This window comes from Corvus moneduloides, chromosome 21, assembly GCF_009650955.1.
Source record: "Corvus moneduloides isolate bCorMon1 chromosome 21, bCorMon1.pri, whole genome shotgun sequence".
Lineage (NCBI taxonomy): Eukaryota > Metazoa > Chordata > Aves > Passeriformes > Corvidae > Corvus > Corvus moneduloides.
Genome location: NC_045496.1, coordinates 10,959,159 through 11,081,745, shown reverse-complemented (window position 1 = coordinate 11,081,745; position 122,587 = coordinate 10,959,159). Strand labels below are relative to the sequence as shown.

The 122,587-nt window shown below is 48.5% G+C and overlaps 5 protein-coding genes across 14 annotated transcripts; 4 read left to right on the top strand and 1 right to left on the bottom strand.

Annotated features, from left to right (window-relative positions):
- The first annotated feature begins 3,147 nt into the window (after positions 1–3,147).
- LOC116454426 (olfactory receptor 14J1-like) lies at positions 3,148–15,726 on the top strand. Its single transcript, XM_032131033.1, has 3 exons — positions 3,148–3,373; positions 14,061–14,435; positions 14,958–15,726. The coding sequence occupies exons 1-3, from the start codon at positions 3,244–3,246 to the stop codon at positions 15,497–15,499; spliced, it is 1,047 nt and encodes a 348-aa protein (XP_031986924.1). The 5' UTR covers positions 3,148–3,243; the 3' UTR covers positions 15,500–15,726.
- A 2,759-nt stretch (positions 15,727–18,485) lies between these two features.
- Positions 18,486–30,407, top strand: LOC116454425 (ficolin-1-like). 6 transcript variants are annotated; one of them, XM_032131032.1, is made up of 9 exons: positions 18,486–18,685; positions 19,466–19,597; positions 20,331–20,384; positions 22,297–22,332; positions 23,687–23,722; positions 25,493–25,620; positions 26,034–26,175; positions 26,703–26,837; positions 29,019–30,407. In XM_032131032.1, exons 1-9 carry the CDS (start codon positions 18,607–18,609, stop codon positions 29,264–29,266), a joined length of 990 nt encoding a protein of 329 aa, XP_031986923.1. In that variant the 5' UTR covers positions 18,486–18,606; the 3' UTR covers positions 29,267–30,407. The 6 variants fall into 6 exon arrangements, with proteins under 6 accessions (XP_031986923.1, XP_031986922.1, XP_031986918.1 ...); XM_032131031.1 differs by having other exon boundaries at positions 18,535–18,685; positions 19,535–19,597; XM_032131027.1 differs by having other exon boundaries at positions 18,535–18,685; positions 19,484–19,597; positions 26,046–26,175.
- A 3,055-nt stretch (positions 30,408–33,462) lies between these two features.
- On the top strand, positions 33,463–61,334 carry DPP7 (dipeptidyl peptidase 7). Of its 2 annotated transcripts, XM_032130750.1 has the most exons (13): positions 33,467–33,634; positions 33,925–34,038; positions 38,115–38,254; positions 38,947–39,110; positions 49,623–49,758; positions 53,467–53,548; positions 55,317–55,483; positions 56,606–56,666; positions 58,046–58,164; positions 58,248–58,404; positions 58,711–58,775; positions 59,613–59,683; positions 60,748–61,334. In XM_032130750.1, the coding sequence occupies exons 1-13, from the start codon at positions 33,550–33,552 to the stop codon at positions 60,887–60,889; spliced, it is 1,503 nt and encodes a 500-aa protein (XP_031986641.1). In that variant the 5' UTR covers positions 33,467–33,549; the 3' UTR covers positions 60,890–61,334. The 2 variants fall into 2 exon arrangements, with proteins under 2 accessions (XP_031986642.1, XP_031986641.1); XM_032130751.1 differs by lacking the exon at positions 58,711–58,775 and having other exon boundaries at positions 33,463–33,634; positions 60,748–60,849.
- A 1,153-nt stretch (positions 61,335–62,487) lies between these two features.
- Positions 62,488–101,774, bottom strand: UAP1L1 (UDP-N-acetylglucosamine pyrophosphorylase 1 like 1). 4 transcript variants are annotated; one of them, XM_032130746.1, is made up of 20 exons: positions 101,411–101,767; positions 94,380–94,584; positions 92,545–92,720; positions 91,318–91,490; positions 90,320–90,513; positions 89,346–89,486; positions 87,613–87,798; positions 86,800–86,866; positions 78,977–79,085; positions 77,747–77,883; positions 76,603–76,763; positions 74,858–74,967; positions 73,385–73,570; positions 71,173–71,321; positions 70,370–70,558; positions 69,342–69,532; positions 67,603–67,723; positions 65,769–65,966; positions 65,334–65,465; positions 62,488–64,527 (listed from the first exon to the last, which is right to left on the bottom strand). In XM_032130746.1, exons 1-20 carry the CDS (start codon positions 101,685–101,687, stop codon positions 64,324–64,326), a joined length of 3,306 nt encoding a protein of 1,101 aa, XP_031986637.1. In that variant the 5' UTR covers positions 101,688–101,767; the 3' UTR covers positions 62,488–64,323. The 4 variants fall into 4 exon arrangements, with proteins under 4 accessions (XP_031986637.1, XP_031986639.1, XP_031986638.1 ...); XM_032130747.1 differs by lacking the exon at positions 62,488–64,527 and adding an exon at positions 64,543–64,944; XM_032130748.1 differs by lacking the exons at positions 86,800–86,866; positions 87,613–87,798; positions 89,346–89,486; ... (3 more) ...; positions 94,380–94,584; positions 101,411–101,767 and adding an exon at positions 81,306–81,507.
- A 3,064-nt stretch (positions 101,775–104,838) lies between these two features.
- Positions 104,839–117,137, top strand: SAPCD2 (suppressor APC domain containing 2). Its single transcript, XM_032130752.1, has 6 exons — positions 104,839–105,272; positions 109,858–109,988; positions 113,431–113,577; positions 113,707–113,805; positions 114,355–114,468; positions 115,320–117,137. The coding sequence occupies exons 1-6, from the start codon at positions 104,867–104,869 to the stop codon at positions 115,446–115,448; spliced, it is 1,026 nt and encodes a 341-aa protein (XP_031986643.1). The 5' UTR covers positions 104,839–104,866; the 3' UTR covers positions 115,449–117,137.
- The last annotated feature ends 5,450 nt before the right edge of the window (positions 117,138–122,587 follow it).

Here is a 122,587-nt window from a genome sequence, read left to right as displayed (position 1 = left end):
AGGGTCATGTGGAACCAAGGAGCCCCTTGTGACACTACAGAACCTCATGGAACCAAGGCGTCCATGTTACGCTACTGAACCTCATGGAACCAAGGGGCCATTGGGACACTGCGGAACCAAGGAGACCGTTGTTGGCAGTGCAAAAGTTCATGGAACCAAAAGTCCATTGTGACATTGCGAGGGCTCGTGGAACCATGGAGACCGTTTTGACAATTCGGAACCCATTGGAACCAAGGGGCCATTGTGACACTGCAGGGCCTTGTATAGCCAAGGGGTCATTGTAGCACGGCAGGGCCTCGTGGAATCAAGGGGATCGTAGTGACCCTGTGGGGCTCCATGAGACCACGGGGCCATTCTGGCTCTGTGCAACCAAGGATACCATTGTTACACTACGGGGCATCATGGAACCAAGGAGGCCATTGTGAACCAGCAGGGGAACCCGCTGAGAATATGATGACACTTCAAGGCCTTGTGACACCAAAGGGTCATTGTGGAACTGCAGGGCCTCATGGAACCAATGAGACCATTGTGACATCACAGGGTCTCATGGGAGCAAGGGGCCATTGTGCCAATGTGGAGCCTTGTGGAACCGAAGGGCCATTGCAACACTGTGTGGCACCATGGAACCAAGGAGACCATTGTGACACCACAGAGCTCCGTGGAACTAAGAACTCATGTAACAGTGAGGAGCCCAGTGGAATCAAGGGGCCATTCAGTACTTCAGGGCTTCATGGAACCAAGGTGCCATTGTGATACTGCAGAACCAAAAGAGCCCATTGTGACACTGCGTGGCCTCGTGGAATCCTGGAGACCATTATGGCACTTTGAGGCCTTGTTGAATCAAGGGGCTCTGAAGGGCCTTGTGGAACCAAGGAGCCCCTTGTGATACTGCAGGGCCTCATGGGACCTATGAGACCATTCTAACACTCTGTGTCCCCATGGAACCAAGGTGACCATTGTGACACTGCAAGGTCTCATGGAAGCAAGGGGCCAGTGTGACACTGCAGGACCTTATGGAATCATGGAGACCATTTTGACACTGCAGGGCCTCATGGAAGCAAGGGGCCATTGTGATATTGTTAGGCCTCATAGAAACAAATATCTGTTTTGATACTCCGGGGCCTCATGGAACATGGGGCAATTGTGATGCTGCAGGGCCCCAAGGATTTTAAGGAACATGGAACAGGTCTGGTTGGCTTGGCCTCCTGGGGGCCGCCTGATAGGTCCAGCTGACCTTGGCATGTTGAGGGCTGCTTCTCATCTGCCCCTGAAACCCTGGATTTCCTTGCTTTCCTTCTTCTGGGAAAGAACTGTCCTTCTCCTCCAGGGGCCCATGGCCAAAATTGGGATTCTACCTCCAAATTTGATTTTATCCATATGGATTGTTCCCATATGAAACCTACCAAGACAGACAGCTCTGTCTGGCCTTGGCCTCTTGGGGCCACCTCGCATCTGCCTTCAAAACACATGGGGGGGCTGTGCTTTTCTTCCCATGGAATAAAACATCTTTCAAGTCCAGGCATGCATGGCAAAATTGGGAATCCACCTCTGAAATTCCATAGATCCAAGGAATGGCTCCCCGACAAAAGCTGCCAGGAATGTCCAGCTTCCCTTGGCTTCCTGAGGGCCAGCTCTCATCTGCCTTTGAAACACTGGGGCTCCTCACTTTTCTGCCAATGGAAAAGAACTGTCCTTCTGGGCCAGACGTCCATGGACAAAACTGGGATTTGGCCTCCCAAATTCCGTCTATGCAAGGATAGCTCCAAGACAAACAGGTCTGGCTGGCCTTGGCCTCCTTGAGCCACCACTAATCAGCCTTTGAAACACTGGGGCTCTGCCCTTTCCTTCCTGGCGAGAAGAACTGTCATTCCGGTGCAGGCACGCACAGCTGAAATGGAATTCCACCTCCAAAACTCCCTATATAACCAAGGGTTGCTTTCAGACCAAAAGCTGCGAGGACAGACAGGTCTGGCTTGCCTTGGCCTCTGGTGACTGCCTCTCATCTGCCTTCAAAACACTGGGGTTCTGCAATTTCCTTCCTAGAGAAAAGAACCGTCCTTGTCCAGGCGCCCATGGCCTCAAGCCCATGACCACTGTATAGGGACAAAGGAGTTCTGTGCTCAGTGGAGTGGAGACTGAGGACAGCAAAGGAGAGCCAAGGGAGGGACTGAAGGGCAGTTTCAGAGATGGTGGATCCTTTTGACATAGTAGAGAACAGCTGGAGAAAGAAAGAATTAATGCCAAGGACAGCTGGGGAGGTCCAGACTAGACATAAGGAAGAGAAAGGAATTTCTGTCCCAGGGCAGGGCTGGGGTGCAACACGTCCCCCAGAAGGAGTCTGGAGCAGCCCAAGGCTTTGTGTGCCCAGGCAGAGGCAGGCAGGATGCAGAGCTGCCAGCAAAGGAAGGGGCCAGCCAGGTGGGGCAGCCGGGGGGATGAGGACAGCCTGCAGGGACAGAGGCGCAGGGCAGGGACAGCGTGGGACAGCCTGGGCTGCAGAGGGCAGAGGGATGGGCAGCAGCTGCAAGGCCCTGACAGAGCCAACTTGTGCAGCATTTTGGCCATGGCTGCTGGCCCTGGCCCTGAGGCCAGGAGGGGACAAGTGACCCCTGCAGCCCTGGGGCCTCAGTGCCTCCTTGTCCCTGCCCAGCAGCCTGGCAGGGGCCGCCCCATGGTGCTGCCCTGGGCACTGCACATCCCCCCATCCCAGTGCCCCGGGAAGAGCCCTGAGCACTGAGGGAGGGACAGGATCTGCCTTGCCAGGGGCTGGGGCTCAGGCCTTGGCCCTTTGCATTCCTGAAACACATCCAGGTTTGCTCAGCATCAGAGACACCTTTCCCTTGCTCGTCCCCCACCATCATCACTGCCTCCAGTGTTCTGCTCTGACTGGAACCTGGGGACACTTTCTCAGTCCTGTCCCTCAGTGGGACCCATTAAAACTTCAAGAAACTTTGGAGTTTGATTCTGACTTTGAATTCCTGAGAGGTTTCTTTCACTCCCTCTCAGGGCCTCAGCACCAGAGCCCCGAGAGGGTCATTACAGTCCTTGTGCTGTGTCTGTGCTGCTGAGCTGGGCCGGGCTCCTGGCACAGAGGCAGCTCCTGGTAAGCGGCAGTGCTGCAGAGAGACAGCTGTGGCCAGGAGCAGCTCCTGGGCACAGCCCAGCAGGGCTGGGGCACTGCCTGCAGCCAGCCCGGGCACAGCACAGAGGCACAGAGAGCTTCAGTCAGTCAGGGCTGGGAAGATGCTGAGAAGTGACTGTGGGAGAATCATGGCCAGCCCCTGGCACAGGAAGCCTCTGGCTGCAGGACAAGGCAGCTGCAGCTCCTGCAGTGATCTCCTCAAGCTGCAACATCCCAATGCCTACAGATTCTGTAAGTCCATTCTCTGATTATCTCCTGGCTAGAGCAGCCAGGGGTGCCCAGGGCTGTCCTGCAGAGCAGGGTCCTGCAGCCCAGGGCGCTGAGCTGGGGCAGGGACTCTGCTGCCTGCCAGGGGCAGCTCTCAGCCGGCCCGAGGAGCTGCTCTCAGTGCTGGGGGACAAGGTCTGGGTGGAAGGAGACAGCTGGCCAGGCTTGGAAGTGTTCTTCTTGTGTGGTGGGGATGCTGCATTGCTCAGGACTGCTCCCAGCAGGACATTTAACTCCAGGATATTCCCTAGTATATTATACAGGGAGCACAGCAAGGCAGGGAATGCATAAAAGGGAAGAACCCTGATTTTTTTAATCTACTGCTCTGGGTTGCCTGGAAGGGAAATTGCACATGGATATTCATCTCTCAGTTCAAGCTGAGAAAAATAAAAAAAATTTTCTCTGAGATCTGAAGAAACCGGGCAGTGACAGAAATCAGCACAGGGTCCCTTGCAGAATCAGCGTCACTTTTCCAGCCTCCTCAGGGGTGCTCTGACCTTGCCATCAGAGCCTGCAGAGCCAGAGCTGCCCCTGGGCAGTGGCCTGGGCTGGGAGGGATCTGCAGGGCAGAGCTGAGCCCCCAGGGCCGGGCTGGGCTCTGGCAGCAGTGGCAGGGCCCAGGCCTGGGCACAGGGAGCAGCTGCTGGCAGGGACAGCCCCAGGCAGCAGAGCCCTGGGCAGGCAGTGGGGGGAAAGTGCTGTTGGGGAAGATGAAACAGGAAAGCCTTGTAAATATGATTGCCTGACAAAAGATTTTGGGAATATGAAAACTACAGGCAACATCGAAATGAAAGCCACTTTTGAAATACCAAGTCTTAGTTACTGAACAACTGGAAAACAATGGTATGGCTGACCGAAGGTAATCCCCTCTTGATGGAACAATACCCTCTGCTTGCAGACAGGTCCAAGGGTCAGAGCAGACCCTACTAGCTCAGCAGAAGGGGTCCAAAGAGTAGTTTTTAGAAGTTAAGATGTAACACTCTATGGTAATATAAGAACTCTTATAGGCTGTATGTAAATGCTATAGGATTTGTATCTTGTATTAGATTGGTTAGTGACAATTAGAATATTCAGTACAGAAGATGATTTATTGTATTGTAACCAGGACTTCAGACACTTCGATTCCTTACCACACTTCCATTCCATTCCTTCCTCACTTCTACTTCCACTTCTACTCTTGCTCTTACTCTTGCTCTTACACTCTCTCTCTCTCTCTCACCCATTTATTCTCTTGCTCTCTTGGGCCTGCTCAGAGCACAGTCTGGCAGCTCTGAGCAGTGCCCCTATACCCACGCCTTTTACAATAAACCCCATGTGTCCCAAGACCTGCCTATAGAGATCTCTCCGTCACCGTCTCCGTCCCGACCGAACCCGCCCGAAACCTACAGTCTGGCGCCCACCGTGATTGCCGAACCCACACCCAGCACCTGCAGCCTGGCGCACAGCGTGATTGAACGCCCGGTTCAGCTTTCTCCATCTGTGGGACTCTTCTCCATGGACGGTAACTAAAAGACCAGTTATAGCCACCTAGAACGTGTTGTGAGCACGGCATACCGATGCTGCGCATCGTACTAGCTGCAGCTCTATAATTCTGCGGAGGCAGCCTTCGAGCACGGGGATTACCTGGAGCTCTTGGAGGGAATTGCCTGGCAGTCCTCGAGCACGGGCGGCCACTGCTGCGCAGCGGCTCCCTGGAGCTCTTTGAGGAGGTCTGCCGTATCACTCCTCGAGCACGGACACGCTGCTAAGCAGTGCTGACTGGAGCTCTGCGGAGGGAAATCTGCCGCACGCCCTGAGCACAGGCGAGTAGTGCTGAGCACCGCCTGCACTGGAGCTCAGTGCGGACCCACCCCTGAGGTCCTGAGCACGGAAAGCCGTTGCCAAGCAACGCCTGAAATCGGAGCTCTGGGAAAGGACCAAAAAGCGGCGTCCTGACTGCTGAGTGGAGTGCCTGCCAGCCCCGCACGACAGTCATATGAGTAAGGACGCTGCTCCTGCGACATCATCTAAGTGAGTATCATACTGGTCTAAAAAATGGGACAAACCCACTCTGCCCATGACAGAGATCTCTATAAGCAACTTAAGCATTTACTTATAAGTTCTGGTCCAAGTCAGTTGCCTAAACAGGAGCTAAAAAATCTTTTAGAATGGACCCGACTTAATTTCCCAAATGCTGACCGTTCAGCCGTCTTTACAAGAGACTTTTGGGACACAGTTGGGGTTAAGCTCTTTAATAATATCTCCTACCGGGATATGGCAGCCGCACAGCTGCTCCCAGCTTGCAGAGCGCTGGTAGAGCTGTTTGCTGCGACGGCGCCGCCCGCAGCAGTCACCCCGCCGAGCCCGGCTCCTGCTGCGAGTCCGCCCCTTGCCGCGCCGAGCCCGGCTCCTGCTGCGAGTCCGCCCCTTGCCGCCACGAGCCCGCAGCGGAGCACGGCCCCTGCCCCTCCGCCCGACCCCGCGGCTCCGGTACCCGCGGTCCGCCTGACTCGCGCCGCCCCGCCCCCCGCGCTCGCGGCCCCCACACCCGTTACCCCGGTCCCAGCCACCCCACCGGACCCTACGGCCCCTCCCGCCATCCCCGCCCCCGCCATCCCGCTCGTCCCCACTACCCCATCCCCCGCGGTCCCCACCTTCCGTCCCAGCGTCTCCGCGGCCCCGCCCCTTGCCCCTGCCCCCCGTGCCCCCCCCCGCTTCCGTCATCGCGACTCCACCCCCCCCGCTACCGTCATTCTTACCCCACCCCCCGCTGCTGACATCATGATGGCCCCGCCCCCCGGCGGTACCCCTGCGGGGCCGGCGCCTACCCCCCTGCTACCTAAGGGTGTTACCCCTCCCCCAGCCGCGCCGGTTATGGCCATGGCTGCCATTATAGCCGGCCCCCCCCAAAGCCAAGTCGCGACCCTTCTTCCAGCCCCCCAGGTCCCCCCCCGGACACGGCGCCGATGGTAGCCATTGTTCCATCCGCGTCCGCCGCTGCTGCGTCTTCACAGTCCCCTGCCGTTCCCGAACCACCGGTGCCGACAGCGCTGGCCACGGCCGCGCTGCTGTCTCCAGCACCCCCTGTGCACGTTACCGCAGAAACCCTACCCCCCCACCCTGCCGTTCAAGCGCACACAGCACGCCCCGAGCGGTCCCCAGGCCCCGCGGCACAGCAGCCGCCTGTGTCTACTCCCGTCCCTGCTGCCGTTTCTGTGCAGTTCCCCGATCCCGGCACACCATCGCTTGCGCTGGGAGCGCCCCAGCTCCGCGAGCCACTTGATGCCGGTGCCGCGCTGCCTGCACGGATGTCTGCAGTCTCCCCCGTGCCTGCCGCTGCTCCAGCTCCATCTCCCGGCACTGCCGCCCCACCAGCGCCGTTTCTGCCCGCGGCACCACCACCCACCCCAGCCCAGCCTACAAGCTCCCAGCAGCAGCACGCCGCGATCCAGCCACCAGCCCTCCTGCCTCCCGCGGCCGCAGCCCCAGCCCCTGGTTCTGCAGTCCTGCCATCTCCCGCTCTGCCCGAACCATCCGCCACACGAACTGCTGCCATTACAGCCTGCCGCGCAGACCTGATGACGCAACCCACGCATGCGCAATCGCTGCAACACACGCATGCGCAATCGCTGCAACTCCCAGATCACCGGTATCAATCCGCTCAAACTCTTCCAACCACAGCACCGCTCCCGGGACCAGCCGCGCATCTTCCCGCGACTCCGACACCTGCTTTTATAAATACAGGACAGACTGAGAACTATTCTGCCCCTGCAAATGCCAACCCCTTAATCCCAATACAGAACAATTCCGAAAAAGAACTAAGTCTGTTCCCAAACAGCTCTGGTGTCCCCCCAGTGTTTGGGACAGACTTCTCAACTCAGACACTAAACCCTGAAGATTCGCCTGCATTAATCCCAAAAGTAGAAAACCCCCAAAAATGTTTCAATAATTTTCAACTTACAGACTGGCATGAAGTCAGACGCCAAATTTGCAAAGAGGAAAATCTAAATCCTTTAGCTATGCCTGTACTATTCAGCCAGCAAGCTGGTGGTCCTAGAACATGGCAAGCTATCCCACACCATGAGATTAAAGAGTTGCGGAAAGCAATAAAGGACAGTGTTATCTGCTCTCCATACTTCAAACAACTGCTGAAAAGTACCCTAGAAGGACATACACTTATACCAAATGACTGTAAAAATCTTGCTAGTATAATTCTCACAGACTCACAATATATGCTATGGGAACTCAAATGGAAGAGACTGCTTGCAGGGGTACTAGCCACTTATAAACAAAGTACTGACGCAGACCTTCGTACCCTTGTCATATCTAAGCTGACTGGTGACCATCCTGATGATCAAAATGACAATCAAATAAATTTACCCAAAACAGCATTAGATGACATCAAAAAGATGGCTCACAAAGCCTTCTTGCAAATTCAGCCTGCAGGAAGTTTTGAGAAAGCCTATAATCTCATTAGCCAAGAGTTGTCTGAACCATTCACCACATTTGTGGACCGGGTCATCCAAGCAGCAGAACGGCAATGCAACGACGACATAGCTCGCCCAATAATGATACGGGACATTATTGAAAATAATGCCAATGCGGAATGTAAAAAAGTTATCAAAACTTTGGGAAAAGAAAGACCCACAGTGCCTGAGATGATTGATGCCTGTAACAAAATAGGAGGTCCACAGCAGGTGGCAACTATACAAGCAAATGAACTTGGAAAAGCTCTAGGAGAAAAAATTGAGAGGGCTCTGACAGCTCAAACAGTACAAACAGCTGCACAGGCAGCACAAGCAGAAGCACGAGACCAAAAACTTACTGAAATCCTGGCTGCCTTGCATCTAAACCTCCAGCAACAAAGCAACACCATGACTGTTATGCAAGCTGCTGTAACTTCAGGACCTTGCTATTTCTGTAAAAAACCCGGCCATATCATGAAGAACTGCCCAGAACTCAAAAAGGGCGCACAAGCACAAGATCACTGCCCTATCTGCAAGAAGGGAAAGCATTTTGCCTGGCAGTGTCGATCCAGACAAGATACAAGTGGAAAACACAGTCCAAAAAACTCCAATACGAGCGCGCAATGCCATCGCGTGACGAAACAAGTAGTGGCACCCCAAACACCCAAGGTAAAATTTATGAATACCCCGACTCAGAACCACTTCGCTTCACCATCAGCACAATCCCAAGTAATGACCCAGGCCTGCTACCCCCAGGGTTCCAGTGCACTTTGGCAACCTCCAAGCCAACAACCCTTTTAAAGGATAATGGTTATGACTATATTTCAACAAGAATTACAGGGACTTCACAAACTAGACAAGACTTTTTGGTTGTTGGTAAAGAGAGAAATAACATCCTGGGACTGCTAGTTTTGCCTTGCGTAATATCTGCTAGCTGCAATGAAGAACTGCTAGTGCTAGCAAATGCCTGCCACCCCCCATTGTATATCCCACCTAGAACCCCTATAGCTATTGCCATAGCACTGCCCATGGGAACTGCGGAACAAATACCACCGCGCCGTTTCTCAGTCGCTCCTGAAAGTCCTGAGGTTCTATGGGTTCAACACATAAGTCAACAACGACCAATGCTAACTTGTGAATTGTCAAATGGTGGGATTCAAGTCAACATCAAGGGGATGATTGATACGGGGGCAGATGTTTCTGTTATCTCTTATTATCATTGGCCGACAGATTGGAAATTAATAACCCCTCCAGGCGCTCTCACAGGCATTGGAGGTGTCACTCCATGCCTGCGGAGCGAATCTGTCATCAGTATTACAGGACCACAAGGGAAAAAGGCATTGATCCGTCCCTATGTAGTGCAAAAACCCATCACAGTGTGGGGAAGAGATTTGCTCTCTGAATGGGGAGCCAAAATTGAACTGGATTTTTCATAGGGGCCACTAAAGCACTCAGTACTTTAAAACTGACCTGGAAAACTGACACCCCTCTCTGGGTCGACCAGTGGTCCCTGCCAGATCATAAGCTGAGTGCCCTCAAAAAACTAGTGGCTGAACAACTGCAAAAAGGCCACATTAAACCCACTAACAGTCCCTGGAACTCACCTGTGTTTGTAATCCATAAGAAAACTTCTGACACGTGGCGATTGTTACATGATCTCAGAAAAATCAATGCAGTAATTGAAGACATGGGGCCTCTCCAACCTGGCCTGCCCAACCTTTCCATGATCTCAAGAAATTGGCCGCTTGTAATTATCGATCTAAAAGACTGTTTCTTCAACATCCCACTGCATCCAGACGATGCTCCTCGTTTTGCCTTTTCCGTTCCAAGTACAAACCTGCAAGAGCCGCTTCAAAGGTATCATTGGCTAGTCTTGCCTCAAGGCATGAAGAACTCACCGACTATTTGCCAACATTTTGTAGCCCGTACTTTGTCCCCAGTCCGTGAGCAATTCCCTCAATCAGTTATTCTCCACTACATGGATGATTTGCTCATCGCAGCGCCAACACAAAAACAAATGGAAGAAACTCGTAACAGTGTTGTTGCTGAAATCAGAAAGGCTGGACTGGTGATCTCTGAATCAAAAATACAAGAGACTGCTCCCTGGAAATATCTAGGATGGAAACTAACAGAACAGTCTATTACACCTCAAAAAATACAAATTCCAACTGATGTTTGTACCTTGCAGGACTTGCATCGGCTCTTAGGAGAAATCAATTGGGTCAGGCCTGTGCTAGGAATCACTAATGATGAACTTGCTCCACTCTTCGATTTATTGAGAGGAGACAGTGACATTAGATCCCCTAAATCTCTCACTCCTGAAGCTTGCAAGGCCCTGGAAAAAATTACTGATGCTCTGCAAAACAGGCAGGCACATCGCTGTATTCCTAACAAACCCTTTTTCCTTGCAGTTTTAGGAGAAAAGTTGAGACTATACGGCCTCATTTTTCAATGGGATTCCTCTCAAATAGAACCGCTGTTGATAATTGAATGGGTTTTTCTCCCTTACAGGTCGCCAAAGACAATCCTCACACCTTTAGAAATGATGTCTCAAATCATTATCAAAGGCAGAGCAAGGCTTCTTTCAATAGCAGGTTGTGAATTTGCAATTATTTATTTGCCCATGATTAAATCCTATTTCGATTGGGCAATGCAAAAATCAGAGGACTTAATGTATGCCTTGCTCGATTTTCCAGGCGTTTGCTCTATTCATTACCCAGCACATGGAATAATCAAAGCTAAATTGTGCTACAAAGAAAAACCCCTAATCAGTGAAGAGCCTCTAGATGCGGTCACTATCTTCACTGATGGGTCAGGGCGAACACACAATTCTGTGGTCATATGGCAAAATAAAGATACTCAAGTCTGGGAGCAAGATGTTCAAAAAGTTGAAGGTTCTCCTCAAATTGTTGAATTGGCGGCTGTTGTAAGAGCTTTTCAGCTCTTTCCAGAACCTTTCAACCTAATCACTGACTCAGCATATGTTGCTGGTATTATTAAGAGGATTGAAGGATCAGTTTTAAAGGATGTGAACAACGACAAATTATGTCTTTGGCTCACCTGTCTCTACCAAATTTTATCACACAGAACTAATCCTTATTTCGTTTGCCACATTAGAGCTCATTCTGGTCTTCCAGGATTTATGGCAGAAGGAAATGCACGAGCTGATGCATTGGCATCAGCAGCATCAGATGGAGAAATTGCAGCAGACATCGAAAATCCTACCTCGGTGTTTACTGCAACTACCTTGCCTAACACTATTGAACAAGCCAAATTAAGTCATGCATTCTTTCACCAAAATGCACAGGCAATCAAACGAGATTTTCATATTACCCTAGAGCAAGCTCAAAATATTGTACGAGCATGCCCAAACTGCCAGCTTGTTCAACCTATCCCCTCCTCAGGAGCCACCAACCCACGGGGGTTGGAGAGCTTACAGAAATGGCAAACAGATGTCACTAAGTACCCCTCTTTTGGAAAACTTAAAAATATCCATGTCTCTGTCGATACATTCTCAAATGCAGTCTTCGCTTCTGTGCATACAGGAGAAACAGCTAAGCATGTTTGCCATCATTTTTCACAAGCTTTTTCCTATTTGGGTATCCCACAAGAAATTAAAACTGATAACGGTCCTTCGTATGTTTCACAAGAATTAGCTGCATTCTTAAATGACTGGGGTGTCCGCCATACATTTGGCATTCCCTACTCCCCCACGAGTCAAGGAATAATAGAAAGAACACATCAAACTCTAAAACGCATTTTAGATCAACAGAAAGGGGGAGAAGCCCAGGATACACCTCAAAAGAGGTTGAATAAGGCTTTGTATGTTTATAATTTTTTGAATAGCTCTGCAGAAGAGCCTGATCCCCCCATCTTCAGACATTTCTTAAACAACAAAAAAGCAAAACTGAAAGAGCACCCCCCAGTTTTAATTAAGAATCTAGAATCAGGAAAAATAGAAGGACCATACAATCTTATAACATGGGGGAAGGGGTTTGCGTGTGTTTCCACAGGTGGAGAGCTCAAGTGGGTTCCAGCAAAAAACGTGAGGCCATACCACACATCAAAGCCTGCCGACGCCTCCACACCAGCCAGTGGCCCCACAAGTGGAAGCCAGGAAGCAAGCACCCAAACCTGAAGTGCGCAGAATCACCAGAAGAAAGTGATCTGCCAAAAACAGCTCAAGAAAATTATGGAGTTTTCTCATTTGCGCGCGTGCATGTTGCTTTTATTCTTATGTTTTTGTTTTTGTAGTGAAGCTTTACCTGTAAATCAACCGAAGACAAATGTCTGGGTTGCTTTAGCCAAATCTGCAGGCTCCGATACCATCTGTCTATCTGACACAAGCCCTGACAAACCTTTTTCAACCTGTTTAGTTGGAATACCTTTACCAGAAGGTTTTGGTAATGTTACTTTTGATAAATATTGGCCATATGATAATGATCACATTTCTCCAACTACCAGCCACAAACACCAAACTTATATTGATAATTCTAAAATTGATAAATCTGACCTTCAAGAGCTAGAAATCCTAGGCTCGTTAACTATGGATACCTGCTATTTCTTTCACTTTCTAGGAGAAAACGGTCCTCATTTAAACGTTACCCCATATCACCCAGCTTATAGCAATGTAACTTCTTGGTGCAACCAAGCTAAGCTTCTTATATATGACGAACCTCATGCAGATCGTTTTAACAAACTTCCTATTCAATTCCCTAGAGGAATTTGGCTCATCTGTGGAGACAGAGCCTGGCAAGGTATACCTTCAAAAATAGATGGTGGCCCTTGTGCTCTGGGACAACTTACAATTATTGCTCCCAGTGTCAAAGAAGTAATCAAAAAGAAAAACAGAAAGATTAGATCTTCCTGGGGACATCAGTATGAGAGCGACTGTGATAGTGACTTTCACCCTTGGAACTCTGAAAAATCAATTGTTGCGAGCATTTTTCTTCCTCAGTTAAGTTCCTCAATTGCATTAAAACAGTTAAACAAGTTGGGATGTTGGCTCAGCAAGGAGGTAAATGCCACCTCTACTATGATCAGTGATTTGTTAACCGATGAAGAGGCAGTCAGACATGCCACTTTACAAAATAGAGCTGCCATTGATTATCTTTTATTAGCACATGGGCATGGCTGTGAAGATTTTGAAGGATTATGCTGTATGAACTTATCCGATCATTCTGTTTCCATTCACAAACAGTTACAAAACCTAAGGGACTTAGCTAACCAAATTACAACAGATAACCCGTCTTGGCTAGACAGTTTGTTTGATGGTTGGAGCTTTGCACCTTGGCTAAGGGAACTCTGTAAAATAGGCTTGATTATTCTAGTAGTAATAATTATAGTTTTAGTAGCAGTACCTTGTATACTTCAGTGTGTGCAAAAAATGACGAGTAGGACTATGTCTAATATCTTAATTGTCCATCGGAAAGGGGGGAAAGTGCTGTTGGGGAAGATGAAACAGGAAAGCCTTGTAAATATGATTGCCTGACAAAAGATTTTGGGAATATGAAAACTACAGGCAACATCGAAATGAAAGCCACTTTTGAAATACCAAGTCTTAGTTACTGAACAACTGGAAAACAATGGTATGGCTGACCGAAGGTAATCCCCTCTTGATGGAACAATACCCTCTGCTTGCAGACAGGTCCAAGGGTCAGAGCAGACCCTACTAGCTCAGCAGAAGGGGTCCAAAGAGTAGTTTTTAGAAGTTAAGATGTAACACTCTATGGTAATATAAGAACTCTTATAGGCTGTATGTAAATGCTATAGGATTTGTATCTTGTATTAGATTGGTTAGTGACAATTAGAATATTCAGTACAGAAGATGATTTATTGTATTGTAACCAGGACTTCAGACACTTCGATTCCTTACCACACTTCCATTCCATTCCTTCCTCACTTCTACTTCCACTTCTACTCTTGCTCTTACTCTTGCTCTTACACTCTCTCTCTCTCTCTCACCCATTTATTCTCTTGCTCTCTTGGGCCTGCTCAGAGCACAGTCTGGCAGCTCTGAGCAGTGCCCCTATACCCACGCCTTTTACAATAAACCCCATGTGTCCCAAGACCTGCCTATAGAGATCTCTCCGTCACCGTCTCCGTCCCGACCGAACCCGCCCGTAACCTACAAAGTGCCACCAAGTTGTGCTGGGATATTTAAAGTCCTCTGCAAAGCCAACTATTCCATGATTATTTTTTTACAGATCCCCATGGCCAGACACAGCAAATGTCCAACAGCAGCTCCATCAGCCACTTCCTCCTGCTGCCATTGGCAGACACACGGCAGCTGCAGCTCCTGCACTTCTGCCTCTTCCTGGGCATCTCCCTGGCTGCCCTCCTGGGCAACGGCCTCATCATCAGCACCGGAGCCTGCGGCCAGCACCTGCACAGCCCCATGTTCTTCTTCCTGCTCAACCTGGCCCTCACCGACCTGGGCTCCATCTGCACCACTGTCCCCAAGGCCATGCACAATTCCCTCTGGGGCACCAGGCACGTCTCCTACTCAGCATGTGCTGCTCAGGTGTTTTTCTTTATGTTCTTCATTGGAGCAGAGTATTGTCTCCTCACCGACATGTACTGTGGGGTATGCCCAGCCCCTGCCCTGGAGGGATCTCTGCTGAGATAAGAGATTTCCTAATTGCCCAGCAGGACTCCCTGGAAAGGCAATCACTTCTTTGGTCACGGTGAGAAAAGACAGACCCACAATCCTTTAGGAGACCCTATGCAGATCCTTTGTAACCCATTGGCCTTCACCCATCCCCTGTATCCCTATAAAAGCTAAGGCCTCTGCCCCTGTGGGGAGAGCTCTCATCCCTGGCTTTCCCCTTCGCCGGAGGGGACCAACAATAAAGCTCCTCGTGCAGAACCAGCCACACGAGCCTCTCGTCTCTCTCTCTGGTCTGGTCTGGCCTGGAGGCTGCCCTGCAGAGCTGAGCTGGAATCACGAGCTGATAATCACTAAAGAGCTGACAGTCTCTGCAAGGGCCCTCCTGGCCAGCAGTTGAGGGAAGACACCGGGCCTCGGGAAGGTGATTCGTTTCGGGACCATCTCTCCAGACCGGTCACCTCTTCCTGGGTCAGAGCTACTGACCCCTCACCAGCTGTAATAATGTGCTACGACCACTACGTGTCCATCTGCAAAGCCCTGCACTACGGGACCCTCCTGGGCAGCAGAGCTTGTGCCCACATGGCAGCAGCTGCCTGGGCCAGTGCCTTTCTCTACGCTCTCATGCACACAGCCAATACATTTTCCCTGCTCCTGTGCCAGGGCAATGCCCTGGGCCAGTTCTTCTGTGAAATCCCACACATCCTCAAACTCTCCTGCTCTCACTCCCACCTCAGGGAACTTGGGCTCATTGCTGTCAGTGTCTGTTTGGTATTTGGCTGTTTTGTGTTCATTGTTTTCTCCTATGTGCAGATCTTCAGGGCTGTGCTAAGGAACCCCTCTGAGCAGGGACAGCACAAAGCCTTTTCCACATGCCTGCCTCACCTGGCCGTGCTCTCCCTGTTTCTCAGCACTGCCTTTTTTGCCTACCTGAAGCCCCCCTCCATCTCGTCCCCATCCCTGGTTCTGGCCCTGTCAGTTCTGTATTCCTTTGAAGCTGCCCTGCGAATGCAGAGCGTGAAGCAACGCAACATGTAAAACCCAAGGGGTGAGCAGGGCGAGTCTCCTCCCTTTGCTTCCCCATGTTTCCCCTCCCCGGTGAGGACAACTGTCTTTAGAAACTCTACCAGATACCTCTGCCTTTTTTTTTACCTCTTCCTCTGCTCCTCTTCCTGAGGAGCCTCAGGAACTGTTTTGGTGGTAAGGACAAGAAAAATGAGCAGCAGAGCTCTTAGCATCAAGGCACTGTGTTCACAAAACCCAGAAGCAGAAAGGGTTAAATAAGGGACATCTCTTGAAAAAAACCTGCTATCTTAGCCTGGGCGAATGCCTGCACCGAAAATACTGAGACTGGTTATGGGCTGAAGAAATTCTCCTTTGGAAATGTAAGTGTTCATCAGAAAAAAAACCCTGAAAACTTTGTTATTCGCACAGAGTCAAAAGCTATAAATAGCACAGCTCACAAAAGGCCAAGCCAGAAGAACATCTTTCCTTGTTGCTTTGGATGGCAATCTATCCTTGCAGGCTGACACCACTCCTTTCCCAGCAACACAATCCTTCGAAGCACACGGAAGAGTCCCTTGAGCACCCACGATGGTGCCAACTCTCAAGCAAACTCTTATTTCACGTCAAATTTGTCAGTTTACCTCCCAGCTCCCAGTGCCCATCGTCTGCCCTTGTTGCAGCTTGAGGAGTTGCGTGGCAGTGTTCCGAGGTTACTACAGAACAGAGGAATGCAATGAGTGGGGCTTGCTGCTTGTTGTTTTTTGTACTTGCAGCTTTTGCTGCTTTCCCCACCCTCCCTGCAAAGCTCTAGCATCCTTCTGGTAGCAAAGACCCAGGACCCCACTAGAACCCAGGACTTCACCTGCTATTTTGCATTAATCGGTGCTAAATCTTCTGTTACACATGGTTATGATGCTTCCCCGTGAACTTTGTGAAGTTCTCTATGACTTCCGATTTCCTAAGCTTAGTTTCTTAAGGATTTGTAGATCAGTTCAATTCTGGGAACTTCACTCTTGGCATTTATGTTTCTAGAGGTGAACTGATGGGTCATGGTGTTCAGAGGTGCTCCCCACTCACCCAGTGTGCTTAAAACTCTTCTTTTCTCATCCTCAAGTGTCCCTGGACTTTCGAGACTCGCGGGAGACATTTCCCAGGGCTCAAGGGAGAATGTACACATACAAAAGCATTTCTGAATCAGCCCTCTGCAACCTTCACTGGGTGCTGGGATGAGGAAAAGCAATTAACGACATATTGATCACTGTGCCAGTTTCAAAATCTACCCTCAGGAGTCTGACCCACTTCGGACTAAGCTTGTTTATTGGCAGTTTCCTCCCAGCTCCCAAAAGTAGCTACATCAACAAGGACACTGCTGCTTTCCCAGATGAGAATGGGGAGATATTGGTGTCCCCCAGGCTGGATGGAGCCCACAGCTAGTAACACTTAGAGGGATGCATCAGTGCTGGACAGATACATCGCGGCTGCCTGCATAACATGCATTCTCAGCCCAACCCAGGGCTGGATGCTGCTAATGGAGTGCTTGGAAAAAGCTGGGCAACCCCCTTTTTTTTTTTTCCCTGTTTCCACAAAGAGAGCAGAGGCACCAGGCAGGAGCTTCTCAGTGCGAGGGGCTGGCTCTACATCACCTCCACTTGCCCCGTGGTCCAGACACCAGTCCATTGCAGATGGACAGCACAGGCTGTACCAATGAGAAAAGAGAGGTGTACAGTTCCCAGCCACCCTAGAGCTGCCCTGCACAGATCTCTCCTTCCCTAGCACCTGCCAATCCTTTTCTCTTTCCTTTTGGGAGGCTTCTTTCTGAAGGAAGAAAGGACCTGATCTCATTTTTTCCCAAGAACTGCAACATAGCAGTTGTTGTAGCAGTTGCTACAAGTGAGATGCTTTTTCCCCATGTAAAGCAAATCCCAAACTTGAATGCAGCCCATCTCATCACAATTCCCCTGATTTTCCTGCAATTTTTCCAGATGGGAAAAGGAAAGTAAGGTGTGCATTTCTCTGCCAGAATTGTTTCTTAGGAGTTAAAATGACTGTGATGTCTACTGGGTTATTACTTTATATTATTATATACATGAATAAGAGTCTGCATATGAGTGTGTTCATGTCTGGGCTATATGGGGCACAAAGAATTTAAGTGACAATCCAATACTTACCTCTCCCTCGCTTTCTTCCATTTGCTTAACATCAAACTGTCACGTATCATGGGAAGTTGGGCTGTTAGAGGCACCTTATGATAGAAGTGCTTGAGGGGGAGCTGTGTTCTGCCTCTGATATCCTGGGGGAAAGGCTCCAAGAAATCAGTCTCCTCTGAACTGGGATGTAACGATAAGGAGGAAAAACTTAAGTTCTGCCCTCTACTAAAATTCATAAACTTCACAGGCTCTGGGTCTAAAAGTAATATGGGGTTCAGACTTGATGAAGCAGAGTGGACCTCTAGTAACGCTGCCACAAATAAGCAAAGTACAGGGTGAAAGAAACCAGAAATCCTGCTCGCTAGTACAATGAAGAGTTGGGGGGGGGAAAAAAATCAAACATGCTCTGTGTACCTACCCTTCCCTGAGTTTGAACTCCATCATTCATGAATCATGTACAAAGGGAAGCCTGAAGGGCTGAGAAGTGGTGCTGGGCTGACGGGCAGGAAGAGCACTGGAGTGTGAGCCAGACTGTGTATCCTCTCTGCCACTGGCCTCAGCTGAACTTGGGCTTTTGACTCCCAGTGCTTCAGTTTCCCCATCTACACAGTAAGTTCTCTTCTTCATAAAGGGCTACTAGCAGGCAGGATGACGGAAGCTGTCTACACTTAGGTAAATATGGTTTTGCCAGTTCATTTTCTCTAGAAACACAATAGGAGACGGGAAAGGCATCCGAAATTTGCGGAGCACAGAGGTGAGGCGGGCTGGGGCGGCCAGGCAAGAACTTTCCCGTCAGACTTTTGGAAAGCGGCTTATCTGCGAAACAGCTTGAGACCCAGCCAGGCTGCAGACCTGAGAGCAGCCAGTGGGCAAGTGCAGAGGTGGAGCTTACAGCGAGGCTGTTTGTTAGATATAAAACGCTTGGATGGGTCAGTGCTGACCGCAGCACCCGAGAGGCGGCTGAGGGGAGCTGTGCAGAGAGTAGCGCTGGCTATGGGGAGGGCAGCCCCAGCCCTCCTGATACTGCTCAGCCTAAAAGTGACTATTTGTGATGCTGAGGACACCTGCTCAGGTGAGTAGAGCACAAATACTACTGCTGTCTCACTGAGATGGCCTGTTTCATCTCCCCTGATAAGAGAAGGAGCTTGGGGAGGGAGGGGGAGAAGTACCATATGACTTTTTTTACTTCTATGCTTTTTAAAATTCAGCTGCAGGTGGGAGGAGAGTAAGGGGGAGGCGGAAGTCTCAGCAGCCGCTTAAGAAAGCTGCTGGCTCCAACTAGTGATGTAACATCATTCCCTCACCAGTGGGATCTCTAGGAACAGAGAGTCTCCGGTGAGGTTTTCCCCCCCGGTTAGGGTTTTTTGTTAGTAGGGCCTTGGTACAGCTACCAAAGGATACAGAGCAATACAAAGGATCAGCCTGGGATGCTGTGCGGGCACAGTGTTCTGTCTGCATTCCTCAAGAAGGCCACGGGGGAATTTCAAACAGGCCTGCCATCAGGAAATTCAGAAGAACCCTTGCCCTTACTGTCCACAGATCCATCAGTGTCACTTACTCTGCTGTCTATACTCCATTGGGGCACCTCTCAGCTTTTGTTTTATTAAGCTACAGTATATTTGTCATGCATGCAATGTCATATATATTAGCCTCCTCTCCCACTGAACTCCCCTGAAGCCAGAGAGGTGCAGAGTCTGGCTCCTCTAATAGGTGAGATCCTCAATGCCATCTGTCAATCCATACAACACCCCCAAACTTCCACACTCATTGCTTTTGATTGCACTGTTCCTCAGATTCAAAGGGTTTGGTTTCCTCTCCAAGACATTTCAGAGCCCTAATAATCTCCACAAAGACTCTCTTCATTTCTCAGAGGTGAGAATAGTGGGACTGGGTGATGCTGACCGACTTGCCATTCTTCAAGGATGTCCAGGGATCCCAGGTGTCTCTGGCCCAAAAGGAGAACCAGGTCTCCCAGGAAGAAAAGGTGAGGCCCCCAAAGCCAGTGATGAGCACTGTGATACAAGGTGGTTTTGTTGCTTTGGGCAGGGGAAGCAAGCTGAGGCTGGAGCAGTTGCTGGCCTGGCACTGGCTGCTGTGAGGAACTGGAGAATTGGAGTGGAAAACACCCCAATTAGACATATGCTGCTACACGTGGAGTGACCTGTTTCTTCCTTGAGTCCTGTCACAAGCCTGAAGTGATCTTGGGGTGTGAAGTGTCTCATTCGTTTCTTCTACAGAAAATCATCCATTTATTTTATGGGTCTTTATTGAACGGTCTGGGTGGGAGGGTGGCTGAGGTGCTCCTGCCTGTTTTCTGGGGAAGTTTGCGAAATGTACTGGCAACCCCTATTCCGGGGAGCAAGGGAGATGGGAGTTCTTCAGAGTTTTCATAGCCACCTCAAGAGAAGGTGAATCACATCAGCTGAGCAAGCTGATCCACCACAGCAAAATCTGTGAACAGCTCCACGATGTACAAAGGTCATAAGAATTCGTATGTGAACTGCAAATTAAGGCTGAAAATGGCAGTACCACTGTAGTAAGGCTCCAATAGAAAAAAAGGAGTAAGGTAAAAGTGTAAACTATGTTGCAGGACTGAGTCTAGTTAACAAAATGCAGCTCCCTCGTTTCTGTGAAGGCCAAGGCCCCGTTGCCCAGACTTCTGTGACCCCCCCGGGCAGTTTGTAATGTGCACATACAAAATGAGTCTTTCTTTGCAGGAGAAATGGGAGACCAGGGATTCCCCGGGAAAGCAGGACCACCTGGTGCAAAAGGTAATGCGTAACATATGCAGTTCTAATCTGTAAATGCCCCCAAGCTCAGGACATGCTTTGGGAGACTGGGTCTACAGAGATGAACTGCAGGGCTGGCCACAGGCTAAGAAATGGCACTGAAGTAGCATAGGAAAAGACTGATTCGGGGGTATGGCTCTTGCATGGAGTGAGCACTAGAAACAGTGTCCTTGAGTGGGACAGAGGAAGATACCACTCTTCTCAAAATTTCCCACTGACACTTACCAGCCCCCTAAAATCAGACTCCTCCCCATACCCCACTCCTACCCTAACCTGCCTCCAGCACAACAAGCCTGCCCAAACGCCCCCCAGCTCTCAGGAGCTTTGGAGCTCTCTGTGGAGCTTCAGCCCAGAGGCCTGATGCAGAGGCACTATGCTGAGTGCTTGTTCTGCCAATTGACAGGGGCAATTTAAAGGACACAGACACCAATGGAAAGAATGGTCTTATTTTACTATGAATATTAAGGCAACACAAAAGTAAAATGATTCATTCGATAAAACTACATGCTTGGCTTAGGCAACAAGGCAAAAATAAGCAAGGTGATGAACCTAATCATTACTATACGAGAGACAGGATAGTGATTGAGAAAGATGCATCACCAATTGCCTAAATACTTTACCATCATCCAGAGCCTGCAGTCGCTGGGGAGCCCCGTTTCGCAGAGAGGACGTGGAGAACCCTTCCCAGCAATTGGGAAAACCCCATGCAGTGCATCCACCCATAGGTGAGGTCTCCAAATTCGCCCTGAAAGGGAGTCCAGTGTTTATAGGCCCAAATCAGCAAGTCAAAGTGACTTGATTATATTTTTAGCATGAAAACACCTGGGTCTGATGGCACTCTTCCTGATTAGCCAGGGCCAGGACTTGGCTAGAGCCCAGGCCTTGGCTGGGAGGGTTTTCCCCTAAAATACCTAAAATACAGTGATGAGTATTTTGGACCAAACCACTACAATACCCTACAAACAAGCCTCTATTCATGTCAGTTGGAAAAGTTTCTTAAAATCATACATTTCTTGCAGATAACTACATAAGGTTATAAACAGCTAGCATAGTCGTTGTCATCTATTTATAGCTAAATAATACTGATGGTGTTAGTCACACAATGCCCAGGATCCATCTTATACATCACCTCTGGCTTAGGCCTGCTGCTCAGGCCTCAGCACATCACTGCTTTCAGCAGCCTCCAGGCTTTGACTCAGTGCGCAGTGCCCACTTGATCAAAGAATGGCAGAGGATGAGGTTTTCTTTGTAATGGGATGAACCCCTGAAGAGGATGATGTCTGTTGAGAAACTGGTTTTCACCACTCAACCTTGCTTAGGACCTTCAGCAGGACATGTACTGCAAATACTGGAAAAGTACCTCTTCTAAAGAATCCAGCTCCCAGCACAAGGGAACCATAGGAACTGAGCAGCAGGGAACTGGCTAGCAGGGAAGACACCCCTTTTACATGCTGAGTATGAAGCTATTACCCGGCCAAAAGCACCCAAGAGTTGAACTGAAGCTCCAGCAGGAGATGGACAAACCCACTGAAAAAGCAGTTATTGATCGAAATCTCACAAGTGCCTGACTGTAAACAGAAAGCCCCCAGAGAAAGTCACTGAAATGGAACTGTGAATCCCCCATACATTCCAGGAGATGGAACAGCAGTCCTCTCTCTTCTGTATCCTGCTCTTCCTGCTGTTCCTGAGAGATACTGCTGATCAAGAGAGCAGCTAGGCTGGGGCAGCAGGACCACCTGGGACACTCAGTCGAGCACTGTAGCTTTGCACCTCTTGGCAGCCTCTCCTGTACATTTGGGACATACAGAGGGGCTGAAGCAGCCACCTGAGGAGCCACAGTAATTCATTTGCCTTGGATAGACTGTGATGAGCATTTTCCTCTTGTGTTTTGTAGGAGCAGCTGGAGAGCCTGGCTTCCCAGGTCTGAAAGGTAAATCATGCTATGCTAAATTTATCATGTGAGCTACTTTGTAAACTTCCACCCAGTGCTGTTCTGGTACAACCCACCAGATGGGAGCAGTTATAGAGACTGGATGGGGCTATTTGGTGACAGCTATACCTTATCATAGGCTCCACCCTGGGCCAGGTGCTGTGGGTAGTCCCACTCCCAAACCAGATGTTCAGCAACGGGTGCTGTCCGCAGCTCGGGCAGCTGGTGCTGCCACCTGGCACCAGCAGCTGCAGAAACCGCACAGCTGCAGGACCAGCCAGATTTGGGCAGAGCTCTTAATACTCCAATGCTGTGACAAAATGCAGAGGCTCAAATGAAATTCAGTTGCTGCTAGTGCCAGAGGAACATGTCCCTACCAGCACTAGCAATAAGGTAGTAGGAAAACATGGATTTTTCCCTTGTGCCAACATCCTGCATGCAAGGACCACAGGCAGGCACCACTGAGCACTGTCTTCACTATGGCTTCCCTCTCTGGAGTTTGGCTGGCAATCACTGGGTCCAACACCGCTGGCCTGGCAGACAGTTCTAGTGCTCCAGTTTGTCACTGCTGCTCCCAAACCACTGGCTGAAGCTCTGTGCCAGCAGCAGTCATTCCCCTCACGGGACTTGTAACTCTGCCTTCCCAAGGTGCATTTCTTCCCCCTTCCCACACTTACCCACTCCTATTCCACATGTCCCAGCCCAATGGGACTCACTGGCACAAACTGTTGGTACGCAGCTCCATGGGCTGGGCAGCAGCAGGCAGAGCAGCCAGGTCCAACAGAGACACGTCTTGCATCAGTCTCACCATTTGGACCTCTAAGCCCTAAAACAGATGCCAGCAGGAAACAGATCATGCCAGGTCCAACAGGCCAAGAGAGGCAAATGCTGCTGCTCATTGTGCATGTGTGTGTATATATATATGTGTGTGTATATATATATATATATATATATATATATAGTGCACCCCCCCAGTGGCCACCCCATGTACCTCCTGGTCAACCTGGAGAGCTCTTCCCAGTGTCTGAAGCTGCTGAGTGTCATTGCTGTAGTTACAGGGATTTGTGACTTGGGTTCCCACCTGCCTCTCTGTGCTTTCCTGGGTCTGTGCAGATGGGCTGGTGGGTCTCCTCTGGTGGGCCTGGTAGCAGCCAGGACAGCTTATATTGAGCAGCTCTTCCTGCCTGGTTTCTCTATGCCTTTCATTTGCTTGGCACAGATGAGCCAAGCACTTCCTCTAACATCACAGCTCTCCAGTGCAGCAGGATTTGTCTGGGCAAATGGAAAGTACTGGGGAAGGGGATTGCTGGGTGTGGAAGGCGGAGAGCAGTTGATGGTATTGTTTGTCCAACAGGAACAAAAGGAGAGCCTGGATTTCCAGAAATATGGGGTGAGTTTCATCCTAGGTCTTCATGACACTGGTCAGCTTTGCAGAGTGGATGGTGGTGGACTACCTGCACCAGAAGTCAGGACAGGATAGGAATAAAAACAAGCTTAGAGTGACATTGAAGGATGGAGGTAGGAAATATCACTGTTGTCTTTGCTTCTCACAGACACATGGAGCTTCTGTAGGTCTACTCTGTACTCTAGCCATGCTGGGAAAGTCATGTCCTCTGAGCACTACTTAAATGTCCTGTCCTCTGTGTGTCCTGGAGGAGGTCTGTCTGAGTTTTTCAGAGACTCGGTGTCCTGATTTTTAAGATGAAACCACTAGAAACAGCTGTATGGACATGTGGCTACTTCAAAGGCAGTTACACCCCTGCACTTGCAGTGGCACCTTTAGTACTTGTGGAGTTCGTGTGTGTGATAGAGCTCAGATTAACTTAATCATTGGAAGAAAAGAAAAATAAAAGAAACAAGTTTCAGTTGCTCCATCTGTCTCCATGAGCTAAAGTTAAAGGAGAGCTACAACCTGCTCTGGCTACAACTGGGTGCTGTAGGGCCACAATAACGTGCAAGATCAAAGCTGCTGTAATACCTGACAGACTGGGATGCCACTGAACTGGTCCCTTGCTGCCCCAGACAATTCTCTGGGCATGTAAAACATTTGACTAAAAAGGAAAAGGCCAAGTCCAGGACCATCTCCCTGCTAGGGAGGTCACAAGATAGCCCGGTACAGCTGTGTATCCATGTATCACACACAGCATGCTGGGACACCTGCACCACCAACACCACCATCTCTGATCATGTCCCCAGGCTTTCCCTACAACAGCTACTGATGCAGCTGTAGGCTGGGATGTCTGATAGGGGCCATTCAGTCACCTGTGAATCTGAACTTTGATCAGCAGGTATGGTTTTGGGGAGGGAAAAAAAGTATACGTAACATATACATATATGTATATGTATACATATATATAAATGTACATATTCAAAAGAGTTGTGTGTCTTGGGGAGACTTCATTGTGGCCTTCCAGTACTTAAAGGGTGCTTATAAAAAAGCTGGAGAGTGACTTTACATGGGCAGTGACAGAACAATGGGGAACAACTTACAGCTAAAAGAGGAGAGATTTAGATTAGATATTAGGAGGAGATTTTTTACTCAGAAGGTGGTAAGACCCCGGCACAGGCTGGCCAGAGAAGCTGTGGCTGCCCATCCCTGGAAATGTCCGGGGCCAGTTTTGGACAGGGCTTGAAGCAACCTGGTCTATTGGAAGGTGTCCCTGCCCATGGCAGGGAGTGGAATGAGATGAGCTTTACGGTTCCTTCCAACCCAAACCAGTGGGTGATTCTATGATTCAACCCATAGAGGATGAGCTGAACACTATTCACTGCATCACAGGGAGCTCTCTGTGTCACTAACTCCTTTGCTGTCAATTACCCACACACTCTCTGTGCCCTGCATGCATTCTGGAGCTGGGACAAAATCCTGGATCATGAGTTTGTCATCCTTTTCAGAGCAGCTCCATCATCCAGACCCCCAAAAGTCATTGCAGATGAAAGGAGTCTTGGCACCTTAGACCATCTCTTTCTTAGAAGGTGCCCATCTCCCATGCAACATATGGACTCAGAAGCCATGGCAGGGTTTGGTTCCCAGCAGCTCTACATTAGGATCCTGCAGTACAAAGAGCCAGCTGGGTGCTAGAGGGCTCAAAGGCTCAAGGCTCCCTGGATCAGTAAACACATTATAACTCTTTCCACTTGATCTCTTTGATTTGCACAGAACCCAGGAACTGCCAAGAACTGTTGGCCAAAGGGAGGATTCTGAGTGGCTGGTACACAATCTACCCCCAAGGCTGCAATGCCACCACTGTCTTCTGCGACATGGACACGGATGGTGGGGGATGGATTGTGAGTAGGATGAGGAGAGGGAGGTTTATATGTTCCTACAGTGATTTTTGTTACAGCTGCAAAGGATGGCTCAAAAATAGAAAACAAAAGGGAGGAAAACACACAGCTGAGAACAGCTGAGGTTCACGTCCTCAAGCCAGAGTGAATCCCTCTGGACGTAGGGGATTCCCCCAGGACTTGTCTCTGGAAGCAGGCTGAGTGCCACAGACCCACTGCCTGCTTAAATCAGCAAATCATTTCCTCCTCATTTCCAAGGGCATAGGGAAGAGATCCTTGAGCAAGGGATTCTTGTGGGGTTTGCTCCCCAGACAGCCACAGGCGTGTCCTGATGCAGGGGAAGCATTTACCATGGTAGGCGTGTCCCCCAGGTGCTGTGGATGCTTTTGAGTGAGGGATGGGCTGGTGGGGCTGAGGGTCTCTTTCAGGTTTTTCAGAGGCGCTGGGATGGGTCAGTGAACTTCTTGCGAGATTGGGATTCATACAAACGAGGCTTTGGCAACCAGCTGACGGAGTTCTGGATGGGGAATGACAACATCCACTTCCTCACCTCTCTGGGTAAGGTCTGCCTCCCTCCCAGGCTGGGGCCATGAGAGCTGTACCACATTGGGCCATTGTAGACCTCTGAGCTTCTCATAGCCATCTGAGGCCCCCACTGTTAATCCCAAACAGGATGCAGGCTCTTGCAGCCCATGGCATACAGGAAATTGCACTCTAAAGAAAAGCAAGACTAGAAGTCAGGGAAGAGAATGAGCTGGCTGCATGATCTACCCTGGACACAGGCTAACACATCTTCCTACTTGGACTGGTTGTGATGGCATTGTCTTGTCCACACACAGCCTTGGAATTAGAGCTGTGTGCAGGACTCCTGCCCATAACCACCCAATATCGTATCTGAAAAGGTGCTTCCTTAGAAAACCATCAAAGGCATAGAAGGCTCTGCAGGAATTTTAAATAAATCAAAATCTCTCAAGTAGTGGAAGCTCCTCTCATGTTAGCTCACAGTTCATTAAACACTCCACCCTGAAATCCAGCGGCATACCCACCATCCGCCCTGCACCACTGCTGTCCGTCTTCTCTTCTAGGACCCTGTGAACTCCTCATTGACCTGAGAGACTTTGAGAACAACTACTATTTTGCCAAGTATGCTTCGTTCAGAGTTTTAGGAGAGTCAGAGAAATACAGACTGGTGCTAGGAGACTTCCTTGGTGGAAACGCCGGTAAGTTTGAGGCAGATCACTGGGAAAGTCTGTTTCCTAGAGCATTTCAGAAGTGTTCAGCTTCTATGCAGAGATGTATCATGCAAACTCCTTGTATCAGCTACATTTTGGGTCAATTTTTTTAAAACTGACCATGGGACCTCTGGGTACAGAGATGGAGGGGGACACCCATCGCCCAAAGAAGTGTGACTCAGAGCGCTACCTACAAGCCCAGCCATATGGTTTAACAACAAATGAGCCTGCTCCTGAGCAGCACCCAATCCAATTGACCTTTCCAACAGCTCTGCAGCGGCCAGGTCAAGTTCTGCTTTTGGTTATGTTGGCAGGAGACATTTGCCCATGAGGTTTGGCATTTCCAGGGCTGCGGTGCTGTTCAACACTTCCAGCATCAGCACTCCATCCTCTTAATACCTGATGTTTTGTTGTTTTTTTTTTTTTAAAGTAAACAAATCTTCAAAATTCAATATCCATCATTCAGGAATGAGTGAAATCAACACCTGAGAGAGCAGTGCTCTGGGTTTATGTGGCTTTGTACACTGCAACCCTGTCTGGTAATTCAGACCTCAGTGTGTCCGCAGAGAACCTGAGCATTGCAAGAGAAGTGACACCTGTGTACCTGTGAGAATATCTGGCCCATTTGATTCACAGGCATAGATAAATTTTCCATGTGTTTTAGCAGAGCTCAGGATACTTCTTTTGTCCAAGTGTCGCGGGTTCGGTTTGTAACCGGGCAGAAACACCAATTTAGTGTAGTGGTTTGGTCCAAAATACTCATTACTGTTTATCTGCTGTGAGATAAGAATTAGGAGAAATGCAAAGCAGGCACCAAACTTGAAAGAATATAAAGAAGTTTATTAACAGACCTAAAAGAGGGAAAAAAAGAATTATACCACCTTCAGAACTCTCCTCCTCCCCCCACCTTCCTCCCTTCTCCCACTGACAATGTAAAAAGACAACCCTTGAGATGTTCAGTCTGTTTACCACTTCCATAATAACCTTGTTCAGTCCATTTAGAAAGAGAAGTCTCTTCTTGCTCGTGCTATGAAAACATTATCACAACGAGACAGCCGCCCACTTCCAAATATTGTTCAGTCCATTTAGGAAGAGGAGTCTCTCTGCCTGCGTGTGAGTCCTTTCCCCCGACTTGCAGCTTTTCCCGCAACTGCTTTCGAGGGTCCACTCTTGAAGTGTTTTGGAGTACAATTTTAAGGTTGAGCCGTTCAGGAACAAAAACAGAGGCCCTTCTCCTTCCCTGGGAGCAAAGGGTCTTCCTCATCTTCATCGTTAGGACTATCTCTGGGAGCATCTCTAGGGACTGAGGTCTTCTCCTTTCCCGTTTGGAGCAAAAAAGTCCTCATCTGGTTCATCTCTCCCTGTCCAAACTTCTCATGAAATTACAGCTGCGTCAGCATCTGCCTATCTCAGTGCAGGTGCTTTTGCTTACGAGTTGAACACTCCACCCCCCGTATCTTCATGAAATTACAACGGGATACTCTGATATATCATAGCTTCACAACAGAATTTCAGCTTTAAGCATCTCCTCTCTCTCTTCCCTCAGGTTTTCAGCTCTTCACAGCAATAAAAGGGTTAATCTCACCTCGGCCTTGCAGCTTTGCAGCTGGAATGTTGAATTTTTCTTATCACAGTGGAGAGGGGGAAGAGCCGAGCCGCTCCGGCTGCCCACGGCAAGGCAGTGGGGGGGGTTCCATGGCTGGAACAGGTCCATCGGCTCCAGGATGGCCGTGGCCCAGCCCAGCCCGGCCCAAGCAGGGCCTGGCCGGGCCCGCTGGCCCCCACATGGGGCCCGCAGCCACCTGTCCCAGCACTGGAAACGAGAGAGAGCTTGGAGGGGGAGTTTGCCTATTCTTAAATGTGGATCACAGAGGTGGTCACAACTTTAAGTGGCTTAGAGAATTGTCCATATTCAAACTGGCCAGCTGATAGGTTCTATCAGTTCCCAGAGGAAACTGTAAGCACCCCTTAGCAAGGATGTCCCTTCCGGGACTATGCTTGCTAACCTATGACACCAAGACAAGAAGGAAATCTGTGCAACCGAGCAGGTTTTATACAATCTGCCTTGCACCTGGCAAGGGCCGCTGGTGCCCTGCAAGGGTGCACAGACACGTCAGGGTCCCGTTTATGATTCCTACTGCAGTAACTGTCAATGTGTGCTCTCTGCAGGAGACTCTTTCTCGTACCACAGGGACATGCCATTTTCAACAACAGATCAGGACAATGACATGAGCTCCTTTAACTGTGCCACAGAATACAAGGGAGCGTGGTGGTACAATGACTGCCATTACTCCAACTTGAATGGGATGTACTGGATGGGTCCACATGGGAGCTATGCTGATGGCATCAACTGGAAGACAGGCAAAGAATACCACTACTCCTATAAGCGAACGGAAATGAAGTTCAGGCCAGTTTAACGTGGCAAGAGGGTGCCTGATAAGCTCCAAGAGGTGCCACTCACCAATCAAGAGAAGACACAAAATATAATGTTGTCTGGGGACAAAAATGGACCCGGAAGGATATTACAGGTTGTGCCTTCTGCCTAGAGCAGGATTTTTGAAGCCAGAAGATACCAGTGCTGGTTTGAGCTCCTCCTGTAAGCACCAGACCCTGCTGCTTACTCTCACCCTCTCACTCCCACCCTGACTACCTCCAGCAGCCTCACTGATGCTGACTGAGCCCAAGCATCTTCTTCTGAAAAGTGCATTACCTTGATTTAAAGACCAACTGATGGGTGGGGCCAGTGCAGCTCAGTAAAGCTCTCTGATATTATTACCCTAAATGGTAATTACTGGTAATTTCTAGTCTAATCCATGTATATGAAGCCTCCAATATACTTTCAGCCTCTTTCTGTTGGACCCAAGAGCCGTCTGAAAGGCACTGAATTCCTGACCTGTCCCACTCTCCCTGCAGGCTGTGATGGAGCCACGATGTAGAACAGCATGGAAAAGACTGAGCTTCCAGGGCTGAGCGTCCAGGGCTGAGCACAGGGCTGCCAGTACTACCAGTTTCCCCCTTCCCTCCCCAAGTGTTCAAGGACCTCAGGTGGGACCTCAGCTCCTGGAACCACAGCAGAGTTGCTCAGCACTTCCCACTGGGACACAGCTGCAGCTAGGCCCAGAGCCAGCTTTAGCCGCTCTTCCGGGCATGTTTCTAGATCTCATTAGCTGCTGTGGACCAAGAGCTGCATGCAAAACAGGCTGTTCAGCAGCATGTGTGGTACCAAGACACTAGAGCATCTCCAAGTCACTGGGTCTCTTCTTCCTGTGCTCGTGCTGCTGGAACTCCTCCCCACAGCTGACACAGGAGGGCTGATTGCTAACTCTTCACTGCGGGGACAGACAGAGACAAGTGGAAATAGAATATCTCTTTCTGTCATGTTCCTAATGGTCCCGGCTTTATTTCACTACATATTGCACAGATATGTAGGAAGGGCAGCTCCAGCCCTACAAGACTTAATCCAAACCTTGTGGGTGAGAAAAGTGAGGAGGTCACTCAGTCCACCACAGCAGGTCAACAGTGTGCTAAAAAATAAACCTGAGGGTTTGCACCTCCCCACTTGCTGGGTCCTGTCTCAGTTTACTCCTTTTCAGTTACACAAGGAAGTGTGTGTCCGAGCAGAGAAGTGCAGAGCCACAGTCTGCCACCTCTGCACGATGTTGGTCCAGAGAGCAGGGGTGGCCAACAGAGCCAGTCTCACGCTGGTCACGCTCTGTGCAGCCTAGCCCCAGCATCTTGCAGCAGCTTGCCCGGCTGAGCAGTGCAGCCACATCACTCCTAAGTGAACTGCCACATCATTATTACAGTGCCTCCAAACCTCACCTCCTGAAGAATCTTATCGGGAGGCTGGTGCTGTAACAACACTTTGTGCAGCTTTTGGCAAGCCTGCACGTGGACTGACATTACCACTTGGTCACCTGGCTGGCGCAACCTGCATGATGCCACCCGCACACAAGGCTCAGCGCTGTGCCACTCCCAGCTCCCTGCACTCCACAGGGATCTGGCTTCTCTGTCCCTCCAGTGCCGTCATGCTGAGCTCTGGCTCAAGGCAGCAGCTAGCACAGCCCCAGAAACATCCACTCAGGACTTTACAGGGATAGCAGCAGCAAAAGACAAGGTCAAACCTTTCTTCTGATGTCCACCATACCAAACCAAAGACTATGGCAAGGTTTTCCCAGTCAGACATTGCAGCCTTTCACATCACAGTCTCACTGAAACAAGACACCTATTGATGAGCGGGAAAGACTCCACTACTGGAATTAGTAAAGTAGGTGTGTTTATTCCAGCACTGGGACACATACAGGATAGCTCCTCCAAAGCCATGCATGCCGACAGCTGCATTCAGCTTGGTATTTATCGGGTTACAAGTTCCATATTCATTGAGTTTCCCAATACACCTATACATATTAATTACCTAGCCCCGCCCAGCCTCGTTTCGTATTACAATGAGCCCAAAAGTCATTTACATCCGCGTTGCGCTTGCACAGTGTCGTCTGGTGGTCTTGGGCAGGGGTCTCCGAGATGAAATAAGAGTCTTCCTCAGATGAAGTAAAGGGTCTTCCTCATCCTAAACTTTTCACTCCTCCCTGCGCACACTCTTTATGCCCCTGGCCCAAGCCCAAACTTCAAGACCGGTTTGAGTTAGTTTTAGGTTAAAAACAGGATCTTTGGTCAAGATTCCTTCGCCTTATCAATAGTCTCGTATCTTCTCATCCTGCTTTGGTAGGCACAGTTAAGTGTTGGGCAAGTGCCATGCATTGCTTCTAACAAATCAATTCTTAGTAAATCATTAACCTCTGCTCCCATCCCCGACTGACTATCCCACAGCATTCTCCTGGGCTACACCAATTCTGCAACCCTGAAGAAATCCAGCTGTTGCTTGAAGGCACGCCCTCACCTTCCCCTGCTTCAGCTGCCCCTGCCTTCCCTCCTGGGCTGGCAGGGGCCTCTGCACGGGCAGTCCTGTGAGCCAGACCTGAAGACCACTCCCTCAGAAAATTAATTCAACAGGAGAAAAGCAGACCTCCTTTTCAGCTGGCTCAGCTCTCTGGTCCTGCTTTTTATGCAATGGCACGAACGTGTGCCTGGGACAGACCACAACAAACACCTGATCGGGGAGAGGGTGCCCCCTTCTCTTAGCTCTGACCTAAGTGTACACAGGATGGAGTGGCCAAGTAACCTTTGCCTTGTTGTAAACGAGGCTGAGACTTTTAAAGGAAAAGTCAACTCGTTTATTTGTTAACCGCTGAGAGTGGGAACCCAGGATAAGCGCAGGCTCCACGCGACAAACCAGAAAAAGACAACAGTGTGACGCACAGGGCATTCCTTCGGACTCAGGTTCCTCAGGAAGACCCCACCACGCGGGGGCTGAGCCCCAGGGCCGTTTTATAGTCCCTCTGATGTTATGATTGGTGGAGCTCCGATCCTCCCTCTGGTGGCTCGTTGCTAGGGTCCTCATTGGCGTTCAGCTCCATCAATCTCTGGGGCGTCGAGTGATTGGTTTGCCCTCTAACCAATAATCCTTCAAGATGTTTACATCATAAACCATGAAGTCATCTTAAGAACATTCCAGAACATTCTCCACTTTTCTGTAGACCTACCACTCTTCCCCCATTTGGTGTCACCATCTAGCGATCACATAGCAGCATTACACCCGTACACTCGCAATAATAATCAACTTATTAACTGTGTATTACAAGTAACTATTAACTACTTTTTAACCAAAAGAAAAACTTTTAACCATTTATTACAGCCTCATTGCAATTACAGGACCAGCTTCCCACAACTGCTGCCTTTTTAGCCTGTGCAGTACACACTGGCACCCCCGTCCACCCGGGAGGCTCGGCAGGTGGCGCGACGGCCCGGCCCGGGGAGCAGGGCAGGGGAGCAGGGCAGGGGGGCAGGGCAGCGGAGCAGGGCAGCGGAGCAGCGGAGCAGGGCAGGGGGACAGCGGAGCAGGGCCGGGGAGCAGGGCAGGGGAGCAGGGCCGGGGAGCAGGGCCGGGGAGCAGGGCCGGGGAGCAGGGCAGGGCAGCGGAGCAGGGCAGCGGAGCAGGGCAGCGGAGCAGGGCAGGGGAGCAGGGCAGGGGGGCAGGGCAGGGGGGCAGGGCCGGGGAGCAGGGCCGGGGAGCAGGGCAGCGGAGCAGGGCAGCGGAGCAGGGCAGGGGGGCAGCAGGGCAGGGCAGCGGAGCAGGGCAGGGGGGCAGCAGGGCAGAGCAGCGGAGCAGGGCAGGGGGGCAGCAGGGCAGAGCAGCGGAGCAGGGCAGCGGAGCAGGGCAGGGGGGCAGGGCAGGGGGGCGGCAGGGCAGCGGAGCAGGGCAGGGGGGCAGGGCAGGGGGGCAGCAGGACAGGGCAGCGGAGCAGGGCAGGGGGGCAGCAGGGCAGGGCAGCGGAGCAGGGCAGGGGGGCAGCAGGGCAGAGCAGCGGAGCAGGGCAGGGGAGCAGGGCAGGGCAGCGGAGCAGGGCAGGGCAGCGGAGCAGGGCAGGGGGGCAGCAGGGCAGGGCAGCGGAGCAGGGCAGGGGGGGCAGCAGGGCAGGGCAGCGGAGCAGGGCAGCGGCCGGCCCGAGCCGCCAGCACGGAGCCGCAGCGCGCGCGCCGCTCGCCTTGTCACGTGAAGGGACGCTGAGTCACCACGTGATCCCCAGGCTGGGTGGGTCACGTGATTGTGCCCGCGCTCGTTGTTTGGCGCGGAGCGGCTGCCATGGGCTCCGTGCCGCTCCTCCCGCCGCTGCTGCTCCCGCTGCTGCTGCTCCTCCCGCCGCTGCCGCTCGCCCGCGCCGCTCCCGGTGGGTGCCTCGGGTCGGACCCTTCTGCATGTCCCTCCGCTCCTCGGGCCTGACCTCCTCCCTCCCTGGCCAGAGCCCCGGCCCTACCATGGACGGGACCCTCAACTAGCTTTCCCGGGCCCCGGGCGGCACCCCGAGTCGGCCTCGCTGGGCCAGAGCCCTCAGCCAGCCTGGGGAGCGCCGGGTGGGCGCTCCGAACTCCCCGGGCCCCGGTTCCCAGGCTGGGTTGTGCCGTATCGGGTGACAGCGCCTGTTGTCGGTTTCCCCTGTGCTGACGATGCCCTCTCCAGCTGCCCGGGTCGTGCGACCCGGCCTGGAGGAGCGGCTCTTCCCGCAGGTGCGGGACCACTTCAGCTTCGAGACCTGCGGCAACGAGACCTTCCCGCAGCGGTACCTGGTGTCGGGTAGGTCCCGTGGGTGCTGTGGCTTCGGGCTGGATTCCTTTCTGCTTAACCTTTAACTGCCTCTGTCCCGAGGCGGAGCAGGAGCTAGAGAGTAGCACTGGGCATCCAAGAATCAGTGTGAGCAAAGGGCCAACCCTATACGAGCCAAACATTCCCCCGCATTGTCTATATCCTCCTCTCCTTTTCGTCCACTTTTTACAAAAACACGTACTGATAGGACAAGGGGGGCTGGCTTTAAATTGAAAGAGAGTAGGCTTAGATTGCATGTTAAGAAGGAATTCTTCCCTGTGAGGCCCTGGCACAGGTTACACAGAGGAGCTGTGGCTGCCCCATCCCTGGAGGTGTCCAAGGCCAGATTGGACAGGGTTTGGAGCAGCCTGGTCTAGTGGAAGGTATCCCTGCTCATGGTGGAGGGGTGGGGGACAGGGTGGGCTTTAAGGCCCTTTCCAGCACAAACCAGTCTGGGATTCACTGCTTGCCTTCTGTTTGTTCTGGCTGTGTGGTGCGGGGGGGATTGTGGGGACTGGACTCTCTGGAGCAAGAGTAGATTAGAAGCAGGAGCTGCGTTAGGTTTGCACCGGAGCTGGCTCTGTGTGTGTGTGTCTCCAGCTGACCCCAGCATCTCTTACAAGTGCAACTCAGCGCTCTGAATGTGTCAGGCAAAACAAATGGTGACTGAAATGTTGCGCTCTGTACCGCTGAGTTTTAGGCGTGAGGGTAACTCCTCTTGGGTCAGTGGTTTGTGTTATTTAAAATCGTGCAACTGTAGATAGCTTAATCCATACCAAAGAATGAGCAGTGCCAGCAAGGAGCCAGCTGTGTCTTCCTTCTGTGTCACTGACAATAAAAGAGAAAAGGCTTTTCTAAGCAGCACGTGACCAAAAACACAGCAATTTCCATAACCAGTGTCACATGTTTTTCAACCCTGCCTATACAGAGGAATTGGGGAGCAATCTGCAGGGAGAGAGCAAAGGTGGACTTGGGAATAGCAACAGACCTGAGCACTGCCCAGCTTGGTGCCCACCTGCTGCTGCCTCCCAGCTGCACTGGGGTCTTCAGATGCTGCAGCTCACCTTCATGTCACCCGTTGCTCTGCAGCTTGTTCAGCACCTGTGCTAAGTCGTGTGTTTCACCAGGCACAAATTCATGAATCAGTTCAACCCAAAGATATGGACGCACCAGTGAATTTTGAGAGTATATCCAAGCCTGAGATTTTGCTAATTAAGCGGCCCTTTTTGAGCAGAATGTTGGGATTACATGGTTTAAAGCATTGTGCAACTTTTATTTGTTTTCTTTTAAAGTGTTACATTTTATCTGCGAGTCCTGGGCATAGCTGAAATATATTTGTGAGGAGCGAAATATTAACATTGCAGTTCTGCTGGTTTATAGAGTTTCTTACTCAAAATTCCTGTAATTCCATTTCCCTCTACTGTTTTTTGTGCAATATGAGACTTTTCAGATTATCAGCAAGAAAATGAAGACTAATTTCACAACAGGGAATCTGACACTCTTTGAGTCTAGCTGGCAATTCACCAGGATTTCAATCTAAAACCAGATACCTTTCTGAGGAGCCCATCTGGTTTGGTTTTGGCTCCTGTGATGGTTGTTTACTCCAGGAGCCGTGAAGCATATCAGGAGAAGAGCCAGAGGAAAGAGAACACTGAGCACTCCAGTTACCTACCCAATACCCAAAGCAAATGCACTCTAGAGAGTCAGACAGCCTCTTTCTTAATGAAGAGGAGCAGTTTCACTCATAAACCATTTCAAATCCCATTCCAAGCCAAATCTGGCTTTGGCAATTCTGTGCTGAGAATCCCAAGAATTAAATTTGGGCCTCTCCGCTCATGAAAGCGGCCTCATGTGACAGCAACATCCATGGGACAACTGCTGTGGAGGGTCCTTTGTGTTGAAATCAACACTTAACTGACAGTCTGAGGTTTGTCATTGAAGAAAACTATTTATTACCCCTCTTAATTCCTGTGCAATTTATGACTAAACTAAAATCAAATGTTTGTTGTTAGCAAGTATCAGAGCAACTGTTTGTTAGATAAGCTAGTGTTGACATCATGGCTCAGCTTGTCCTGCCAGACTCCATTTGCCTTCAGTTATAAACTGATCTGGAGATGAAGCACATCATCTTCATATATCATCATCATATATATATATATTCATATATTTTCATATATATATATATATATATATATAAATATGACATACCATGTGAGATATATATGTGTGTGTGTGTTACATATATAACATGTATCAGCATATCCTGGGCTCCTCCCCACAGTGTGGGCAGCGGGTGTGCAGGGGGATTCTGTTCCTCTGCTCAGGTGAGACCCCAGCTGTAGAACTGCCTCCAGGCCCAGGGACCTCAACACAAGGGTGTGGGGCTGCTGGAGTGAGTCCAGAGGAAGCCACAGAGATTATCTGAGGGCTGGTATAGCAGGGCATCTCACCCTCTCCTAAGAACTTATCTGTTGTTTGTTAGCCAGTCAGGTAACTCAAACAGGGCAAGCTGTGTTGTGAGTTTTTTTGGGCCACAGGGTTAACACTGGTCTGGTATTTCCCAACTGCCAATAAATACCTTACTGTTGAAGTGAGATCTGACAGGATAAGCTGGTTTTTGACTGACTGACAGCCGTTCACTTTACAACTACAAAAGCCACCCTGAACTTTCACAAAGCAGAAATCTGCTATAGATTTTTCTGGAAATGCGTGGAGTCTCTCCTGTGAGCAGGGACGTCTGCTTCACGGTTGCTCTGCAGGGGTTAAGTGAAGGAATCTGTGTATGTTATCATCATTTCGGTGGTAAATTACATTTGACTCCTAATCAGTACTATGTCTTTTGCCATCTTTAATATAGGTACCTTGATATAGTGCGCTGTTTTATGTTATGCTGTTATCTACTAGTAGTTCTTTAGTTTTATACTGTGTAGTGAGTAATTCTAATTAAAATCTTCTGTCTGTTATCTCTTGTCTGTTTAATAAATAATTCGTTTTTATAAGTAGATCTGGTTTGCTGTCATTAGAACTGTGAAACAGGGTGATTCCTTAAATTTAAAATGTTGCCAAAATTTGAGGCTAAGGTAGGGCTTATCTGAAGCTTCCCCTTGTCCCGTGACAGCTGGAGCTCCTCTGCTCTGGAGACACTCTGGGCAAGTGGTTGTGGTCAGCCTAGAGAAGAGAAGGCTTTGGACAGACCTTCTTGTGGCCTTTCAGTACTTAAAGAAGGCTTGTGAAAAAGAGGAAGAGTGGCTTTTTACCAAAGCCAGTAGTGATAGGACAAGGGGCAATGGTTTGAAGTTGACAGATGGTGAATTTGGATTGGACATAAAGAAAAAATTCTTCCCTGTGAGGGTGGGGAGGCCCTGGCACAGGTTGCCCAGAGAAGCTGTGGCTGCCTCATCCCTGGAAGTGTTCAAGGCCAGATAGGACAGGGCTTGGAGCAACCTGGTCTAGTGGGAGGTGTCTGTGCCCATAGCAGGGGCCTTGAACTCGATGGTCTTTGGAGATCCTTCCCAACTCAGACCATCCTATGATATGCAATTTACAACTTTATGCGTCACAGCAGGAGCATCAGAAAGATGCAGGCAATTCCGTAATGTCAGTTTTGTGTGAAAATTGAGCTGTGCAAGTGTTTTGGAGTGAGTTGGGCTAAAACGGGTATATAAATGGGAAAATCACTCTTTTGGGGGGAAGCTGTCTGCAAATGACTTGCAAAACTTGAAATTTTATGTATTTTTCAGGCAGAAGTGAAATTTTCAGGCCATGTACTAATCTTGCAAAAAAGTGGAAGCTGTTATTTATTGCCATCCAAATGAGAGATTTCTGGAGCCTGGCCTTTCTAACACCTTTGTGTCCCAGCTCAGGTAGCAGGAATCATCCTATTCACAGAGTTCTTCCTTGTTAAGCTCCTGCCCAAACTCACCAAAAATGGACTAATTTTGTGCACATGTTTTTTGTTGTGTTTTTGGGAGTTTTATGTGTTTTCTGTGGGTTTGGGTTTTTGTTGTGGTTTTGTTTGTTTGTTGTTTTTTTTTTTTTTTTTAATTTGCTTCTTTCAATTGCCTCAGCAAAGTTCTGGAAGAAAGGATTTGGACCCATCTTTTTCTATACCGGCAATGAAGGTGACATCTGGACTTTTGCTCAGAACTCTGACTTCATATTTGAATTAGCAGAGGAACAGCAAGCACTTGTCATTTTTGCTGAGCATGTGAGTATTTTAGTCATTATGCATCCTTTAGAGTCCTGTTCTGTTCAGCATTACTAAATTCAGCTTTCTGCAGGTCTGGAATACTGGTACCATTTCTTGCCATGAAGCTGAGTCAGACCTGCTGTAAGCTTTCTCCCCATGACAACAGATCTTCTTTCCTTAATCATGGCTTTTGAATACTTTTTTACTATGCTTCCCAGCACTCCAGAATACAGACTGCTGTTTCAGTACAGCCTATGCCACAAATGATTTGGTTTTGTAAGTAGTTTCTACAGGCCTTGAACTCCATGTTGGAGTAGAGAGGTACTTTGTTTGGATAATATTTAATCTCTCTAACCTGCAAAGTCCCAAGCCAACCTTTCCCACACTACTCTATTAAATCATCTTAGGCATGAAGAGATTGTCCTGTTCCCTTTTGTAGTTGGGGGACTTCAGGAGAGGTACACGTGCTGAGAACACACTTGGCACCCACTGAAGCAGCTTGTTAAGTACAGGCCATCCACTCCAGGATCTGTCCTGAAGGTGTCTGTGTATCAGGTGCTGGAGACAAGGCAGTTCCTCAGTTATGGACAAGTTAGAGGACGCCTCATGCTCCATTACCTCTTCCTATTAGTGCACACTTAGCCCAGCTCTATGGTGAAAGCAGAGAAGACCCACACCAGCGTTGCCACAGTGTACCTCTTTCATTTCAGAGGTACTATGGGAAGTCTCTTCCCTTTGGACTTGAGTCAACGCAGCTGAAGAAGACTGCTCTGCTCACTGTGGAACAAGCCCTTGCTGACTATGCCGTGCTCATTACTGAGCTTAAGCAGCAGCTTGGTGCTGCAGACTGCCCTGTCATCGCTTTCGGAGGCAGGTAAGGGTTGTGTGGGCTCCTTCCCTTCTCTGCATCCTTTCCCAGCCAAAGTTATGCTGCCGTAAATCTCTTAGGCTCTCAAGGAAGTTCTCAAGGCAGAGCTTTAAGCTATCCTATTGAGAGCAGATGTGTCTGTGCCTCAGCTCCCATGAGCTCATCACCAGGTCCCACTCTGCTTTCCCGTCAGGAATTAGTCTCCATTTGTGGTTGCTTTAGAGAAGCACCCCTGACTGGTTGTTTCTAAGCTTCTTCAATGTATGAATCATCCAGTACTGCAGAAAAAAAAAATCAGTTTGGAAAGGGTAAAGGGAAAATACCAGGCTTGCCAGTGATGAGAAATGGGATGGTGTGCCAAAACTTGAGGAAACAAGCACTAATGGGGTCCCTCAATCTGCTTCAGGAGGTGTTGGCTACAATGAACCTCATCTGAAACGTTTCTACACTAATGCGTGCAGCATGAGGAACAAACAAGAGGAGCTCAAAGCTTTGGCCTAGGCCCAAAGATTTGGCACCACTAGCAAAAGTGAAGTCTGGTAGCATAAGTCCTGTGACTAGAGTGCCCTGTTGGATGCTTACAGGCTCTTCAGGAGGGATGGGCAGCACAGAAGAGATGAGGAGATGGCGTTGTATGTAATGGAAGGAGTAGAATGTCTGGAGGTCACGGTTGGCAATGGCACAGTTGAAAGCCTCTGGGTAAGAATCAAGGGACAGATAAATAATGCAGGTGTCACTGTGGGTGTCTCCTTTGAATCTCCCAGACAGGACGATGATGCCAACAAATTATTCTTTGAGGAACTAAGGATGCTTTCAAGTCAACTGTCTTTGTCCTTATGGGGGACTTCAGCTTGCCAGAAATCAACTGGGAGGATCACACAGGTGGTACAATCTAGGCCAGAAGATTCCCTGAAAAACCCAGATGACAACTTTATGGCACAGTTCTTAAAGGAGCAGAATCAGAAAGATACCCTTCTTGATCTACTGCTTGTCAACAGAGAGGATTTTGTGAGCAAAATGGAGATTGGTGGCTGTTTTGGCCACTGCAGCCATGAAGCCATCGAGTTTAAAATCTCTGTTGACAGGAGGAAAAGTGCCAGCAAAACCTCAGCTCTGGCCATGAAGAGAGCAGACTTCAGGCTGCTCAGGGAATTATTGAGTAAAGTCCCTAGGGGAAATGTTTTTGTAGGTGATGGGGTCCATCAGTGTTGGTCACTTTTTAAATATCACCTGTTAAGGGCACAGGAGTAGCAATTCCCTAATGTTGAAAGTCAGGCAGGTGAGGCAGAAGGCCAGCTTGGCTGAACAGGGGTCTTCTCTTGGAAATAAGGTGGAAAAGGAGGTTGTATGCCCAGTGGAAGCAAGGTCAGGTGACATGAGAAGAATACAGAGATACTGCTCCCCACTATAGGGAGAAAATTCATGTGGTTAAAGCTTAATTGGAGTTGAAGCTGCCAGAACTGTGGGGAATGATAAAAAGAGTTTTTTAAATACATTAATGGCGAAAGGCAATGTAGAAATAACATTGGCGTGTTCTAGAATGAGGATGGTCACCTCACAAATGGGGACAGAAACAAGGCAGAGGTGTTTATTGCATTCTTTGCCTCTGTCTTCACCATGGGTGACAGACCAAAGGGCTCCCAGTGCCCTGAGCTGGAGGACCACGAATGCAGGAAAAATCAACTCCCAGTTGACCCTGAATATGTGCAGGATCTGCTGCTCCATCTGTATCCCTGCAAATCTGTGGGGCCTGTTGGGATTCATCCAAGAATCCTCAAAGAGCTGCTGATGTCATTGCAAAACCTCTCTTGATGATTTTTGAGCAGTCTTGGGAATCCAGAGAGGGCCCAGCTGACTGCAAGCTGACGAACATTGTCCCAGTTTTCAAGAAGGGCAAGAAGGAGGACCCTGGAAACTACAGGCCTGTCAGTCTCACTTCAGTGCTGGTAAAATCTGGGAAAATCATGGCAAATATTATTCTGGGAGGTATTGAAAAACCACCTGGAGGCCAATGCAGTCATTGGTCACAGGCGGGTTTAGGATGGGAAAGTCCTGCATGTTGAACCTGTTTTCTTTCTGTGATGGGGTAACCCACGTGGTTGATCTAGGAAAGCCAGTAAATGTCATTATTTTGGATTTCAGCAAGCCTTTTGATGCTATCGCTCCCAAAGACTTTTCTGGGCAAAATGTCCAGCATACAGCTGGAAAACTGTGCTGCATGATGGGTGAGCAACTGACTCACTGGTCGGCACAGAGTTATAGTGTCTGGGGTAACACCAGGCTGGAGTCCAGTCGCTAGTGGGATTCTGCAGGGCTCCGTCCTCAGCCCTGTGCTCTTCTACATCTTCGTTAATGACCTGGATGCAGGACTTGAAGGAATACTAAATCAGTTTGCCAACAACACTAAATTGGGAAGAGCTGTTGACTCCCTTGAAGGTAGGAAGGCCCTGCAGAGGGACCTCAACAAATCAGAGCGATGAATGGTCACCAACCCTATGAAGTTTCCCAATGGCAGATGCTGAGTTCTTCACCTAGGGCAGGGCAACACTGGCTGTGTGTATGGAGTGGGGAATGAGAGGCTGGAGAGCAGCTGCGGGAGGGGATCTGGGGATCCAGTGGCAAATTGGATATGAGTCAATAGTGCCCTGGCAGCCAGGGGGGCCAGCTGTGTCCCGGGGGGCATCAGGCCCAGCATCACTGGCTGGGTCAGGGTGTGCTCTGCACTGAGGTGGCCTCACCTTGTTTTGGACACCACAATGTAAAAAAGACATTAGGCTATTAGTGTCCAAAGCAGGGCCATGAGGATGGGGAAGAGTCTGAAGGGGAGGCCTTACAAGGAGGGACTAAGATCACTTGGTTTGTTCAGCCTGGAGGAGACTGAGGGAAGACCTCACTGACCTCTTCAATATCCTTTGGAGGGGTAGCACTGATCTCTTCACTCATCACCAGTGACAGGACTCAAGGAAACAGCATGGAGCTGTGTCAAGGGAGGTTTAGATTGGATATCAAGAAAATGTTTTTCACCCAGAGAGTGATTGAGCACTGGAACAGGCTCCTCAGGGAAGAACAGGCTCCTAAGCCTATTTGAGTTAAAGAAGTGTTTGGACAACACTCCCAGGCACAGGGTGGGATACTTGGAGTGTCCTGCACCGGGCCAGGAGTTGAACTCAGTGATCCTGATGGGTCTCTTTCAGCTCAGTATATTCTATGATGCTATGAAAATGAGAGATTCCTCCTGCAGGATCAGAACTTTTTACATTGTAAACACAGGAAACTGATACTTGGTAAAATATTCTTTCAAGGGGCCACACAGCTTTTTATTAAACACAGCCTCTTTAACAGCATCCATCCATTTTCATTGTAGGCCTTTTCATAATTCTGCTCTGCTGCTCCTTGGTTCCTTGAAGCAGTCCTTTCCCAGAGTGCTCACTGTGCTGCAGCTGGGTGGATGTGATGTCCTTGTTTCTTGATGGATCCCCACTCTTGCAGTAGAGGGGTGCTTCCCTCCAAAAGTCTTCCAGAAGTACAGGGCTTCATTGCAGTGAGCTAAAAAGCATTTGACCTGATAGTTATCGTTAATCCTCCAGCTGGCTGTGGTGTGGTGACCGAACTGTTGATCTCATGGGGGTTTATACTGTGACTATCAGGACAGTAGCTAGTGTAGAGAGGCCCAGAAGCTGCCCTGGGATGGGAAGATGGGAGAGGGATTCAGCAAAACCTCCTAGCTGGCTGCATGTTAGACTGCAGCTCTGTGTGTGTAATTGAGGGCTCAGTCTGCAGCAGCCCTGAACACACTAAACCCAAATGAAGAACTGAAATATGGCAGTGCTGGAGAAGCACAGCATTTCGCCTGGGAGGTAAAAGGTAGACTTATTCTGGTGCTTATAACTGTGCCAAATTAACCTGAAATTACTTGCAGCAGGTTTCAGGTAATGCCTGTTCCCAAGACCAGGGCTAGAGAAATGCAAATCGCTTTACACGTGGGTGTTGTGAGAACGGTATTTACTGAACCACTTGAGGTGATGGGGAGGGAGCTTGAGTGCTTTTAAGCTTGGAGTTAGACCAGGTTTAACCTGTGTTTTGGGGATGTCATTTGTCACCCCCAATGGCCTCAGAAGAACTCTGCAACCATCAGCAAGTTAATGACTTCTGTCATCTTGGGTCTATCTAGCAACCCTTGATCCATGTGTAGATTGTGGCCCCGGCACTGGAGCTACCAAGGTAGCTTTGACTTTTCTTGCAGCATTTGTTAACTTTTCCCCTTCCCTGTATCTGTGCTGATCAAGTGTCCGTTTCCCGCGCTTCACGTGTCGGAGGAAAATAACTTTAAGGGATGGGACTATGCAACTACACGAATTTATTGTTTAAAATAACAAACTCATCAGTCGAGGCGTGAGATTTTACAACACCTCCGAGTAATGGCGACTAGTCACAAGATTTAGGGTTACATTGTAATTTATAACTTTCTAATCCAATAGATACTTAAAATGACACTTTGTTTTAGATTAATGACCTATCACCTGTGGCACTTCTCACTGCAATGCAGCTATGTCTTGACCAATAACTTCTCATGTCACGTACACACAGTTGTCTCTCTTACACCATCTACATTCTTAACTTACACTATATAAAACCACCCTATTATATTTTAAAACCCTTCACCAAAACACCCAGTGTACAATTTTACTTATAATGATAGGAACACAAGTTTGTAATCCTTTTGCTTAAAGTCCACAAATCTCTCTCAATTAAGCCAGACCTAGTCTCTTCCAGGGTTGTAAATCAAAGCCTCCTTTAATTGCAGGAGTTTCTACTCCTCTGTCTTCCACATCTCCCCTTCCTTTCTGCACCAAAAAACCTCCTTTGATGGATTTATCAATCATTCGCTGTACACATTGAAACAGACATGGCACCATTATGAGAACTATTACTATGACTGCCAAAATGTATAGGCCTGTTGTAAGACATTTCTTTACCCATGATGCTAAACCCCATCCACTAAATAAATTATCCAGCCAAGTTCCATCATCAATTCTTATTTTCGACGCACCCTCTTTAAGTTGTTGTATGCTCTTATAAATAGACTCTGAGTGGTCAGACAGATTCATACAGCACATCTCCTGAAAGTCTTTGCATCCATGTCCATGGGCTAGTAAAAGAAAATCAATGGCTGCTCTATTTTGCAAAGTTGCATGCCTCACATTTTTGACATCTGCCAGAAGGCCACTTAGTGCAAGGGATGTGGCATTAGATTGTTTACTCAGCCAACATCCCGACTGCTTTAACGCAACTACTGAGGCAACTGGTGGCATAAGAAGAGATGTTACAAGCCTTTTTCCATAGCCCCATGGGGTAAAATCATCTTTGCAATCTGGTCCATATTGATGCAGAGTAGATCTTTTTTGTGTGTGTCTCACGTTGGCAATTGTCTTCATATTAGGAGTAAATAATGTAAGCTCTCCCAAAGTACATGGACCACCCTTAATGTTTGAAGGGATAGCTGGCCATGCTCTGTCTCCACATACAAAAAACATTCCTCTTGGTAATTGCAGAGGAATAGAGCTAGGTGCAGATGAAACTACAAACGTACTATTACACCAAAAGGAGTGGTTCTTATACACAGGGTGATACGGAGAAACATCTCTCATCAGTGATTGATTAATGTTTGTAGAATGGAACTCAACACAGAATTTCACTTTTACAGAACCAAGGATTTCCAATTCTTCAGGTTCATCAGAGGTTTTAGGAAGATAGGGAGTCCACCATTCCCATGTATTTACTGGAGTATAGTGTTCCCAAACTTCTGATCCTGCAAAGGTACCTCGTAAGGCCCTGTCAATTTTCTCTGGGATTGGCCAATTCTCTATTGGAACATTGACTAGACAAGTTGAAAATGGATTTTCTGGAGTTGTGGAGACAGACATAGAGTATCCAACCCTGAAGCATTAGCTAAAGTCACCCAAACATTGGTCTTAGGTTGATCAACCAGCAAAGCTGTCCCACCGAAAACAAACAAGACAAACAAAGCAAAAAAACCCCTTAACATTTGATTAAATTTCATGTTTCTTGAAAGTTCTCTTGGCAAAAGACTCCTTCTCAATTTTCAATCTCTAAACTAATTTGTAAGAATATTTTTTTGTATTTCCCAGTTTCACTTTCACTTCATCTAATGATGAGGCACAAAAATATTTTATACCTTCTTTAAATAAAAAAATGAGGATTATTTGCCAAAAGATCTTTACAACACATTTGCTTATGCACTCTTACATCAATCTAAACCCTAAAATTTACAGCTTTAACAATAAAACAAAGATTGCAGGTATGGGCTGTAGTCTCTGCGAAGTTCACGTCTGCGTACTCTCTTCTCTACTTGTAGAGTCAGCTTCTTTCTGTGTGTGATACGGTTTCACATTCTTCGCAGGAAGCCACCTAGGTCCCGTACCTGTAGAAACACAAGCAAACCCTTTGCCCCAGGTTATTAATGGGAATGGACCTTCTATTTGTCCTGTTTCTGGATTTCTAATCAGAACCAAAGGATTTTCTCTCAATTTTGCAAGTGTGCTATTAGAGAAATGCCTAAATATTGGAGGATCGGGCTCTGCAGAAGAACTATTCAAAAAGTTATAAACATACAAAGCTTTACTTAATCGCATCTGTGGTGTTACTTGTGCTAGATCTCCCTTTTGCTTATCTAAAATACACTTCAAGGAATGATGTGTCCTTTCTACAATTGCCTGACTCATGGGCGAATAAGGAATGCCAAAAGTATGGCAAACACCCCAATTCATCAAAAATGTGGCTACCTTCTGGGCTGTGTAAGCAGGACCATTATCTGTTTTTATTTCTTGAGGTACCCCCAAGGAAGCGAAAGCTTGCAAAAAATGCTGACACACGATTTGCTGTCTCTCCTGTGTGTACAGAAGCAAAAACTGCATTGGAAAATGTATCCACTGACAGATGGATATTTTTATATTTTCCAAAAGATGGATACTTAGTAATATCCGTTTGCCACAATTGCAAACTCTGTAGCCCTCGAGGGTTTACTGCTCCCATGGAAACAGGAGGCTGCACCAGTTGGCAATCTGGGCAGGTATTTACAATTGCTCTAGCCTGATCTCTGGAAAGACAAAACATTCTCATAAGAGCTTGTGCATTCTGATGAAAAAAGGCATGACTCAACTTTGCTTGTTCAAAAATATTTGGCAAGGTGTTCACTATGGCAACTGTTAACTTATCAGCCCTGGAGTTGCCCTCCGCCAGGAATCCTGGGAGTGAAGAATGAGCCCTAATATGGGAGACAAAATATTGATTAGTTCTATCTTGCATGAGTGTATAAAGACATTTAAGATGACGATACAGAGCATTATCGCTAACATCCTTCAAAACTGATCCTTCTATTCTCTTAACTATATTAGCAACATAAGCAGAATCTGTAATCAAATTAAAAGGCTCCGGGAAAAGCTGAAATGCTCTAACTACTGCTGCAAGTTCTACTACCTGGGTTGAACCCTCCACTATTTGAATATTCTGTTTCCATGTTTTAGTTTCTGGGTCTTGCCACGTTACCACTGAACGATGTGTCTTTCCTGATCCATCACTAAAAATTGTCACAGCATCCAAAGGCACTTCACTTAACAGTGGTCTTTCTCTAAAGCTTAATTTTGCCTGAAATAATTTATGACTAGGGAAATGAACAGAACAAGTGCCTGGATAATTCAATAATGCTATCTGAAGTTCTTCTGAGTTTAGTAATGCCCAATCAAAATATTGCTTCTTCAGAGGCAAGTAAATTATTGCAAACTCTTTGCCTGCCATAGTTAACAACCTTGACCTGCCTCTGATTATAATCGTTATAATTTCCATCGTTGTGAAGATTGTTTTTGGAGATCTGTAAGGCAAAAAGACCCATTCTATTATCAATAAGGGATCTTTGGCAGAAGCATCCCATTGAAATATAAGACCATACAATTGCATTTTTTCCCCCAGTACTGCAAGGAAGAATGGTTGTGAATCTACACAACGATGTGCTTGTCTTTTCTGAAAAGCCTCTGTTACTCTGTCAAGTGCCTTTAGAGCTTCAGGTGTGAGGGTTCTTGGGGATGTAATGTCACAATCTCCCTTTAACAAATCAAAAACTGGAGCAAGTTCATCTTTAGTAATCCCTAAAGTAACTCTAATCCAATTTATCTCTCCCAAAAGCTGCTGCAAATCTTGTAAAGTATGAACTTTAATTCGAAGCTGTATTTTCTGTGGCCTTATTGACTGTTCAGTCATTTTCCATCCCAAATATTTCCACGGTGGAGTTTCCTGTATTTTTGACGTAGAAATCTCAAATCCAGCCCTTTAATCTCTGTTACAACACTGTCACGAGCTTCCTCCATCTCGGGTTTGCTCCTCTTCTCTCATATCTCACCGGCAATGCTAACAATGATTTACGAGCTGGGACAAGATCATCCTCTTTAGATACCTCCCGATGTATAACATTCCAATTTGTTAAAACAGGCTTTTGTCTTAGATTTATTTCTCTCTGCTTATCGGCAGAGGAAAGCCTATTCATACCTTGAAGGCTTAAATTAGATTCATCCACTGATGGTAAACACTCATCCTGAGTTTGCACATCTGCTGTGCTACCGGCATCCCTCCGAGCTGTCATGGGGGCATCCATCTTTGCTTTCATCACTTCCGAAGATGTCATTTCCTGAGATGTAATTTCCGGGGCCTCCCGCCCTCTGGCACCATACGTCACTTCCGAGGGCTCCCCCCTCTTTCTTCACCACCCCCCCTTTCGGGTGCAGTATCGGAAGCGGCCGGAGGGGGCAACTGCGAGGGAGCCTGTGGCGCAGTTAAAATTTCAGAGCTGCCATTAATCACTGAGCTGTTCAACAATTCTATCACCACCCGGCAAGCAGGGATTAACATAGCCGCCGCCTTATCGTGTTTTGAAGCGAGATCGTAAAGTCTAGTTGCAATATCATCCCAAACTGATTTAGTAAGAAGAGGGTCAAAATCAACGTCAGGGCAATTACGGAAAACCCAAAGCAATAAATCTTTCACTTCTTTGCTGGGAAGAGGCTCAGAATGTGACTTCAGCAAGGCATCTAACTTATTATAAACATCCCTCTGTTCTTTTGAAATATTCTCACCCATCTCTTAACCTCCCCGGCCCCTGCCTCCACTCAACATTGAAGACAGTTCTCCTACCGGCGTGCTTTGGAGAAATCGGCCCGCAACCCTCCGTTTAAGCTTCCTTTCAGCTTCAGCTCTCGCCGGATCACCCTTCATTTCAGGGTTCGGCTAACTCACGTCGACCGGGGGAATCCTCTTCATTCTACTCCGACCTCTGCTCTGTAAATCCGCCTCACACCGGGCACCACTTGTCCATTTCCCGCGCTTCACGTGTTGGAGGAAAATAACTTTAAGGGATGGGACTATGCAACTACACGAATTTATTGTTTAAAATAACAAACTCATCAGTCGAGGCATGAGATTTTACAACACCTCCGAGTAATGGCGACTAGTCACAAGATTTAGGGTTACATCGTAATTTATAACTTTCTAATCCAATAGATACTTAAAATGACACTTTGTTTTAGATTAATGACCTATCACCTGTGGCACTTCTCACTGCAATGCAGCTATGTCTTGACCAATAACTTCTCATGTCACGTACACACAGTTGTCTCTCTTATACCATCTACATTCTTAAACTATGTAAAACCACACTATTATATTTTAAAACCCTTCACCAAAACACCCAGTGTACAATTTTACTTACAATGATAGGAACACAAGTTTGTAATCCTTTTGCTTAAAGTCCACAAATCTCTCTCAATTAAGCCAGACCTAGTCTCTTCCAGGGTTGTAAATCAAAGCCCCCTTTAATTGCAGGAGTTTCTACTCCTCTGTCTCCCACAATCAAGTATGCAGCTGTTATTTGGGGTGCCCAGGGAGGATACTCTCCACTTTCCAGGAGTCGAGAGGGCTGCCTGTTCTGCCATGTTGAAGGACATCCTTTGCCAAAAGCCTGGCAAAGTTTTGACTAGTTCTAACTAGTTCTTGTCATTCTGTATGCAAAATGTACAGTGTGTCTTCTCTCTTTGAACAGCGAGCGCTTCACTCAAGCCCTGCTTTGCTTTGCTGTGAAGCTGTGGGGACACCCTCAGGATGGTGCAAAGTTAAATACTGAGGCAGGATTTACATTTGTCTTCAGAAACAAACTGAGCTGCTGTGTTCCTATCAGAGCTGGTGTGAGCATTTGGGGAAAGGCCAGTAAGAGCACAATGCTCATTGGCCATAACTGGATCAACATGAGGATGAGGCACAAAGCATCACAGATATCCATGAGTCTCATGCATATCACAGAGTACACGTGAAGACATGAGGCATCACAGATATCCCTGAGCTTCTTGTTACCGTGGGTTAGGGTTCACTGGTGAGCCAGTAAATGTTGGCCTGAACTTCTGAGTTATTACGGTAAAAGTTGTCTGTTAAAGGAAATAACTTGTCTCTCCTTGGCAGCTATGGAGGAATGCTGAGCGCTTACCTGAGGATGAAATACCCGAATGTTGTGGCTGGAGCATTAGCCGCCAGTGCTCCTCTGCTGTCTGTGGCTGGGCTTGGAGACCCCACCCAGTTCTTCAGAGATGTCACAGCAGTAAGTAACATCTCTTTTCAGGAGCAGTATTTTCTTCCTTTAGGAGTGCTGTTTCTTTTTTCTTTTCCAGGTGTTTAAATAGACATCTATCTTAACAGCATCACTGCTAAGCAGGGAGTGCAATTAAATGGGAACCTGCAAGGAAAAGCAGCAGCTGCAGGATGACTAAGCATTGCCTTATCTGGGGCAGCTCAGGGTCCAAAGATGCTGCTCCAAGCAGCACAACTCTGTGCCAGTACCTTTAGTACCACTAAGAATTCACTTTCCCATTTCTAGTGGCTTGACCATATTACAGCCTGAAATTTTTCCCTCATGCCTGACTGAACCCCTTTTGGATAATTTATTTTTCAAATCCTCTCCCAAAATGCTGTATTTTGCATTGGCACGAATGATTCACAGGATCTCCTTAGTCCAAGGTGATTGCATTTCAGTGAAGAACTTGGAAATCTTCATTTCATAACTAAAAATGTGCAAGGTGTCCCGGGATCACTTAAACTAAAGTTTAAATGTGGCTTTTGCAGTTTAAGGCCATGAAAAGTTGGTTTTAGAACTGACTTACATTTATCTTGTAAGGAAAGAAATGTACTACCTGGTTGTACTGAAATCTTGTGACGGTGTCTGTTTTTCCTCTTTTTTGACGTGAATTTCTAGATCTGGGTGACACAGATGGCTTTGTATGAACTACCTTTGTTATCCCTCAGTTGGGGCTGAGGTCTGTGCCCAGTGCAGGAGCCAATGAACACACAGAACTGAGACCTTTCATGCTCTTCTGCCCAGAATTAGTGCTAGGCTATAGGTCATTAAGCTGGCACCTCTCTTTGGGGAGTTTGCAGGCTTTGATACAAGTTACAACAATGAAGTTGCATAGAACTTGTTCACTGGTCGACTTAACCAATGCTTTTCTGCACATGCTCCAGTCAGTGCCTGGTTCACTATACCAGGGTGGTCTGACATTTGCATGTGAGATGCCTCAGCGGTGATTTTTACCTTGCTACTTAGTCTTGGGTTACCTTTGGGCCACCTTAGCATTCTTCTCCTCTATCCCTCTGGTCTGGAGGTGATTAATCTTTGTTGACATATTCTTGTCATTCATGTGTTACTTTGCTGTTATTCTCCACTTCGAACACCACACCTGTGTATGCAACTTCTGGTCTTTTTGTTCTTATTTATATACATGAACAACTTGTTTCTATGCAGAGACTTACACAACAGATAGCTTTACCAGTAAGTATAAAGGAAAGACTGTTATATGAAAATAAACATATTTGAAACTCCTAAGTGTGTAAAAGAATAATAGACATCTCATCTTAGAGTTATACATTTTAAAACAAAAAATGTAATGTCATTTTGTGTGGAAAAATTCACAGCCCCAGAGGCTTATGTCCAGAAAGGAGACAGAGGAGTCCTGTAATTTTATTCAAATAAAGGGGGAGGCCATGGGGCATTTCCCATGGGGTCTTTCAAATTTTGGGGGGATGCAGCCCCCTTTTTATCCTAATTTCCCGGATGCATCACCCTCTTCCTTTCCCCATTGGCTGAGGTACTTGGAAGGTACAGAGTTTCCAAATCACCTACTCTATGTTCCCCTTTGCTGTGCACCCCTCCTTTTTTTTTCTTTTATATAGCAAAACACTATTCATAATTCTATTAAGTCTTTATTCTTTTTCTCTAAGTTCAGGAATTTAACACGGCCTTGGCCGAGCAATGGTCCATGTCAAGTAGTAACATTTTCTAGAACTGACAGTTTCTTCTGTTACTTCCCTATCTATAAGTCCCTGGCCCTATCTACAAGCAGATTCACAGTCTGTTTGTACAGACACATTCATCTTATTTCTTTCAATTTAGTCAGCTAACAGGCTCTGCAGTGGGAATTCTTCCTTGGTGGAAGCTAACTTCCTTTCAGCAGCCCTGTCTTGCTTCAGCTGTGAATCATTACACACCCTCAAACTTAGGGCTTTAACCTTTTCATGTGAAAAAACTTTCCAGCTAATTTAAAAATCTGTTTTCTCTGCAGCAGTAAGCCAAGCTCTAGGCTGAGCTCTTAAGCAAGCACTATGTGGTTTCAAAGTACTCCCTTCCACCTCCAGTGTGGAGGTTGCTCTGATTTGCAGTTTATGCATCTGAAATCTGAATTGCTCTTCTTGCTGAGAACACCCGTGAGAGCTATTAACCCCAATGAAGGCACGAACCTTTTATGAGTCACTGTGGAAGCCCTCTCTTCCCTCTGTCCTACCCTGTGACTCAGAGTGCATTGTCTGCACTCTGAGCCTCCAGCTCACGGGGAAGGTGACCCAAGGGCAGAAAATTGATTTTGCATTCATGTAGGACAAGGTTATATATGCCAGCTGCCTGCAGCTGGCAAAACCCCTGGTGTGAGTGCTGCACATACAGCCCCTGCTACTTCCCTTGAGGTTACTGTTGCAGCAGCTGCTCAGGCCATCAGCTCAGATCACACATCCGAATTGGGTGTGAGTCAGGAGTAAAGCTGGAAGCCTGGAGGGGAATAGCTTTCCTTGGAATGGCTGCAATTTCTCCTGCCTCTGCTAAGCCAAACAGACAGCCAAAACAGACTGGTCTGTAAGGGTCTGGGGGTGAGCTTGAAAGGGTCCTCGTGCCAGGCAGTGCCTGGCAGCAGCCCAGCAGTGCCTAGAGGAGAGCTCAGCCATCACAGCAGCCAGAGCAGGCCTACTCCTCTATCCCAGGCCAAATTATCCCCACACTCCAGTTAGAGCCATTAGTAGGTGAAGATCAATAAGCACATCCAGAAGGATATTTGGAACTCCTAAAGGGATGCCCAGGTAAACCCCACAATGTGGAAAACCCCACAATGATTTCTTTAAACATAATTATCAGACAAAGGCAGAATTAGGAAGAAAAGAAAGGTCCCAAGCCTATTTTTTAATTGAGGCTGGGTCTTTATAAGAAAAAACCCTAGCTAGTGATTTGTGGTTGCTTACCTTGCTCTAGCAGGGTAAAGGGACCTCAGAAGAGCCCTAATAATTCTTGTTACAAAACACTGGTTGCCAGCCAATCTAAATCTGCCTTACAACTTGAGAGAGTACAAAGAGCTTGAGTTCCTAGAGCCTTCAATCACAGAAGCAACTTGATCCACTATAACCAACCACAGCTCTTCAAACTTAACTTGAAGTGCTTTTTCAGGATCAGTTATGGTTTTCCCAAGAAAAAGGACATGGTCATTTTGCAGGCCACTAGCAGGCTTAAGAAGAAAAGCAGATCTTGGTCTTGTACTCCCAATGCATAACTGACTTCTCCCATGGCTCCTTCTCACAGATAAAGTGCAGTTTCAAGGACTCTGCTCTGTGTTTAAAAACAACAAAACCCTTATGGCCCTTGCAGCCGGGCCCCCTCTCTGAGGCATGCTTCATATTCTCTTGCTGCTTCATGTTCAGCCTGATGTTCCATGAAGGGCAGAGTGGTCTGTCTGACAGCTCATCCCAGCCAGACCTGGTGACACAGCTGCTGCTTGGCCTAAGCTGTGCAGAGCATTGGGTTCTGCAGAGACATACTGACTCTCTGAAGGACAAGGTAGAAGTGCTGGTGTCGCTGCCCCTGGAAATGCAGATGAGGTGCTGACCAGTGGGCCAATAACCCCTGCATCTTCTGGTCCTTCTGGCAGCATTTTCTGTTGCAGCCTCTTCAAGTATCTCCTCTGGGAAACCGTCATCTCCTATCTTTCTGTCCCTTCAGGATTTTCAGAAGTCCAGCCTAGGATGTGTCACAGCTGTCCGTAAAGCCTTCCAGCAGATCAAGGACCTGTGGCTGAGTGGAGGTAAGAACAGAGCCCTGCAGATGGCTCCCAAGGGCAGCCAGCATTCCCAGCCACGGGGGAAAAAAATTGATACAGCTTTGCCTCAGCTAGTTGTTCAGATAAATCAGTGCAGGTGCCCACATGGCTTCCTCTTTCTGCTTGCAGAATTTTTTTCTTTTTTATTATTAACAGTTTCAGTTAGCATTAAAATCAGTAATCAACACCAGAATATAAGTAGCTCTGTGGAGCTGTGCACAGTGTTAATGAAACCATTTTTTACTGCACCAAAGTGCAAAACCACTTGCAGGTGAAAACCACCAGTATTTTATGCTAGTAAAGCCACATGTTTAACCAGATACTTGGCCTCAATATCCACACCATTAAGAGCTGTTCTAGTGGGTATGACAGCTGTGTGGCTCAGCTCACTGGACAGATCTGAGAAATACATGGAGGGCAGTCTAGGTCCTGAAGCAATCATCCAAGTCCCTTCCATCTCCAGTCTTGGACAGTTAGGACAGACTGGTGAAGACCTCTGAAATGGCTCCGAAGTAGGCTGGACCAGATGCCATGGGCTGATGCAGCATCTCCTGGAAGCTGTGCGTGGTGTTGGGGCAGATGTGGTGGCTTCTGGGCCTGTCTTGAGCTTTGGTCTGTGATGCTGTGTGTTAGGAGCTGTATGCCTCCCAGCTGCTGCTGCTGCTGGTCCTGGAACTGGCAGAGGAGCCCAGGGATCAAAATGCCATTTTAGCTTTGGGTCACAGCAGGAAGAATGTTACTGTTAACTAGTCAAGCTCTTCCAGCTGTGCCTGGGGCCATGCTTCCTGCAGCTGGGGGTAAGGTGGTCATATTTAAGGCTTAGGCCCTCAAGTGTGTATCCAGAGTCAGGCCGCAGGCCGTAGGTTTCCAAAAACAGCCGTGCTCCAGTGGTCAGCTGTAGAGCAGGATGGGGACAGGAACTGTGACTCCAAAATGTGGAGGATGAAAATGAAGGGAGCAGTTTTCCACAGCAGAAAAGCAAACGTGTATGGGTACATCTTGAAGGAATGTCTTCAAAGATGAATGTCCTGACCCCAGCTGACTTCTGCATCCCATTGATGTTTGAAGGCATGTCTTGAGAGTCCTTTGTGAGGACTGTTCTCACTTGGCAGTCCTTACTGCAGATGTACCACCCTCCTCCCAAGGAGCTCTTTTTTTTTTCTTTTTTTTTTTCTTTTTTCTTTTTTTTTTTTTTTTTTTTGTGGGGAAGGATGGCATTTGTTTGGGGTTTGGTTTAAGTTTTTTTAGTTGGTATTTTTTCCTCCCTCCCATTTTTTCCAGCTTTTGAATCTCACTGGGTCCTATATGCTGTACCTTGCTCTCCTGCATGAGAGCTTGCCTGGGGAACCTGCCTTGCGGGACACAGCAGCCCTGCCAGGGAAAGGGGCGTGCAGGCGTGAGCAGGAGCGGCCATCAGAGCACTGGTGAGGACAGGCTGTACCAAGGTGCTCTGCTCACTGTTTCAGCTGGGACCAGTTCTGTCCCAACAGCTGCTGATTCCTCCAGGCTCCCCAGGGAGGTATCAGTGGCTCCATGAGGGGCAGAGCATGGGCTGTGGGCCACACAAGGTTGTGACACTGCTCAGGGAGGCTGTGCCTGAACATTGCATTCACATGTGTAAATTTAGGTGTAGTGTGTCCTTTCCACTAAAAACTCACATTACAGCATCTTCTTACTCCTGAGTGAAACAAGATGCTGAAGCTTGGTGTTACTTTCCTCTGTTGAAGTTTGTGTCTTTTCCTTTCTTCTGCAGCCTATGATGAGATCAGCAGCAAAATGGCCACATGCAATAAGATCTCTAACAAGGAGGATGTTTATCAGCTGTTTGGGTTTGCTAGAAATGCCTTCACCATGATGGCCATGATGGACTATCCATACAAAACCGACTTCATGGGTCACCTCCCTGCCAATCCAGTGAAGGTGAGGACATTGGTGTGAGTGGGTGCCTGGAGCTTAGGACACTGTGAGGCACACACCATTGGTGATGGTCATGGCAGTAGTGGTGGATGTTGCAGCCTTTCCAGTCTGACAGTAAATCTACACAATTGAAACTTCTCTGTGATGGTGACTACTGTGTTTGAAATGTGCTTCTGTGAGGTTTGGTGGAGTCACTTCTACCGTGCTCGGCTTTTACCTTAGACACAAAGACCTGTGCAAGCTTGTTGACTTCAGCTTATAAACACTAAAAACTTGTAGCTTTAAAAAAAGAAAAAAGAAATTTTGTTGTAGCCCATCTCAATGTGCTTTCAGAGATGTGTTTTCCTTGGTGGGTAGGGATGGAGATGTAAAAATCAGGCTCTTCTTTAAGTATTTCCCAGGAAGCTGACATACCTCAGGTATAATGCAGAAAAAAACCTGCTGCTATGGAGACTGGGAAACATGTGAACTTTCAAGAGAATCAGAGATGGCAAAGTGTGGGAAAAGAGCCAAGTTCTCAGGGGTTTACAAAAGCCTCTAAGACACCAACTGCTTTTGAAAGGTACCAGGTTTGATCCCAGATCACCAGAGGCTGTTGCAATTCTTGGTGTCTCCCAGTGTGTTGTCATTTGCCTCTGGCTTTGTGGCATTTAGAGTTCTAGTCCTACCTGGAGCACACTGTACAAGAGGTCACACAGGCTCTGCTGCATTGGCACTCTGGACATCCTGCCTCTGGTTCCACTGGGCACCCAGTTTCCTTCTAGGGTCTGTTTAATGACCTCTAAAATGGAAGCAATTATTCTGCACATTCCCCCCACTCCCTGGAAAGGGCATTAAAATACTCTGATGATAGGAGGAACTGTTGTGTATCACTGTGGCCCCTCCACAGCTCCCTAACTTGGTGAAGGAACCGTCTGCCATTTTCCTGTCTTCTTGTGTCTATGTATTTTGTTGCTACAGGGGAGAAAACTAAAAACTTCAAGACCTGTTGCATTAAGCCCTTGGAAAGCCACTGAACCATAAAATGTGTAAATGATAATTTTAATCAATCTTCCAGCTTAGCCCTTCCGCAAAGCAACTGGTAACTGTTCTGTCTGCCATTTGCCTGTAATGTGTCTCATCCAGGTCGGCTGTGAACAAATTATGGCCCACAAAGACCCAGTTGAAGGCTTGGCTGCTCTTGTTGGTGAGTTAATATTATTGGTTTGATCTTTTACGTACCACCACATGTTCTAGCAGCACTTGTCAGCAGAGCTGTCACATTACTGTGTCAGGGGAGCTGGTATTACTCTGATCTCCCTCTGGGACATTTTGCCCCTTGCTGCTTTTGTCTGTCAGGATGTCTCACAGTGGCCCAGAAAAAAAGATTTAAGGACTTCTTACAAGTTTAATGCAATTTAGTACGACTGGGAGCTAGGTTTTTTTTTTGTCCAAATAATGTATGTGCACCAAGTCAGAAATGTACCAATCCTAAATCACTGCTAAAGATGTGTGGCTGGCAGCTAGAAAAGTTGTTAAAACACTTACATCTTGGCAAACACTGTCAGATCTACTGGATGTATTCACATGCTACTTCTTCTGTGAGGCAGAGTAGGAGTCTTGTTTCTTTGAGATGAACGAGCCAAGGGTGGATTTCTTCCTCCCAGTTGCAGGGGAGCACCTCCTGCCTCTCCCTGTCTTCCCAGCTGCATTCACTTGGTGGAGTTTAATCATGCAAGAGGAATGATCCACCAGAACTTTAGGCAGGGGACTGGCTTTTCTCCATACTTGCCCCTCTGTGTCATACAGGAAAACACTGTCTTTTTTCTGCATGCTCTGCAGCAGCCCACCTCCTGCCAGGTAGAGCGTAGTAGCATGGGCTGTGATGCTGAACTGGCAACAGGTGAATGGGGACAGCATTAGTATTGTCCACTGATTGCTTCCAGGACAATAATGCTCTGTCTCCTTAATGTGAATCCATTCCTTCAGCTGCAGAGAACCAGACCGGCACCTACTCATCATACCATGTCTCAAGTGGTATTGCTGTCACTTCAGGTTTGCTTGGTTCATGATAAAGGAAACAAACCAGTGTCCTAACATCTGTTTGAACATTGTAGGGCTCAGGGTGCCAGATTTTTGATCCACATTTAGCAATCAGAGCCTCAAAAGAAACTGAATAAAATACCAGAATGGCATGGCCTGGAAGGAGTTTTCTTCTTGGGAAATCAGAGGAGTAAGCTGAGCAAGGTGCCAGAGGGACCTGCTGAACCTGGCATAGCTGAAGGCCTGCCTGCTATCCAGGCTTTTGACCCATTACAAAGGAAATTGTCTAAACAGGACAATATTGCATTGAATTGAGGGAAATAACCAAGTTTGTGTCATCTGGAGGAATTTGTCACCCCCTGTATAAGCGTTGCCATAAAGCTGGACTGTAACCTCACACAGTTACAGGCTCTGTGAGCTCTGTCCCATCCTTGCACACTCACTCAGCCCTCGGCTTGGTTTTGGCCATGAAGTTCATGTGGGAGGCGGTGGGTGAGACAGCAAAGTTACTGACTGGTTTTGTGCTGTGTTCCCGCCTGGTAGGAGTGTTCTACAACTCCTCTGGCTTGGCACAGTGTTATGACATATACCAGCTGTACCAGTCCTGTGCTGACCCCACGGGCTGCGGCATCGGCTCGGACGCAGAGGCTTGGGACTATCAGGTAAGCGGATGGAGCCACCAACAGGTTTCAGCTGCTGTCCTGGTTATGCCCCTGCCCCATGACAGCTCTTGTGCTTCTCTTAGGTTTGCACTGAGATCAACTTAACATTTAACAGTAACAATGTGACAGACATGTTCCCTGAGATGCCCTTCACAGAGGCCATGCGCGAGCAGTACTGTTGGAATAAGTGGCGTGTGAGGCCACGAGCACACTGGCTGCAGACAAACTTCTGGGGCGAAGGTGAGTTGTGCTGATTGCTTGTCCCTTTGTGTTACCCTGTAGCTGTCTCCCTGTTTCCCTCTGTCCAGCTGAGCCCCATGAGGACAGGCACAGCACACTAACGGTAGAAAGTCACAGCCTTGTGCTGATTTGAGCCAGACCTTTCTGTATCTCTTTGGGACAGAAGAGGAGAATGTAAAAACTACCAATAATTTGTCCAGTTCTTCGATATTTTCTGTGCTTGGCCATGTTTGCTGCAGAAGCCAAACACATTTGGATAACTGGGTGGGAAGGAGACCTCTCAGTTATGAACTCTCTGAATTTCAGACCTGAGAAGTGCAAGCAACATCATTTTTTCAAATGGAGACTTGGACCCATGGGCTGGAGGTGGGGTAAGCATGTGCACTCCTGCACCCTGAGCACAGAGCAGCCTTTGCAGGTGACATACTGCCCTCCCTACCTTTCAGAGCTGCACTGGCAATTCAGTTTTAGCCTGAGTTTCTGTGAGCAGCTGTTTCCTGGTGAACCACTGAGGAATCTCAGGACTGATGACAGACACACTGAGTAGTGTCCATCAGCCAGGAATACTGATGGAACAAATGTGGCTTCACTTGTGCAGACACAGCAGGACCTTCCTTAGCCCACACCCAGGGTCTGAGCCACGGCCTGGTGTGTTTCTGCATCCACACGTGGTCTCAGTGCTGTCAGCCATGTGCTCCTGGCTCTCTCCAGTCCCAGCACACTTGGCAAGACCAGGTGGGTGCTATGAGCAGCAACTCGAACCAGAACATATTTTGTCTTAGATCCCACAAAACTTCAGAGTGCTGTCAGTGTCCAGTTTAAAATGTAAGAACAAAAATGACGCAGGACTGGATTTCAAGTTAATTGAGCTCTTGATTAAATACAGAAGATCCTTGTTTTAGGCTGGCTTGGAATCCCAGCTGCAGGAGCAACAGGCTGTTTAGGGTGCATGGGCCCAAAGGAGACCTGACTTCGAACTGCCTGTGCCAGAATCAGTGGAAAGTTCCCACCTTGGGGAAAACATTCCCTTCATTTGAGACAGGTGATCTGGGTCATTCAGACTGTTAGCTGTGGATACCAGCCCTACCAAGGATGTCTTCCTATGCTTCTCCTCAGTCTTGCCCAGATCATGTTCCACTTTTCAGAACTCATGTCCAGTTTTTCCCAGTAACTTGGTGAGAATTGGTCTTTGCTCCTTCTCCTCCCAGATAAACAGCAGCCTCAGCCCTTCACTGATTGCACTGACCGTTAAAGGAGGTGCCCATCACCTTGATCTCCGGTAAGTACCGAACTCTCCTTTGGCTGGCAAAATCCTGATGCCCTGGATACTTGATCTCAGCAAGCCACAGCCCAAACAATCAGGAGATACTTTAGAATCACAAAATCATAGAATTGTTGAGGTTGGAAAAGACCTCTAAGATCATTAAGTCCAACCATCAACCCAACGCCACCACCATGTTCACCGCTAAACCATGCCCTTGAGTGCCACGCAAGTTTTTTGGATGCTTCCAGGGATGGTGAATTCAGCATTTCCCTGGACAGCATGTTCCAGTACTTTACAACCCTTTCCATGAAAAGATTTTCCCTAATCTCCTGGTTCAACTTGAGGCTGTTTCCTCTCATGCTGTCCCTTGTTACCTGGGAGCAGAGCCTGACCCCCACCTGGCTACAACCTCTCATCAGGGAGTTGTAAGAGCGAGATGGTCCCCCCTAAGCCTCCTTTTCTACAGGCTGAGTCCCCCCCCCAGCTCCCTCAGCCATTCCTGGTGCTCCAGGCCCTTCCCCAGCTCCGTTCCCTTCCCTGGACACACTCCAGCCCTTCAATGTCTTATTTGTCAAGAGGGACCTGAAATTGACCTCAGGATTTGAGGTGTGGCCTCACCATTGCCTCCACAGGGCAAATACTTAAAAGAGGATGGGTACCAGGCTGTTGCAGCCCAATGTGGAAGAGTGATCTTCTTCCCCAGCACAGGGCTCCAGGGATGCTGAGCTGTGCAGAACTTGGCACTCAGCTCACCTACTGTCATTAGGTGGTGTTCTTGCACAGGGGTTGGCGCAAGTGTGAGACAGCCTGCAGCACTCAGTCACGTGAAGCAGTCCAGTGCCTCCTGGCATTAACCATCTGCCTTTGGGCCTGGAGCAGAGGGGGCAGCAGTCAGCAGTGCAAGGGCAAGCTTGGGGCTGCTGCCCAACTGCACTGGGGATCTGACACTGCATCTTGGTTTCCAGGGCGTAAATGTGAAGCACAAACCAGTCAGTCTCTGTCCTTAAGATCACAGCCTCTGCCTGTGCAGGAGGCAAAAACCCACTGTCCAGTCCCTGACACTGCTCTGCTTTCCCCAGGGGACGCAACCCAGCGGACCCCCCGTCCGTCACGGAGGTGCGCAAGCTCGAAGCTGGGATCATCAGCAGCTGGGTGAAATCCGCAGGCCTGGGGCGGGTGCGGGAGCAGCCCGCAGGAGCTGCAGCAGGCCGCCAGCCCTGAGCCCCTCCATCCCCACAGCCCCTGGGTGCCACTGCCAAAGGACACAGTAGCCTGCTGAGCTGGTTCTAGGCTGGCTGGGACACTATTCTCTCCTCTGCCATGATGGTGGGAACTCCCTTTTCCTAAGTGTCCCACCTACACCTCATTGAGCTTTGAAAGAAATGCAAAAGGCCAAATCACTGACAGAAGCCAAAACTACATTGTCTGGGCTCCATGCTTGCCTGCTCAGAGTGAGCTGTTACAAAGGGCAGCAATATGAAAAGCTTGCCTGGAAGGTCCAAGAACCATCACAGCTCTGAACAGGATCATTGCATGAGGGACCTTAAGGTTGAAACAATTATTTTTAGAGAAAAAGGAAATAGTAGAGAGCTAGTGGAAGGGCACAGGTATGGTTGTGACTGACACAGGGTCATGATGAGCTCCACTAGTGACCAGTTATCTAAAACAGACTATCAGTCTTAGCCATGGTTGTGGGTTGGGGATGTTTTAGTTTTGGTTTTAACTTGTTGTTGGGGTTTTAGTTTAGTCCTAGGTTTTTTTTTTTTCTGTTAAAGGAATTTTTTCCCATATGCATGTTGCTAGGGGACAAATGGCTGTGCTTAAGGAAGACAAAGGGGCTGCCCATTGGGGGTGGGGTGGGCCTGGCTACTCCTTTGTTTCACCTGGGTGTGGGGTCAGTTCGCTCTCGGAGTCTGGAGAGAGAAGCTGCAGAGAAAGGAGCTGCTGGTTCTTTTTTTTTCGGCCGTTTTTCTTTCTGCTGGAAACAACGCCGGGATCCCAAAGCCGCTTTCCCTGCCCTGCTGGAAGCCGGGCTGTGGCCGCCCTGCCCGGCTGCTGCTTTGCGCTTTCGCTACGCTGTAGCCGTGCTTGCCCTGCTGCCCGACCTCCGGGGGGTTCCCCGTTTGGATACATCTCGTCTGGCCTCCGGGATTTGTGCTCATCCCTGCTGTTCCAGCCTGCTGTTCCCGAAGCTCCAGCCGGCCACCGGGATCGGCTGCCCAGCGGTTTGTGAAGCCTTTGTTCCATCCCTTCCCGGGATCCCGGGGCACCGGTACCGCGTGTGTCCCGAGCTCGCTCCGGAGCGCCCCCTGCAGCCGCGGGGGAACCATCGCACCTGCCCTGCTCACCGGGAGCCGCCAGCGCCCCTGCCGGCTGCGAGCGGAACTGCACCCGAGGGGAAAGGGCCTGACAGCCGAGAAGGCTGGCACTGGGTTTGTGTTTGCTGTCACTGCCAGAGTTATTGCTGTTTGTTTGACTGGTTATATATATAATAGTAAAGAACTGTTATTCCTATTTCCCACATCTTTGCCTAAAGGCCCTTGATTTCAAAATTACAGTAACTCGGAGGGAAGGGGGTTGCATCTGCCATTCCAAGGGAGGCTTCTGCCTTCCTTACCTGTCTTTCAAAACCAAGACACTTGTGCAAGAGATTCCAGTTGCTGAGGTGAAGATTTACACAAAGGAATCCTGGTGTGCACTGCTGTCACTCAAGTGCAGTGTACTGGTGACCAGTAAAGCACACTTCCACTCAGACGTCTTCACAGGAACTAGATAGATTGGTACAGTTGGACCAACAGACTCAGCTAAAAGACAAGACATGTTTGGGAAAGTGACAGTTTATTTCTTCTCTCCTTCAGCTCATTAGGAAATGAATTATTACTCTCAAGCCAGTTGTAAGGCAAAAAAAATAATGGGAGGAACATTAACATTCTGCACTGACTAGTCATGTCCTGTCAATCCCAGGACAGGATCCCTCTGATGACAGAAAAATGTGCATTTAAATAATTTGTTTTTACCTTTTTAAAATTTGACCTTTGTAACATTTCTCCATTTCCATTAGTACATGGAATGATAAATAGTGGTCCCAACAGTAACATGTAACTCCAGCAAACAGAATGGATCAGCATAAAATGAATAAAGATGCATCTTACTTTACAAATCAAAGGTTACAATTACTATAAAATACCTCCCTCAGCCACTAGAAAATGAACCATTAGAGTCAAATTCAGTCAGCTCCATTAACGGCCAGGGGCCCCTGGATTTAGTGGGGACTGCACCTCCTGGCCCTGCCCATCACAACCCCTGCCACAGCGGGAAAGAGACTTTCAGTGAGACAATGAACATTCATATGAACAACCACATTTCTGAGATCTCATCCATGAATACAGGACTGTCCAAATCCAAAAGGAAAAGCACTCCAGAAAGCTCATTTCCAAATTCATGGCTTAAAATCTCTAAAGTGTGCACATACAAAAATGAAAGATCCCAGGGCTCCTGTAAGAGTCTTAAAAAAACCTGGGTCTATTTTGTCTTCAAGTAACTGAAATTAATTTCTCCAATTCTACTGGGGCCTAGAACTGCTGTAATACCTTTCAACTGTCTGCTTTTAACACTACTACTGAAAATACCCAGTGTACTCCTAAGGAAAACAAATAATTGAAAATTTCTCCATGGTCCAAGAAATTATGAGTAACAAGAACTTTGCTGTACAGCTGTAAGCTTGTTTTGAGTCAACAAACACCCACGATGCGATATCTGAACCGGAAGGGACGGAAGGAGGCTGATACCCAATATGCTCACAGGCTTTCCTAGTGCCCAACCTCAGAAAGCAGCTTTCAGTCAGAATACCTGAGTCTAACTGATGCAAATAAGATACAAAATGCACGTGTTTTACTTGCATTTCACATTATCTCCCGCATTCCTGCAGGTAAGTTAAAAAACTGCATTACCTCTACAAAATTATATACCACTTTCAGCCAAACCAGCAGCAAATTCTCTTTGACCATTCATTTCAGCCAGAGCTTGAATAGACCATTCAAAATGCTCTACAAAACTAAGACACTATACAACAGATACTCTGCTGCCTCTTCCTTCTCCTAAGGTGATGCAGCATAGCTCGGGAGTTTGGAATGAGATCGGAGTACCAGCAGCAACACTGACAGCTTCTCCCTGGGACAGCACTACAGCTGTTTATTCCACTTTCCACCTGAACCACTGTCACAGTCTGACAAAGGAATGGCTCTGTAATCCAGTGTTTCAGTGAATCCAGAATAAACCAGAAAACTGTCGGCTTATTCCTGCTCTCCAGGAACAACCCTGTGCCCTAAGACAACTTGCTGTAGTCCCAGTATTTAATGAACATTTAGTAATACTGACATAAGTGAGTTCTGGGTCACCAGAGCCCCAAGAATGTCATGGTCCACGGTACAATTACCAGGGAAACCGGCTTCATATGGCACAGCTTTGCCCATCCCGGAACCAGGGATTAGATTTAAGACTGACATGATTTCTTCAAACCAGAGATGCTTTTCCCAAGCTTTTGTTTGTCATTTGAAGCCAAAAAAGGTGCATTATAGCATCTCTCCTCAAACCCTGAAAAATAAAGTGACTTTAAGATAAAAATGCCACCACTGGAAGATCCACTGATGCAGAGTCTATGCTGGCACCCAGATAGGGAGTGGATGAGCCTCTGTGTTAAAAATGTATTTGTCAAGGTTGATTAAGTCTATGTCATCTGAAAACAGCAGAAACATGTATTTGAGTGTTTCCCCAAGGAAGAAGCTCTCCATTTTATCCCGTGGCTCTGGATTACTGGGATTCTGAACATTGTTAATGGAAGTATAACCACCTGTAGGAACCTGTGGGGGGAAAAAAATATATATATCTTTACATAACCTAAAATAAGTTTTTACTTCTTAACATTCAGATGCACTTGGAGAAGATAAATGCTAAGAAAGAGATCATCATGTTTTCATGTTTTTCATTTCACACTTGGTTTTCATTTACATATAAAGCTTCAGTAATGAAAAAAAAAAAAATCTCATTGCATTTTAAAAGAAACCAGAACGATAAATGAAGCAAAATATCCATTTGTACTTAGGGCAGAGAAGTACCACAAAGAACATCCCTCTGAAGTTTCTGGACAAATATACAGAAAGGAACCAGCGATTCCTACATTAGAGCTGGCCCAAGCCTTGAATCCATTTCTCTTAAGAGCAGACCATTGATATTTGGTATCACACTTTCACAGCGTATCAGTGACATCTCCACGAGCACTGTAGTCAGAATGAATAGAAAAACCTTCTATTAAACCATTAATGCCATTTTGTGTTAAATTTTTTCCTTTGTCAACTTTAATTGAAGAGTTCTTTCAATCCAGCCATGTCCTTCTCAGCTTCTGAAGTCTAAATACTAGAGATTCTAACACTTTGATAGTCTTGCCTACAGCTTCTGCATTTCACTTTTTCGTCAATGCAATACAAGTTCTTTCACTATATGGACTAAGCAGTGTATCTCAATCTGTAAGAAAACGATTTTTCTGTATATACTTACAAATTCCCCCCCAGTTATCTGATGAAACATAGTGTGTTTTCAAAGTTGGTGTTACAAAGCAAGTGAGCAAATACAGTCCTGACAGAACAAGGTCACTATAAGCTGGCCTTACCCGGGTATATCTGTTGAAATTCTGCAAGATTTCCCAGCCCCAGTCTTGGTATTTCTTATCACCAGTGAATCTGTACATATAAAAAAGGCTTTCCACAGTTTCTGGTCGCAGTAAGTTGTGCCTGTCTGCAGGCTGCAAGAGAAAAAATGGCAAGAGTATTTCAGACAGGAAATTTCCTCAAGGATACATGCAGGGAGAAAAATAATTATTCCCATCTCCATCTGCTCCTAAGAGTTAGCTACACATATGTCAGCTTCTAAATATACTTCTGGGTTAACTAAAACCAAAGCCTAGGGTAAAGCTAGAAGGCAAGGCAGCAAAAGAATTAACTGCTCCACAACAAACCCCATCCCTAATATCTGGCCAGGAGTTCAACAGCAGAATAGAGCTATGGAGAAATCATGGAATTGGAGTTCAGGCCAGCTATCTGCTCACCTTGATTTCCACATCCTTGTGGCCCTTCTGTGCATGGAGGTTGAAGTGTACGATCTCTGGGCTCAGGCCTGTCTCTACTTGAGCATACATCTGGTAGCAGGTTTCTATAAGGGCTTCAGCCAATTTCATATGATCAGCAGCCAGTCCATTGTGAGCTCCCAGTGCTAAAGTACCTGGCAAGAAGCAAACCAAGTGATCCTGCAAGACAAAACAACTCTTACTGAGAAGTTACACGTCAAGCAGCAAGGGGAGGTAGGGAGGATGTGAGTGTACCTTTGTCTTTTTAATTTTTTTATTATTTCTCTTCTTCAAAACACATTTCTGGTACCAACAACTTGAGGGTAACTTTTTAACAATCTGATGTAATGTAGCTTGAGGCAGGCAGCAGTATTACAGAAACCATTAATTTTAAAAATGTACAAGAATGCATTTTTATGACAAGTTTCTGAAAAGAAGGTCTCAGGTCATGTTGAAGGGAAGGAGAGTGTCTTTTGGTTTACGAGAAGCATGTATGTCATACCAGCTCATGCAAGGGGTCAACAGAACCACCTAAAGGTTTGGCTGTCCTCATTCTGGAGCTAATCTACCATTGATATAAGAAAGTAAGCACTGCAGATTAATGTCACATATGGGATCTCTAATGATTCTCAACATTCAGAATCAAAGCTCAGGTCTCATCACCCAAAAACATAATAAAACCACTCTGATGCCCCTGTACGGACCTTTAAAAGCTTTGTCCAGTCCTTAAGGGAAGTTGAGGGTTGTAGAAGTCAGCACAGACACAGTAGCCAAACACCCCCCATTTTTCCAGCTGGCCAGGGTAAGAAACCTGTCCAGCCTTTCACCCAATAATAATGGATTAAAACCAAAATTCTGACTCCCTGAAACAGAAGAAAGTGTTCTGACAAGTACAGACACCTAAGCCAAATCTTATCTGTCTCAATTCAATTCTGTCCTATCTTGGGATGGGGCAGCGCCCTCTACCCAAAACCCAAACTCTGGTCTTACAGCAGGTTTTTTGGAAAGTTTTTGGGAAATTCAGATCCAAGAAGCACATGCTGAAAACTAGAACTGAGTCTCTTAAAAATACTACATCAGGAAAGGCTATACATATATTAATAATACATCACTTGTCTTTCAGACAAGCCACACACATATACAATACCTGTACTTGCATGAGTTTTTTAACTGAAAGATCTTAAAATGCACAAATTAGGAGCAGAGGGTTAAGATCAATCAATTTTCCCTTCAGCAAACAGCATACTGTTTTACTCAAGAATCTTCCAGGTAGGAAAATAAAAAGATGTTATTACTAGACAGAAACCTCAAAAATGATTAATTTTTTTTTTAACCCCATAATACAATATTAGATGACATGCTGCTTTTGAAGGCAAATCTGAAAACACAGGTGTGCAAGTGTCTACATGTATTTTTGAATTATGGAAAATGAGTAATACATAAAATAGGTATTGTCTCAACAATTTCAGACACTGGAATTTTATGACCAGAACAGAAAAAAAGAAAAAAACAGAAAGAAAATTTAATTCCAGCACCAAAATGTTTGGTGTTGAAGGAACAAAATGGATTTGCTAGAGTAACTCGCAGAAAAGGCCCCCGGTTTGCACATGTGGTTAGTATCTACAAGCCAGTTACTCATTACTGCCATCACACTGGACAGATGTGCACGTATATATAGTCTTGGGGTTTGGGTTTTTGGTGGTTTGGGGTTTTTTTTTGCTTTGGAGAGGGAAAAGCTTTGCATTTGCCTCTGTGTTGGGTTTTACTTAAACTTTGTAATGGTTTTTCTGTTTTCTTTTGCAGTTGTATTTCTTACCATCTTGGCACTGAAATGGCCATGAGCAAGCTCTCCTACAAAAGTAAGCTTCTTGGGTTCTGATCTCTGAAGAAGATGCTTTTTCACTCCTTCTATGGCTCTCATATAGTCTTCCAACAGCCTGTGAAAAAAATCATTCCCAGTTGCCTCACATGCGCGCAGTCAGAACATGTTTGATCATAGCTGATGTTCAGCACAATCTTTTAGGTGACTGTTACTTCAGTCGAAAGAATAATATTTAATTAAACGTGAAAACTTAAAAAACCCCCTCAGTAACCATCAACATGACATTAATTGGTTATCACTACCATGTAGCAACACTGGGTTTACTTGCAAAGTAAATAATAATACTTTACTACTTATTCAAATATTAAAGAAAGCACCTGCAACTGTTTCTAGACAATAACCAGATTTTATTTCAAAAATCCTTGGAAGCAGAGTTATTGAAATCACAAAAAATCTAGGCTGGGAAGGACCTCTGGGAGGTCTTTACTTCAACCCTCTGCTCTGAGGCAGACTCAGACACATCAGGTTGTCTGAGTGGTTATTCAAGCAATTTTTTCGTACCCCCATCCAAAGATGGAGATTCAAAGAGCTTGAGCAATCTTTTCCAGTTGACCTCTCTCATTGTGAAACATTGTTTCACATTATTTAATTTGATTTTTCCTTGATTTTACATACTTTCAATATGGAAAACAACCTGTGTATTAATACCACTGTGAGGCTCACAAAATGCCATTGTGGTCCCAAAGACACCGGTTCTCCATTTACAGTGAGGTAAGGCTTGGAAAGAGCAGTGATGAAAGCTTTGTTTATAGAAAGGCATCTGCTGTGGCACACAGAAATGCCGCCAAGAGGCACGTTTTTCCTCTGTCTGCATTAAACTCCTTGAAATTAACAAGTCTAACATAATTAGCTTATGTGCAGACTTGTCTTGAAGGAAAGCCGCTTTTCCAACATCTTTAACTCCTCCTTGCAAACACTCTTCCACTAATGCAGTACAGATAACAGAAACATACGAGACTTGTAGAGGGACTTTTTACAAGGGCATGTAGTGATAGAGCAAGGGTCTTTAAACGGAAAGTAAGTAGATTGATATTGGATATAAAGAAGAAATTCTTCCCTGTGAGGGTGGGGAGGCCCTGGCACAGGTTGCCCAGAGAAGCTGTGGCTGCCCCATCCCTGGAAGTGTCCCAGGCCAGGTTGGACGGGGCCTGGAGCAACCTGGTCTAGTGGAATGTGTCCCTGCCCTTGGCAAGGGTGGGACAGGATGGGCTTTAAGATCTTTTCCAACCCCAGCCAGTCTGGGATGCTGGAATTAAAGAGAAGGTAACACAAACATCAAACTTCTGTCTCCTTTCACCCTTCACTAACAAACCCAGAGCAAACACAGACATCACTGTCGAAAGGAAATGCCCACAGTATTTCAGAAGTGTCTAATTATGCTCGATATCTATTGCAAAGACTTCATTCTCATCTCCTGTCTGTGACACTCCTCACATTTGATGACCTGTGGAAGAAAAGGTTTCTGTGGAGAAGGAGTTTTGAGACTAAGTCTCCTCATGTTCTTTCATCAAGTTACCAAAGGTCCCTCTTTATGCTTAGCTTGCTTTTAAAAACAGTGATAAGTTCAGCTGACTCTTGGGCACATGCATTATTTTTCTTTAAGCAGCAAACTACAACAGAGTTTTACAGCTCACCTAATTCTCACACCAATATGAGAAGTGTAAAGAACTTACTCATTTTCTTTCTTTCCACCCTGAATCCACTGCTTGAGCAGATACTCATAGTAGCTGTCAGCTCTGGCTCCCAGAGTGTAGACCCCCAGGTGGGTGAACTGCCCGCTGTTGGTGTTTATGAACATAGGCACGAGGCCATCGTTTTTCCCTGAGAGGGTGTGAACGTGCTTCATCACCTCATCTACAGCTTTCTACAAGAAAGAAAATGGCAAATATAAATTATAGGTATAAATGAGGTACAGAACTGTGTCTAGTCACTATAGTCCAGTAACACATCTGTAACTTTGCTTCCCCGAATTAGCATCAGGGACATCAAGTTCAGCGAGAGCAATATATTAAATTCAAGATTTCAAACTTTTGGACTCTCAAAAGATGATGTTCTGGGTATGTTCAAGTACTCTGAAGCAATTATAACTGTTTCCTTTCCTTGAAGGCAAGCCCACTCAAAAGCCAGTACTACAGCACTCAAGATTTACTCAGATTTGTAAAGGAGAAGTCCAGCAAAAATAACAACTACATGAATCTATTTAGCAATAGCTGAAGTTCTTTAAATTATTGCATTCTTCAACACTGAGCTGTGGATACAGTTCAAAATAACATCAGCAGACAAAAAGAAAAGTGGAAAATATTATTTTCTCTGAAACTATTTTTATTTCAACGAACTTTTCCCTATATGGTGACCTGCTTTCAGGCTCTTATCTGTTGAGTGAAATTTTAGTTCCTTGGATGGTAACATTTCAGTTTTGTTCTCTGCATATAGATAATGGCATCAAGAAACCACACTCAGAAATTACTTTTTTAGTTAAAAGCTGTTTCTGAGGAAGAAAAATAATTGCTCATCTCCACTAGTACTTTTGGTATCCAACAGAACAATCAGAATATTTTGTTTCTTTTTCTTCCCTTGTCTAGAGTTTCACAACTTATTTATCATAACTTACAGACTCCTGAGACTGAGTATTAATGGAGAGTCAGTGGTGGAGCTGCAGAGAAATGGAAAAAGAGAGAGACATCAACTGATTCTTTCATACCTTGAATTTCTCATCTCCAGTCAGACGAGAGAGCTCCCTAAACTCCAGCTGAATGCTGGTCACCTCTGCCACAGTGCTGTCAGATGTCCAGCGAGGGGGATGTGCAGTGCCCCGACCAATGTTGACATCAGAATATGGTATCTTGGAGGGGGTCTTGAATGCTGGCATAAGCCTGTTTCCAATGTCTTTCTAAAGACAACCCAGGAGCACAGGACAAAACAACAAACAAAACAAAAATAAATACATACACATGTACATCCCATTAGATTTTCTTCACAAAGCAGATAGAAAAAGATAGAATAGCAGCTTAGTTTTAGATGATGCAAGCAATTAAAGAAATTTAAAAAGTCATGAACTTATTCATAGTAATGAGCAGAGTTCCCACCTTGTCCTTAGCACTGCAGGCCTCATATGAGGCTGCAACCCCTATTATGCAGTCACTGGCTGATCTAGCTAATGTGATGAGGTGGCTGATGCTGTTAAGACACACAGAAAGGGCAACAAAAGACAACTATTACCCTTTGCCAATCATTTATTTCCTCTCTTGTTTCATGAGCTTTATGATGGTCAGCCATTCATGAGCAGAAGAGCAGATAAGAACAGGTGACAAACAGGGCAAGGCATTGAGCTTGTACAGAGAGCAGAGGTGAAGGCTTCAAAGCTTAACGGTAAATGCCTTTCCCACCACTTTAAATATGATACTGTTAAAAACCAGCAACATTTAACTTTCTGAGGAATCATCCCTCAACTTTGTCCAGTATGGAATACATAAGCAAGTTTCATTTGTAAGGCCAGTCACTCACAGCTTTTTCCAGGAAGAGGCTATCTCCAGAGAGGTGGTAGGTGCTCAGCAAGCCACCCAGAATACGGATAGTGCTCTCAAACAGGTTCACATCCACATTTTTATCAAATACTAAATCATTTGCTACCCATTTTCTTGCTTCTTCAAACTCTGCAAGGCATAAAAGGTAGTTCACTTAGGAACTTCTGGCATGTTCCAACAACTAGAGACATGAGTACTTCATATATTCATGACAGTTACTTATATTTGCCTATAGAGATCATAATTTTAGATGGAAAATCAAAATTAAGAGCACATGCTGGCAGAAGTTTGATTACCATTGGCTTAATTCTTATTCAGCACCCACCACAGATGCATAGCCAGAAATAGCCACCGAAACAGAAAGTCCTTAATAGCTTAAGAAAAGAAGAAATAGAGGAATTCTTTATTAAAATAGTCCAGAAATTAAAATATTTCAAATCCATCCATTTGACTTATCAGATAATCAGTTACACTTCCACAAAGCCTTCTAATTTTAATTAAATCTTTTTCAACCAAAGCTGTTACCTACCAAGACAACGGGTAACATTTTCAGTTAACAGCTTTAGCCTAGCAATGTCCTCAGGAGCCTGCTTCCTGCTTCAGCATCTAACACCCAAAATCCCAAGACGTTGCAATTTTTTTTCTCTAGAAACAAAAATGGTTGTTTATCACATTACTAATTAAAAAAAAAAAGTTTAAAAGAAAAGCTGTTTTAGGTTCATCAACCAGCTGAGCAGCAGCATCACTCAATGACTGCTTTGGCACAGGGTCTCTCTCCATGGTGCATGTGAGTCAGCTTAGCCCTCACAATTGGAGGCTGAGCTATTTCAGTGATCTCACAGCTTCTAGAAACTCCTGCTTGTGAGAAGCAGCAGAACAACCAGTTTGCCTGAAATGGAAGGCATTCCTTAGGAGATAAACTCTAAAGCAAATAGATGCCTTTGTGCCCTCCAGTCTTGGATGCTGGGCAAATACAGGATGTTAGGCACATTGAAAAGAATTACAGAAAATCTCCCTGTCAGTGTTGTTAGCAGTACAACAGCAAAGGCCAAGTTCTGTGCCACAGAAGCTTTTGCATTCATCAGCTGTTAAGAAAGACTAGCAGCCTTAAACAGAACTTGCATTTACATAGCATTAGTTAATCAGAAGAAACCCCAGGACCTAAGGCAATCAGCAGAACTGATATAAAATAGGAAGAAGCCCTCATCAAGAACCCGTTTTCAACACATCTCTAACACTAAAAGTTTATTTTAACAGCTCTACTCAGTTCACAATTAACTTTTTTGGGGGAAAAAACAGCAGCACACAGACAACTTGATGAAACTTCAAGACAGCCTGCTCAAGCCTAGAGCTGCACACACATGACATATTACTTTACATAAACTTCAAAGGTAGTAGTGACAGAACCATAAAATACTTTGAGTATTTATTGTACCCTCACTGGCAGCTCTGTTCTTCCTATCTTGACAGAAAAAGTTGCAAGATTAATAAAAGTTTACAAAGGTGGCTATCTACCATGCTTAAATAGATACAGTTCCAGAAATTTTTAAATACCACTAAAAAAACCCTCTGCACCACCAAAAAAAAAAACCCAACCAGCCCAAACAACCAACAAGAAAAAAAGGTCTTAAACACTAATTAAGCATTTAAGTTTTTTGCAACAGAATTGCAAAATTTTTTGGCTTAGTTTTTAAAATCTGTTTGAAAGTTTTCTAACATGGTCATTTCCAAAATAACTCTCAAAAATATAGACAGCAAAACAATTCAGGAAAGAGGTACTGAGCACTCCCTTTCTCCACCCATGGATTCCTTACAGAAACAGCCTTCTTAAATTCATATATGAAATATTGGTATTAGGTGTGATAAAACACAAGCAAGGAACGTACAGGCAAACTACCCAAGAGTGATGGGCAGAAAGCCTCCAGTGGCTGTATAATGGCACAGAGGTAGCACTGGGGTTTTAGTACAGACACAAAGACCAGGAAGTTTATTAAAACTTCCCTCAAATTCTACCAAACATATACATTGTGTATACATATATATGTATGTATGTATTTACCCTCACAGGAAAGCTACGCTTATAGGCCACAGGTAATAAATATTCCCTTCAAAGAACTCTGAACATGCACTGCCTGAAAAGAAATTAAGGAATTATTCTAGAGGGAAAAAAGTGGAAGAGGAAAAAAAATTACCTTCTTTTAAGCCAAAAATCCACATGGTATCCAAGGCATCAATTAAGGTAAGCCCAAGTCCAAACCACTCGCTGTAGGACTTGGACAAAGGCTTCAGCTCATCATGGCCCCAGGCAAATTCCTTGTACCCTTTCCAGGCATGGCGGAAGGCTTCGATCACAGCCAGCTGGCGCTCGTTTACGGGCACTGCAGAGGACAAACAGCACCTTGCTCAGGACTTCTGCAGGGCACTTACGGAACTATACCACACACCACTTTGCTGCATTCCACCAAAAATAAAATTTCTTCCAAACTAACTGATCAGTGCAATGGAAAAACCACCCTCGGATTATTCTTTTCAGAGCAGCCTTTCCTCTGCAGAACAACCAGTCAGTGTTTCTAGTCAGCAATTCAGCCAAGGGGAAACAGATTTCTCCCCGGCAACAAAACTGTCACTTCTGCAAATAAAACATTAAAATAATCACATGCACAGTTGTAGATGAGTATCACTGAAGCCCAAAGAGATGAAAGTCAGGAAATACCAGATTAGGATCCATGGTAATTCAGGTGCCGAATACATACGTTTAACAATAAAATCCTCAGCTAATTCAACACATAACATTTTTTCTTCATCTTCCCTCTCCTACTAACTGCTTTCTGTTAAATTTAAAATCACTTCTACAAAACTATTTCTATTGAACTTTCTATTTAATACCAAAGTAGAAAGAAAATTTACGTTTTCCATCTTGGCAAAACCATGTCTTTTTCCACAGCTGTACTAATTTTTTGCTTGCCATTTGCCATGGAGTTTATGTTACACACTGAACGTGAAAAATTTCACGCCTGTTAGCTGAAATTTTGGAAGATTATGAACAAAGACTTCTAGAGTGGGAAACACCAAGCAGCACAACCAACCCCATAAATATTAAGCTTGCAAAAGTGCAAATATATCACATTGAAATATTTATCACAAATTTATCACATTGAAATGTTTATCACACCAGAACTTCCTGGTTTCTTTTCTCAACTCAAAAAAGAAACAATAGGTTCTTTGTTCCACAAGCACAGCAACTTCAAAAACAACTTCTGCAGCTTTCTGGTGAGCCCTAAAAAGAGTGCCATTTAGTTCAGGGGCAGGAAGTCACTTTCCCTGTATTTGCAGAACAAAAGAAAAGGCATGGCTGAAAAGAAAGCTGTCTCTTTTATGCCCTCCTTTAGATTATCCTGTCCTGCAATATCTGCCTCCTCCCAGAGGCTGTATTTCAAAGATTTGTCTCTAAAATTTATTTTCAAATTCTGAAGGCTAATAAGCATGAAGGCTGGCATAGTGAAATAAGAACACTGAAAAACTAGGATGCTCTAACAATCTCTCCTACACTTTCTGTTTCCTCTAATCTAAATAAATAAATAAAATAATGTGTATGGGGAGAAATTGCACAACTTCAGCCATAAAAGCAAACCAAAAAAAAAGGTATCATTAGCTGTCCTATTTACCTGGTTCTTTCTGGTCTTCAGCTTCCATAGATGAAGGTTTTTCTGGTTCCTTTATTTTACTGGATGGAGGTTCAGTGCTTTGGTCAGGTTCTATCACTGCTCCTCTCCAGCTGCAAATACAAGGGACTGTAATTAATACTTATTTTGGTCGCAGAAAATCATGCAAATGAATGGGACTTATCTCTGCATTTCCTTTATCCCACAATACTTTGATAAAACAGAAGTTAGATTTTATATCAAGGATCAAAATAACTATGCTGCCCACTAGGTAAGTTTTCTGTTCAAAGAGAGCAATTTTCTTTGCAGAGGAATTTTACTTGATTAAGAAATGTGTGTTACAAGCTCTTGGAATTTCATTCAATATCTTGGCAATGGAATTTAATAAAAAACTTCTTAAAATAAATCAAACACCTGAAAATGCTGTATTACAAGCAATTTGTTATCTACCAGCTCTGAAATGACCACAGTAGCTACTAATGCTAAATAGTACCACACAAATGATGATCACCAAAACTCATGATTAAGCACAAAGGATGAGATGCTCAAAGTACTAACTTTGCTATCAAGGGATCACAAGCCTTCTCTGCCACCACAGATGCCTAAATCAGTTTTGACAGGTTTTTATGAAGAATCTCCTGAAGGAGTAGTCTTTCAGAATGGACTTCAAGTCAAGCCAAGTTCATATCAAGATCAAACAATATCAACCATACCATTTAATATATAGGTATGTTGCCTTTGAGCCCATTATATGCTTCCTAAGGGAACCAGGCTAACAGGACCTTTAAAGCTTATATTGTTTACAGTCAGCATATCTTCTGACTTAGATAAATACCATATTTCATTTCTTACTTTCATTCTTTAAATTTGTAACTAGTCTATGTTTTCATTGCTCTTGTAAGTTCTCTTGTTACCACCTGTTTATGAGTTACAAGCAAAAGCGAAACAATAAAACACTTTCAGAAAACACTGACAGCCAAAATGCTGAGGTAGGCACAGTTCTGATGCTATGATCAGCTCATCTGAGCCAGTGCTAAAGAGAACACAAACACTTAAAACCCCCAAGCCTCATGTTCCAAATCTGAAGAACCTCTGCTGAACTTTTCAGTATCCATATTACTTTCCTTCACTTATTCCCAAATCAAAACACTTCCATGACCATAGAAGCACAGACCTTCTGTTAAAGACCAGATCTGTATAAGGGATGAGATATCTTGTAAGAAAGAAGTGAGCACATGCTGTTAAACACACACAACTGCATACACATGCGTGCCTGGGCCCACTGTGTTTAGTGGCACCAACCCACAACCAGCACTGACACTGCTATCACTTTCCAAGCCTGGCCCAAGACAAAGACACTTGTAGCAGCACTATTACATTGATACTGTTACATTAACATTTATTACAACAAACTACAAGCAGAAACCTCTGGACACGGAGAATCCTTCTGAACATTAAGAGTGTCTAAGTGCATTAGAAATACAGCCAGCCTCGCAGGGCTTCAAACCCTCTGCAGCTGTGGGATACAAACAGTAGAATCAGAGACTCTGCACATTCATCAAAAAGAAATCTATCTAGCCTAGCAATATCAGCAGCTATCAGGCCAGGCCTGAGAACAAACCCATGCAAAGAAAGAAAATAACCTCAGACACAGACAACAAAAAGCCCTAAAAATTTTCACTCCAACGCTCAATGGGTCTTGGCGGGGGAAAGGGGGAAGCACTGTACCTTGCCTGAAACATTTCTACCTGATAATGGATTTCTCTGTTTTCTCTACTTTATCAGCTTCGACCAGCTCTTCTACAGCCCTGATGGTATCATGTCGGGTCTTCAGCCTCATGTCTCTCCGTGGTGCCTTGATCTGAAGATTGGAAGGACCACGACGAACATGAGGTGGTTTTGGTGGCTTCTGAGAATATAAAGGAAAAAAAGAAATATGTGCTTGGTAAGTTGCAGAGATGGTAACATTTCAAACCACAAATCAACATCATTCCAGTATTAAACATAAATTCAGATAAATCTTATTTTGTTTCTTTTGCAGCAGGCAAATTCTGACCTGAATGGAAGGTATGCTAAAGACCCTTGTGGTTTTGTTTGCTTTAAACATTTGGTAAAATTATCCAGTTCTTAAGTTTACACTGATAAATTATTTTTAAACTACCTCTACTGCTACCAGATATTCATTTGACACAAGGCAGTGACAAAGGATTGTAAAGATATTTGATTCCATTTTACTAGGCACAGTAAATTTATGAGAATTAGCAAAAGGAATGCAAAAAAAAAGTTTACGCAATGCCAGTGTAAATACCAAGAATTACTATACAGCAATCCATGTACATTTCTGCATGATGAAGAAGAGATTTCATACAGAATTTTGTATTCATTAACAGAAAATCCCCAAATTCATGAGATAAATCCATGACGAGCAACACAGTAACCAGTATTCCTCTGCTCAACTAATCCAGAGTCAGCTGATGTTCCTTGCCCATTGCATTCCCCACAAACATAACCCTTCAAATCCTCCTATCATCTGCTCTTTCTGATGCTATTTCTCAAGCTCCCAGGTAAATCATGACTCCAGGCTCCTCACAACAGTGGAGACTGATGCACACAGCACGAGTGAAGCCTCAAGCAAGAGGTCACTGTGACCTAAAGTCCTGGTGCTCCTGGGGCAGAGCAGTGAATAAGAAACAGCATACAGAACACGTAAATAAAAAACATAAAGCCAAGAAATACTACACCAAAGCCCTTCCTGCGAGGAGAGCATTCCACCAAGAGCACACTTTTATTACAACTTCTAACTCCTTCCTCCACAACAACTGCTGGAATCAAGCACTATTTGCCTTCACAAACTCCTTGTGGCGTTAGAAAACTAACTTATTCTCACATTACCTGCAGTGAAAGCTCAGGGTAGTCTCCATGGTTGGCATCTGCTTTCTGGGGTGCTGGTAGAACAGCTGGATTTGCCAGCTTTAATCCAGGAATTTCTTGTTCTGTTCTCTGCTCATCCAACGACTTGTTTGTTATACCTAGACACACAAAGCTACTCAGCACAAGGAATCAACAGTTAAGGCTGCAGTTAGAAATTTGTAACAGTTTGCTGCATTCAAGCAGTAGATGCACCTCCAAAAAGTGTTTGCATTCACAAAACATTGATGAACACATACTAATTGTTAGATAAAAAGTGTATTTTGGTATTAATCCTCTCCCTAATATAAAAGGAGGCTGCTAAAAGGCACATGGGGATTTTTTCAATTGCTACTATTTCAGTTTTTCAATACAATTACTAAGATAATGTCAGAGGTAAATGTGCCTTAGTATTATACAAATGCTTGGAATGTCTAAACTGACAGGCAGTCAAAACCAAGAGAGGATTATATTATTCTAGTGATTGGGTTTGAGCTACCCATATCTACATACAAACATAATAAAAAACCACACTCAAAGCCTTCAAATCTTAATCAACTGTCATAGCTTAGGAATGGTACTCCCCAATTCAGTGCTCTCTGAAACCACAAAAACGACACTGCCACTCTTTCCCTGGCCTGTTTTCCTCTTTCCCTCCCCTTCCCTCTGGGGTGGGTGGAGTTGAAAATTGGATGCACAAAAGGCAAAGATCACAGGTTGAGATAAGAAAACAAAGAGTACGGGCAACAGTATTAATAACAAAAGGTAAAAGAAAAAGAAACTATTTACAGAAGGCACACATACAGACAGCTGCCCCTGCCATGTTTTCTCCATCAGAAGGAACCCCTTCTCCCCAGCATAGAGGGTCCCTTTCTCCCCTCTCCCATGCCCAGCAATGACTGAGGTGGTACAGAATAACATCCAGGCCTTAGCCACACCCCCTCCCAGCTACTTCAAAAAATCAACTGTCCTGGCTGAAACCAGGATATCAATGAAAACAAAACGTTGCTCTAGTCAAGCTAATCAAAGAAAAGGCATACAAAAAATATTTCTGATTAAGCATTACGTCATTCAAACATCACATAAAATCATCTCAGCACTGCACTTTAATGAATACACCCAGTCATTGCCAATAGAAATTAAAACTGGTTATAAGACCCACAACAATCTCCTAACACCTCATTTTGCCAATTCTGAGCTGTACAGAACACATACTTTTCCATGCTTCCCCCATGCTTGTGTACGAAATGACTCCACATACTGCCAAGAATGCAAACAGGAAGAGAATGACACTCCGCTGGAGTCGGGACAGCTGCTTCCATTTCTTTAGGAGAGAAGCGAAAGAAAGAACATTTAGCATGACATTAAGAGCCTACTTGGTTAAAAATAAATTCTTATTGGTTCATTCAGATTAAAATTCACAAAATCACGTAGGTTTAATTCTACTCTGTTTCCAACTGCATATATGCATTGCTTAATTTCTTTGATGACAGAGAAAATAGAAATCCAACCGGCCAGCACAAGGCACAACAAACTCACAGAAACATAAGAGCCACTTAATGCAAGAACCTCAGAACCTGCCAAGTGCCAAGACTCCCAGAAAGCTTTAACTACAGCTGACTCTGATCACAACCCCCACTGGCTGACCTGAGCACCTGCCCAGGTATCAACTGGGAAATCAGCCAAAAGCCTCTTTCCTCCTGGCTGGGGAGGGACTGCAGAGTGCACACGCAAAATTAGAAGAAAATGATAAGAAAACTAAAAATGTTACTGCAGCAAAGAAGAAGAGCTCAAAACAAGCTGAGCACCAATCACTGGACAGGCTGTGGGTTTGATCCTCATATGGGCCGTTTGCTTAAAGAGTGGGCCCCTTCCAACTGAGGATATTCTGTGAATCTGTGAAAGAGAAGTCAGGCATCCTGGCTCTGACAAGCATGGGAACTGTCACACAGAACAAGTTCTGCACCACAAAAAAAAGTCACCAACCTGCAGCAATGTGAAAATGAAGTAAAACACCAACACAGCAAACAAGACAAACCCACAATCTTTTTGAGTTTAGTCCTCGCCAAAAATGTATTGTTAACACTAAAGTATATGCAACAATCACTGAAAATTTGACAGCAAATGCTACATTAACCTGGAAGAGGCCAATGTACATTAGCCTCCATTTACAGAGAGAGAAGCTGGAGTTAAACATTAAGTGCTAAATTGTCACTGTTACTTTTCCAACAGTCCTCCTGAAATTCACTAATTCTGGTTTTGGTATAACTTCATAGCCAATGCTACGCTTGGGAACAACCCTTCCCACAAACCACACAGCACTTCCCATAGTCCTCATCCTCTTAGCAACAGCCAGAGGCCGGGAATGTCTCAGGGCAGACCTGTCAATGTGCTCACACTGTGAGTCCCACAGCACACAGCTTCCTGCCTTCCACCTGTGCTGTTGGCTGTACAGGAACACTGTACACCCTTCTTTGTGCACACTGCAAGATGCTGGTCGCACTGTGTCATCTTCAGTTCTACCTGCATGGCAAACTGTATGACCCTCTCCCCGTTGCAGAAAGATGCTTGAAATCCAGCAGCCCTGTGGTTCATCAGGGTAGGATGGGAAAAGAAGCTTTAACTGTGGCGTCTTGGAACGCGTAGGAATGAGGCACAAGAACACGCGAGGGCATTCATCACTATCTCACTGTTTTTTCGCTCACAAAGAATAAGAATACAATGAAGGGCGATGAGTCAGGCCCATATTTCTCTAGCTGGTAATACAAAGAGAATTGTGAGACTGTGTCCCTAAACAGGCTCTTCATACACTTCATCTGATGACCTGTAAAGCCTCTGTAGGTGACTATACATCATCTCCTATCTGTAACAAGGGTTATCTTGTCCATTTGACTCACTCTTTCCCACAGAACACTCTCCAGCCCAAAATTCCCCACATGAAGCTGCCTGCCCACTACACCCACACGCAGACAAGGTCACTTCCCAGAGCTCTGCCAGAGGACCCCTCTCCTCACACTCAGCTTTTCTACTGAAAGCAAAACTGTTCCCTGTACTCTACTAGGGCAGAAGACAGGACTCTCCCCTTCAGCCTTAGTACGGGGAACAAGGGCACAGAGACCAAATCTCACTCCCCTCATTCCTGTCCAGGGAGCACAGCGTTGCCCCTCAAATGTCCACTAGCAGAGGGCAGCATTTTACCGTATGCCACCGTCCCAGCTTTGCTCGTGAAAATTAAGACATGACGTGGAGATCCGTCAGCCAGCCCGCGCCCTACCCACCCGTACCCCGCGGAGATCTGCCCCGCGAGCACTCCGAGAGCAAAGCCCAGCGCGGGGCCGCCCCAGCGCCCAGGGCCCGCAGTCATGGCTCCAGCCCGACTCGGAACTGGGGGACCACGCCAGGTCCCCCATGACAGTCCAGCTACACCTAAGCCCAGGGACACTCCTGATCGCCCGGCCCAACAGCCCTCCCCCATAGCCAGGTACCCCCCGCACCCAGCCCGTGGATACTCCCGGTACCGCACAGCTCCGCGCGTGGCCCTCACCCGCCAGCAGGAGCGCCGCCGCCAGGCCTTGCTGTTGTTGTAGCCACCGACCCCGATCGCCTCCTCCGGGCCGAGAGTAACGGAGATGAAGTCCCGGCGCGGCGGTCCCGCGGCGGCGGCGGCACCCGAGTACATGGCGGCACCTCAGGGGCCGCCTGCCGCCATCGCCCCGCGGGACGGAGCGGCCGCTTCCGGCAGCCGCTTCCGGTGCCGCTCTGGCGCCGGCGCGTCCGCGCTCGGTGGCACCGGGACGGGGCGGGACCCAGCGCTGCCGGCGGCGCGGCGGAGGCACCGGCCGTGAGGGAGCCCCGGCGGGACGGGCCTCTCCGCGGGCGGTCAGGAGGAGGTCTCGGCCCGCGCTGCCCACTCGCCGAGGCGCCCCGAGGCCGCAGCCCTCGGCGTGGGCCCGGCCCGAGTCCCCCGCCTACTTCACGGGTTCCGCCTTCAGGCTGGGCCGGGGGTGTTCGGGGCTGCGGTGATTTTGCCCTTGCCTCCCGCTGTTCCGGCGCACCTCGCCGAGCCACGCCCTGCCCAGCGAGGACCGTAGCTGCCGGGATGGGCAGTGAGACAAAGGAGAGGCTGGGAATTCTCGCTGTTCTTCGGTGTCGTGAGATTACAACATAGAGACCAGTCACAGAATCATTGGCATGGAAGAACTAGAAAGGAAAACGTGCACGTGGGAGGTCATAAGGAAAATCAACTCAGTAGATGGCCTGCAAGCTCCCATGGAGCTGGGAGGAGGCCGCTGTGGTGAGGCCCAGCCCCGGCACAGGGCACTGGAGGCGGCACGGACACTGCGGCTCCCCCTGGACAGTGAGCACGGCCAGGAAAAAGCCCGAAGTGCTGCTGCCTCCGAGAGGACAGGGAAGTGCTGTCTGATATCATTATCACCTACCACCGAAAAACCAAGACACACAGCTTTCCAGCAGGCAATGCGGGAACACGGGCCTGAGAGCAAACAACTGGAATCTGTGAGAGGATGGATGTATGTGAGTGGGTAAAAAGCAACTTAACCAGTTATGTAAATAAACCGTTCTATAAGACCTGGCACTGAATTTTGGTATGCAGCAGGAAGCACTCATCCCACACAATTCCTTCCTTCAGCCGCTCCTCCACAGTCCCCCAGCCCTGTGTCACTCCCTGTGCAATAAAAGAGTTCCCTGCATCTTCCCTGCAGAGAAGGAGGGACATAGTTGGATTGTTTAGTGATGTACACGTTCAGAGCCATAGCAGGACCGGGTTTGTAATAACTTCTAGCTCAGGTTCATAGTCCAACGGGAAGAAGGCAGCATTGAAGCAGCTGCTTTAAGAGTGCTGCTCTAAGTGCTGGCACTGAATTCACCTCCAGCTGTGCCTAAAGTGGCAGGTTAGGATGCATCATTTGAGCCTTTACATTTGGAATACATCTCACACTAAATTTCAAGATAAAACTGAAAATGTTGTGTTTTCTGAGCATGATTAAGAAAACTAATCAATCAAAAATTCTGATAGACAGGAACAGCATAAACAAGCAGAAGAACAATTTAAGATGCCTAAAGCATGCATTCATTTTTAGCATTAATTTTCCTATCACAAGAAACTACTGATTCATCTAACTTAAAAACACATTTAAATCCCCAGCAGCCTTCACATGGATGTCAAGAGATAAATGGGGGGAAAGAAGTAAGAAAGGAAGATTTGCTTCTGACATTTGCTGGGTTCAGCACTAAGCCCCCAAATGAGGGCAATCCACCATTTGTGAGGTATTACTGACTTTCCCTACTGATTGTGCTATAAATAGAGCCCTGTTTAAGAAGTGCCTGTCATCGGAAAGCAAAGTAAAAGTTGCATTCCAGCAAGTGCTCATTATCTACACACCAGCTGCCAAACTGACTCAGAACCATATTACTCAAATCGACTTGAAATAAAACAACCACCTGCAATTAGACTCCCTTCCCTCAATAACTAAGCTGAAAAGCTTGGGGACAATATACAGGCATTGCAAACAAGAACACAATATTCTGTTTTCTGATGCAAAAAATAGATCCCACAATGTCAACCCCCTTCAGGAATCACCCTCTGCTCAGTTCCATATGCCCCTGTAATCTGAACGGTGGGCACTGCAACCTCCAGATGTACCACCAGTGACACCATCCTGCAGCTGTGGTGACAACATTCATAGAGACAAAGATAACAAGTGTGTCTTTCTCACATACAAGAAACACAGACAAACACATAGAAATCACAGTAACATCTTTATTGTTAAAAATGCTTAGATGTCCAGAAGTTTCTGGAGTACTACAGGCCTTCCCTTTGTTTCAGGTACTTTTTTTCATTTTATAATGCATACAAAGACTTTGTTACTTATAGGACAGATTTTTTTTGTTAAAGTTCTCTCAAAATTATTTCTATATTCCAGTTTAAAATGTGACGAGACATAGAAAATAAAATTTAAAAAAAAGGGGGGGGCAAGGCATTCAGCATTCTAATTTAGCTTCTGCTTGAAAACAACCTTGAAAACCATGTCAGCAGCTCTGTTCTGTGTGCATGGAAACTGAAGCGTCAAAAGAGAAAGAACTTTATTATTTGCTATATTTGCTTTTATTAGAAAAAGCAAAAGAAATCTTCCTTTATAGCACAGCACAGTGTAAAACAAGCATGTGCTCAAATTGCTGAGCAATACTCACAAATATACAACACAACTTGTTCTCAAATATAAAACTTGACTGACAGGAATGGAATGTGTCATAGAAACACTGTGCAAAAAGACTACAGACAAGGACAAATGCTTCATTAATACTAAAAATGTGAATTACTGGCTGCACATGCCAACTGAGGTAATCAGAACTGTCATTAGCTGGTCTGCATGTTTGAAAGGATCATTACTCAAGTTCATGCAGAAACACTTTACAACCAAAACCTCTGATACTGACATTTAGATGCTTTCCTTGGAAAACTTGAGCATACTTACAAACTGTATTTACTCTCAGAGTAATTTTTATACTTCCCCATTCCCTTCTCTATTATTCTGAATAGAATGTCACATCAGAAACTGTAGAAAGCCATGGAAGTTATTTATGCTTAATGAAACAGCATAAGCAATTCCTCAGTAGAAGGTGATAGCGTGAAATAACATTTCAGATGAAACATTTTTCTCACTACCTTCCCTAACACCATGTTTAGGAGAAGAGTACAGAACATTTCTGATGCAAAGGCCAGCCACCAGAGAATGCACCTGATGCATCCTCACCAAGGCTGAAACAACTCGGGGATGCTCAGTGCGGGTTCTACATCAGATGGGCTTGATCTTCCTGGGGCAGTGTCCAAAGATTGAACAGGAAGAATCACTGGTGGGTCGAGGGTCAGGGCTACCCTGGGACCCCTTGGCCAGGGCTGAGTTCACATGCTACATTTGTTCTGACAGTTAGTGTCCTTCATTAGCTGGCACTTATCTTCACATTATGGTTAGTAACATATCTAAAAGAAAGGCATCTATGGAATTATTTCCTAAGTGAAAGAGTGCTGGAAAATCACCTGGGCAAAAAGTGTAGAAGCAGAGGGTGGTGTTTTACTGTGTACCCTGTTGATGCTGAGAGTAAGTCTTTTTTTTTGTTTTGGTTAAGCATTAAAATCTACCACTGGGATTTTTTTCTCTTACTACTTTCAGGTACCTCAAGAGAGCCTTGTCTGAGGGATTTGGTATATATTAAACAGGAAGTGGAAAGGAAAACTGTTATAGTCAGGAAGGGCAGAGGGTTGTAAAATATTCTTTTTTTTTTTTTTTTTATCAAAAAAACCCACTACAACTGTAAGGAGCAATCAGTCTAGGCATGGGACCAGCAAGCCCAGATACAAAACTAGTCTGTTCTACTTTGGACTCCAAGCCCCAAGCAGTGCTAAGGCCCAGCAACATCCCTACATAGAGCAGACTCTGTATGATCTGCTTAGAGGATGCAATTGCTGAATTGGATCTTCTAATCAGGACATGATTAGGGAAAAAACTAACCGCTGGAGAGAAAACCTCAGTACCCAAAGTCCTTCCATACTTTTCAGGATGGGGCCTCAAACTGACTGCAGCTGTGCACACAATTTAGAAACAAAACCAAACCAAAAAAAAAACAACCACACCAGCACAAAGAAGGTAACCTAACAAGGCACTGAAGAAATTGAATCTTCTTGAATGCAACATGATTTATCAGGCCTTGACTGGCTCTTTTCCAAATTCATATGAAACAGTAAGTAAGAAATACAGGCTCTGTTTAGCACCTAGAAAGTGTTAATCCTCACTCACATCCAAGTACACAAAACAGACTGAGGTAAAAGGCGCAGCCTTCAAAGTTACCAAACAGCAGTGGGAGCTCACACATCTGTGTGTAATCACAACTGCTGCAAAGATTTGGCATCAATCAGACACTGCAAAGCAATTTTTTTATAATGCACTTCATAGCTGACATTTTAGTACTGTCAGTTCTTATAATGGATCTCACAAACACAGATCTGATTTGAGAGGGAAAGGCTTCCCACTTCAAGAATTTTCCAGCATTTCCACTTTGTTTTCGTCGAGTACAAAGGGAGAAGGGAACTCTTTGTTCTTCATGTACACCTCCAGACCCTGAGAAGGTGTGAGAACAGTATTGTTAGGCTGTAAATGCAGTACTTTTAAGTCCTCAAGGAATGACTGGCGAAGGTCAAGGACAGGCAACAGTAACAGTTTCCCCAGTGACAGAAAGTGTTTCTGGGGTTCAACAAGCAGAGGCACTAAGGAACCATAAAATGTGATGTCAGAAACAAGCTTCTTGGGGGGGGGCAGCATGGGAAGGTGTGTCCTTAACTATCATTAGAATAATCCCAGCAAAGTCAACTTCAATTGCCTTGTTTACATTTTGTTCTGACAACGTATTGATTGCAACAAGTTCGCCACCTGCACGTGTTGAGGAATATGCCTAGTGCAGGTAGCTGGCTTGTAAGTTAACACGTGGAAACCTAGCAAACAGTGTCCACACATGCTCCTGCAATCTACTATTTCTCACCCTCTCCATCCAACACAGGGAAGCTCCTGTTCTCACTGCTAAATGGAAGCAAGTTTCTCAGGATCAATTCTCTTCAGAGGGACAAACTTGAGTAATGGCTTCCCTAAAGCCAACACACATATCACACTTCTCAGTCAGGATTCACTGATTGTGGGAGATGGGCACAAATGAGGACAGAACCCATGGATTTTCTAATTTGAATGTTCTGCACTTCTCATTAAGATCTCAAAGTGCTCATGAGTCTTCATGAAACCGCAGCCTCATCACAAATCTCATTTTACAGATGGCTAAAACTGAGAGTGAACAAACTGCTGAAGAGTAAACCATAATGGAACCACATTATGGTAACATAGAGCCCAAGTCCCTGTTTCCTTATCTTATCATTTTTCAGCAAGTCCAGGCTAAAGAAAACACCTGTGTTTGGAAGGAAATCAGATGTATACCTGCACACTCTTAAAAATGTCTCCATAGATAGTTATTCTCACCTCTCCAAAGTAAGACACTAATGGAGAAATCTCACACACAGCCGGAGGATCTTCAGTTCCTGAGAGACTAATGAAGAGAACACAGGATTAACTTCCTGCCATGCTTAAAAACCAGTGCAACTTCTTCAAAAGATTGTCCAGAATAGGATATCCAGAAGGATAAGACATTTGTTGTAGTCACACATTATGTGAAAACAAAGTGTGAAAATAAAAAGGAATTAGCAGGTCCCAAATGTTACTCAGCAAAACCAAAACACCACTTTTATAGAGATTTTCAAATAAAATGAACAACTTGTGGGTTTATTGAACTATGAGTTGATGAAGTAATGGCCCCATGGAGTAAAAGCAGCTTCCCATTATATGCGATGCAGGAAGTATCTGTACTGGTAATCACTCTAACAGCCAATCCTTAAGCCCACCTGAGAATCCTGTTGGGGCCACAGTCAGAAAAGCTGTCGGGGCCTACAAATTAAAATTCCTTGCGTTGCTAAATCCAGAGTGATGGAAAAGGCTGCCCCTGTCTAAAAAGGTGCTATAGGAGGAGCCAACTCATTACCCCAAGAGCAGGGATCTGCCAGAGAGAATGCCCAGAGCCCTGTGTACTAACTACCTGGAGCACCCACAGTCATGAGAGGAGCAGGAGCTGTAATAGACATCAACCTGCATATCCAGAGAGGACCAAAAATCACGCTGAGCCACCCTGTGACTACACTAATGCCTGGTTTTGGAGAACCCAGCATGTGCCACTGGCCAGCTGGCACAGCTGAGCACTTCCAGCAGAGAAGCTGCAGAGAAGGTCACAGAGATTTATACCTGAGTTTTTCTGGTATCCTGCAACCATTTTCATCCACAAATCTGGCCCCAGCCTTGAGAGCCCAGCGGTAATGCTGGGCCAGGAGGGCTTGCCGAGCAGTGGTAGGAGTATCTTTGTCAGCTGTGTCTGCATTTTTTAGCGGTGAGAACTCCTCTTCTCTCAAAACTTCAAATGCCACAAAATTCCTATCAGGAAAGGGAAGAAAACAACGATCATGAAAACCAGAGCTAGTCATCAGCCCTGTTAATGCAACAACAACATTCACGGGGAAAGGCTCATCTATATTTTAGGGAGCAGCACCGTATGCAGCCTGAGGCAGTCAAGCCAAGGGAAGCCCCACTGCCCATCTGAAGAGCCAAGGAGTACCAGGGCTGTAGAATGGAAAAACACAAGAAGCCTTGTCTCTTTGGGAACATAATTACAGCCTTCCATCCCACCAGAGCTGTGCTCAGAGGAGAGAAAAAGAACAAGTTCTGCAGAGATGCTATAGAAACATCTTCAGGCAGTGGGTGGTTCCCAAACAAGACAGGTCAGAGCACAGCAGGACAGAGAGCACAGCATTGTCCAGAGCTTGGACACAGCACGAGCAGTGCACTCACTGCAGAGCACCCCACCGTGCCCCAAGAAATGCCCCCTGCATGGGGGTCTGTAGGTAAGGACCAACTAAGGACACCAGTTCCCAGGGACAAACAAGCAACAAGGGAGGCCTCACAGGTGAATGTGAAGTACAGCTGTTTACCAGAAATGGGAATGCAAATTAAGAAGCGCCACAGCAACATCTGTGCATTTCTGCACTTCATGTGTGAAGCACAGCTGCCAAGGTGGTTTTGAGCCATTAAAAAAGCACAAGGAACCACTGCTTGCAAATGAGTCTTGTCACAGCTCAGAACTCAGCAGTGTTCCCATCACCGTGGTTTTGTCTTTAGTTCGATACTACTTTATTGAAGGCAGATCAGGAAACAGACTGGTTCAAACCTTGAGCTCTCTATTCTAAAGGAAATCACCTAAAAAGAGAAATACTATCCTCAAACAAAGATAATTCAGTTTGCCTGAGGTCTCTCCTTTCCATTTATTTAAGCCTAAAACACAATCTTCACTGCTGAACTTGAGACCTTGGAAAATACATTCTGTAAGAACACTTATGCTTAATTGCTAAAATCCCACATTCCCTAGACACAAGCACCCCTGACTACGTATGTCACAGCACTCCCAACTATGTTGTAGAACTTGGAAAGTGAACACTGACAGTTCCCACAGCAACAGTAACTCGGCCCTATGGTGTTTAAGTAAAGAGTTTTCTGAGCACAAAGGGTGCGAGCTGAGCCCTGGCATAACAGCACCCAAAATTGTAACCAGAGCTGCAGTTGCCATGGCAGCCACAATGCTGAAAGACCCAATTTTTGCAAGTCTGAACACTCCAATATAGGCTTCATTGGCTTTGCACTCAATTTCCTTTTATTTTTCCCAGGCTGGCAGAGGCCAGGCCAGCCACCACATGCTCAGCAGGATGACCAGTCTGGGAGCAGGGTTGGCGCAAGCACTGAGTACCCTGTGAGCTCCCCTTACAGCCTGCAGCGTTACTGTTGGATTGGAGCTGGGTATAGATGCAACAACCTTCCTAACAAGCCACCCACAAACCATGTGCTCCCTGGGATGGGTTGTTTCAACCTACAGTCATTCAAACAAACACTGAGAAGGGGAGGAGAAAAGTAAAATGATGTCTGTCACTAACTTAGAGAACTGGAACACATCAAACACAAACTTCTCCAGCTTTATCCCGTTCGGTTTTAGTGGTTTTACCAGATTTCCCTCCTTGTCAATGTAGGGCACCTTCTTTATGGCTACATGATGCTTCAGCTGCGACTCCCATTTCCTGCAGAAGGAGAAGAAACCATTTTATTTAGTTCAAGCCCACTTAGAAAAAAAGCAATACACTTGAGGGAAAGCAGATAGCTCATTACTGCTCTGGGTCAACTCTCAACTGTTGTGGTGGTGTTGCTCCCTCCCAAGTGATCGGGGTCACATCCAGGAAACACTTCCTCGAGCAGAGCAGCCTGGCCACAGGCTCTCCCTGTACCACTGGGCCATGACAATCAGAGGAGAGGGAGAACTTTGCATCAAGCTGAAATTGCAGGCAGAGGTTACAAAAAAAAGAGGCAACCCAAATTGTTACCTGATTGGGATGAAAATGGAGCAGAGCAGATCCCTCACCCAAGGGTAATTCAAGCTCTTCAGGAAGGCTGTGCAGCTGCTCACTGAATGCCCAGCATCACATCCCCATTCCCCCCAACACCACTGTGCAGAGTCTACCCGCAACTTCACCCTCTCTTGCAAACTCTCTTCTCCCAGGGGTTGGCATGGGTGACATTCCCACTGGAAATACATGGGGTGAGGCTGCATCACTGACCACACTGCAGCCTGTACAGCTGCTCACCCTTGAAGGCCCAGGAAGATCATGAACTGGTATATCTCAATTGATTTAGTTACAGTGACCCTGGGAACCTCTTCCTTGGGTAGGGCCTGGAGAGCATGCTGGGGCTGTCAGAAAGGGGACACAGGTGTTTGGAACTGTTTGGAAGAGAGAGAAGGCAAAAGGCAACACAGGGTGGGTAACCATAACTGAAATTACAGAGTGGAAACAGGAACACCCACTCTTGGAGGCATTTCTGGGCTGCACAGCTACCTAGAAGGTCTGCTGGGACTTACTGGGCCACTGTTTCCAGGAACTCAACAGTGAAGAAGTGGTTACAGATATTGCCAGCACTGAACATTAGTCCCCCCTCAGGGCGCTGCTGCTGTGCAGTCTCTGGGCTGATCTCGCTGTACTCCACCACCTGGTACACCCCATCGACACAGCACACCACCCCAACAGGCTCCGTGGGGTAGGCCTTCTCCACTACCTGCAGCCACAGGACACAGGTTTATGACAAAGAGGAAGAAAATCCCAGGACTATTCCAACTCCCAAGTACAAACAATCCCACAGCAGTCCTCAGGGCTGTGCAAGGGGCACAGAGCAGTCTGGAAGCACATTTTCCCCAACAATTCAACATAAACCCCAGTACTCAACTGTTAATTGAACAGTTTCTCAGAAGACAAACCAGTTAAAAGCAATCAGCATCCTGGGGGGCAGTTTTCTTATCAAGGACTAGGATCTGGCATTAGAAGAAAGCTGTTTGCAGCTATGAGCCTTCAACTCCCCATTTGCCTGAACAGTGCTAATGACTCAAGTAACATAAATTTCTCTTCAGACACCTGCTGCTTTAGGTTGACAAAATCCAGGCTGTTTCGGCATTCCCCATCTTCCACAGCAGAGCGTAAGAAATGCCTCCATTAGACTTAAAGGTGCATTTATAAAACGCAACCCAGTCCAGTATGGCTTCTAGACAGCCCAAGTGCCTTTGTAGAAAGGGCTGGGCATAGAGGGGAAGCAATTCCAGGGTGTAGTTTCCTGTGCAGCTATAGTCCTTGCCCTAACTGAAGTTTATTTTCCACAATACTCTGGGAAGAACAGAGGACACCCATGGGTAGGGATTTGGAACACAGTGCAGGCAGCAAGCAGCTCTAAATCTGCTCAGAGTGAGCTGCTGATGGGCAAAGGGTTGAACACCCCAGGTCATGTAAGCTCCCCGCAGCCAGCAGCTTCCAAATGTCATCGGACCCAAACTCCCTGTGGGAAACCAGCCCAGTGGTAGCACTGCTTCACCTTTGCACCGCAGTCTGCCCCTTTGGAAATACAGAAACCTATGAAGACTGGATCTGCCATTTTCACGAGGATATTGTCCACACAATATACATGGACATACTGGATTCCACGCTGCTTCATATCATCCAAAATTTTATTATCCATCAAAGCACGGTATAAGCCACCATTGCCATCTATAATGCAAGAGAAAAGAGAAAGTCTTGGCTTATTAGTGACTTTGGGGTGGGTTTTTTTGTGTCTAACAGAGCAAAACCAGAAAGTACCAAACAAGCTTTCTTGAACAGAAGAGCAGGGAATGTTTTCTAGTCAAGAGCCAGTGCTACCAGATTTTATTTCCAGTTCTGCCACATAGTTCAGGGGAGTATGTTCCTCTCTTCACCCCAGCTCTCTCACTTGCAGAATGGGACCATGGGGACCAGCCTCACTGAGCAGCATTATGAGACTTTCTGAAGGCTAGTGAGATCCTCAGAGGGAGAATACTAAAGGGCAAATCTATGCAGAGGGTGGGAAAAGTCTTTTACATTTCTCCTCCAGTGCAGGGCAAAAGCTTGTTTCTTCTCTTTCTTGGAGAAAGACTAAAATAAATCTTATTCTCTGTTTATCTTCCCCCCACAACTTCTCAATGCCTTTTTAAAGGCTTGAACTGCAGCTGCACAAAAGACACCTGCATGTTTATCACAGATCACCCATTTACAGTTCCTTCTTGGATGCCCTTATCAGCTCAGGAGAACCACTCTGCAGGTGCAACACAGTCCTAACAGGGCTGCCATCACCAAGTCTCTTACCATGTCTAGGTTAAGAGAACATTACAAGGTGAGACATTGCTGTCATTTTGAAAAGAGTTAATCTTCTTGCTGCTCTTTTATCCATTTCCAGCTATCAGCCTTGAGCTCCTGACCTTCACCACGGGAGGCAGCACTCCAGAGACCTCATAGAGAGCTCTGCTGATGCACCTTTTTCCTACCCTGCAGCCACAGCACTCCTAATCCTACCAATACTCCCAGACTTGGATAAAAAACATGTGCTGTGGTCAAATCTCCAGCACGAACTAAATAGAGCTATGCTCCTGATTACCAGCCTGAAACATTAGCAGCAGCTTTCCACATTAACTGGAAGCATGAACCCTGACCTCCAAAGCCTGCTCTGTGTGCCCAGCTCGCTGATGGCCCATAGCAACTATCAACATACATGACAGTACTACAGTATGGAAGAGCAAACAGCAGGTACCTGGAGCCATGGCAATTTTCCCCTTCTCCTCCAAGATGGCCTTCCCATCAAAGGTGACAGCAGGCAGCATCCTCTGTTCAAACATGATGACGTTGGATCTATCCAAGTTGAAGTAGTTGTGTTGTACAAAAAACTCTTCTGTCGGCCCCAGTGTGAACTCACTTGTCATGATGTACCTGGGCAGGAATAGGGGCTGGGCAATGAGAAAGAACAACACAAGCAAAAGGCAAAACTTCAAACTGAACACAAAAGAGAGGAATCCCAGGAGTGTGAAATGAGAGACACAGCAGCATCCTGTGGTGAGCAACTGCACACGAGAGCTCACCTCCAGAACTCATCCCCAGAACAGAAAGGCTGCAGGGGGTCCTATGACCGTATCAGGGTATGATCTGATATGATATGCCAGGACAGAGGCAGAGCCTTGCCCTAAATGTGAACAACATCTGAGTATCTGGATAAGCTGGAAAACAAGACAAAGGGCAGAAAACAGCTTCATTTACTCTAGATTCAAACTGATGTTAAGTGTCTAAAGAAACTCTGACCAGCTCACTCCGCCAGCACCTCTTCAGTGCCAAGGCAAACAGCAGTATTCCCATATGTTGGCTGCATGGTTTGTTTTTGTCTTAGGTTTTTCTATTTCCTCCTTTCCTTTCAGCTCCACATTGCTTCTGTCTCTTCCTCCATTATACTCCTTCACTACTGTCTAAAAGCCACCTTCATCATCTACCTGTCAAGGTCTTCAACAACTATCAGCACAGAATACAGGGTCCTCTGTCAGCATGACAGAGGAAACAACGCCTGGCACACGAGAGCCTGGACCTCAATCCCCCATCCCCAGTTTACATCTCTGCAGCACAGCATAGCCTGGGCCCAGGTGTATTGGAGCAGCAAACTGCTTCAACTGCCTCCTCAGCTGTGGGAGGGGAACTGGAAACAGATGTGGCATCTTGCAAATAATTCATCCTGGCTTCCAGGAGCACCAGGGATGATGTATTTGCAATTCAGGTCCTGTATACAAGGCTTCAGGAAGAAGGACAATATGGACTCACCTTCCATAAGGAAACAATATATCAATAGACTTTGACTTCCAATTTGTAAAACAATGTGGCAACCTGAAGCCCTCAGACACCTGCTCTTTCATTGTGGAAACCTTGCCTCAGACCACACACTGATACCATAAGGGTATTTCTGCATAATCTTCACGGTCTAACAAAGAACATTTAGCAGAAAACATTTCCAGACACGTCTGCAGTGCCTTCCTCTCACCCACCACATCCCATAGGAAATTCACATTTTGCACTGTGCCCAGAGCTCATCTCTTTTGAAAGCCAGGAGCAGCCAGCAGAACTGGCAACTGTAAACAGTGACAGCAGGAGGTGGCCTAAACACAAAGCAAGAGGTTTTTTGCTGTGGCAGAGATTATGGACAAGGGTGGGAAGAGTGGCTCGGAAGGCAAGCTCTAGGTTGTCCTCCATGCAGGAACCTGAGAAAGCAGAAATGGATGAAATTTCTTGTAAAGCATCTGAAACCATCACTGAAAGGTGCTGTTGACAGTGTTGCCAGTAACTGCTTGGAAAGCCAGCAAGGTACAGCAGTTAGGGTTGTGGTCAGTGATGCAAAGGCAGCACTCAATCCCTCAGGTCTGCAGACATGGACCTGCCACCTCCCATCCCTCTGCACCCTCCTCCAGCCACTGGCATCGCAAATCCCACCAACAAAAGGCTCCCCCCGACCTGTCTCTGTACAGCACCCAGCTCAGTGCTTCTTGAAGACAACATGGGCAAGACTGGAATGCAAAGAGCCCTGCACTGCAGATCTGGCTCTGCGTCACCTACCAGGGAATGGCACACTTGCAGTGGTGTCTCTTGCCAGCAAGCTGCTCCACTTTGCGGATTCTTTCTGCTTGGATCTGATACAAGTTCTTGCCACTGGGCAACCCCACATTGTACATGCCTTTGGGATAGCTGACTCCCAGGCGGGTTCCTTGTCCTCCAGCCAGGAGCAGCACTGCCACCTTGTTCTGTGAGATCTGATGTAAACCTGAACAGGAAAAGAAGCCCAAGGGAACATAAGAACCTCCAAAGCAATCAACACCCCATGTTCTTCTCCTGAGCCTTTCTTCAGAGCTCAGGCAACAGCCAGAAGCTGCCAGTTCAATGCTGGCAGCTCAGAGAGAAATATGCCACTGCACACACAGGAGAAAATTCATTTCACCTCCTGGATGCAGCAGTTTCCTCATCTAAAGCAACAACTGGTGTGAAAACAGACAATAGCCATGAGCTGCAGCCTAGGAGATTCAAACTGGACATTAGGATACAAAGTCTTTACAGCACTGGAAAAGACATCCAGAGAGGGGGGAGATGTCCCCTAAGGTTTTCAAGGCTTACTTTGGTAAAGCTGTAGCTGCTCTGGCCTCGGGCTGTGTACAGTTCTGGTCCAAATGGGGGTTGGACTAGAGACCTCCAGAAGTCCCTTATCATTTCTACATCGCAAAGAAGCCAAGTCTCATTATCTTGAGTAAAGCATGAGCATTTCTGGAATCTGCCTTAAACAATTATCTGGACCTGTGCTCCAGTTTCAATAGAAGCTGAACAGAGCTGCAGTCAGGGCTAGTAACACAGCCAAGCCTGCAAGAGCTGCAACTTCCACAATCTAATTAAAACCAGCCTCAGTGCTCCTGACAAATCAGGGAAGTCCAGAATCTGGGGAAGAACCAGACACTCAGCTCACTCTCAGACTTTGGTCCCTGTCTCCTCTGAAGCCAGCATCACAATAATGACTGACAACTGTGAGAAAGATTTTTCATTAGGGAATACTTTGTGTTTCTCTGGGAATGCAAGGAGCACTGCCCATGTCAGAAGCCACATCTCTGCTGCAGTAGCTATCAGGGCCTTCTGCCACTGCACAGCACTGAACTGCCACCGCTCCTGCAGCCAAGGACAGCCTGTGGAGCACCCCAGCCTTCAGCAAACACCCCACATTAACCATAGCTGGGGCTAAAACACTCTTGATTTGGACTGAAAGATATGGGGACCAAAGAAATTGAATTAGAAGAAAAACAGGATTGGGTTTATGTTAATCTTTAAATAATTGGCTGTTTAAATGAACAGTAGAGCAAAAATACCAATTGCTGTTTTAACAACCCGGCTCGATTTTAATTCTGTTCAGAACTGCAGCTTTCAGCAATTTTTTCAGCAAAGACTTAAGTCATCCATGACATTGCAGTAACACGACTCCCCTTCCCAGGGTTACAAGTTTCAGTCTCACCACAGCAGTAACACAAATTTTTCCCTCTAAACACACCCCCTTCCAAAAAGGCTGGTAGCGTCCAGGCACACAGGGAGGTGGTTCCACAGCCATGGTTCTGCTGCAGAGCAGCCTCTGGGGTCACAGGGCCACAGGAGTGGAAGCTGGAAGCAACCTCTGGAGATCTTCAATCCTCCAAGTGGGATTTGGGGAGCTCCCTAAGGAGAAACCTGTGGGTGGAAATCTTGGGATTTCAAAGTTTCAGGAGTCCTTGGATAGCAGGGGAAGCTTGAATAGCTTTAAATTTCTAATGTAAAAGACATGGAGCATCTGGGTGAGCTGCATGGTGATGCAAATAAGACAACCAGCATTTCACAACCAGCATTTCACAACAAACCACAAGCAATAAACGGCTCCTTTGTGCCTCCACTGAGCTGCCCATGAGACTCAAAGTACAGAGCAGAGGGTCTCAGGCTCTCAGGCTCTCAGTGGTCCCATCACATGGGTTTTCCTGCGTGCTCAGCTGTTTGCCAGTGCAAGGCACCACTGCAGGAGAAAGGAAAGAGCTGAGTGGAGGGGCACCAGAGCATGGCCCCAGATCTCCTCGTGCCCTGGCTTGGGTGGTGCTGTTTCCCTACTGGGATCCAGCACAGAAAGAATTTATGGAGGGGGAAAAACAATCCTAAAAAAGTTGCCCTGTGGGACACTTCCAAACTGTTCTGCCCCATCCCTAGAAATGTTCAAGGCCAGGTTGGACAGGGCCCTGAGCAATCTCATCTAGTGGGTGGCATCCACACCCATGTCTTTAAAGTCCCTTCCAACCCAAAGCATTCTCTGATTCTATGAAATGGGCAATTAAAACATTTTAAAAATATATTTTTCTTTAAAATTATCTAGAACTGAAACTGCTTGAGCTAAAGTATTTCACATCAATTTATACCAAAGCTACTTGAGGTCTGAGCTCAGCATTTGCTGGTTTCAGTTGCTGCAGCATGGGGGGTCCTGCTTTGGGGTGCAATTGAGATTCACCCACCAGCGGTACAAGTTGGGCACTTGCCCCGCTGCATCTCCCCCCTGCACTGCCAGGCTCACACCAACACACACACTCGGGTTCTGATGCAACAGACCACATCCCACAGACCCCAAATTAGAGGTTTCTACAGAGCAGCAGATTGTGACCAAGGGGATCATTCACCTGACACTCTGGAGTGAACACTGTATTGGGAAAGTCAAGGAGGCCCCCACTTTGTCCCACAGCAGCAAGGAGCTACAATTCTCAGCCACAGCTCACAGATGCCACAGCTGGCATCACTCCACTGAAATGCAGATGCCCCAAAGGAGATAGCAGTTCTCAGAAGTTTTCCATGCAGTGACAAGGGGATGGGATCTGCCCAAGGGGGATTTGGCATCTCACACCCATCTCCTGGAGGAGCCTCTCACTGCAGGGACTGAAACCTCAACCTCATTGGGATAAACCCAAGCTCAAAGCAATATCACTGATAACATCAAGGATGTCACTTTTTCCACAATCCAGCAGACTGACAGGGCCATATTCCAGGAGGGCTCACCATGGGGCACATGAACAACCCAGAAAGGGGAATGCTTCCCATCATTTATGGCATTCTCAGTATTTATGGTACAACCCTACAACCCAGACAGTTTTTCCAAGTTCTGATCCTAGGTCACCAAACAAATAACTCCAAAAATCTGAGTAAGTAGCTCTGCTCTGACTTCCCAGCTGTAAAATTACCAATATGCACAACTAAAGTTCATAAGAACTGACTCATCTGGCTGCAATGGAAAGATCTATCCCCTTAAAAAAAATCCACCTTATTTTGTGCAGCATGTGAAATACAAACAGCTCAACTAAACCGAAAAAGTGTTGGCTGCTGAGATACCCACAAATGCTGCAGCCAGTCCTACTCTGCATAAAAAGTAAAATAACAAAAATAGATTTTGTAGGAGGAACAGACTGGTCTTGCAAGAATTCTCTTACTGAACAGCAGTCAGCAAGAGAAGAGTCCAAACTTTTCAACTCTGCAGAGCAGTCAGATAACCAGAATGGCTCATCAAACTCTGATGAAATGGGTACACCTCAGCCCATGGCCATGACTTAGATTTCATTAATAGAACACTGACAGAATGTAAAAGTGCTTGTATGTGTGTTTGATTTATACCATCATCCCTAGGGCTGCCTGGAAAATGTGATTGTTAAATGTCGGCATTTAAGATCTGAAAGCAAATCTAACCAGGCAGTTTCATTGTCTGAGAGACAATAATAGTAGTAGTAGTTTTTTAACTATTAAAAAATATCTCAGGTGTTCCCAAGACAAGTTTTGAGTTGTCTGTTTTGAGGTTCTTTTATCCATCATTTTTTATCATAGAAAAAGGGGGAGGGGAAAGGAGGAGACATCATTTCAGCTGTTCAGTCTTTGGAGGATGCAATGCAGGTGGCAGCTGTGGAGAGCTCAGACACCCACGGACAGAGCACAGAGCAGCTCAGCTCAGGGTGACAGTGACCCCACAGCCACAGGCTGTACCAGCCATGCAGACTCAGGGATACTGGGCAGCAGGTTGGGACAGCTCATCTGCTCCCACCCTGCTCAACACCACCAGCAGCTCACTGCAAACACAGGCCTTCCAGAGCTGCATCCCCTCAGGGACCCACGATCCCGCGAAGCCTGTGCCCACAGCATGGGTTCCACTAGGAAACGCCATGCAGGGATGCTGCTGGTAACAAGGCCACGTCTGCAGGGACACACAGCAATGCCTGAGTTCAGCAGAACAAAGCCTTTGCTCCCAACTGCCCTCCTTAAACCAGATCATAAAAACAAATCAAAGGAAACAGAACATCTGTGTGTACCCCTTCTGGTAGAAATTCAGGCTGCCTGTAGGGCTGAGGTGGCCTGGAGCCATCAGACTTTAGGGCCAGGTGATTTGGGCACAGTGGCAGGATCCCAAACACACTAGACCTGGGCTGCTGCAGGCAGTGCTGGCAACCAGCAAGGCCAGCCCACACAGGCAGCCCAGCCTTCCCTTCCTTTCCGTGCTGCAGCCAGTGGCACAAGGCAGACACACCAGCTCCTCACTCGACGAGTGACCCAGCTTGATAAAGCTGTTAGTTTAACAGCAGCCCTGACCCAACCCCATGTGCCTCTAGGGCTCAAAGGGTCCCTTCGTCCTCACTGTGACATCCTCAAACAGCCCTGCCAAGATGGACTTGGGGGTGTGTGTGGATGAGAACCTCAACATGCCCTGACCAAGTCCACTGGCACACAGAAAGCCCCTGTGCCCTGGGCTGATCTCACAAGGGGCAGCAGGTGAGGAGGAAATTCTCTGCCCTTCTCAGGTGAAACCCCACCTGCAGTGCTGCCTTCAGCTCTGAGGTTGTCAGCACAAAAAGGACATAGAGTTGCTGGAGTGGATCCAGAGGAGGCCATGGAGATGCTCCAAGGGCTGGAGCCCCTCTGCTCTGACGCCAGGCTGGGGGAGCTGGGGGCATTCACCTGGAGAAGAGAAGGCTCCAGAGAGACCTTAGAGCCCCTTCCAGTGCCTAAAGGGCCTAAGGAGAGCTGGAGAGGGACTTTGGACAATGGCCTGGAATGACAGAAAAAGGGGGAATGGCTTCACAATGACAGAGGCCATGGTTAGATGAGATATGATAGATTGTTAGATAGATGAGAAATGCTTCCCTGAGAGGGTGGTGAGGCCCTGGCACAGGTTGCCCAGAGAAGCTGTGGCTGCCCCATCTCTGGAAATGTTCAAGAACAGGTTAGACAGGGCTTGGAGCAACCTGGTCTAGTGGAAGGTGTCTCTGCCCATGGCAGGGTGTTGGAATGAGATGGTTTTTAAGGTCCCTTCCAACCTAAACCATTCTGGGATTCTATGATTCACTGTACCAGCTTATGTTCCCTCCATCACCACTCAGCCCCATCAGTGCAGTCATTCACAGCAGAAAAGCTCCTCTGCCCTGTGACCCCGATGCTTCTATTTCTTTTTCTGCTTGGAAAATTTGACTCCCCTGCCCACACATCCTCACCTCTTTACTGGCAAGGTTGGGTCAAAGCTGTGCAGCCAACTTGTCAAAATTTAGGCAAGTATTTCTACCAACCATAGGTGGGTTTTCCTGGCTTTTTTTTTTAATTAAAATTATTTTTTAACAGGGCTATTATATTTTATAAAGAAAGATCCAAGACACATGCGAGCCCTTACAAATAAATAGGACTGTACACTTAGAAAAAATCACAGGACATCCATGTAAGATTTACATGCTGTGGGAAGAGCACATCCAGCCACCATCTCTCCCATTACCCCTACCTTTCACACACCCGCATCTACCAGGCTCCAAAAACCACGGATTATGGACTTTCCTGGGCTTCCTTCATCCACTTTTCTCCCAGATCCCATCAGCCTTCTGCCACACATGACACAGCATGGATGGGGATCAGCACCTGAAACCGGCCTTTGCATCTGTTGGTGGGCTGGGAGCTCATCCTCCCACAAAGGCAGCTACCCAGTTCAGCAGCAATGAAACTCCCCCTGCTCCCACCCTCCCCAGGGACTCATAGAGTCATAGAATGGTTTGGCTTGTAAGGGACCTTAAAGACCATCTCCTTCCACCCCTGCCATGGGCAGGGATACATTCCACTAGACCAGTGCTCCAAGCCCTGTCCAATCTGGCCCTGAACACTTCCAGGGATGGGGCAGCCACAGCTTCTCTGGGCAGCCTGTGCCAGGGCCTCACCACCCTCAAAGGGAACAATTTCTTCTGCATATCTCATCTAACCCTGCCCTCTGGCAGTGGGAAGCCATTCCCCCTTGTTCTATCACTCCAGGCCCTTGTCCAAAGTCCCTTTCCAGCTCTCTTGGAGCCCCTTTAAATCCTTTAGTATTACATATTTTTCATGACAGATACTGAAAACCATTTTGACAGAATACCCCTATGCCCTCTAAACAGTATTGTCAGTGTCACGTCCATATGTTTTTTGAACACTTCCAGGGATGGTGACTCCACAACTGCCCTGGCAACCTGTGCCAATGCCTGACCACCCTGTGCCAATGCCTGACCACCCTTTCAGTGAAGAAATTTTCTCCAATACTCAAACTGAATCTCCTCTGACACAACTTGAGGATCTTTCCTCTTGTCCCATCGCTTGTTATGTGGGAGGAAAGACTGAGACCCACCTGGCTATCACCGACTGTCACGGAGTTGTAGAGATCTGATCCTACCGGGCACGGCCGCAGGGCCTCGGCTGCTGCATTTCATAACGCAGAGTGAAAACTCGGTGTCTCACCCAATGTTCCCCGGGTCGAGGACACCGGCTGCCGGCGCTCGGGCCGGGTGTGGCCGCGACCCCGCTCTCTCCCTCCTTATCCAACCCGCCGTCCCTGCGGCTCCCACCCGCCGGCCGCCGGCCCCGGGAGCACGCGGTGCCGGGGCCGGACCACCCGGTGCCCCGCGGTGCCACCGCAAGAGGCGGCTCCTGCCCCGGGGCCCCGCCGGGCGCAGCTCCGCTCCCGCACCGCTGGGGCTCGGCGGAACGCGGCTGCCCCCGAACCCCCGCGCTGGACCCCGGCAGCCCCGGGACAGAAGAGACAGGCGGCCTCGCAGCCCGCTCACCTTCCGCCTCCCAGTGCTGCAGCGCGGCGGGGCCGCTGCGGCGGGCGCTGCCCAGCAGCTCGGCGGGGAGCGGCTCCATCCGGCCGTCCAGGCGCTCGGGCGGGCCGCGCTGGCGGGCCCCGGCCGCCGCCGCCAGCCGGCAGTGCTCGCCCAGCCCCGGCGGCAGCGCCGCCAGCAGCGCTCCGCGCTGCGCTGTGTCCAGCTCGGCCCAGAACCGCAGCAGATGGCCCTGTCCGCACCGCTCCAGCCGAGCCCGCACCTCCTCGGGCGGGTCCATGGCGTGGGAAGCCCAGTCTGAGCGGCACGGGACACGGCGGGACCGGGCCGGGCCGGGCCAGAGACGCTGTCCCGCCCCCCCGAACCCCTCCCCGCCGCCCGCGGATCACGAGGTTCCCGGAGCCGCCTCCCGGCTCGCCCCAGCCGCGGTCCCGCAGGGATTGCGGGTAGCGCGTGAACTGAGAAGTCAAGAACAGGAGAACACTATAAATCAAACTAAAATGCCAAAGAACAACTTTGTTTGAACTTTGTGCTCATGAGCATAGTAAAATCCTCGCCCACAGGCTGTGATTGCCCCTTACAGTAGCCATCCTGCCTGCAGTCAGAGCCCAGCTGGGTAGGAGAACATGAGAAGACAGGCAGCAGCTCAGACACAGCCACGTCTCTGCATGTGACCGGAGTCGGGGAAGCGAGACCCCATCCAGATGTGACCATCAGATCAGGAAGAATCCCTGAGAGTTGTCAAAGCTTCAGTTTCACATTCTGTTTCTTATTTTATGTGACTTGACACAGCTTCTGCTCCTAAGAGCCTTGGGGTTTTGAAACCTCCTTGCTCTGCTCCCCTTTACATGAAATCTCTCCCTGCTGTGGTGGCATCCCCTGTCTGCCCAGGTCCTTCCACACAGGTGGTGCCTACATAACCACCAGCCCTTATCCATCCGGAAAGGCCAGCAGAGAGGCAGGGGTGAGCCAGATCTGAATGGCAACTGGTGTTTCCCAGTAGCTTGAAGGAAGGAGAGCTGAATAACTGCATTGTTTATATAAAAACAGACATCTCTGTTTGTCAGAAGAGTCTGGGCTGGCCCCAAGATAAACTGTATAGTGAGAGAAAATAAACCCTCCCCTAAAAAAACACGAACCCCCCAAAAGTCTTTTCCAAGAATATCCAAAATCTCCCTAACTTCATCCACTGGGCCTGGAAATGTCAGTGTGGATGGAAACGCCAGTGTGTCTCAAAGCAGCTTGTCGAGGGCAGTTTGATACAGAAAACGCAGCAAGAGCAGAGCTGCCATCAGCAGTTTTGTCCCAACTCCCTGTGCTGGAGCAGGAAGCTCCACATGGACAGCAGCGAGAGTATTTCAGCTGAACTTGCAGATACAGTAAACACCAGGAGCTGTGTCTGGTATCTCTGGTTCACTTTCCTGGTGGGATAGACTGGCTAGGCAGGGAGATTGGACAAAAGACATTAAGGTCGTTCTGATTTCCCCCTGTTATTCCTGTTCCGCAAGGTCAGAGATGGGGGAGGAACCTAGAGGAAACCCCCTTTTTTTGTAGATCAAGCCTTTGCTGAGCATAATAGCCCACGTGCTGATGCTGCCAGAGCTGAGAAGCACCACAGTGACTGCCTTGTTTTTCGAGTAGGAAGGGAAGGGAAGCACTGGTTCCTTCTCCCCGTATCCTGAGCAGGTGCGAACCTGTTCGGTCAAACACAGCTAAGCCAAGCAGAGATCTCAAACAGGTAGGACAGGTCCCGGAAATTTCTGAAAAGGAATGAATTAAAGCAAAGCAGGCTGTGAACAGCTCAGCAGCAGCACAGAGAGCAGATGGAGCAGGACCTTGGTAGAGAAAAGCCCCCTAAGGGTCTCCAGAGGCTGCTGTGATTTACCTGGCAGCCTGGGGCTGGGAAGGCTGAGTGTCCATGGAGAAGAGGAGTGGCAAGAATGGAATGAGAAGCCAGAAGTAGGACCAAGGTGCTGAAGACACCTGGATGCAGTCTGACCTGGACAGGGAATCTGATGGCAAGGGGAGCATAGCAAGGGCCATGTGGGTGGGAGAGCTTGAGCCCCAAGTAGCTTCCACCCTCTTCCTTCGAAGCCAACTCAGAGCTAAAGGGAATCACCCCTGGTACATGGCACAAGGAGATGTCCATGACACAGGTAGTGTCACAACCTGAGCACTTGAACAGTGGTTCATCACCTTTCCTGACCATCACCCTTCTCCAGCAGGCTTGCTCCCTGACACTCCTCTCAGCATCATGAGCATCAGACCAGGGTGGGGGCTCTGAAGGTGCTGGCATGTGGCTGCCCAGAGCCCCTTGAGCAAGCTGAGGTGCCTGTGACATGGGAATCATGACACCAGGGCTTTGCAGTCTGCTGTGTTGCAATGGACTCTTTGGTCGAGGGGGTTTGCAGAGGAGGCAGGACCTTGCACTAGGATTAACATGCTGCAGCATCTAACAGACGCAGCAAAGTTCCCTGTAAAGTAGAGAAACTCATTCTCTTACCAATACCAGTGCATATTAAGTTTGTAAAAGACAAGATCCAAATCCTGTTTCTCTCACTTGTCAACACTGGTGGGTTTTTCCATCCTTTCTTCATGTCTTTGGTTCAACTGGGCTTCTACCCCATCTCCTGCTGTCTGGTGCCCACTGGTGCCTTACCAGCCACAGCATTGGGATGATGGGACTCATTTTATTTCCCCCATGGCACCAGACAAGTACACCACACAGGACTCCTCCATGCTGGTGCTTACATCTCCCTCCTGTAGGGATGCTACATTGACTAACACTTCTTGGGTGTATTTGCAAAGGTGGCAGTAAGAGTGAATGCCATCGCTGGGATTCTCCTTGTCCCTGTTCATTAATCACATTGGCTCTGAAGTCTTTAGAAATTGTGCTGGTTTTGACTGGGGTAGAGTTAATTTTCTTCGCTGTAGCTTTTATGGCGATAGGTTTTGGATTTGTGCTGAGAATATGGAGACCAAAATATTGTGTTGATAACATGGAGATATTTTTCTTACTGCTGAGTGGTGCTTGTACAGACCCACGGTCTTTTCTGCTTCTCACCCCACCCCACCAGGGAGGGGGATGGGGATGCATAAGGAGTTGGGGGGATACACAGCCAGGACGGCTGACCCCAATGGACCCAAGGGATATTCTGGACCATACGACATCATGCTCAGTATATAAAGCGGGGGGCAGAAGGAGGAAGGGTTTGGCGTTTGTCGCGGCCCCTCGACCGCAGGGGAGGGCCCGGCTCCCCCCGCCAAGGGACCGGGACCCACCGCGACCCGCGGCCCGGGGGCGGGGCGGGCGCCGCGTGCAACTCAAACTGCCGTGCCCCCTCTTAGCCAATGGCCGGAGCGCCTGCCGGCCGCCAGCCAATAGAAACGCGGCACTTCCCGCCGCCAGCCAATAGGCGCGCGGGGGCGGAGTGCGGAGTAACGCTCGGAGCGGCGGCGATGGCCCCGGAGCGCGGTGAGCGTTCGCTCCCCGCCGGTACCGAGGGTCTTCCCCGGGTTTTCCTGCAGAGCCTGCGAACTCTTTTCGATATCCTGGATGACCGGCGGCGGGGTTACGTGCACCTACGGGAGATCGAGTCGCGCTGGCGGGGAGCGGAAGCCCAGGAGCTGCCCGCCGGGGTGATGGAGGGGTTGCGGCAGGCGGCGCCGGCCAGCGGGTACCTCACCTTCGAGAGGTTCGTCCTGGGGCTGCGGGCGGCCCTGCCTGGGGCTGAGCCCCCGGTGGAGGGTGGCAGCGGCGGGCGGCGGAGCGTGGAGAAGCCACCAAGCCCTCGCTGTTCCGAGGAGCGGCGGGGGAAAAGCAGCGGGCAGCGGGAGCCGGGGCACGGCCAGCCCCGAGGCCGCGGTGAGTGGCAGCACTGGGCAGGGGACTTCGGGCTCGCAGGGGTGATGGCAGCGCCGGGGCCGGGGACTGGCGCTCGGAGGTCGGGATGGGATCCCGCGGCTCGCCCCGCTCCCCTGTGCCCTCCTCTGGGCTCAGAGCCAGCGATTCCCGCAGGGCCGGTGTAAAACTCCCCCAAAGTTACTGTTAGTCCCAGTTTGGCTTCGCTGAACTCCGATCCCAGTGCGAATATCCCAGCGCCGCCGCCCGCCCGGGGCTGTGCTCCCCTCGCGATGCGCTGGGCTATTTATAGCGCTGACAGGAGGAATTAAGGGCTTTGCCGTAATGTGTCCGTGGTTGTCCCCTGGCTCAGAGTCTGTCCTGACCTTCCCTGGGGGTGGGTGGCACAGCCGGGCGTCTCGGAGAACGGCTGGGCCCTGGGGACTCCCGAAGCCGAGCGGCTTCGCTGGGGTGAAGCTGCGGTCACGGAGCGGCCGTGTGCTCGGTGGGCTCTGCTCTGGACTGGCCCTCAGGAATGATTCCTTCACGATGTCATGCATGGTTTGGACAAATAAAAAATGCAAAACCTGATCCAGCTTTTTGGTTTGGATCATTCCACAGCGCTATTCCCAATAATAAATAATTAGTCAATTAATAAATGGGAGAGCAGCACCAAGGCGATGTGCTCTGCAGTCGCAGGCTTTATCTGTAGAGCTCACCTGCACATCCCTGTGGACTCTGCCCTTTCCTTGGGATCTGGGCTCCCTGTGCTGGCTCTGCCAGAGCCCTCCAGGGTGGTACACTGACCTTGGCATGGGGGAGACTGTTTCACTGGCATCTCGATTTGTTGCTAGTCAGTAGATGTTATAAGGAAGCCAGGCTTCTGGGCTTACCTGGGTAGGTAATAATTCTTTATCTAGGTTTGTGAAGTGCTTTGAGATCAGGGAGACAAAGTCTGTGTGAGGAGCTGGTACTTGTTATTGCACCACCTCAGTGCAGTGACTTCCTCCACCTTGGGAAGGTCAGGCTGGTTTGCCTTCCCTTCTCAACCGCTCCCTCCCTGTCCCTTCTGCTGGGTGGAGAAGAAACTTTTAACTGTGACTGAGGTTCTCTGCTTTCCATTTTGCCTCCAGACTAATCACTGGAGCTTCATCTAAGGGAATATTATTAAGCAGACTAACTCTTCTATCATCAAGAGTGTAAATCTGGAAAAACCTGAAAAAAATCCTGCTTGGTGAACAGGCAGCAGATTGAAAGCTCTGCCCTGGGCTGACTGCAGCAGCTTTCTGCTTGCTGAGGATTTTTCCATTACAGGGTGATGTTCCATATCTGTCCAGAGCCTGCGGGCAGGGTTAGTGCTTCAGCCCTTGCTGCCAGCATCCCACATTGCAGGGCAATTCTGGCAAGTGGCCTGAGTTTCAGGTTCATTCAGCAGCTTAGAAAATGGTACAACTCAGTTATTCCTGCTCCTTTAGCTCCAGATCCTGCACAACTGCCCAGTGTGCCCTTCCATAGATGGTTTCCCAGGGTGCAGTTGAACAGGTGGATGTTCTCCTCTGATGGATGCAAGGAAGTTGGGCAATGCCATTGCAGGATATGTCTCCATCCCTGCTGCAGAGATGTGTGGTGGGTGCTGGGAGCTGCCTGTGGCTCCGGGAAGACCTGTCTCCACTAAGATTATATTATTTGGGTGTGAGGCTACTCTGAGCCTCCAGCTGTATGTGGTGGCTTCTGTAAGACCCCAACCAAGTGCAATGAGATGATGTATCAGTGCTCATAAGCTGCAATGAGTTGGAGGAAATGCTCCCTGCCTGTGTTTTGGGGGAAGAGGGTGCTCACAGGGTGCCTCCCCAGCTATGCTTTATGATCTGAGGAGCATCTGCACGTGTCAGAGGCGATTTGGATGTGACTCGTGGCAAAATGGCAGAGTTTGGGGCCAGGTGGTTCTCCTGGCACGTCCAGGGGTGCAGTGAGCCAGTGGGACAACAATTCTATCTCCTCTCCCACACTAACCTCTCCTAGCGTGTGGGCAGAAGTGCTTCTGAAGTCCCTGCTTAAGTCAGCTTCCAGCTTCTCAGCCCAGCAGTGCTGGTGCAGTCTGCAAGCTGCTGCTTGGCACCGCGTGGTCCCTGGGGAGCCAACAGCACCCACTGGACACAAGGATGGTAAGGTGGATATTGGAGAAATCACAGGGTGGGGAAGTCACCATAATGATGTCCCTACCTCTGGTGCCTGGTGTCTTGTCACAGCAGCGTCTGAGCATATCACTCTTGGGGTCTTTACCCCAGTATTTCCCCTGTGAGCTGGGACCTGGGGAAGTCAAGGCACACAGCAGAAGGAGCCCAGGAAGTGTGTCATGGCCCTGGGCACTGGCTCCTCCCCAGCACAGTGCTTTCCCTTGCTCCAGGGGTGGCTTGTCTCTAGCAGCTGGAGAGCTGTTGGCACTCGCAGGAGGGAGGGGATGGTTTGGAGGGGCTTGTCTGGGCCATTGCCAAGGACAATGTGGAGAAGTGTAAAACAACCATGAGGTGTCTGCTTGTCCTGGGCAGAGAGGGTCCCAGAGGGAGGAGCCCGTCCATTATCTCATGGCAGGATCTCTTCCACCTCTGGTGATCTGGTCCGGTTCTTTCTGTAAGAAGAACTATCCCAGCTCATTAGCAGGGGTCCTGTTTTAGCCACTACCTTGTCAGCTCAGGTGTGCAGAGCTCAGCTGGTTGACCAGGAACTCCTTCTTATCACAGGTGCAGCTCAGCTCAACCCAGCACTTTAGGTAACTGCAGCAAAAAGTTTTCTAACGTGTATTTGTCCTGCAACTCCTACCAGAAGTGTTCCTGTCTTTGCCTTAGGATTCTGACTGTTGAGAGTATCCTTTGTTTTGGGGCTGTTCCTCAGCTTTTCGAGCAGAATATGCTACAGGTCTGCTAGGACAACTTGTGTGTGGTCACACCAGTCTTGCTGGGTTCCTCCCAGATAGACTTGGGTGTATGAAACCAAAGGGAGCTGGCAAAGCAGATGGATGGGTGGTATCAAAGACTGTGTTCATTGATGTGCTAGAGACCTGTCTGTGCCAGAGTACTTGCTGGGAGGTGGGGTGAGATACTGTCATGGAGCAGAAGGAGGACTTTTCCTATGGCATGGTGGCTTCTTTCCCCAGTGACACAAAGTGACAAACTAAGGTGTCGTGTTGCCTGCTGCCCCCTGAGCCTGTCTCCTGTCACTGAACCACTGTGACTGTGGCAGCACAGGCAGCCCTAGTACAGGGCTCCCACACTTCATACCTTCAAGATGAAGGGTGGCTTCTGTGGCCATGGCTGCCCTCTCCTGCCTCATATCCTTCCTCTGTCATGTCCATGTGCTCAGCTGAGGAAACCTATGGAGCAGAGGGAAGAAATGTGCCAGCCCATGTGGTGCCACACACCCTGTCCTGTTATTCACAGCCCTTCGTGTGCCTGCAGCAGGGAGTGTGCCATGCCTGTGCCAGGCAGCTCTGGTAGAAGGATGTGCAAGGGGTGGGGGTACCTGGCAGATCTGTGGGGAGCTGTCCTGGGAGGAGGGCTTTTTCCTCAGCTGCCTGCCATCACTTGCCAGCTCCCTGCTGCTCTTCTTGAAAAGCCAGGTTGGGAAAGGAACTCTTGAGGAAACCTGTGTGCAGGGAGCTGGGAAGCTGTGGGGCCGAGAGGGTGGCATGAGACAGGGTGTGCTGGGCACTTGGCTGGGGACTGGGCCAGGAAGGGAGGAGCAGCAGGCTGCTGCCCAGACTTGCCTGGGGATGTGCTGGCTGCACCCCTGGCTGCCCTGACGCTGTGGTTTGGGGTGGTGGGGTGTCACGGTGCTGCTCTACCAGCTCGGCTAGCGGTGGATCGGAGCTGGCTCGGCTGTGGCTGCGGGGCTGGGTTTCTGGTGAGGGCAGGCAGTGTGGGGCTTGTATGGTCTTCATTGCAGGTGCCATGGGAATTTCTGCCCTGGCCGACAGGCAGGAGGTGCCTGATCCAGCCTGGAACCTGCCAGTATGTGCAGGCCAGTATGAGCTTAATCTTCAAAAATAGGTTATGCATGGATTTGCATCAGCACCATGTGTTTGTAGTAGATTAGTCTTTTGCAGGATAGGAAGTTGGGGTTTTAATAAAATTTTGGAAAATCTACAGCCTGATTTACTATTGCTCTATGATTACATCATGGACATGGTGTCTGGAGTGGATGTCCACATGGCCAAGTCCATCACCAAGCAGGAGCTGCCTTCAGGAAAGGTTGGGTTCCTGGCAGAGCTGGTGCCACCTGAGTGGAAGCCAGGTGTCCCATGAGGACACATGAGGGCAGGCAATATGACAAATGGTTTAGTTTCCTCTGCTGGGACTGGACCAGCTTTGTCTGGAAGCTGCTTGCTCTCTGCAGAAGATGACATTGAGGTCTGTTGCCAGCCTGGCACAGCTGAGTCAGCCATTCCTGACACCTGTCCTGCCTGGACAAAGCCGGGAGCAGGTGCTCAGGCTGGTGGTTTGCTCAGTCTCTCCCAGCTTGCAAGACCACCCTGCAGATCATCTCACAGAAGTGGCCCTGGGGAGGATTTTGTTGAAAGTAGCTCCTGGCCTCATGCCTTCCTCTGTTCCAGGTGGTGGTGCAAAGTCTGGGCAGTCCCAGGGAGATGGTGGCCACCCAGGGGCTGGGGACGCTCAGAGGCATCAGAGAGGCCGTGCAGAGCACCGGAGACACACCATCACCAATGGCGTGGACTTCAGCATGGTAAGGGAGTGTTGTGGGCTCCCATGAAGGGGAAGGTGGATTGCAGGGGTCCCTCACTGCTGACATCATCTCTGGGCTTTTGGCTTCCTCCCTGCCCACCCTGCACGCGTGAGCTGTGGGGCATCGGGCAAATCCTGATATTTTGGATATGAGGCTCTGTTGATGTATGTGGACATTCTGTCATTATTTCCGAGGAGCTTTCCATCCTGAATTGTGCCAGCCAGGGAGGAGGCGCATGCCTTCCCCCAGAGTGGGGTCAGCCCATGAAGCTAGTGTGCTGACTGCCTTCCCCTTGGGCAAGGTCTTGGGAAGAGGAAGGCAAAGGTGGAGGTGTGGAAACAGGTGGATCTCTGGGCCTTTAGGGCACCCCAGAAAGGGTCAGGTATGCTTTGCACTAGCAAGCAGTGGCGCCAGGCTATGTCCCCTCCCAGGTGTTCCGTGTAGATCAGGGCTCAAACATGCATATCCTCTTGCCTCCCGACAGACTTTTTGCTAGCAAAGCAGAGAAATCCACATGGAATTTATCCAGGCAGCCCACGACAGAGGGGTCTGCTCCCCTCTCTCTGCTGCTCAGTGGAGAGGCTTGGATCAAATTGCCTGGGTGAAGGGATCTCATTGCTCCCAGGTGGAAAGGAGTAGCTGCCTGGGCACGTTACCCACAGGCTCAAGTTAAATTGTCCTGGACAGAGAGCCAGGACCAAGCCTGCAGGATGAGTACTTGGTGGAACTGTCACCACTGCACTTCCACTTCTCACGCCCTGGTGTCACCCTGCTCCTACAGCCCAGCAGGCCTGATCAGCAGTGCCCAGCCTGTCGCTGACTTCTGGGGACACAGCATGCCAGCCTGGGGAGAGGATGTTTGTGCAGGTAGTTTGCTGGGCTTGCAGCCATGCAAGGGGCAGGGGCCCCCTTGGGCCGAGGGGCCTCTGCTGAGAGGTGCTGACAAGGAGTGATAAATGTAGCTCTTTGTGTCTGGGATTGAGGGCTCTGCTTCTTGGGGTTTTGGGGGCTGGGGACTGCTGTTTGGAGACAGGAAGGCTCTTCCCTGTGTGTGCAGCTCTGGGCTGGAGTCCATCTCAAGGTCCCAAGCTCAAGGTCTTAACCTTGTGTTGCTGTGAAGGGGCTGATGGCCACCATGTCTGTCCCCAGCTCTGCCATAAGCAGTCTTGCTCTGGGCTTGTGTTGCTCTGGTCTCTATTCCCCCAAGTTACCATAAGGGCAGTGGGAGGGATGTCCCCTCCTTCCCTCTCTCCCTATATGTCCCCAAGTGCTGCACTGCCTTTTTGTGCTTCTAACCCCAGAGAAGGGGTGTCTCAGCCTTCCCTGACACCCTGGGCACAGTCTTCAGTCACTGGTGCCATTTCCAAGCCTACAGAGACAGCTGGAACAAGTTTGAGTCCAGCAAGGACTGAATCCTTGTACTGTCACCTCCCTTACCCCTCCCTGCCCTGATGCTGGGCTCCCAAGGGACAAGGAACTTGTCTGTCATTAGACTAATTTGCCTAAAGCCCATGGGGGATGGGAGCACTGGTGTCCATCCTGCATCCCAAAGTGCACCAGGACTGGTTCCTCCTGAGCAGGGAGCAGAGCTGTGAAGGCCGTGCTGCAGCCCCAGGACCCTTTGCACCATCTCATCTGGTGCCCACTTGCTCAGCTGGTGTTTTTCCAGCCAGTCCCTCATCAATTGGCCTGATTGCCCTATGGCCACAAGGGTGGCTGGGATGAGACCTTCTCTGAGAGGTGGAGTGCTGTCATTTGTAGGCAGCCCAGGGCACAGCTCTGTCCCCTCCCCTTTACCAGCCACCAAGCACCAGCCAACTCCAGCACTTTGTCTTCCTCCTGCCCCAAATGTCTCATTCTGGCGATATGCTGTCTGTCCCCACACCAGGCAGGGCTGGCAGTGTCCCTCTGCTCTGTGGGAAGCTCCCTCTTCCTCTGGTCTCTGTGCTGGTCAGCAAGCCTGGTGGGAGGAGGGCAGGCCAGATGGCAGTGGGCTGTACCCCCAGCTGGGTGGGGGTCCTTGCTACATACAGCACCTTCTTTGTGCCCCTCAGCAACAGCAACAGTAACAGCACCAAGGCGCTGCACCTCTTCCTCTAGGTAGGTCCCTTTGGGCCATTGGAGAAGGGTGCAGGAGGAGTTGTTGTGTTGCAAAAAGCATTTCCAGGAGCAGCAGAAGCAAGAGCAGGCCCAGTGTAATGGGTGGCAGATATGGGATATGGGGAGGCTTTGGGGCTGGCAGTGAGGACATGGAAATGCTGATGGCCTGAAGAAGGTCTTGGTATGGTGCCACTTGTCCACGGGGTTCTGTTCAGGGTTGTTTCTGAGCTGCACCACTCCTCATGCTCTCCGAAGCATCAGGAGAGGTTCTGGTACACCCAGCATTTTCTGGGTGACCAAGATATTTTCTGGTGCCTGGAGAAGACTCTGGAGCCCAGGCTGTGCTGGGGGTGAAAGCCAGGCTGTGTTGTGGCAAGGAAGGCAGAGGCAGTGAGGCAGGAAGCTCCCCATGCCCCTGGGAACTGGGGGAGCAGCCTGGTATTGAAAAGGAGAGAAGGGCTGCAGGCTCACGGGGTGACGGTGATGAATGGGTCACCGCCTCAGTTGCTCTGTTCCCCAGGGATGTCCCCTCATCCCTCTCCACCTCTCTGATTGCCGGTGGCAGCGCAGTGCCAAGGGGTAGCAGGAGCAGAAGGTGGCAGTGGAATGAGGACCCTGTATCCCCTGTGGATGTGGGCTGAGCCCCCTGCTCTGCAGCAGCCTTGGGTCATGCTTGGCCTATTCCAAGGGGTTGCTCTGGGGGCAGGAGCCCCAGGCACCCTTGTAGCAGCTCTCTGGGCACAGCAGGGCCCCCACTGCCTCTCCAGGTGATGCTAATGCTGGAACCTGAGCAGCTGGCAGACACCCTCTGTAGAGAGGTGTGGTGTGCTATGCTCTGCTCAGCTTCATGTGCCTCCAGGGATGAGGCAAACTGGGGGCAGAGTGCTGGGAAGACAGGGCTGCAGGTTTTCCCTGACTTACAGCCTGCACAGTGAGCTAGACTCTTCACTGCTCACTGAAATCCAGGTGTGTCTGTTCTGTGGCTGACACTCACACCCCAAAGGGAGCTGGAGGCAGCTGCAGGCACTGCTCCTGCTGCCTCCCTGGGTAAATAGGTGAAGAAACCTGCACCTGCAATGGTGAGCAGGAGGGTAGGGGTGACCTGAGTGTCCTTCACACACTTTGGTTCTCCCAAACTGGAGAACTTTTCTTCCAGAAGTCTTCCTCCAAAGCAGCATCAGGCAGCAGTCATTATCCTGCTCCTCTGCAGCTTTTCATGGGGAAAGGGGCTGAGACCCTTGCCTGTATCCACATCCCCTCACACCTCATGAAGAAACCACCTCCTGGGACTTGACAAAGCCTTGGTGGGGAGTGGGTGACATCCCTCTGCTCTGTCCTGCAGCTGAAGTACATGAAGGAGCTGGAACAGGAGAAGGATTTCCTATTGCAGGGCCTGGAGCTTATAGACCGGGCTCGAGAGTGGTACCACCAGCACATCCAGCTCATGCAGGAGCACCAGCGACTCCTGGGGAAGAAGAGAACCAGTGCTGTGAGTCTGGGGCTTCTTCTGGCTGCTTGTGGGTTTGAAGAACAGGACTGGGAATTGGCTGGACCTGGAGCTGGCCCCGGAGCTGGCCCCATGGTAACCTCCAGCATCTTCTTCCTCCCCATCCTGCAGGATTTCCCTGAAGGTGGCCAGAGCCACCTGGGGCGCCTGGTCCCCAAGCTGCAGGAGGTGAACCGCTGCCTGGGTGACCTTCTTTCCGCTGCTGGCAAGGTGAGAACAGCACATCAGCAGCTTGAGGTTGTTTGTGTAATCTTAGAACCCATCCTGTCCCCGCCACATTGGTGACTGGGCTGACATTGGAGCTGCCAGAATTTCCCCCAGCTCTGGGAAGGTGACTTGGCTCCATGGGCAAAACAGGTGATGGAGAACAGCCAAGAGGACAGCACAGCTGGTCCTTAGCTGGGCTGGAGGATGCTTAAGGCATTTGTGGGGGTTTAAGGAGATCCCCAAAAAGGTGTAGCCATTGTCAAGAGAACAAGGAGCCCAGCTTCCTGAGGTGCTGAATCAGACACTTCAGAGCTGCCTGTCCTGCCAGGCAGGAGCCAGGCACATTGGCAGGAGCCAGGCACACTAACAGGAATGTTTCCCCATACTGCCTGGTGGGCTGGAGACCCTGTGATGGCCTGTGCTGAGATTTTAATCCTCTGCTGGGCTTCTCTCAGTTCTTTGTGTGCAATAGAAACATGTCACCTTGAAGAAGGGCTGGGAAGGGTGACAGGGGAGGAGGCTCAGTGTCTCATCCCTTCATCATCTCTACAGACAGCAAACCCCTCCCCAGCCCTGAGCAGGCTGGTCCCTGTGACATCCCCAGCCTCCACAGGCTCCCAGCAAGCCATCAACATGCTGAAGGAGCAGAATCGGCTTCTCACCAAGGTGAGTGGGGGTATGGCTGGAGGAGATGCCCTTGGGGGTGCTGGGAATGGAAGGGGATGGGATGGGGCCGGGGAAGGAGTGACAGACAGTGGGAAGTGTTCCTTCAGCTTGGCCAGACTTGGTCATCCCAGAGAAGGGTGTGTGGGCTGCACGTGGAGACCCTCTGGCACACAGCTGTTTGCTGGGTGAGTCAGTGGCAGGGATGGGGCATTCCTGACAGAGGGAAAAGACTATGACAAATGGAGGTCACAAGAGAGTGCAGAGGCTGCAGTTGGTGGCTGCCAGGGAAGGGATGGTGCCCCTGCCAGGACCAGGCTCACTGCTGGGGTTTCTGTCCCAGCACGTGGCCACAAAGATGCTCTGGGGGCTCAAGTCCCTCTGCTCTGGAACCAGGCTGGGAGAGCTGGGGATGTTCACCTGGAGAAGAGAAGGCTCCAGGGAGGCTTCCAGGGCCTGAAGGGCCTCTAAGAGAGCTGGAGAGGGACTTTGGACAAAGGCATGGAGGGACAGGACAAGGGGAAATGGCTTCCCCCTGCCAGAGGGCAGGGTGAGATGGAATACTGGAAAGAAATTCTTCCCTGTGAGGGTGGTGAGGCCCTGGCACAGGTTGCCCAGAGAAGCTGCCCCATCCCTGGAAGTGTCCAAGGCCAGATTGGACAGGTCTTGGAGCAACCTGCTCTAGTGGAAGGTGTTCCTGCCCGTGGTGAGGGGCTGGGATGAGATGGGCTTTAATGTCCTACTCACACCTACCCAAAGCCTGTGATTCTGTGGTTCTATGAAATTTTACCTGCAACACACTAGTTGCCAGCATTTTCCTCCTCTAACCAACATTTTTCTCCCATCTTGTGCAGGAGGTGACTGACAAGAGTGAGCGCATCACCCAGCTGGAGCAGGAGAAATCTGCCCTGATCAAGCAGCTCTTCGAGGCTCGTGCCCACAACAACCATGAGATGAGCCAGCTGGACTCCACCTTCATCTAGCACATGCCTCCCCCTCCCCATCCCCATCCCCAAACTTCCCCTGGGGTTTCAAGGGACTCTTGCCCCAAACTCATCACACCTGCTGCTCCAGGTGTTGTGTCTCCAGGTCTGGGGCTGCTGGTGGCATCTCTGTGGGAGGAAACTGGAACCCCTCCTGGGGAGCATCCCTGCCCTGCTGATGGCTTATCAGCCATGCTGCTCTCAAGCTGCTTCTTTTCTGTCTCTAAATGGGCTGCAGGGATGCTGTCCCCAGCCCTGTGACCCCCAGCGTGTAGGAGACATGGCTGCTGCCTGTGCTGCCTTTGTGGGGTGAGCTGCTGTGCCCTTGCTGACTTAGGCTGGATTTTGGCTGCTCTTGGGAAAAAGTGATGCATCTTTAACACTCCAGCCAGCACCTCCAGACAAGCCTGGCCCTTAGAGGGTGCCTGCTCCTGCTTGTTCTGCTGTTGGAAGACAAGATTGGAAATCCAAGGAGGCGTGCCTGGCCTCTCTCTGCTGCCCATGTTCTGCCTGCCAGAGACACTGTCCTGACCCTGTAGTGCTCAAACTGATGGTCCTCACGGCAACCCCTCCGTCCCATTGGTGGTAGTGATACCATAGTTGCTGTTTACATGTCTGCAGGCTCCTGTAGGGAAAGAGCCATAGAGCCAACCAAGGTAGCCTACACCTCTGAGCTGCTGTTTCGGGCTGTTGACAAGTTGAAACAGACACCTCACCTTTTACTTGGCTTGACCTGGCAAATATTTCCTGATGTCTGCCAGGATTAGATTCTTTTCGTGATGTCTGTAAAAGGAGAAGTGATGTTCCATAGCCTGAGGATGCTCACATCAGCCTGACCTCACAGAGGGGCTTTAGAACTTGGTTTTGTATTTAACTGCGTGTGGGATAGAGCAGAGGCTGACGGGCTCTTCCCTGTGCACATCATATGGAGAAATGGCAGCTCTGCCTCGCATGGTTGTGGGTGCTACTGCCTGGGATGACATCCTGACTGTGAGCTGCACTCCTCTGCAGGTCTCTTGAGGGAGTGTGGTGGTGGTCTAAGATGGGTCCTATTAAATGATGGTGCATCTCAGGACTCCTCCTGCTTCCCACCCAGCTCAGTGATGATGCTTGAGCTGAATGACATTCGACTGTGGCTTGGTACTTGGTATCCATTGGAGATCCCTGTGAACCCCATGTAGCACAGCCTGGCCCTCTGTACCCCCAAGGCCAGGACCTTTCTCTGTGGGGTTGTTTCATGCTCTGACTCTCCAGGCATGATTCTGTGGTGCTGAGCTGGGCAGGAGGTGCTGGCTCTGCCCTGAGCTGACACATGCAAGCCAAATCTGTTCTCACTCCTGTTCTTATCTGTCAGGACTCTCTGTCCCATCCAGCTGTTCTCTTTGAGATTGATCCTGAGCTAAAGCTCACTGCAAGGAATGAATCCCTGCTCTGCCCTTGTGCCTGCAGCTGGAGTGGAGATCATCAGAGTGCCAGGGAGATGGTGGAGGAGGAGGAACAAGGCCATGGCTAGTCATGTCCCATCTGCAGGAATTCGGTGTTAGTTGTCCCCTGGGTATCAGTGCCAGCCATCCTTTTTGTGATGCCTCCTCTGGTGTCCAGTGCCTGTTTTGCCTGAGGCTTAATTAGAACTGACCCCTTTTATGAGGGTTACCTGTCTGTAGGGATAATAAAGTGGGATAATATTTATCTTTCTGTCTCTCTCCCTAAATCAGCGCATCTACTGCTGCCAGCCCTGAAGTCCCTGACTGTCCTGTCCCTCAGGATGCGGGGGGAGCTGAAGCTGCAATCTGGTGAGCACAAAGAGCCCAGGGATCTCTGCACCTGGACATGTTTCCGTGTCCTTTCCCGTCCCCTCTGGGCTTCCCAGGGACTGGGGATTCCCTGTCCCCTGCTGTGGGGCAGGGTCTTAAAGCCAGCTGCACCCTTTCCAGTGATGGAGCCTCATCTGTCTGCTCTTCCAGAAGCTGTGCTTGGGGCTCACACTCCTCAGGTGGTGCTGCTGCAATTCACAACCTCTCATTTGCTTTTAAGTGCCCTTTCTCAAAGCTGCCCCACAGTGCTGGGAGCAGTGGCTGGTGCTCTGCAGTGACTTCTTCCCACAGGGTCAGCCACAGGGGACCTCAGTGGTGTAGCATGTGTGGCGCGTGTCCCTATGCTGAGATGGCAACTCACATGGGGTGAACCTGAGGCTCTGCACTGATTGGGGGCACCCTTCTTTCAGGCTGTGGGGCAAACCCTGCACCTGCTGGGGTTGAGCCTCCTCTGCTGGGAGCAGAGCCAAGAGGGAGACCCACTTACCGGCAGAGGGATCTCTGCCATGGCCTCCTTCAGGTGGTGCTTAGGGCAGCCACAAGTTCCAGCTGGGGCAGGAAGAGGGTTGGTAATTGCCTTTGGTTCCCGTTTCATGCCTTTGCTTGGGTGTGGAACTCATGAGGGCTTCCAAAGGAAAAAGAATCATGGTTCCCACTCCAGGCTGCTCCATGCAGAGCCAGGGCAGCTCTCTCTGCCCCAGCCCAGGGGGGTTGTCCCAGCCCTGGCCAGCAGCACTGGCCCCCAGCCCACTTTCTGTAAGACTGCTGCAGGTTGTGGGGTAGCCTTGGCAGTGCCACGGCCCACTGGGACCAGGGCTCCCCTGGAAGCTGCAGGGCTCCCCTCGAGCTGGCACTCTGGCTGCACTGTTTCTAGGTCCCTGATGGGCCTGACCCCTCCCCTGTGTGTCTGGGCTGTGTCCAGTTTGGCACCCTGAACTGTGGGGGCTGCCTCAGGAGCCATGAGACCTGCATTTGGGGCCAGGTTTGTAAGTGATGTGTATGCTGGGACATGTGGGTGAACACCTTCCATTCTCTTTAGGCTTTGTTCCTGCTGGAACTTAGTTTGCATAGATCTGTGCTGCCTCTAGGGCTCTGATAACTGCTGGAACCCACTGTGTGAAGCTGTGGTTGCTCTGGGGACAGCTGAAGCAGGGCTCTGCTGTCCCCAGCCAGGACAGCTCCTGCCAACCCACCTCACCTCCCCACAGCCCTCCACGCTCACCCCAGCACATCCCTGGCACCCCTGCATCCATGGCAGCTGGAGGCCTGTGGCTGATTCTGGAGAGGTTCTCGGTGAGGTCTGCAGGAGCAGCTTCACCCCTGCAGTGTCCCACACTCTGCACTGCACGGACACCTGCACTTGGCAGCTCCCATTTTACTTCTCTGTAAATCCTAAGGGGGTTTTCCCAGCCCAGCCATTTTTCACATTTTTCTTGGATGAGTAGACTGTTGCATCACTGCCAATTCCCAGAAAGTCATAAATCTCCTTAGGCCTCCTAAAATCAAGAAATAGGAGGGAAAAAAAAAAAGAAGGAAAAAACCCAACAAAAGCAGCTTTTGTAAGCAGTACTTTTAGGAGAAGGTGTTTATTTCTCTCCAGGGTCCTCAGCCTTCTTCTCTCCCTTTGCTCAGCTTCCCATGCAGTACCCGCCTCCAGAGGGAGCCCAAAATTACTAAAACACAGGGGCTATGAAAAGTTAAGTACTGCAAAACTTAATTGGGTTGTTGGGGCTGCGAGGCTTGGAGCAGCTCATCCCGCAGGATCCAACACCCCCAGGATTGCTTCACATCCCGCAGGACAGCTCTGCCAGGAGGGTCTGAGGAGGGGCAGAGCTCCCACTGTGGCTGCACCATGTCCTGGGAACAGTGGAAGCTCAAAACCCACCCACCCATTCTGCCCTGGAGCCCATCTCCAATTCCCATGGCTTTTCCAGACATTTCCACCATTTTAGTGGGGGCATAAGCTGCTTTTCCTCCTCCTGCCTCTCGGTGGGATTGGCAGCTCTCCCTGCTCACAGGATGCTGTCATGCTAGGCTCAGGATGGGATGTGGGTCTGCATAGCAGGATCCCTTCTTCAAGGTCCCCAGCCCCCTGGGCCCCTGCTGCCCTGTTGCTCCTGGCTAGAGGCACCAGGGTGATGCCTTCAGGGCCAGGGAACTTTGGCCCATCCTTCCAGCTGCCAGACCAGCTGCAGGGCTGAGAAATGGCTTTCCTGTCCCTAGTGTGTGCCAGTGTCAGGCTGTGACAGCCACCTCAGCTGACCACTGCCACAGCTCAGCAGCTGCTGGGTGCTCCAGCACTGCTTGTGAGCATGGTAATGACTCCCTCCAATGACAGATGGATGGGGGAATGCTGCCACAGACACTGCTTTGCCAGCCTTCATTGCAGTCCTCCGGGAGATGCTCAGGGATTCAAGCACTGCTAGAGAAGTCCTCTGCCTCTGGCACGCATAAGGGCATGAGCACAGCTGTGGCTGTAGACACTCATGCTGTGCCAGGCTGTCCTGTGGACATGCACGTGGTATTTGTGCACATACCGTGACCGTGGTCACGCCAGGTACATGCTCATCCTGTGTCTGTGCTCACATTGCGCTCACGGGTCACACTGTCCATGGTTGCATGTATCCATGCTCACACTGTGGCCCTGCTCACACTGTGGCCCTGCTCACACTGTGGCTGTGCTCACACCGTGGCCCTGCTCACACTGTGGCTGTGCTCACACCGTGGCCCTGCTCACACTGTGGCCCTGCTCACACTGTGGCCCTGCTCACACTGTGGCTGTGCTCACACTGGCTGTGCTCACACTGTGGCCCTGCTCACACTGTGGCTGTGCTCACACTATGGCTCTGCTCACACTGTGGCTGTGCTCACACTATGGCTCTGCTCACACTGTGGCCCTGCTCACACTATGGCTCTGCTCACACTGTGGCTGTGCTCACACTATGGCTCTGCTCACACTGTGGCCCTGCTCACACTATGGCTCTGCTCACACTGTGGCCCTGCTCACACTGTGGCTCTGCTCACACTATGGCTCTGCTCACACTGTGGCTCTGCTCACACTGTGGCTGTGCTCACACTATGGCCCTGCTCACACTGTGGCTCTGCTCACACTGTGGCTGTGCTCACACTGTGGCTGTGCTCACACTATGGCTCTGCTCACACTGTGGCTCTGCTCACACTGTGGCTGTGCTCACACTATGGCTCTGCTCACACTGTGGCTGTGCTCACACTGTGGCTCTGCTCACACTGTGGCTGTGCTCACACTATGGCTCTGCTCACACTGTGGCTCTGCTCACACTGTGGCTGTGCTCACACTATGGCTCTGCTCACACTATGGCTCTGCTCACACTGTGGCTGTGCTCACACTGTGGCTCTGCTCACACTGTGGCTGTGCTCACACTATGGCTCTGCTCACACTATGGCTCTGCTCACACTGTGGCTGTGCTCACACTGTGGCTCTGCTCACACTGTGGCTGTGCTCACACTATGGCTCTGCTCACACTGTGGCTCTGCTCACACTGTGGCTGTGCTCACACTATGGCTCTGCTCACACTATGGCTCTGCTCACACTGTGGCTGTGCTCACACTGTGGCTGTGCTCACACTGTGGCTCTGCTCACACTATGGCTCTGCTCACACCGTGGCCCTGCTCACACCATGGCCCTGCTCTCACTACGCCAAACTGTTGCCCTCTCATTCCTGGCTCTCCAGCAAGGCAAAGAGGGAAGAGCTCCTCCATGGGCAACCAACCAACTGCTGGGGCTCGATGTCCTCCCCTCTGGTGCCCCTGGACACCCTGGACGCATGAGCACTGTTGGTGTTGTGCGGAGAATCCACCAGGCGAGGCTGGGGGAGGCAGCTCATCCTGCAGCAGCCTGGGAAAAACAGGCTGGGGATAAAATTAGCTGGAGTTTTTATTACTGGGATTTTATTTTTAAAAGCAATGGAAAGTACATCACTGGTGGGAAAACCCCAGAGGTCCAGGCCAGCCTGTGGGATGATTAGCAGTATGCCTCTGCTCTGTGGTGGATATCGTGCTCACCCCAGGTGGGATGTGAGGTGGGAGCTGGCTATGGGAACAGTCAGCAAGGCAGCAAGGACCACGTGGGGGCTGATCCTGCCCCCTGGGATGCACCAGGGTGGTGCAGTGGCACACGGGGCAGCAGGGGCAGCTGAGCCCTGCCAGGAAGCATCACATGGCCATAGGGTCCCTGGGAAACTCTGGTGGGAAGGAGCCTACCTGTCTAAGCAGTGGTGGTCCCTCCAGCCAGAGAAGATATAACTGGGGGTCTGGAAACTCAGGACAGTCCTGGAGAGATTGGAAAGGGATAGAACCACCAGCTCTTCCAGTGTATGAAGGTAGAAGCCAGATCCAGCTCAACCTAAAGCAGGCAGCTCCCAGTGCTGGGGTACAGCAGCTCCCTGAAAAGGGATGGTGCTTCTGGAGGTTTGCCTGCACTGCAATAGAGGGGTTTTGACAAGTAAAGAGGGGAGTGATCTACTGAAGGGTGTAAATCAGAAAATCATGGCTGGCTCAGGAAATCCCCCCAGCTGAATAGAGCTGGAGACAGAGAGAAGGCTCAAGGCAAGTGTCCCATATGCTTGCTGTCACCTTCCTCATTCATGGACACTGCTGGGTGGCGGGAGGGCATGGTGGGAATATCACAGCTGTGTTACTGCTGGCTGCTCCCAGGCTTATTTGCTGAGAGCAATGTGTGCTGGCCAGGAATGTGGCTAGCACAGGCTCCAGCTGGATTCTGATGTTATTTTTTAAACAAGTGGAACTTGCACCTGTAAAGATCTCACCTGAAAGTTTAAACCTACTGCTAGGAGTCTAAGCAAGTGCCTGGTTCCCTGGTGAGCTGCCCAGTGACTCCCAGGAGACCCCAGTTATTCCAAACACTGGAAACATTGCTCCTTGTGTAGCAACCCACTGCTAATCCACAGAAACCGGCGTCCATCCTCTCCCTGCCCCTCAAGAGTGATGGTTCTGGCAGATTATTGAGAGGAGCCTGAGCAGCACCTGCAGCCTGGCACAGGACTCAGGCGCTCCATGCCTCTGGCTGGAAGTGGCTGGGATGTGGCAGCTGCCTGGCAGCTCTGCTTGACCCTGGGTTGGGGAAGTCCTGCTGTGATTGGGCACCCTCCTAACCACAGGAGAACTGATACTGCCGATCTCGGGGCTTGCTTCCAAAGAGAGACGTGCATGGGGTGTTGGAAAGGGAAGCTGAATCCTTTAGCAAGGCACATAAAGCCTTCCTGCATGACAAGGTGGGGGTAGGAGACAGTGGCAGCCAGGCAGGCTCCCAGCACCGGTTTGGCTCTC

What these genes read in the sequence shown, in the direction of transcription:
- SAPCD2 (XM_032130752.1), top strand. Translation starts at nt 104,867, where the DNA reads ATGGCCCCGGAGCGCGGTGAGCGTTCGCTCCCCGCCGGTACCGAGGGT. An exon ending in CGGCCAGCCCCGAGGCCGCG is followed by an intron (nt 105,273 to 109,857) that starts GTGAGTGGCAGC and finishes CCTCTGTTCCAG; the next exon opens with GTGGTGGTGCAAAGTCTGGG. An exon ending in ATGGCGTGGACTTCAGCATG is followed by an intron (nt 109,989 to 113,430) that starts GTAAGGGAGTGT and finishes TCTGTCCTGCAG; the next exon opens with CTGAAGTACATGAAGGAGCT.
- LOC116454426 (XM_032131033.1), top strand. Translation starts at nt 3,244, where the DNA reads ATGCTGAGAAGTGACTGTGGGAGAATCATGGCCAGCCCCTGGCACAGG. An exon ending in TCCCAATGCCTACAGATTCT is followed by an intron (nt 3,374 to 14,060) that starts GTAAGTCCATTC and finishes ATTTTTTTACAG; the next exon opens with ATCCCCATGGCCAGACACAG. An exon ending in TCTCCTCACCGACATGTACT is followed by an intron (nt 14,436 to 14,957) that starts GTGGGGTATGCC and finishes ACCCCTCACCAG; the next exon opens with CTGTAATAATGTGCTACGAC.
- UAP1L1 (XM_032130746.1), bottom strand. Translation starts at nt 101,687, where the DNA reads ATGGACCCGCCCGAGGAGGTGCGGGCTCGGCTGGAGCGGTGCGGACAG. An exon ending in GCAGCACTGGGAGGCGGAAG is followed by an intron (nt 94,585 to 101,410) that starts GTGAGCGGGCTG and finishes TTTCCTGTTCAG; the next exon opens with GTTTACATCAGATCTCACAG. An exon ending in CATGGGGGAAGCATGGAAAA is followed by an intron (nt 77,884 to 78,976) that starts GTATGTGTTCTG and finishes TTGTGTGTCTAG; the next exon opens with GTATAACAAACAAGTCGTTG.
- LOC116454425 (XM_032131032.1), top strand. Translation starts at nt 18,607, where the DNA reads ATGGGGAGGGCAGCCCCAGCCCTCCTGATACTGCTCAGCCTAAAAGTG. An exon ending in AGGTCTCCCAGGAAGAAAAG is followed by an intron (nt 19,598 to 20,330) that starts GTGAGGCCCCCA and finishes CTTTCTTTGCAG; the next exon opens with GAGAAATGGGAGACCAGGGA. An exon ending in CGGATGGTGGGGGATGGATT is followed by an intron (nt 25,621 to 26,033) that starts GTGAGTAGGATG and finishes GGTGGGGCTGAG; the next exon opens with GGTCTCTTTCAGGTTTTTCA.
- DPP7 (XM_032130750.1), top strand. Translation starts at nt 33,550, where the DNA reads ATGGGCTCCGTGCCGCTCCTCCCGCCGCTGCTGCTCCCGCTGCTGCTG. An exon ending in CAGAGGCTTGGGACTATCAG is followed by an intron (nt 58,165 to 58,247) that starts GTAAGCGGATGG and finishes TGCTTCTCTTAG; the next exon opens with GTTTGCACTGAGATCAACTT. An exon ending in GCCCATCACCTTGATCTCCG is followed by an intron (nt 59,684 to 60,747) that starts GTAAGTACCGAA and finishes TGCTTTCCCCAG; the next exon opens with GGGACGCAACCCAGCGGACC.